We start from the raw sequence: 144,179 nt of genomic DNA on the forward strand, positions 1-144,179 counted from the left end.
TTTATTTCTCTTTTTCTCTTTTTAATTATTCTTATCCATAATTTTCCTTCCTACACTCTCCTCCAACACTGTCTCTCCTTTTTTTTTTCAATTTGAAGATCTCTCTTTCATTTATTGAATGGCAGCGTTCTTATTGACAAACTCTCTTAATTTCTGTTTATCTCTGAATATTTGAACTCTCTCACTTTTGAATTCCAGCTTTGCTGAATACAGAATTCTTGGCTAACAGTTGTTTTTTTTTTTTCTTTTAGCACCTTAACTATGTCATCCCATTTTCTCCATGATTTCAGACGAGAAATCAGCACTTAATCTTTTCAAGATTCCCTTACATATGATGAATCTTTTTTCTCTTGCTGCTTTCAGTATCTTTCTGTGCTGAGCACTGGGCAATTTTATAAGTATATGTCTCATGGTATGTCAGTTATAATTTATACTGTTTGGTGTGTACTGCACTTCCTGGATAGTACATCCATGTCCCTCAAAAGAGCTGGGAAATTTTCAGAAATTATTTCCTCCAACACTCCTTTTGCCCCCTTTCCCTCCTCTTCTCCTTCTGGGATGCCTTTATGTGTATGTTTGTGTGTCTTGTGTTATTCAAATCCCTGAGTCCCTGCTGGATTTTTTTTCTATCTTTTTCTCTATCTGTTCTACTACATGTCTCATTTCAGATGTACTATCTAGACTTCACTGATTCTTTCCTCTGCCTGTTCAAATCTGCTGTTGTGTGCTTTCAGTGTATTTTTGATTTTTTGTGTTGTCCTGTTCATCACCATCTTATCCATTATCTTTTCTTTGTATGTTTATGATTTCTTTAGTATGTTGCCACAGTGTCTTCTTATTATCCTTTATCCATCCTTCACTTCATTCGTTCATTTGATCCATGATATTTGTTTGGATATCCTTGATTAGTTGCTCCTCTTTCTGCATCTCCTCCTGTTTTTTAGTTTGCTTATTAGACAGGCTATGTCACCCTGTTTCTTAATATGGCTTATAATTTTTTGTTGATGTTAGACATCTGTTTACCTTTTTTTTCCTTCCCCTCCCCCTTCCCTGCTCTGCTGTTTTTGCTGTCTGTGTCCATTTTCTGTGTGATATTCTTTGTCTACTTCTCTTTTTGTCTTCTCATCTTTCTCCTCTAGGATTCACTGGGATTCAATCCTGGGGACCTCTGATGTTAGATTCCCTGTCAATTGACCACCTCAGTTCCTGGGCTCTGCTGCACTTCCCCTTGACTCTTCCCTTTCTCTCTCTTCTATTGCATCATCATCTTGCCACATGACTCACTTGCATGGGCACTGGCTCACTGCATGGGCACTTGGCTTGCTGTGTGGGCACTCAGCTCGCCATGCAGGCACTCATGCAAGCACTCAGGTCACCATGGGAGCACTCTGCTTGCCATGCAGGCAATTGTGTGGACATTTAGCTCATCACACGGGCCCTCACATGGGTACTCAGCTCACTGTGAGGGCACTTGGCTTGCCATGTGGGCACTCAACTCACCATGCAGGCACTTGGCTCACCATGCAGACACTTAGCTTGCCATGTGGGAACTCACATAGGCACTTGACTCACCACGCAGGCACTCAGCTCACTGCATGGGCACTCAGCTCACCACGTGGGCACTTGGCTCATTGTGCAGCATGTTTTCTCTTCTTCTTTTTCACCAGAAGGCCCCAGGGATTGAACCTGGGTTCTCCCATATGGTAAGCAGAGGCTTTCGAACTTGAGCCACATCCATTTCCCCATATGTTTATCTTGATGGGTTTATTCAGTTGGTTAGGTTGTCTCTCTAGTCTAGGGTTTTATTGTAGTATTTTTGTGGTAATATTTCTTTGTGACACTTGATTCCTCTTATTCTTTGTGCTTGTAGTTGTTCTTATCCCATTTAAATATATTAGAACCATAGGCTAGGAAAGAAAAAAGGGATAAAGAAATATAGTAAAAATAATAATAAAAGGTAGAAGATGAATCATACAAGAGCCAGGAAAATAAATGATATGGGGGGAAATTTTTAAAAATAAATATAAGTAAGAATAATAAAGGTGGAATAAAAAAAGAAACAAGAAAAAACATGAAATAGAATAAATTGAAAAGCTGGAAATATTAGAAGAGAAGAAAAAAAGAGAAAAGTATAAAAGGAAAAAAAGAAGAAACAAGAAGAGGTGGAATGAAAGAAAAGTAACAGAAAACAGAGGATGGAAACATGAAAGAAAGAAAAGAAATAGAGAAAGTAAGTAGAAAAAACAAGTAAATGAGTAAAATAAAACAAAAAAAGGGAAAAGACAACAACCAAACCAAACCAAACAAAAACAACCCAGGAAAAACAGGCTTCCTCTCAGGCTGCTGGTACACATTAATCTATTACCCTGCAGCCTGCCCTCCACAATTGAGGTACCTGGTTTTAGTGAATACAACAAAGAATTTTTTAAAAAGGTAAAAAAATAATAGACCAAAAGAACCTAAAACAAAATTTCAATCTATATGTTCCCTGTCATAAGGTGCCTGCTGCGTGCCTGAAAATCTAATAGATCACTCTGGATGCCTTCTCTTAGGAGATACAGGGAATTGAACCAGAGACCTCATGTATGCAAGGTAGGATTTCCTACACTGAACTAACCCACTTCATAGGTTAAGCAGGGTTCTGAAAGGTTATCTGGCTCTGCCTGCCCTCCTTCCCTCAGGTAAGTTGGGCTTCTAACAGTTTGTAGGAGCTGGGCTCATTAGACATCTCTCTCCACCCCCTCACTGATTTTGTTCCTCTCTCCCAGGGAGGTTGGGTGTGACAGCCTGCCTGATCACATCCCCCTTCCCTCTCCTAGGACCACTTCAGTGAGAGCTGGAGTCTTCCTTGAGATTCAAAGGTGGCTCACCTGGCCAAACTCACTGAAAAGAAACCACTCTCCACCCTATTCCAGACCCTCTTCCTTCCTGGAAACACTCCCTCATGTTCACTTCAGTTGGCTACAGTGAGCCATGGCTTTTACCAAGGCTATTTGCCTTGAGAGTGGGGTATATGTGCCATTCCCAGCCACGGGGCTGAGAAACAGAGTTTTCCTTTGGCCTCTGTCTCTCTGTCCCTCTCCAATCTGGATGATGTGCAGTTTTTCTGCAGATTCCCAAACAGCTCCCTCAGGTAGCCTTTTGCCCTTCCTCCATTGCTTATTCTGAGAGAGATGAGCTCTGCCTAACTTTTGATGACATCTTCCCAGAAGTCCTTTGATTCTTTATATAGTTTTGAGTGTTTGGATCAAGTGTGTTTTCTTATCATCGATATTTCCTTGAATATATTGACCGGTTTTTAAAATTTAATTAGCTCTTTCATATTTAAAGAAGCTTTAGGTTACATAAATGTTACATAAAAAATAGATAAGTGGATGTTGCACAAATAATTGTGCCCTGCCTACTGCATAGGAGTTCCTGGTTTTAGTTTCCTGGTGCCTCCAAAAAAAGAAAAAGGAAGACAAGCACACAGTGAACAGACACAGCAAGCACAAACAACGAGGGGGTGGAAATAAATAAATTAAATTAATATTTTAAAAAATTATATATATAAAGGATTCCCATGTGCTCCACTCAACCCCCTCCAAATTTTCCCACATCAACAATGTCCCTCATTAGTGTGGTACATACGTTACAATTGATGAACACATTAAAGCATTGCTACTAATCATTTACTATAGACGTTATAGTTTACACTCTGCTCCACATTATATAGATTGTGACAAAATGTATAATGGTCTGTATCTGTCATTGCAATGTCATACAGGAAAATTCCAATGTTCCCAAAGTACCCCTATGTTATAACTATTCTTTCCTCTCTATCCCTTCAGAACCTCTGATGGCCACTACCTTTATATCAATGATACAAGTTCTTCCATTGCTAGAACAATAAATTTGTAATAGAATAATAATAAATGTACTTTAGTCCATTTTTCATTCCACAATCTTGAGGATTTGGGGATGGTGATGCCCACTCTGCTTCTAATTGAGAGGAAGCTTAGATCCTATGGGGCAATGGGTGGAACTATCTTGCTTGCAGTTGCAAACACTCTGTTCCTTGGGATGGGTATTGTCCATTATCATCTCTATGTTAGCTTTTCTGGGTGAGTCCAATGTACTGGAGAGTAGGTGTTGCAACTCTGCTGAAATTCATGGTTCAACTGGCACATGGACAGATAAAAGATTTAAGTCTCTAGGACTTGTATTTTTTAAGTATAGTGCTAATTATAGGTTCAAATAATGGCCGAAAATCCATGTGTAGAGAAACTATAAATGAGTCTAACTCTGTTATACTGTGGAGTATAAATTCCAAAGGAAGGCCCACTGACAGGTGCTGAATGCCTGAGCTGTCTGCCCTGTATATAGTTTTTGGATGTAAGGACTATTGTTAATTTCAGGTGACTATCTGGATCACCAATGAGTTTCCTTCTATTTTCTTAGTTTTGGGTCTACTCTTCCTATATTTGTTATTTTTAATTGAATTCTGGGTATTTTCAATGAAAAGGTATAAAGGATTCAAACTGTCAGGAAGCAGTTATTTTAGAAGCAGATCTCCGTAATCACAGTTTGGGGTGGTATGAGGTTGAATTTAATTATTAGAGTAGGTCCAAACCTGATACATTATTTTCCCTAACTTATGTCCCTTTAGGGTTCCAATTGATAACCTAAGGTATTAAACAGGGATCTACCCCTCATGCAACATAAACTCTATTCTGCCATCCCTCACATGCATCCCATTATAATCTCACTTTGAGACCATAAAGCATTGCTTAGCTTCTCAGCTTCTTGCTGCCTACTTTTGCTTCACTTTTGATCCTACTGACATTGAGAGAGTTTAAATCTTTGTATATGTGTTCACTACTTTCTCCTTCTTTCTGAGTTCTTGGTCTTTCTAATCCTAGGTGCCTTGGTATGTAAAACATCAATTTTATCCCCTCAAGCCTAAGAGACTTATAAGTCTTTGCTTAGTAGTCATTCTGCTGGGTTTTTCAATTGTTCACTCTATACTGCTTGTAAATTAAAACATTGATTAATGTCAGGGTCTTTTCCTTGCATATTCTTTCTAAAGCCTCAGCACTTAGAGGCCTCCTACCTTGGTAGTTCTTTAATGCCTTCAAAAGATTTTTGTTTTATTTTATTTAGACTACTTATTTATTGTTGGAAGAGGTCTGGTCTGTACAAAGATATTCCATCATAGACAAGGAGACTTATATCCAGCAAAACTGTCTTTCAAAAATGGAGAGATTAAGAAAATCCCATAAACAAAAGCAGAGGGAGTTTGTCACCACTAGACCAGCCCTACAAGACATGCTAAAGAGTTTTGCAGGTTGAAAGAAATGTACAATAATAGACAGAAGCCAAATGAAGAAATAAAGATCTCCAAAAAAAATCTGAATGTGATTGTGGAAAGACAAAAAAAAAAATTCCTTTTAAGATTTTTTCATGGAATGCCTATTGACAAGTAGCAGGATTATGGACTTAGACAAAGAAACGAACCTCTCTGCAATCCAGTCTGATATGAGGTAGGGTCGCCCACCATGAAGGTATGAGTATGTAGAAGAGTGACCATGGAATATCAAACCTGTAATTAATGAAAAAATTCATAAATGCCCACAAAATAAATGATTACATCATGGGGAAATTTTTAAAATATATGTTTTTAAAAACTATGGGGCATAGAATTAAAATAATGCATGTGTATGTGTGTGTGTGCATGCCTTTGTGTGTGTGTGAATTCCAGGATACAGCAAATATATAGTAAATTACCTTCAAGGACAACTTTGGTCAACAACACTGACAAGAACAAAATTTCTTTTAATTAAATATATATTTATAAGTTTAAACCTAATCACTGTTTCTAACAGCTCATCAGTAGAATTTTCCTCTTTTTAAAACTTATTTATTCCATTAGATCTATAATTCTCATAGCAATTTAGAAACAAAATAATCAAGATTTAAATTTGATTGATCTTATTTCATACAGAACTGGCAAATACTAATGGGGCCAATAATTATTGATATTTCAATACAGATTTCTGATAAATTTCCACCCATATCTGTGACCTAGCTCAGAGAATATAAATGCACAATTTGTGCTATTGTTGTGGAATTTAAGAGAAGTTCAATTATTTGAGTATAGAGAGGCCAGGACTCAGGAATGATTTTGAGAAGGAAAAATGGTTTATTGACGGCCGGCCGGACTCGGGAGCTTTCTGTTTGAATCCCCAGCCCCGAACAAGATTTTCAAACGTCTTTTATACAGAGAGGAAAGGCCAAATGGTCCCTTTGTTTCAGTTCTCAATAGGCTTCAATTAGCATATATCTCTTCTACATCTTAGGTAAGCTTTTAGCATGGACTCCAGACATTCTAGATAAGCTTTTAGCATATTTACTTTTTGCATTTCCCCTAAATATTAAAGTTTATAGCCCTTGCATTTTTAAACATTTCCTGGGACTGGAGCCGCTGCCACTGTCCCTAAGGGCAGGACTGCAGCCTCTTACTGTTCCACACCCACAAGTCAAACAACTTAGTTATCTCTGAAGAGACAAAGAGCCTTCCACCCATAGCCCACATCACTATGATAATAATTTTGTTCTTGTTTTTGGATAGTTGTGCAAGAACTACATGAAATTTAAAGTCAAGTGGTGTGCTATTATTTGGAGATATATTTAAATAAATAAAAACCCTTATAGGGTTGATTGCATATATAGGTCATAAATGCAAATATATAAAATCATACAAAATAAATATATCTCACAGAAAAGAAAATGTGTTTAATCTATTACTGTTAATGTAATGCCTTGCAAATGAATAAGTGATTTTATTTCTGGCTGAGTAAGACAAGAATGACATGGCAAAATAATTTTGCTAGGCCTAATATTTTTTGAGTCCCAAAGAACAAAATTTATTCTGAAGAGGGTATTAATATCATTAGTGAGTTTTATAAAAGGGATTTATTTAGAAGAAAGAATTGCATTATAAAAGCAGATGCTACTAGTAAAATCCAATATCATTAGGGATAATTAGATTGCTATATTTAAGAGAAATTCATTTCTCAAAAAATAACTGCATTCCAAATCACTGCACTGACTACAAAACTTCATTTGTAAAATATATTGTTCAATTTTAATTCTTTGAATCTTTGAAAGCCTATTGATGGTATTTTAAGAGTGAAATATATTAGTCTACATATACATTCTGACTTAACTACTGGAGATATATTCTAATAGTACAATTTTGATCCACGATTTTGCCTGTGTTGGCAATCTGATATATGAAATAAATCTTGCCAGACTACATAGACCCTGATATAATTCCTTTATATACCTCATTTATTTGCTTTCAAACTCTGGTATGTGATGCTATTTTAAGTAGTTATGTCCTTATCAAATGACACATTTACATACAATAAAATGACCCATTTCCATTTTATTAAACATCCATGAATACCCACAATATTGCAGGGAATTTGTAAGATTTTGGAAAATACCCGCATTCAAGATGATTATTTTTCAGTAGTATACCAGTAGCACTGATATATAAAGAAAAAATTCAGTAAAATGTTAACGGTAAAATGATAAGTTAATTTGAGGAATAATTGGGACACAATCAAAAGCAGTTATATCTGCAGATGTGGGTGAAAATGATAAAATAGATAGCTTCAGGGGCCACAAATCTACCAGAACACCAAAAAAAAAAAAGGGCAAGAAAGTGTCAGAATCAGCTGTGTCAGAAAACTAGAAAAAAGTCAAAGATTTACAGCAATAAAACAATGTTGAATCAGGAAAAAGATAACAACGATAGGAAAGCTTTTCAGTATTTTTACTTGCTCTTGCTGCTTCCCCTCTCTCCAGCTCAGTGACAGTTTAAAAAAATCTGCCTCTGTTCCCTGCATGGGAACATGATCACTGTTTTGGGATGTAGGAAAGCAGATCTTATTTTCAGAGTATTACATTTTTCTGTTTTGAACTGTTTGGTGGTTACCCAAAGGACTAACGCAAAACATTTTCCATTGTTTCACCTAATTCAGAATTATCTCAGAATGAAAAAGCAGTATGCAGAACGCGTCTCTCAAAAACAGGGAATCCTGGTAACTCACAACTTCTGAAATTAAAAAAAAAAAGTAAATGTGTAAGGCAAAAAAACAACTTGCTTATGTATGGGGCAAAATTTTTCAGCTGAAGCATACAACAGTTCTGCCAAAAGTCTAGGTGGAAAAGCTGGGGAAACAATTTCTTTGGGAAATTAGGATATTGAAAAGCATCCATGGGAAGCTCTCTTACTGAGAAAGCTAGAAAACTACATGCATGACTAGAATAGGTCTTTAGAGAGACCCCAAAAGACCCTAAGCTTTCACTTCTGGCTGATGTTTAGGCTCAGTCAGTACAAGCCTGGATTGAAGGCTAAATTAGAGTTGCAAATGACCTCGATCATCTCTGAAAGAATATGTCAACACACAGCCAATGTGCAAAGACTGGGGTAGTTTTTCATTTCTTTTCTCTCTCTCTCTCTGTCTCTCTCTCTCTTCCTTCCCTTCCTCCCTCTCTTCCCTCTCTCCCTCTCTCCCTTTTATTTTTTTGATTCAGGCATTCGAGGAACTCTGTCAAAATACTAGCTAAACACAAGCTAATGGAACAAAGACTTCAGAGTCTACACCTGAAAATGAATACAACTTTTACAAAAACAGTTTAGAAAAACCACTAAACAAACAAACAAACAAAAACAACTACAGCCCACAAGAAGCAATAAAAGCAAATTTTGAGGACATGGAAGAATCTGATTTCCACAGTAGCCAGATTACAATAATCAAAATGTCTAGTTTCAACAAAAACTATGAAGCATGCATAGAAACAAGAAAGTATGGTCCTGTCATAGGAGAAAGTAATAGAAACTTCCTGAGGATGTATAGACATTTGACTTATGAGACAAAGAATTTAAGTCAACTCTTAAATATATTCAAAGAGGTAAAGAAATCCATGTACAAAGAACCAAAGGAAACCAGGGGAATAATATTATTAAAAGGAATTATGGAGCTAAAAAGTAAAATAAGTGAAATAAATAAATTCTCTACTGGGTTTCCATAACAGATCTGAGCAGCAGAAAGAATCTGCAGACTCAAAGATAGCCAAATAAAACTATCTAGTTTAAGGAAAATTCAGAAAAAATAATGAAAATAATGAAGAAATGTGAACAGAGACAAGGAGGCATGTGGAACAACATCAAGTATACCAATAAATGCATAGTGAGATTGCCAGAAGCAAAAGAGAGGCAAATAATAAATATATTCTAAAAATTACTATGAAAGGAAAGGGGTCTGAATAGCCATACCAAATTTGAAAAGTGAGAACTGATTTGGAAGACTCACACTTCCCTATTTCAGAAAATACTACAAATCTACAGTGATTAAACAAACAAACAGTGTGATACTGGCATAAGGATAGAAATATAGACCAATGTAATAAAATTGAAAGTCTAGAAATAAATCCACACATCTACAGCCGATTGATTTTTGACAAGTGTGCCAAGACTATTCATTTTAAATGCTTAATTTTATATTAAAAGAATTTCACCTCAGTTAAAAAAAGGGATCAATCCAGTCTGGGATGTGGTATTGGGGCAGGTAATACTTCATTTAGTAGGTTTTTTTTTGAGCTGAGTCCTGAAAATGTAGTAGAGCAAGAGAGATGAGGAGGGAAGTGGAAGCACAAGTGGGAAAACCATTGTGTTAAGGATTCCAGCTCAAGACCACTTAACAAAATGCATATAATGTTATAAGATGGGGAACAAGTATTGGGGGAAAATGAGCAATGATGACAAAGCCGAGGGGATAGCAGGGTCTTCTTCACCATGCTGGAGAATATAGATTTAAACTGTAAACTTTAGAATAAAAGAATCTTTCTGACTAAGGAAAAAATATGATCAAATTTACCTTTCACTAAAATTATTATGCTAGCATGGTGGATGGAAATTATAAGGGAGCAAGAATGGAGGCCAACAGAACAATATCATTAATTTGTTTGAGAAACTAGATGATGAAGATCTAAACTGTATCAGGAAATATGGAAATTGTGCAAATATTTGTTCAAAGATGCTGTCTGATGAGCACAATACATTAGAAGAATTAAATGGAAAATCCACTTAGGAGGAAGAAGCTAGAAGCAAAGAAAGTCTATTACAGCAGTCTGAGATTGGGGCCTAAATTAGTGTAATAGAAATGAGTAGCAAAGGATAAATTTAAGAGAGAGATCGATGGAAGAAGTAAAAATGTTTTGTGACAGTAAATCTGAGGGATATAAAATGTTGAAGAAGCCTTCAAAAAATTCTTAACAACTACACGAGAAGTTGCTGAAGTACTCAACGTTGACCATTCTGTGGTTGCTCTGCATTTGAAGCAAATTGGAAAGGTTAAAAAGTTAGATAAGTAGGTGCCTTGTGAGCTGACCAAAAATGTTTTAAAATCATGATTTTGAAGTGTCATCTTCTCTTATTCTACACAACAACAATGAGCCATTTCTCATTTGGATTGTGATGTGCAATGAAAAGTGGATTTTATATGACAACCAGTGATGACCAGCTCACTGGTTGGACTGAGAAGAAGCTCCAAAGCTCTTCCCAAAGTCAAAATTGCACCAGAAAAAGGTCACAGTTACTTTTTGGTGGTCTGCTGCGGGTCTAATCTACTACAGCTTTCTGAATCCTGGTGAAACCATTACATCTGAGAAGCATGATCAGCAAATCAATGAGCTGCATCAAAAACTGCAATTCCTGCAGCCAGCAATGGTCAACAGAAGGACCCATTTCTTCTCCGAGACAATGCCCAACTGCATGTCACACACCAACGCTTCAAGAGTTGGATGAGTTAGGCTATGGAGTTTTGCCTCATCCTCCATATTTACCTGACCGCTCCCCAACTAACTACACTTCTTCAAGCATCTCAACAACTTTTTTCAGGGAAAATAGCATCCACAGCTAGCAGGATGCTGAAAATTCTTTCCAAAAATTCGTCGAATTCTGAAGCCCCAATTTTTACCCTACAAGAAGAAGCAAACATTTCTTATTGGCAAAAATGTGTTGATTATAATGGTTCCTGTTTTGATTGATAAAGATGTGTTTGAGCCGAGTTAATGATTTAAAATTCATGGTCTGAAACTGCAATTCCTTTTGCACCACCCTAATAGCTTGTAAAACAGAGAAATTGATTATAAAATTACTATGCATAGAAGTGGCGTTTTTTATTAAGGTAGAAAATATAATTTTTCCCATTAATTCAATTCCAGTTTTAAAGTAAAATACAATACCATGAAAAAAGTAGTGTACTTAAATTATAGCTGGTTGATCTTGGGCAAATTACTTGTTTTCCCTGAGCCTCTGATCCTTATATAGAAAATAGTTATTAAAATATGAATACCAAATAATATGATAATAAATGATAGCTATAATTAGTGTTATTGTTATCATTGATTATTATGCCAAAAAGGGCAGCATTTAGGAGTCAGAAACAAGATAAAGCTGCAAAAATCTCAGAGCACGAAGAATTCATCACACATTTTTCCTTGAAGAATTATTTGATTCTTTTTGCTCTGGGATGCTGTATTAGTCAGGCAAAGGGGTGCTACTGCAAAATACCAGAAATTGTTTGGTTTTTATAAAGGGTATTTATTTGGGGTAGGAGCTAACAAATACTGGGCCATAAGCATAAGTTACTTCCCTCACCAAAGTCTATTTCCATGTGTTGGAGCAAGGTGACTATCAACATTTGCAAAGGTTCAGGCTTCCTGGGTTCCTCCCTTCTCAGGGCTTGCCTTTTTCCAGGTTTAGGGTTCCTCTCTTCCCAGAGCTCCAGCTTAAGGCTTCAGTATCAAACTCCAACATCAAAACTCCAACATTAAGAACCCTTAACTCTGTCCTTTGCTGTTCCTTTTATCTGTGAGTTCCCACCCACCAAAGGGTGGGGACTCAATGCCCTAATGGCACAAGAGGTTTTCCTAATTACTTAATCAAGTAAACCTATTAATCCAATATAATCTAATATGCCCAGAGGAAAAGATCAGTTTACAAACATAATCCAATATTTCTTTTTGGAATTCATCAATAAATCAAACTGCTACACTCCACCCTATAAATTCCAAAAAGACATTACAATATTAAAAACAAAAAAACTTAAATCAGTTACAATGTAAGTACTAAGTCATATCACAATCAACTTTAAGATATACAGTTTGTCTTGGGGCAAAGTCCTGTCTGCTTTAGACCTCTGAAACTTACAAAACAATTCATCTACTTCCAATACACAAATGGACAGACAAAGGATAAACATTTTCATTGCAACAAGGAGAAATTGGGAGGGAAACATGAGTCACTGGGTCCTCTACAGTTGCGTAGATCTGGAGGGAATCCTTTGTTTGATTTCAACATCTGGGAGTCATTCTTAAGAAGATGGTTTCTTCTCCTTAGGGCCATGTGGGGACCCACCCTTTCCACTGGCTTGCCCAACAGCCATTTCCTTGGTTCCACCCTCATCAAACATCTGAGTGTTCACCAAGCTCCAGACTTCTCCCTTCAAGAGTGTTGGGGTGATTGCCATACTTTAGCCAATCCTTGGGTTAGACTCTTAACCCCCCTAGTTCAGTGATATGGAGACAACATCCCCCCTGATCTTTGGCATATAGGCTCAGCCTTCTCAGAGAAATGAATTGACCACCTGGCCTTCCCTAACCTTTGGAGGACAGGTTCAGCCTTCTCAGACCTGTGGGGTGCTTACCTTAACCACCCTAATTCTTGGGGAATGTGCTCCACTCTCTCTGTACCCTGGGGCAGCCAAACTTTCCCAGAACATCCACCCTCTTCAACTGCTGGGGCAAACTCATCTTCTCTGTACACATGGATACGTTCCTCTCTTGGCCCAAGTTGATGTTCTAACTCCAGATCTCATCTTCCATGGTATTCCTCTTAAAGCTGTTTCTCCTTCAATCTCTCCTTTCCATGTCCCTTTTAGTCCATGCTACAGTGGTTTTGTTTATACAGTTCTCTCAAAAATTTTGTTGGTTTAACATGCAAGAAGCAGGGGTCCAAGCCATCAGATAGTAAGATTTTCCACAAGTCGTTCTGAGATAACTCTATCTGAAATCCTGATTTACAAGTTCCACATTTGGTTAAGTCCTCCAATGGGGCACTTTCATCTCAGAGCTTGCTCTCCAGGGGCTTGAAATTTCTAAAATTAGTTTTTGTTTTCTTCATGCCTGAAAGTTCAGTCCTCAGCATATCTTTCTTGTCTAGCATTTTGCTATAAGCTGCAAGGAGAAACCAAGCCAAATTCTCTGGGTTTCTTTTGGAAATTTCTTCAACTAAATGCCCAGGCTCGCCATTTCAAATTCTGCTTTCTATAAAACGGCAGGAGTTAATCTTGCTAAGTTCTCTGCATCGTGTTTGAGCAAGATGGCTGCCATGTTCATGAGGGTTCAGGCTTCCTGGGTTCCTCCCTTCTCAGGGTTTGCTTCTTTCTGGCTTAGGGTTCCTCTCTTCTGAGGGCTCCAGCTTAAGGCTTCAGTATCAAACTCCAACATCAAAACTCCAATATTAAGAACCCTTAACTCTGTCCTTTGTCGTTCCTTTTATCTGTGAGTTCCCACTCTTCAAAGGGTGGAGACTCAACACCCTACTGGCACAAGAGGTTTACTTAATTACTTATCAAGTAAACCTATGAATCCAATATAATCTAATATGCCCAGAGGAAAAGATCAATTTACAAACATAATCCAATATTTCTTTTTGGAATTCATCAATACTATCAAACTGCTACAAATGCTTTCTCAGTTAACATTATCATTTAGCACCTTTAGGACTTTTTGAGTTCTTAAATATTCTGCTCTTAATGAGCCTTATCTAAGAATAGTTACAGAATTTATACCAAGATGATGAAGTTGTCATATGTTCTAATTTTATCTACCTTACCCTAAATCTCTTGAGTCAGAAGAAAAGACGATGGCATTTAAGTGCTATTCAAGCATGATGTTCTATAATACCCTTTTTCATGTTTAAGCTATTGTGGATATGCAAATATAATGTCTTTATTCATATTTAGGACTTCACTGGTAGAAAAATATAATTTTTCCAAGTCCATTGAAGGGATTGTGACTTAACAGGGATGAAGATTCCATATAGCCTGGAAATTTCATTTTGAAATAATTTCATGCCTGTGTTGCATTTTAAAATATGACAATAGAAATCAATGAACCTTATAGCAATTTAATATAAAGGCCAGCATGTATATGTGTTAAATACCTTTACCTTCCAGAGATGCTTAATAGGGATTTAATTACCATAGTAAGATAAATTTCTTTCATTCTAATTTATCTCTTTTTCCAAGAGAAGAAGATAAAACTAGAAGTGATAAGTGGTATACTTTTGTCAATTGCAGGTATATTAGAATCAAATATTTGGATCTGGCATATTAAACTCCCCGGACATTTCTAGGAGGTCTTAATGAAATAGCCTAAAAATAAGAACAGAATATTAATATGAATTCATTACTGGTTTGCTGTTCATATTCAAATCATATCATCTATATGGAAAATGGGTTATAGAATTAAAGTTTCATTTAATATTCTCTTATTTGTATAAAATATAGAACATAATCTTTCAAGCTCAAGGCCATAAACTTAAAGATAACATTTAGATACTTTGATACAAATGAAATTGAAAATATAGTCTTCTATAGCATTTCTTTGGCAGTAGATATGAAGCATTGCAATGAGTCAGTATCCTTCAGAGGAAGTCTGATCCCAATATAGAGAGCAATTTATTTTCTTAAATCAAGTCAGAAAGTTGTAAAATTTATGGTGAATTAAATATTGGGAAATTGTTTTTAATCAAGACTCATAATCAAATCAAACATATTTTGATTTTCTGGTTAAATTTTTTCTTTATAAATCATAATCAAAAGGCAAAAATGATAAGAAGTGTATCACACTATTCTGTTTACAGGCCTCTTTTGTTAGATTCTCCAAAAGTTGATGGCAATGTTATCAATTTTAAATCAGCTTAAGTAGATATAAAATGGCTACCTGATTAATTATATCAATTTTTCTTGATGTATATGAATGACAGAATATTAGGACTCATTGAGATTTTATTCATGCCTAACCGCTTTAAGCAAAAATGCTAATATGTTTTAATTTTTTTGAAACCACTAAATATCAACACTAATTTTGAACATACATTTTAAATTTTCCATAAAAAAGCCTGAGAATGCTGAACATTTAGAAATAGGAAAGATAATTAGAAATGATGCCTTAGAAATGCCTGCTGCATTATTAATACTGACTCATCCTTTATCAATGCTACAACTAACTGTGTTAATCAATTTGTGTGAATATACATAAATTCAGTTGTTGGTAACTATGCTGATAAAGGTGGAGAAACTGGATCAATAGAGAATGACTCCAAAGCATAAACAGTTTTTATCCTAAAGCCTATAAATAACGGGGTGAAAGAAGGTCAGGGATGAAGGACAGTTTTGTTTTGTTTTGTTTTGTTTTTTCAAATTAGAGTTGAATTTAGGAGGTGGTTTTACTGCTTTGGAGAAAAGATAACTAATAAAGAAAAGAAATGAATCAGGGAAAGAGTCTTGGGGGATTAATACAATTATAGAGGTAAATGATGAACTTAACTGAAGTCAGTGAGAGATGAAACACAAGAGATTGTCCAAGTAATAGAACATAAAACAGGACAGAAAAGAATTAAAGATTCAAAGGGGTAAGTATTTCAATAATGATAGTCCATGACAAATGCTTCTGAGAAATACGTGGAATAAGAATTGAGGTTAGGTAATTAAATTAGATGATCATTTAATACACATTGTCTCTATATGTTTATCATGATACTCATCATAATGTATTGTATGAGATATTTAGGGACAGACACTTTGTAAGCTAGCACATTGCATTACACAGTAACATTTAGTTATTATTTGCTAAAATGTTGCTTTACTAATTAGGTCACTGACTTGTCATATTATAATAGAAAGCATATTCCAATTCTAATTAGAAATAATTGGCGATTACCTGCTATGGCAAGCATTATGTTAGTTATCACAAATTTAATTCTGTACTGTCACATTTTATTTCAGTTTTAAAATGATTGTCAGTTATTCAATTCTCTCCAAAACCTGTGTAATGTGGGGTTATTATCATAAAGCAGCAAATCAAAAAACTAAATTTAGAAAGTTAAAGGGTCCTCTAAAAGTCATACAATTAATCTTTATTGCAGTTTTTTTCATTGCATTAATCTGTATCCAGATTAAAGTTACACAAATTTCAAAACATCAATACAAAAAAATCCATTCACTTGAAATTACTAAATATGTCTTTTTATATCAAGTGACAATTCTAACAACATTTTCAACTTAAGAGGCCTGATTTGCTAAATTGCTTGGTAACCAAATTGTCTAGGCAATATTGATAAAAGCTTATTTGACTGAAAAACCGTTTTCAATGAGTGTTAAACTATAAGCAATGTCATAAAACACTTTAAAAATTAATGATACCTATTGGAATATAAATGACAAATCATTTCACTTTAATAGTTTTAGAATTGATGGTAGATTTTTACATACTTTTTATGTATAAATGTAACCTACTTTATCAGCAGAATGTAGTTGAAATATTTAAAGAAAAAAATTAAAAGAAAGAGAAAAATGGGTTCTGATGAAATTTCTTTCTCTTTTTAAAAAGCATTCCAGATACCATTCTGCCAAGAAATGCAATTAGATGGTTACAGGAAGGTCTAGTCAAGGTGAATCATTATATCTGGGCACCCTTGATAAGAGGAAGTGAGTCACAGGCTTGCTGTTAACTCTTTCCTTTCAACAGGTCTTAGCTCATAAATACCTTGAATTTCTAGTTTCTAAAATGCATTCATATCAATTATCCCCTTAGAGCTCATATAGAGCCCAGCTTTCTAATTATTATATAATAATTATAATAATTAGCTTTCTAATTATTATATAATAAGCCATTGTTTTCCTTAACTGTGTTGATCCTTAGTTAATATTAGGGAAATAATTTACACACCCTGGTTCTTCAAGAATCTCTTTATTTATTTATTTATTGAAGATTTATTTTATTTATTTCTCTACCTTTCCTCCCCGTTCTCTGCTCTCTTTGTCCTTTCACTGTAAGCATCTTTTTCAATGTATTGATATGCATTTTGGAAAAGGAAGGGAATTTAGTACTAAGGGTTTGGATGCAACAGAGGGGGAAAAAGTTGCTAAATCTTAATTTTTTTCTATCTGCCCTAAGTGGAACTATGTTTGATTTCTTATGATTAAAACTGAAAAAACTAGAATGGACTTTTGTTTTGTTTTGTATTTAATTTCCCATGAAAGACATGGGATTTTTTACACAAGCTCAACTACTTCAGAAACAATGGAAAGTATTAAAAAGTGGGGAAAATATTAGTCTGTCTCCTGTCCTCAAGGGTTTCTGCAAAGTTTTGAGATTTTGAGGATGGGAATTTTGAAGACAGGTGAAATCAGCCTCTCTGTCACAAATAAATTTGTCATTTCTCACGGTGGAAGGTGCCAGAGATGAGTTCTCAAGGGGCTTCACTACCATCTGTTAAGTAAAATTGGGAGCTCATTCAATGATGATCTCATAAAAGTTCATAAAACATAGAACATACACTGATTTGTGCACACAAGTAGGCCACATCTTATAGATTTTATTCAGAAGAGTAGAAGACACATTGAATCAGACTGATTTCTGTTGATCAGGCCAAAGGAGGACATAAGGATACAAACTGCAATAATTTGGGTACTAAAAGGTATGACCTTAGCTGTAGCTTCAAATAAGAGAGGATCCACAAATTGAGAATACATAATGAATACAAAATGTATGTCATAAATTATTAAAATTAACAATTCAAATTCTAGGAAAATATTCAGTCTTAAAATGTGAATTCAATGCCTTCAACAAGAGTAAGACAAGTCATTTTTAATTACTATAAAATCTTGTAGCTTTCTTGCTGGAATCAATAGCATCAGATGTAAAAAGAAAATATAATGATTTTAGCTTGATAGTTCATTTTCCAAACTTCTGGTATTTGAATGGATTTGACACAAATTGCAACAATTCTCTACTACTTATTTGAGATTTCAAATGGTTTGCTCTCATGAAAAGCATGTTTATTAAAATATCTTGATTATATTGTATTATATTTGTATACCTCTATTAATATTTTTACATTTATTATCAGTACTCCTAAAGACTGTAAGGCAAATATTTTTAAATTAACAAAGTGAGCATGAAATTTAGCAGAAATGAAGATTTGCCTAATCATAGTTTTAACAGTTGTAAGGAAAGATATGAACTTGAAAAGGTCTGTCAGTAAAAAGACTACAAAATTTTTATGTGCAACCTAATGAGGAGCAAGATGGCAGCAGAGTAAGGAGGTACAAGAGCCAGCCCTACAGGTCAATTAGTAATCACACAGAGCTATCTAAAGCACATGTTTGGGTGCTCCAGGAGACCAAAAGAGCCTCCTGCAACATCCTTGGAAGAATGAAAGAAGGAGACCACCCATCTGCAGAGATCTGTGAACAGAACACTCCATGCTGAGAAGGCCAGTGCCCCATACTCCACTGGTGGCACAAGTCACCTTAGGATATATTCCATAGCTGGAGTTGGAAGTTCCATTTCCCCAAAATAGAGGAAGAAAAGACAGTTGGGCACCAATTTTAGCTACTGTTTAGTAAATTCAGTGGACTAAAGCATAATCCTAAGAACAGCTAAAATTTGAGCCCATTCAAGTCTGAAAGAGGCTGGTAGCCACCATTTTAACTCTGTTCCTAGCATGAAGGGAAGTAGGGTTGATTGAAAATCACAGGGCTGATACTTTCCAGCTTCTTTCCATCCAGACCAGATTGCAACTCTAGCCTAGGACCCATCCCCATCTCCAGCAGGGAGGAAGCTGAGGAGTCCTACACCAACCACTCCAGGAAACTGCTGGCCATGCCCCAGAGGCCAGTATTAATCCTACTATGGTGGCACAAGCCACCTCAGGAGCTATTCTGTGACTGGGATTGGAAGCTCCATTTCTCAAAAACAGGGGAGTTGAGATGGTTGGCCACCAATTTCAGCTACTGATTAGTAAATTCAGCTGCTAAAGCATAACCCCGAGTATTTCCAGGAAGATGGCATCAAAGTAGGTATGTAGAGTTCAACTCTTACAAAAAAAAATGGAGAAAAGGCAAAATCCTACCCTACGTAGCCGCTCTAGAGAGCTATAGAACAGGAGGAAGTGAGACCGATAAAGAAGCCAAAGGGAAACCTAGAGTTACTTGGCCCTGTGGCTGGAAGCAGCACATATATCCCACCCTCAAGGCAAATAACCTTGGTAAAACCCCTGGCTCATTGCAGCCAATTGAATGGGATGGAGCATTACCTAGGAGGAAGAGGGGTCTGGTGGACGGTGGAGAGTAGCTCCTTTTCAAGTTAGTTTGGCCAATCTCAAACAAGAAACTAATCGGCGATGAAGCAGCCCCAAGGAGAGAGGAGGGGAGATCTGATCAGGCAGGTTGTTACACCCAGCCATCTTGAGAGAGAGAGGAGATAAGTCAGTGAGTGATGGAGACAGACACCTAACCAGCCCAGCTCCGTCAAACTGTTAGAAGCCTAATTTACCTCAGGAAATGGGGTGGGAAGAGCCAGATAAGCTGACTTAACCTGTGGAGAAGGTCCAGCTCAGTGGAGCAATTCCTGCCTTGCATATACTATGAGGTCCCTGATTTGATTCCTGGTACCTCCTAAGCGAAGGGATCCAGAGGGTGATCCACTGAGTTATCAGGCACCCAGTGGCTACCTTATGACAGGGAACATATACAGAATTTTTAAATTTTCATTTTTTTTAGATCTGTTATTTTTTATTTTTTATCACTTCCCTTTTTTTCTTTCTTTCTTAATTCTAGTCACTAAAGCCAGGTATATCACCTATGGAGGGCAGGCCTGCAGGGTGATTGATTGATGAATATCAGTACCTGAGAAATTCCCTAGGGGCCTAAGAGGAAAGGCTGTTTTTCTTGGGTTACTTTATGTTGTTGTTTTGTTTCTTGCTTGTTCCCCACCCCCCTTTTTATGTTTTCTTTTATCTTTTACTTATTTTTCCTACCTACTTTATTTCTGATTCTTATCATCAGTTTTCTAACTTCCATCCCACCTCTTCTTGTTTCACCTTCGTTTTTTCTTTCTCATTTTTTCCTCTTCTCATCTTTCCAGCCTTTTAATTCATTCTATGTTTTTTCTCTATTTTGTTTTCTTGTTTCATTTTTTTCTATTCTACCTTTTTTATTCTTATTCCTTTGTACTATTTTATAAATTATTACTTATATTATTACTGATTTTCCTAGCTCTTGTATGGTTCTTCTTCTACATTTAAAAAATTATTGTTATTACTATTATTCTTTTTTCTCTTCTTATCTCTTCCCTTTCTCTGCTCCTAATTTTTTTCCCCAAAGGAACACAGATGACTGCAAAGATAGAAACTAAAAGAAACCAAGTGTCAAAAAACAAAAACAAAAACAAAAAAAACCTTATAATACACACACACCAAAATAAAACTCTAAAGTAAAAAGAGAAGCTAATCAACAAAATAAGCCCATTAAGATAAACAAATGCATATACAACAAAAAAATTATAAGCTATACTGGGAAACAGGAAGACATGGCCAAATCGAAGGAACAATCTAAAAAACAAGGGAAATACAGAATGGGGAACAACTATAACCAGGGATGTACAAATAAATATCATGAATCAACTTAATGAGGTGAAGGAAAAGATAAAGGATATTAGGAAGACACTGGGGGAACATACTGAAGAAATTGTAAACACACACTGATAATGGATCTGATTGTGATAAATGACACATTGCAAGAAACCAAAAATACACTGAAAGCATGTAACAGTATTTTGAACAAGCAGAGGAAAGAATTACTAATTCATTTTCCTATTAATTGAACTTGGCAATATAGTAGACTTCATTTTTAAGAAGTTTTGGATCACAGAGGGGTTCAACTATGGCAGGGGAGCAGCACTGATGTTGGGTGTCATTGATGGGGGTTGTATGGGTGGGAGGGAGTTCTCCAGGGCATGCAGATAGGCTATATAGATATGTTCATATGTTTGTTGGGTATTGACATAGAGGGTAGAGTATCATATGACAACTGAGGGAGTACTGAGTTCCCATTGTGGGAAATTCTGTTGTACTCCACAATGGAGCAGCAACAATCCCCAAGTACAAGGGCAAAGACCACAGAAAAGGGATGGTCCAATGATGGGCCCTTGATACTGATGATGATGCTTATGAGCCTGTGTGCTTGAAATTTCAATTCAGCCTAGATCTGCAAGGTGTCCAATAGTTACCTCTTGAGATTCTCTGTGTTGCTTAAATGTGGCCAAACTCAGCATTAAATGCATTACCTTCCCCCCAGTATGGGACATGACTCCCTGGAATGAGCCTCCCTGGCACCAAGGGATTACTGCCAAGCACCAGCTGGTGATGCAACTAGAAAAAGACCTTGAATAAAAGGGGAAAATGGTAAAGACAAATGAGTTTATATACCTAAGAGACTTCAAAATGAGTCAGGAGGTTACCAGAGGGGTCACACTTTTGCACATCTTAGCAGGATTTCAGAGACAGCCAAAGTAGATACAAGTCAAGGTAGTGGTGCTCCTGAGGGCTGCAGAGACACCCAGGACCTACAGTCATGGCAGATGGCTGTGGAGCTCAGTGCCTTGCCAGTGGGCACTACTTTGGAATTTGTGCTTCTGACTGTGATGGAGTTGGACTCAGATGTGACCTCTCTACACCTTTTATCACTTTTACTGAACCTGTGGTTGGTACTGGAGTAAGTGTGTACTCAGAAGACTTGAATCTGTGGATTTTCTATGTGCCAGCTAGGTCCTGAAAGCCTCAGCTGAGTTGCAACACCTACTCTCTGGTTCACTTGGCTTACCCAGGTCAGCTATCAGGAAGGTTAGGGTTGTCAACCACCACACCCGGGAACTGAGAGAGCCTATAGCTGCAAGCAGGAGAATTCCATTCATCAGCCATGTGGGATCTAAGCCCGCTCTTGATTTAGAGGTGGAGTGGACATTGCCATCCCCAGTGTCCTTGGGATGGAGGAATAAAATATGCATTAGAGTGAACTTCCTGGTGTTCTACTACAGAATTATTGTGACTCTAATAATGGAAGAAATTATATCATTGATATGGAGACAGTGGCTGTGGGAGTTGTTGAAGGCAGGAGAGGGAAAAAGAGCTGTGATATTGGGGCATTTTCTGGACTTGGCATTGTCCTGAATGATACTGCATAGATAGAATCAGTACAATATATATGTTACCATAACCCATTGAATGGACCAGGAGAGAGTGTAAACTATAAGACAAACTATAATCCATGCTGTGTAGTAATGCTCCAAAATGTATTAATCAAATGCAATGAATATATCATACTAATGAAAGAGTTTGTTGACATTAGAGGAGTGGGAGGTGTGGAGAGTGGATTATATGAGAACCACATATTTTTTATTGTAATATTTTGTGTGATTTATATATCTTTAAAAAATAATAATAATAACAATTTTTTAAATCCAGCAGGGACACAGGGTTTTGAATCACAGCACAAAAGGCACAAACATACACGTTATAGGCATCAGAGAGTGAGAAGAGAATGGAAAGGGGGCAGAAAGAGTATTGGAGGATGGGAAACAGACTTGGCCCAGTGGATAGGGCATCCATCTACCACATGGGAGGTCCGTGGTTCAAACCCCAGGCCTCCTTGACCCATGTGGAGCAGCTGGCCCATGCACAATGCTGATGCATGCAAGGAGTGCCATGCCATGCAGGGGTGCCCCCATGTAGGGGAGCCCCACGCACAAGGATTGTGCCCTGTAAGGAGAGCCGCCCAGTGCAAAAGAAAGTGTAGCCTGCCCAAGAATGGCACTGCACACACAGAGAGCTGACATACAAGATGACGCAACAAAAGGAAACACAGATTCCCATGCCACTGACAACAACAGAAGCAGACAAAAACAAGAACACGCAGCAAAATGGACACAGAGAACAGACAGCTGGGGGTGGGAAGGGGAGAGAAATAAATAAAATAAATATTTTAAAAAAAGTGTGCTGGAGGAAATAATGCCTGAAAATTCCCCAACTCTTTTAATGGACATGGATGTACATATCCAGGAAGCACAGTACACCCCAAGTATAAACACTAACAAAACTATCCCAAGATATAAACTTATCAAATTGTCCAAGAAGAGAGTGATCTGATATATTTAAGAAACTATAAGAGAAAAACTTCCAGCCAAGAATCTTATATCCAGCAAGACTGTCTTTCAAAAATGAAGGTGATTTCCTGTAAGCCTATCGTTCAGTCTCTTGCTATCTAGGGCAGCTTGTTTATTTCATATCATTGAGGTCATGTAGTATTTGTCCTTCAATGTCTGGGTTGCTTCACTCAACATAAGGTTCTCAAGATTCATCCATGTTATCACATGTGTTTGTAGTGTGTTTGTTCTTACAGCCGAGTAGTATTCCATTGTGTGTATATACCACATTTTATTGATCCACTCATCTGTTGATGGGCATTTGGGTTGATTCCAACTTTTGGCAATAGTGAACAATGCTGCTATGAACATTGGTGTACATATATCGGTTTGTGTCCTTGTTTTCAGTTCTGCTGGGTATATACCCAGCAGTGGTATTGCTGGGTCATATGGCAAATCTATGGCTAGTTTTTTGAGAAACCGCCATACTGTCCTCCAGAATGGTTGGATCCTTCTGCATTCCCACCAGCAGTGGATGAGTGTTCCCCTACCTTCACATCCTCTCCAGCACTTGTATTCTTCTGTTTTTTTTCATAGCTGCCAATCTTATGGGTGTAAGATGGTATCTCATTGTAGTTTTGATTTGCATTTCCCTGATAGCTAGAGATTTGGAACATTTTTTCATGTGCTTTCTTGCTATTTGTATTTCTTCTTCAGAGAAGTGTCTGTTTAAGTCTTTTTCCCATTTTTTAAATGGGTTGTTTATCTTTTTATTTTCAAGATATAGGAGTTCTTTATATATGCAAGTTATAAGTTTCTTATCAGATATATGATTGCCAAATACTTTCTCCCACTGTGTGGGCTCCCTTTTTACTTTCTTGACAAACTCCTTTGAGGTGCAGAAGGCTTTAATTTTGAGGAAGTCCCATTTATCTATTAGTTCTTTTGCTGCTCGTGCTTTTGGTGAGATATTCATAAATCCATTTCCTATTACAAGGTCCTGTAGATGTTTCCCTACACTGCTTTCTAAGGTTTTTATGGTCTTGGCTCTTATATTTAGGTCTTTGATCCATCTTGAGTTGATCTTTGTATAAGGTGTGAGATGGTAATCCTCTTTCATTCTTCTAAGACTTTCATGCTAATGTGCTGGAGGTGCAGTTAATGTTGGGGTTTAAGATATATTTAGGGGATTTGAATCTCTGGACTGACAATGTGATAGCCAGGTCCTGAGCCTCAACAGACTCCAGCACCTACAATCTGATCTATTGGACTTACCACACTCAGCTAAGATGGAGTTGAAGAAGGACAACCACCACACCATGGAGCCTAGAGTGATTACAACTGAAAATGGGAGGATTGCATCCAGCATCCATGTGGAATCTGAGCCTCCTCTTGACATAGAGGTGCAATGGACACAACCAATCCAATGTCCACATAGAAGAGGTGGAATTGGATTGGGAAAAGTGGACATGGTGGACGATGGGTATGGGGAAAGGCAGGAAGAGATGAGAGGTGGAGGCGTCTTTGGGACATGGAGCTGCCCTGGATGGTGCTTCAGAGGTAATCACCGGACATTGTAAATCCTCACAGGGCCCACTGGATGGAATGGAGGAGAGTATGGGCCATGATGTGGACCATTGTCTATGAGGTGCAGAGGTGCCCAAAGATGTACTTACAAAATCCAATGGATGTGTCATGATGATGGGAACGAGTGTTGTTGGGGGGGGGAGAGGGGGGGTGGGGGGGTGGGGTTGAATGGGACCTCACATATATATTTTTAATGTAATATTATTACAAAGTCAATAAAAAAAAATGAAGGTGAAATTAGAATATTCACAGATAAACAGAAACTGAGAGAGTTTCTAAGCAAGAGACCAGATTTTCAGGAAATACTAAAGGGTGTTCTAGAGCCTGAAAAGACAGGAGAGAGGGGCCTGAAAGAAAGTCTAGAAATGAAGATTATATCAATGAAAGTAAGTAAAAGTGTCAAAAGAGTGGTGAAAATAAAATATGACAGATAAAACTCAAATGGTCGGGAATAAACCTAACCAATGATGTATAGCACTTGTATTCAGAAAACTGCAACTCGATATTAAAACAAATTAAAAAAGCCCTAAATAACTGAAAGAACATTCCATGCTCATGGATTGGAAGCCTAACTATCATTAAGGTGTCAATTCTACTCAAATTGATATACAATTTAATGCAATCCCAATAAAAATAACACCAGCATGAAAGAAAAAATTGAAAACAAGATCAGTAAATTTATTTGGAAGGGTAAGGAGTCCTGAATAGCCAGTAACATCATAAAAAGGAAAAGTGAACCCTCAGCTCCAGACTTTAAATTGTACTACCTATCTATAGTGGTAAAAACAGCATGGTACTGGCCTAAAGACAGACACAAAAGACCAATGAAACTAAACTTATAGTTCAGAAATAGACCCTTACAGGTATGGTCAAGTGATTTTTGACTAGCTTGTCAAACTCACACAGCTTGGGCAGATCAATCCATTCAACAAATAGTGCTGAAAAAATTGGATATCCATAGCTGAATGAAGGAAAGAGGACCCTTATCTCATACCTTATCCAAAAATTAACTCAAATTGGATAAAAAAAAACTAAAAATAAAAGCAAGAATCATAAAAATTCATGAAGAAATTTTGGAAAATATCGTCAAGACCTGGTGGTAGGTGGTGGATTCTTAAAGGAGAAAAGAGGAGGACTGCAATGGACTACTGATGTTTAATGTATGTAGAAGTTTTAATTAGCTTTACTGTAAAAATGTGGAAATGTATAGAGTAGATAGCAACACACAGTGAATAACAGCTAGTTTGTAAATGGATATGTGCCTGAAAATGGTAGTCTAGCTGTATACATGCCAATTGACAGAATGCTAGATAATAATCTAGGAACTGGATAGCATGGTAAACCAAGAAGTAGATGAGAATTGTGGCTGATGATATGGATGCAAGAGGGTCCTTTGTTAGCTAGAACAAATGTATATCACTACTGCAAGGTATTGGGAATGAGGAGAAGCATCGGAAAAATACAGCTGGAGTGACCTATGGACTGTGGTTAGTAGTAATAATATAATATTCTTGCATCTGTGTGAAATATGTACTGTGTTGGTATTGAGGCAGTATGGAAAATGTGCGCCCAATGTCCACTATGGACACGATAACAATCAGATGATATTATTTTATCTGTAGCAAATGACACTCCACATTGTGGCGTATTGATGGAGGGGTGTTGTTTGGGAATTCTGCACATGTGCACGATTGTTTTATAAGTTTACAACTTCTGTCATAAAAAATATTTAAAAAATAATAATAGGGTGGGTTGGGGAAAAAGCACACCAAATATAAGATAAGGACAAGGATTAATATTAAGATTTTGACAATATTCTTTCATAATTTGTAACAAACGTCTCATGACAATGCAAGGTGTTGGTGGAGGGTTGATGTATGGGACCCCTGTATGATAGTATGCATGTTTGCTTTGTTTTTTGTTTGTTTTTTTTTTCCCATTTTCTCATTGACTTTATTTTTTTTAATTGACTTTGTAATAATATTACATTAAATATATATATATGTGAGGTCCCATTCAACCCCACCCCCCCACCACCCCTCTCCCCCCGCCAACAACACTCGTTCCCATCATCATGACACATCCATTGGATTTTGTAAGTACATCTTTGGGCACCTCTGCTCCTCATAGACAATGGTTCACATCATGGCCCATACTCTCCTCCATTCCATCCAGTGGGCCCTGTGAGGATTTACAATGTCCGGTGATTACCTCTGAAGCACCATCCAGGGCAGCTCCATGTCCCAAAGACACCTCCACCTCTCATCTCTTCCTGCCTTTCCCCATACCCATCGTCCACCATGTCCACTTTTCCCAATCCAATGCTACCTCTTCTATGTGGACATTGGATTGGTTGTGTCCATTGCACCTCTATGTCAAGAGGAGGCTCAGATTCCACATGGATGCTGGATGCAATCCTCCCATTTTCAGTTGTAATCACTCTAGGCTCCATGGTGTGGTGGTTGTCCTTCTTCAACTCCATCTTAGCTGAGTGTGGTAAGTCCAATAGATCAGATTGTAGGTGCTGGAGTCTGTTGAGGCTCAGGACCTGGCTATCTGCATGTTTGCTTTGTAGTTCACAATTTTTACTATATACTTAATTGTTTATGTATGTTCATATATAATTCATTTAAGATAATAATAATAGGATTGATTGGGGGAAATACTTTGTTTAGTAGAAATATTTTGACAATGCTCTTTAATCATTAGTTAAAAAGGTTTAACAACAATGCAATTTATTGGTGGTAGGGTGAGTTATGAAAATCCTGTATGATGTTATATATGCTTGTTTTGTAATTTCACAACTATTATTATACACTTATTGATTATGTATGTTTATGTATGAGTGATATACTTCAATGAATTTAAAAAAATACACTTGAGTCATATGACAGCAGATTTGAGGAAGCAGAAAAAAGGATTGGTGAGTTTGAAGATATGGCCTTTGAAAACAAACATACAAAAGAACAGGTGAGAAAGAATGAAAAAAATTGAACAAGCTCTTAGGGAACTCAACAACAGCAAGGGATTTGCAAACATACATGTCATGGGTTTCCCAGAAGGAGAAGAGAAAGGAAAAGGGCAGAAGGAATATTTGAAGAAATAATGGTAGAAAATTTCCCAACCATATTGAAGGACATAGATGTCCAAGTCCAAGAAGCACAATATACTCCTATCCAAATAAATTTGAATGAACCAACTCTAAGACACATACTAATCAGAATGTCAAATGCCAAGGATAAGAGAGAATTATGAGAGCAGCAAGAGCAGCAGCATAGTATATAACAGATACCCAATAAGATTAGGTGTTCATTTCTTATCAGAAACCATGAAGGAAAGAAGGCTGTGGTATGATCTATTTAAGATATGGCAAGAGAAAAACTGCTAGCCAAGAATACTATTTCTGACAAGATTGTCTTTCAAAAATGAGGGCAAATTTACCATATTCACAAGTAAACTTATTTATAACAAATTTGTAACAAAGAGACCAGACTTGCAGAAAATATCATAGGGAGTGTTACAGCTTGGAAAGAACAGACAGGAGCAAGACTTGGAAGAGAATCTAGAAATGAAGATTATATCAGTAAAAGTAACTAAAAGAGTCCAAAGAGAGGTAAAAATAAAATGTGACAGATAAAACCCAATAGTCAAAATGGGTGAAATAAGAACTGCCTTTACAGTAATAACATTGAATGTTAACGGATTAAACTCCCCAGTCAAAAGACACAGACTGGCAGAATGGATAAGAAAATATGAGCCATCTATAGGCTGTCTACAAGAGACCCACCTTAGACACAAAGAGACCAATAGATTGGAAGTGATTGCCTTGAAAAACTATATGTACAATGCAGTATAAAAAAAAAAAAAGCCTGAGTAGCTACACTTATATCAGATGGAATACACTTAAAAACAAAAGTGTTATTAGAGACAAGAAAGGATATTTCATATATAATAGAAGGGGCAATTTGCCAAAAAAATTAACAATCTTAAATGTATATGCACCTAAGCAATATGCCCCAAATTACATGAGACAAACACTGGCAAAACTGAAGGGAGAAATAGATGTTTCTACAATATTAGTTGGAGACTTCAATACACCACTCTCAGCATTGGACAGAATATCTGAGCAGAGAATCAATAAAGAAATAGCTTGAATAATAAGACAAATGGAATAAACCTAGTAGACATATACAGAACATTACACCCCAAAATAGCAGTATAAACATTCTTTTTAAGTGCTCATGGATCTTTATCTGTGATAGACCATATGTTGGGTCACAAAGCAGATCTCAATAAATTTAACCAGATTGAAATTAGACAAAGCAATTTATCTGATCATAATGGAATAAAGTTGGAAATCAACAAGAGGTAGAAGAAGGGAAAATTCACAAATATACAGAGATTAAACAATACACTCTTCCTCAGTGGGTCCCAGTTGAAATTTCAAGAGCAATCAATATATTGAGGTGAAGATGAGAATACAGCATATTAGAACCTATGGGGTGCAATGTAAACAATGATGACAGGAAATTTATAGCCCTCAATACTTACTTTAAAAAGAAGCTAAAATCAATGACCTAATTACACAGTTCAAGGAACTGAAAAAAGAACAGCAAATTAATCCCAAAGCAAGTGAAAGGAATGAAATAAATGAAATTGAAAATAAAAAACAATGAGAGAATTATCTAAACCACAAATTAATATTTTGTAAAGGTTAACAAAATTGACAAACCTCTAGCTAGACTGACAAAGAAAAATGAGAAGATGCAAATAAATGAAATAAAAATCAAAATGAGGACATTACTACCAATCCCACAAAAATAAAAGAGATCATAAGAGGACACTCTAAACAACTGCATGTCAAAAAATTAGAAAATGTAGGTGAAATGGAAAAATTCCTAGGAATCTATGAAAAATCTATAATGACCCTAGAAGAAATAGAAGACATTAACAAATGAATCACAAGATAAGATATTGAAATAGTCATAAAACAACTCCCTAAAATGGAAAGCCCAGGACAGATGGTTTTAAAGGTGAGTTCTACCAAGCATTCAAAGAAGATTTAATACTAATCTTACTCAAACTCTTCCAAAAAATTGAACAAGAAGGAACACTACTAAACTTATTCTATGAAGCCAATATCACCCTAATACCAAAGCCAGATAAAGATATTACAAAAAAAGAAAATTACAGATTCATTTCCCTAATGAACATGGATGCAAAAATTCTCAACAAATTACTTGCTAATTGAATCCAACAGCCCTTTAAAATAATCATGCATCATGATCAAGTGAGTTTCATACCAGGCATGTAAATGGTTCAACTCAAGAAAATCAATCAGCACAATACACCACATTAATAAATCAAAGAAGAAAGATCACATGATCCCATTGATTGATGCAGAAAAGGCATTTGACAAAATACAGCATCTTTTCTTGATAAAAATACCACAAAAGATAGGAATTGAAGGAAACTTTCTCAGCACAATAAAGACAATATATCAGAAACCCACAGTCAACACTGTACTCAATGGTGAAAGACTGAAAGCTTTCCCATTGAGATCGGGAACAAGACAAGGATGCCGACTGTCACCACTGTTGTTCAATATGGGGCCAGAGTTTCTAGCTAGAGCAATCAGGCATGAAAAAGAAATAAAAACCACCCAAATTGGAAAGCAAGAACTAAAACTTTTGTATATGCACATACTATGATTGTAACCTAGAAAGTCCTAAATAATCTACAACAAAGCTTCTGGAGCTAATAAATGATTTCAGTAGTGTCAAGATGCAAGATCAATATGCAAAAATCTGTGGTGTTTCTATGCATAAGTAATATGTAATCTGATGAGCAAGTCAGGAAAAAATTCCATTTACAATAATAACTAAAGGAATCAAATATTTAGGAATAAACTTAAGCAAGGATGTAATGCATTTGTATTCAGAAAACTATAATTCATTGTTACAGGAAACAAAAAAGACCTAAATAATTGGAAGAACATTCCATGCTCATGAATTAGAAGACTAAATGTTATTAAGATGTCAATTCTACTCATATTGCTATACACATTCAATGCCATCCTGATAAAAATTCCACCAGCAGTTTTTAAACAAATGGAAAACACAATTTTCAAATTTATTTAGAAGGATAAGGGGCCCTGAATAGCCAGAAATATTTTAAAGGAAATGTGAAGTTGGAAGACTATCAATTCTGGACTTTAAATCATATTACCTAGCTAGAGTGGTAAAAACAGCATGGCACTGGCATAAAGGTAGACATATCTACCCATGGAACCAAACTGATGGTTCAGAAACAGACCTTTACATCTATGGTTAAGTGATTTTTGACAAGCCTGACAAACCCATCCAGCTGCAGCAGAACAGTTTATTCAACAAATGGTGCTGGGAGAACTGAACATTCATAGCCAAAGAAAGAGGATCTCTTATCTCATACCTTATACAAAAATTAACTCAAAATTTATCAAGGACCTAAATATAAAAGCTAGAACCAAAAAGCTTCTAGAAGAAAATGTAGGAAAACATGTTCAATAGCTGGAGGTAGGTGGTGGATTCTTAAACCTTACACCAAAAGCACAAGCCAAGAAAGAAAACATGGAGAAATGGGAACACCTCAAATTTAAAGACATTTTTTATTCAAATGGCTTCATCAAGAAGGTAAAAAGACAATACACTCAATGCCAGGGAGTATTTGGAAACCATACATCCCATCAAGGCTTGATTTCCTTTGCACATAAAGATATCATACAACTCAAAAATAAAAGAGCAAACAAGCCAATTGAAAAATGGGCAAGAGATTTAAATAGGCATTTCTCCAAAGAGGAAATACAAATGGTCAAAACACACGTGAAAAAAAAATGTTTTTTATTGCTAGTTATTAGGGAAATGCAAATCAAAATGACAATGAGATATCATCTCACATCGCATACAATGACCATTATTTAAAAAAACAGAAAGCAATAAGTGCTGGAGAAGATGTGGAGAAATGGGAACACTTCTTCATTGTTGGTGGCATTTCCTCAGTGAGCAAAATATAGACCTTCCATATGACCCAGCAATTCCTCTACAGGAATACGTCCAGAAGAACTGAAAAATGTGACATGACATTTGCACACTTATGTTGATAGTGAAATTATTCACAATTGCCAAAAGATGAAAGCAACCTAAGTGTCAATCAACCAATGAATGCATAAGCAAATGTGGTATATACATATGATGGAATACTATGCTGCAGTAAGAAGAAATGAAATTGGGACATATATGAAAACATGGATGAACCTTGAAGGCATTATGCTAAGCGAGGTAGCCAGACACAAAAAGACAAATATTTCATGGTCTTATTAATATGAATTAAATAAATACATGGAGTTAAGCTTAGAACATAGATTATTAGGACATAAGAGGAGGGCTGAGACAGACTACTGATGCTTAATGTATGTAGAAGTTTTAATTAACTTTATTGTAAATATGTCAAAATGTATAGAGTTGATGGTATCACATTATAGTGAGTACCAACTGGTTTATAAATGGGTTTATGGCTGAAAAGGGAAGTCTAGGGATGAAAAGGTCAATTGAAGGAAAGCTACAGAATAATCTAGGACCTGAATAACACAGTGAACCCAGAGGTAGATAAGAATTCTGATTGATGGTAGAGATGCAGGAGTGTCCTTCTATGAGCTAGAACAGATGTACATCACTATTGCAGGGTGGTGGGAATGTGGAGAAGTATAGGAAAAATACAATTGGTGTGACCTACAGAGTTTGGTTAACCGCAATACTGTAATATTGATGCATCCAAGACAAAGATGTACTGTGTTGATAATGGGGGAGTATGGAAAAACCCTGCCAGATGTACACTATGGCCCATGGTTGGTGGGAATATTCTGATTACATTATCTCATAATCTATAATAATGGTGTGGTTTGTTGATGAAGGGGTGTTTTATGTGAATTCTACACATATGCATGATTGTTTTGCAATTCATAACTTCTATAATAAAAAAATATAAAAAAATAATAATAAGGTGGGTTGAGGGCAAAATGCACCAAATGTAAGATATAGACTACAGTTACTAGTAAGATTTTGATCATATTCTTTCATAATTTGAAACAAATGTCTCACAATAATGCAAGGTGTTGGTGGTTAGTTGATGTATGGGACCTCTTGAATGACACCATGCATGTTTATTTTGTAAGTTCACAACTTTTACTATATGCTTATTGTTTTATGTATGTTCATGTATGAATGATATACTTTAACACAATTTTTAAAATTAAAAATGACTATACAGTTTTGCATAGAATTAAATTTATATGCATCAAATTTTTTTCCACATGGTAGCATTGAACATAGCCAAAATTGAATGAGGAATTTCTTTGACTGAATTTAAGCCATGAAAATGGAGTGTTCCATCATCAAAAGGGAACCAAGGAAGGCAATGGTTTAATTAATTCAAATTAGCTATTTCATAATTTATGGAAGCCAAATTTATGTCATGGACCTTTCTAAGGCAAGGGTCTAGTGTGAGTAAGAGATGAAACAAACAAAGAAAACAACAGAAAACTCTGACAATTTTGAAGGACTTCTAGAGATGAACTACACTTTTTGGAGACTATAAGACTTGTAGAAAGTCCTAGTTCCAATATGGTACAAAAATGGCCAGCAAAATGTATGTAGGTCCAAAGCAGCTCCACAGAGCTTCACGCATCTCAGGTTCACAATCTACATGCATGTTTTCCTTACCACTGATAGGTGGAAGAGTATGCTAGAGAAGCAGCAGGTGGATGGAAGAGGCCTTGTGGTAGCTCTCAGTGGATACGGAATGGATTGCACTTGCAAATATCATGGCAGGACCATAGGCATTCACAGAAGATGTAATATAAACAGAGCCTCACTCCTAAATACAGGAAGGATGGTTTCTGTTTCACAGAGCCTGAAAATGGAAGTCAAGGCATTACAAAATCTGTCTTTCCCATTCACTTGCTAGAATGGAATGCAAGAAGAGATACAGATCAGGAAATTGCACTGTATATACTCATATGTAACAGTTATACATTTTCAATGTTATACATTTTCATACATAAGAGACCCAACTGAAGTTTCAGCAAAATAGGAGTTTTTTACTTACGTAACTTGAACTTTATTTGGCTTATATGCCAACCAAGAGTGGGGGCACAAATCTTAAGATCAGTGGTCAGGAAATTGGATTACATTTATAAGATCATGTGTTCTAATATTTAAGTCACAAGACGATATATATCAGAGTTATGTTGGTCAAAAATCAGGTTATCTTGTGGTTAAGTCCTTGTGAGAGAAGTGGTAAGTGAAAAGAGGCTTGAAAGATGAAATTTAATTTCTAACCCTGATCTGTTAATAGAACTAAGTTTCTTCTTGAAAGACTACAGAATTTGGCAACACCAACTAAAACCAAAATGATAAAATCCAGAGTAATATTATTTGACTTGAGGAAGAGATCTGAATTCATAATTGGCCTAGAAATTTACCCTCAGAGTGGAAAGTTTTTATAACAACTTCCAGTATAATAGGCTTTATATTAGAGCCATACACCCTTCTAGATTTCTAATGTGTTTGTTGGAAAATGGAAATTTTTCATAGTGGAGTATACACTAAACAAGAACCTACCACTATTCTTAAAAAGCTATGGTAGAAAATGGCAACTGACTAACAGGAAGACCTGAATGCCCTCACAAAAACAACAGAGAAAGAGCCAGAAGCTGTCTAGGGACCTGTTTTGGGGGTCAGCAGACTAGGCCACTGCTACACAACCCCCAAGAGGATGAGGGACAGACAGACAAAGAAGTTGAAATGACAAATGTTTGTTACCAAGCCCCTGTGGTGGCCAAGAAGGGTTCTCTTCCCCTACCCCCTAGATATTAAGCTGGAATAAAAGCCCTGGCTCACTGTGGCTGACCGAGAGGGGAGTAGACATCTTCCTCCCTATTGACTGTGTCAAGGGAAAAGTGAGGGGAGGTGTGGGTATTTTTCTCCAGTGAATTCATCCAGCAGAGCCCGCTTTGAGTCACAGGAACACAGGAAATCCAAGACTGAAATATGTCTGTGGAAAGGTTTGCTGACTAGCACCATCTACTGGCCACTTTGGAAATTGGATGAACAAAAACTATTCTATGCACTTTCTGTATCACAACCCTGGAAGAAAAACTGCCCCACACTAGTGAGTTTCTGGCCTGATTTTGAAAACTTAAGCTGGGCAATTTTAAAGAATAAGTTGAATCAAATATCAAAGAAAATTTGTGGGAGAAAAAACAACAATAGGCAAGAGAGAGAAATTCGCTATCCGAATAAATTAGCCAACATATTCAGATGCCTAGACATCAGAAAAAAATTATAAGCCATACCAGGAAACAGGAAGAGATGGCCCACCCAAATGAACAAAGCAAACATCCTGGAGATACAGGATTTAATACAATTAATCAGTGATAATCATAGAATTCTCCTAGATTACTTCAAAGAATTTTTTTAAAATATGACTAAAGAAATAAAGGATATTAAGAAGACACTGGGAGAGTATAAAGAACAATTTGAAAGCCTGAGGAAAAAAATAACAGACCTTATGGGAATGAAAGACATGATGGATGAGATTAAAAATAAAATAAAGGCACATAAAAGCAGATTTGAATTGCTCAAAGACAGAATTAGTAATTTTGAAAACAGAACATTTGAACTGGGAAAGACAGGAGAACAGAAAAAGAAGAAAAAGGAAAAAGTGGAAGAGAACCTCAGGGAATTGAATGACGACTGGAAATGCACAAACATTTGCATTATTGGTGTCCCAGGGGAAGAGAATAGAAAAGGGGCAGAAAGAATATTTGAGGAAATAATGATAAAAAATTTCCCAACCCTAATGAAAGGCATAAATATTAATATCCAAGAAGGACAATGCACCCCAAGTGGAAGAAGTCCAAATAAATCTACCCTGAGACTCCTACTATTCAGAACGACAAGTATCCAGGATAAAGAGAGGATTCTGAAATCAGCAAGAGCAAAACAAAGCATCACATACAAGGGAAACTAGGTAAGATTAAGTGACAACCTCTCATCAGAAACAATGGAGGCAAGAGGAAAGTGGTATGATGTTATTTAAGGCACTAAACAAGAAAAACTGCCAGACGAGAATTCTGTACCCAACAAAGCTGTCCTTCAAAAATGAGGGTGAATTCAAAGTCTTCACAAACAAAAATTGATAGAATATGTTACCCAAAGATCAGAATTATTAGAGAAACCAAAGGGGGTGCTGCACCCTGAAAGAAAAAAAAAAAAAGGGTGAGAGATTTTGAGAAGAGTGTAGAAATGAAGATTATTAGGAAAGGTAAACTAAAAGATAAGAAGACAGACAATAGAACGATATGACAACAGAGAGCCAAACGACGAAACGGATGAAGTAAGTAATTCCTTTATTGTAAATGGTTTGAACTCCTCAAAAGACTTAGACTGATAGACTGGATAAAAAAATATGAGCCATCTGTATGTTGTCTGCAAGACACCCTCCTCAGACGTAAGGACACAACCAGGTTAAAGGTGAAAGACTGGAAAAAGGTGTTCCATGCAAATAGTTACCAAAAAAAAAAAAAAAAAAAGAACTGAAGTAGACAAGATAAATGTAAAATAACATTTTAATAAATAATTACTCAGTGCAACTGGCAAATTGTTCCTGTGTTCAGTATTCTATCATTTTTTTTCATACAAAATAAACACTTGCTTTTAATTGACTAGGTATAGAGAAGAAATATAGTTTCAGATGCTTCATTTTTCTTTAACCCTTTCTTATTCATCCTCTATTTAAAATAATCTATCTGGATCAATAATGATTAGCATGACTACTGTTGAACAAGATTTTGAGTTTTTCTGCCTTATAAAGTTATGAGTTGGCAAATTTTTATCTGCTGTAATTCATTTCAAAAAGATGTGAAGAATTCCCAAATAGGAATTTGATTATCTAGAAAGAACTATGGACTAAATGGAAATTAAATAACAGAACCAATAATTTGTTTCATCTTAGAGATTATTATGTCCAATAGTTAGAACTGTAATATAAAAATTAGAATTATGTCTTATTACTTTCTATTATATTTGTATTATTTACATTTATAGGTGTTTTTTGCTATGCTTTAATTGATTATATTAAATCTAACCTGGCCTTGCACTCTTTTTTAAGATTTGTGATTTTTTTCATTTTATTTTTCTATTTATTCTACAATTTTACAATAAAGGACTTTTTAACAGCTAAAAAAAAAACCCCATTGTAAATATGCTTTGTATAGATCATACGGTATGTGCTTAATAAACAAATAAATAATTGTGTGCAAGAATAGCCAGAAATAGCAGCTATGTATAGCAGGGGAAGCAGAGAGAGAGGGGTGAGGAATTTTCTTGTTTTTTTGTTTGTTTTTTGCTTATTATTATTGTTATTGCCATAATGAAAATGCTTTAATAACGACTGAAGTGATGAATGCCCAATTATGTGATTATACCAAATACTATTAATTGTACACTTTGGATGAATTGTATGCTTTATTATTAATATGTATCAATAAAATTGATTTGTTTTAAAAGAAAAGCTATGGCAACATTAGGATATCAGGATGATGTGGAACATCTCTGGAACTTCAGACTGTGATAGATGGAAAAGAAGGGGGAAAAGAAGAGACTTTTGAAATGAATATGAATTTAACAATATGCTCTGTTTAAAACAGAAATCACAGGATTATCAAAAATCAGAAAGTTTGTTTTTGCCATCAGCAAAAATATGAGTTGTTGACTTTATTTTTATGATGATTTTATTTTATAGCAAATCTAATATACGTTGTCTGTGTTAAATGAAATATTAAAATTCACATTGTTCTTAAAGTCACACTTTTGCTGGTGGGAGCAGACTGTAGATCAGTAATAGTGATGGATTTCTGATACACAGTGTGGTGAAGGGGAGGGTATGCTTACGTACCTAAAAAGGTTTAGATTTCTCATAACAAAAAGTACGGTATTCTTGGGAACAGAAAAGCTTTTATAAAATTTCTAGTTGTGACTGATTGGTTTTAACCTCTGGAATATTTTCAGTTTATGGAAAATGGAAGAAAATACTCAAAATCAAAAGTGGACTGAAACTGTGATTACCTGATATATAGAAAAAAATGTATATTTTTTCTCTTTGAGGCTAGTTTGTTTATGAAACATATGAAACAAAGCTGATAACGAAACATAGGCTGGAAAAATGAATTTTTGAGCCATATGCCCTTGTATTTATAATCCATCTCTCTTGCTTTCGAGCAACTTGATCTTGAACAAATTACTCACACTTTCCACATGTGAAAAATGGGCATATAAATTGCTAGTGACTATAAAGATTAGCATAGAACATGATACACATTTCTATTAGCAGATTTAATAAACATTTCATGCTCACAATAGAGCTCAGTCATTAAAGCAACATGACAGTAGATAAAAACCAGGGATAACTGGTGCTTGCATATGTCTGATCATGAACAGAGAAAATGGAGAGAGATTCACAAGAGTTGTCTCTCAGTTTATTTGCTGCTTGATATCAGAGGATGGAGACTGAAAAAAAGTGGGTATAACTCGTGTCTTTTCAGTTAATCTAGTATCTGTGATGTTTGTAAAATTTTATTTTCAGCCTATGTGATGTGACTAAGTTTTTGAAAGAACTGCCTGATAAAGTCCAAATAAATAGCTCCCTAACTTTCAACTAGATATGCATGTATATACTTACATATACATAAACAAGCTAAAATTACATAAAAAGTCATAAATGTTGAAAGATAATTGCATAAATTTGTTTATTGATTTAATAATTTTAAATTAAGTATAGAATTTCAACCATATAATGATCAGTTTTACATTCTTTGAGCCTAAAATAATTAATCAAATTCTATTTTGATATTACTTATTTCTGAATATTAATTAACCTACAAGATAGTTTTTGAATATTTCAAAACAAAATCTAGAGCCATAAAACTGCCTGCATTTTGAAGAATTATGTGGAATGATGATCAAATAATGATATGAGATAAGAGTCAACAAACTGTAGTAAATTTTTTTCGAATAGAAGGATGGGATGCAAATAGTCATCAAACTATATTTAACTGGGAAGCATAAAGCTTAAGAACTGGTTGTTATACTGTGAGCCCAGAAATAAATTTGTATTTTGTCCTCATACTGTATCTCTGGTTGGCATTCCATCTATTTCAAATATACCTTTCATGTTTAAAAGAGAAGAATTAGCACTTTTGATTGAGATTCAGGCAGCACAGTAAGTTCAATTAATAAACCCATGAACAGAATTTTGCAGAATCTCTTCTTCCTCTAAAACTTCCATAATCCCAAGCAGCAATATATTCTAATTTTCCAAGTCTTTTTTTGGTGATTTTACTCATTTTTATTCATTATATAACACAAAATTTTTAATTGTCTACAGTAAAACAAATGATTAAAAATAAAAAATATAATGATCCTTATTAACTATGATGATCCACCAGAAAAGTCTGTGTGAGTCTAGGTATGGATATTGTAAATTAAAGTGGGAATATATAATGCCCATGTTCTTTAAAAGTTAGAAAATACTAATATTAAAGGTTCTTGGTTAAGCATGATAAGCAAGAATATGATTTTAGTGTAAGTTTCATTTTTTGTTGTCTTAATTTTCACAAAGAAAACTTTTCTAGGTTAGATATACCCTTTAACTAGATCTGTAATATCACGATTAATAGTTTAAAAACTGAATGCAAGATTTGGGATGGATCACTTGAAGTTCTACTACAAATATGTTCATTCAGGCTGAAATTTATTATTCTATGCTTTATAATAGGGCAATTATTGATGTAAATATGCAAAAGATGGGAAATGAAATCACTAGTCTGATGAAATATATAGCCCATGATATGATTTTAGATTTGAAATTCTTTTTTTTGACAAGTGACCTGAAATATGAAGTTGAAAACTTAATTCAATTTACTAAAATCATTATATCAAATAGGTTGATACTGAAAAATACTTCAAATCTGAATTGGTGATTAGATGTGAAGTGGAATTTTAGATGACATAAGAATCATATCTTTTGGAATAGAAAAATCAGAAAACAGAAAAACATCCCCAAATGGCAAAGGTGTTATAAAAGAGAAAAGTTAAAATGAGAGAAATAGTAAATGATATAGCTTAGTAGATAAAAATAGATAAATAATTCATATTCACAGTAACCAAGAAATGGCTATATGCAAGTGTTGAGTAAAATAACTGCTTCTATTATTACCATTTATAGAAATCATATTGCAGGTGCTTTACAAATTGCTTCAATTACCCATACATACGATGACTTCTTATTGCATCCAGTGTTAATTAACAATTCAATACAGAATTGATATTGTCCAGTTTGCTTTGATATAATTTGATTAGATCATAAATAATCATGTATTTTTAACAGAATTTCATTTCAGAAGAGAGTGAAATTATACATAATTCTTTGGGAGGGTCATAATAAGTGAAATATTCTTCCATGTTAGTAGGCTATGGATATAAAGGATCATTCTTAATTTCACTCTATGTAATATTGCCTAAAAATAATTGGTCTGAAAAGAAATTATATATTTTTGATATATTAACTTTTTAAAAAATCTGAAATATTACATTAAGATATAAAATTTTAATGGTGATTTAATCAAATGTAACTATTATCTTCTCTTTCTTGTAAATTGTTAGTAAATATTTAACTTAATGAGCTGGAAGTTCAGTTCTTTCCATTTTTTTTACTCTCTAAACTCACAGGGAGAGAAGCCTATTATTCTTAGCAGCTGATTTATCTTTATAGAGCAGAGTCAAGTTTTACATTTAAAATTCATCCTATACCTTGGTAAGGAAATTATACATATATATATACACACACACACATTATTTTTAAAGAATTTCTCTGACTTTTATCTTGAAAGTAACATATTCTATCTGGCAAAAAGTAATCGGTATCTATAGCTACCCAAAAACTGTTACTCAGTGTAGACAAAATTCTATGTATTGTCTTGAATCTTTGACATAGGACTTATTGGAATTTTTAAAATGTATTCATTCAAAATGTTTTAAGTTATCCTGGATTTTCTCCAAAAGGTGCAGAAGTAAAATTTTAAAAAATAATCTTTTTTTTTTTTTTACAACTGTCAGGCATGCATATATATAGGGAATGTCTATTTGCAACTTCATCTTTTTTATATGTAAGAAGTAGTAGAATTTTGTTATCCAAATATTGGCATTTTTTAAGTCTTTGCTGGTATCTATCCACCAAACATGTAGGCAGAAGCAATCAGTCAGTGAGTAAAGAGTGTCAGTTTATGTAACAAATGGCTAGGAATTAAAATCCTTAACACAGAACTTTACTTAGAACATGCTTCTCTGAAAACCTTCCTAACACTGATGTCCAGCACTTTTATTTTGAGGCAAACTGCTGAGCTTCTTGAGAGATTTGTACTTGTTTAATGGTTACATTTTGTTTGAAAAATAAATTTTGAAAAGCTGGTAGAAAAATACAAACTATAAATCTATAATGAATTCTATATATATCAAATAACTTAGCTATTATTTATAAAATGTTTTTCCTACATAGTGAGGCACTCCATACCATTAGACACAATTAAAATTCAATGATATCACAGCTTCATTAATGCAAAAAACAGTGAAAAATATATCAAAACAACATTCTATATTAGAAAGATTTCTTAATGAAATGTTTAGTCTATTCTCCTTCCACTTATGAGTTTATTTAGTTGATTTATTATAAGATTTCGTTATCCCCTCTTCAAGTATTTTCTTTCATCTAGAACAAATCTACATTTCTGCATGTTTCAAAATACATCTATTCATTTTGTTTCAAGACTTGCAAGAAACAGTAAGCATGCCCAGAATGTGTCTATCTCACATCATTGCATGGAATAGATACTATAGGGAAAAGTTCAATATATGTTTGCAAGCTGAACACATTTCTTTATTGTCTCAAATAACAAAGTATATTTCATGTGTGTAAATGCACTTTCACAGAAGATATTAAAAATAGAAAAGTACTAGTATGTAATCAATATATTGCCTTTAAAGCAGCCAGCTTTTTCACATTTCTATTTACTTTTATAATTCCATGGAAATTCTCCTTGAAAAATCAGATTTCAGATTTTAATTTTTGTTGATTTTCCTTATATTTATGTGGGAAAGGAGTGGAAGCTCACCTGAGAATTCACAATTAAAGACTTGCCTTCAGAGGGGTCACAGTACAAATTTATATTTAGTATTCTGAAAACACTTGGGGTCAAGATTAATTTATAGTAGTCTTTAGATAGTAGTCTTTGTCTATCTGAATCTAATTCAAACCCTCTTAGAAAAAAGACAGTACAAACTAGACCCTGATGTATTTCAACAGATGAAGATCAAATGATTGGGACCAAAACTGAATAAAGCAAAATACAAAGAAAGTTACCAAGAGTGATTCAGATATTGGAATCATAAAAAGCATAATAAAAGTAAACACTAAGGATACAGAACACAAAAGGAAAATAAGCAATGAAACACTCTGAAAAATTATGAAAATATGTTTAAATGGAAACAAAATAGAATGCAAAGAAAATGCAATATTAAATTTAAACTTAAAAATTTAAAATCACACGCCAAGTGAAGCCCTTGTGGATATAATATATAGAGAGCTAGCATTGTGTATTTGGCAGATTTTTTTTTACCAGTTTTATAATTTATATGCCGTTACCTGATTTAAGCCTGGAAATATTTCCCATGTGATTAATTTCCTGAATAATTTAACATGAGATTTTTCTCTGCTTTCGTTGTCATTTTTAATATTTCAGAGCAATCAATTTATTTTTAAATATATTATTTTTACAATAACTAATGTGTTTTAAATGCCCTGTTGTTCCCAGCAATACATCAAGTATTTCTTGACAAACCTCCAAATAGAGAGAGAGAAACCAACAAACAAAAAACAAGATTGGGGGTGGGGAAATTCTAGAGCTATCAATGTACTAATATAACAAATGGAAGCCAAAAACTAATCAAAAATATGAATGATATTATTAAGATAATTTTAACTTGAGGACAATGCAGAAACAAGTAAAAAACAAAACAAACAAACAAACAAAACCCATGAATTCCCATTACTTATTGAGTATTTATACCAGGAAGCAAAACTCAGATTTGCACAGAGTGGGAGTAAATTTGAAGACACAAAATAAATATGGGCATCATCTTGCTGCATTAAAAACTCTTCCATAAAAAGAAAAACAAACGAACAGCAATTATAAAAAGCTGGACAAAGTCTTTAAAAGAATATATAAATTGACCAGGTGAAGGTATTGCATAACTTCAGGATGGCGAAGACTCAAGTGTCAAGATCCACAGTGAAGGGTATTGAAGAGGTGAGCCCAACATTTACATAGCTTCTTCCCTGGAGACATTTACCAATTTCAAAGTATTGCCTATAAGCTGAGAAACTGAGAAATCTCATAAGGACCTAGAGGCCAAAATAATTTTTTAAAATTGAAAAAATAAAAACTGTACTTCAGGTCTGTCAAGGAAGAAGGTCACTGGAAAAATTCCCTAGGTTTATATCCTGACAGTTCAAACTACAAAAGTGAAGATGGACTGGAAATAGACCAGTTTCTACAAAGACTCATTCTGAGCTTCAAATCACTTCAAATCATGACTACTCTTAGAAGAGCTACTATAATAGCAAATGCAACCCATTAAGGAGAGTAAATTCTTTTCTTATAATCAATTTTATTTAAATGTATTCATAAACTATACAATCCATCTAAAGTGTACAGTCAGTGACATTTGGTATAATTGCAGATTTGTGCACTCATTACTGTAAACAATAATAGAGCATTTTCGTTACTAATTTCTTTGCCAAAGAAAAAACAAAATGAAACAAGACCTAAATTATATCTAAAAGGTCCAACATTCTATGAAATTTGCCAATAACATCAGAGTTTAAAAGAGATGAAAAAACAAAACAAGAAAAAAACATACAAAAGAAATAGAACAAGATATACTATAATTATGAAACACAGGCTTTAAAATAACTGATAAATATTGATGAAATAAAACACAAGATGGAGCATATCAGTGGAAAACTGTGAAATGTAGAAAAGGAAAAAAAGGACCAGATGAGAACTTTATGGTTTTCTTTGTAATAATCAAAATATAGAATTTATTATCTAGGATTAATGGCTGAGAAGACATGATTCAAGAAAGAATTTGTGAACTGGAAAATTAGTCCCAAGAAAAAAATTGCCAGACGTAAGAATGGATATAAGAAAAAAAAGTTAGAAAATAAAAATTAGATTGGACAAAATGAAACATTTTAATCTCTGTGTAATGAGTGACCAGGAAGAATGAATGGGGAAAAATAATTATTTGAAAATAACATTGCCTCTAATTTTCCAAAAATGATAAAAGACATTAAGTTAAAATATACAAAGTAATGAGGTGGTCAAAAAGGATAAGTAAATAAATAATATCATATTGCTACATTATACTAAATGTGTTGAAACCCTAAGACAAGTATAGACTATGAGAAATAGGAAAAAAATGCAGTTCCTTCAAAGGAGCATAAAACTGAAAGCCAGCTTTTCAATCTAAACGATGGAAACCAGAAGACAAGAAACTGATTTCTGAAAGGAAATAACATTCTATCTAGAATTCCATTGCTACTGAAAATATCCTTCATAAATTTTGCAAAACACAGACATTTTAAGATAAAGAATAAACAAGCTTATTCTTCAGCAGTAGATTCACATTAAAGAAAATTCTAAAGAAGTTTGGGCAGAAATAAACAATAGACAAAACCAAAGATAAGCAATTTGGAATGATTATCAACAGATTGCTAATATGTGGATAAATATATGAATATTGACTATATGACAATAGAAAAATGATTTATGGTCTTTAAAATATACAGATCATTAAACATATCACATCAATTGAAAATATGGTGTGCTAGATTAATTGGAATTAAAATGCTATAAAAAACTCCTCATCCTGTTGTGAAAGGGTAAAAGTTTTCATTTAATTGAATCAGTTAATAATGAATTTCTGGGGTAACCACAAAAAACATGAGTAAAATTTGTAATAATCCAAGTGAATTGGTAAAATGGAAAAGTAAAAAAATATATAATTATCTATGAGAAGACAAGGAAAAGAGAAAATAAACATAGAACAATTAGGAAAATTGGAAAACAAAGAGTAAAATGATAGATTTTAAATAAGTTATATGATTATATATACTTTTATATGATTATATTTACTTATATATAAGTAAACTACAATTAAATAAGGGATTGCCAGACTGGTTTTTGAAAAATAACCTGCTTAAAGTGACAAGTCATTTATAAGGATACAGAATGTTTGAAAATAAATGATGATATACCAATTTAATACTATATAAAATAAAGCTGTTTTAGCTATACAAACATCAGACAAATTGGACTTTAAGGTTAGAAGCACTATTGAGATAAGGTGGAACATTTCAAAATGATTAAAAGATAGTCAAGATGATATAACCATTTTATATAATAATGATGTAGATTCAATACATACAAAGCAAATATTGACATAAATAAAAGGAGAAATAAACAATTCCAGAATCACAAAAGGTTTTCCACAGAATTCTTCCAGTAAGAGAAAGAGCAAATAATAATCAAGTTTAAAAATTTGAAAAACAAAATTGACAAACTTGACATACTAACCAATGAGAGAATACAGCCTCTAACAATGCAAAGTAAACATCCTGTTCAATTAATAATGGACCATTTACTCTAGTAGATCATAGTCTGGGATATAGAGCAAATCTCACCAAATTTCAAATTTTGTATATATAGATCATCTTAAAATTTTGTAAGCTAAAAATCAACAACTGAAAAACAAGTACAATCCTCACCTGTAAATAAATAAATGACTATAAATTGAGTATTAATGCCAAACAGCCCATATAGCCAAGAAGAAAGCATGTAATCAATAACTAAATTGAAATGTACTCATACAACAAAATGCTTTACTATAGAGCTGTGAAAATGGAGGACAAGTGAGAAAGTTGAGAAAGTTCCTATTTTCTGACTTCAAAGTTCTCTGTTTAATGAGAGGTTTTATTATGTGAGAGAAAATAGTGAATTTGAAGGAAGTGTAAGAATTAAACAGAATTACCAATCCTTTCTGAGAATACAGGTGAGGCATAAATCAATGACAGTCTCCAACAGTAGTGAAAGCCACTTCTCTCCAAGAAACACTTGGCATGAACCATTAGCTCATTGATTCACCCACTCATTCAATGACTCATTCATTTTCTAAAATATTTATTAAAAGCAATAATGCCAGGAAATAGTGAATTCATGCTATGTACAAAAAACTGAGCTGTGTATTGTTGTGGGCCATTTGATTTGGAAGCTGACTTGAAGGTAACTTGGTCTTTTAGACAATTAAGACAAATAAATATTTGTAATTCTACCTGAAATGGTGTTAATTCCTACAAAAGTGGTGAAATAAAATGCCAGGTAATTTCAGAGAGATTAGAAAATGCAAATTAATTTTTTTCTCTTCATTAATTTTTTTTGAATTTTTCTTTTTCTAAACAAAACAATTTTATTGGTACATAATAAAGCATAGAATTCATCCAAAGTATACAATCAAAGGTATGTGGTGTAATCACACAGTGCTCGTAAATATTTCAGTAATTCTGGAGAGGTAACTTAACTTTACTTCACGCATTACAGGGTGTTTGGGATGTTAGGTGAAAGCTCTTAGTGTGATAAAGTGCAACCAGCCAGCCAGCGGAGAGTGCAGGAACCGACAGCTTTGTTAAAAGCCCTGGAAGAGGAAAGGGGAGAATAAGGGCGCAGGGAGGGGCGCAGTGACTTTACTAACCTCTCCAGCAAGACTCCTTGGGGAAGGGGTGCAGAGTACAGCTTCAGCTCTTGCCCTTATTGTGACCCAAAGGAAGGATGGGGCTTTTCTGCGGATACTGGGGACTGGAAATTTCAAACATAACGCCTCCAAAAGCAAAAGCAGTAAGAGCCATTTGGAAGAGCTGAGGCAGAGTCTCATCAAAGCTATGTGAAGTTACTTGGGGCTTGCTTGTAAGTTATGTCGCGAGAAAGGCGAGACGCCATGTGGAGAAGAAACCATTAGCAGAAGCAGCAGCAGGGGCCATTCTGAGTCGCTCAGGGTGTGGAGCCAGCTAGTTGTGCTTAAGCCAAGCCCAAGGCTAACCGGGGTGGTTGCTCAAAGGGAAACTTTCCACTAAACCAGGCAGGATGATGAGATATTAAATATAACTTCTTTTATGCCATTGTATGGGGATTTTAAACTAAGTAGTATCTAAAGTTTTGTTAAAGAAACTACAGAGATGTTAATATATAACATCATAAGAGCATTCTCTTTTACCATATATATACCAAGTTTCCAAAGTAGGTCCTTGATATGAAAGACAGCATTAAATGAAAACATAGTGTTGTAGAATTTGAGAGAGGTTCAACTATTTGCGTATAGAAAGGCCAGGACTCAGGAATGATTTTGAGAAGGAAAAATGGTTTATTGACGGCCAGGCAGACTCGGGAGCTTTCTGTTTCAAACCTGAGCCCCGAATAAGATTTTTGAGTCCCTTTTATACAGAGAGGAAAGGCCAAATGGTCCTTTTGTTTCAGTTCTCAATAGGCTTGAATTAGCATATATCGTCCACATCCTAGGTAAGCTTTGAGCATGGACCTCATACATTCTAGATAAGCTTTTAGCACATTTGGTTTGCATTTCCCCTGAATATTTAAAGTTTATAGACTTTGCATTGTTAAACTGTTTCCTGGGACTGGAGAGTCGTTGCCATGGTCACCAAGGGCAGGACTGCAGCCTCTTACCATTCACACCCACAAGTCAGGATAGAAGTTTAGGTTAAGGTTATCTCTGAAGAGACAAAGAGCCTCCCACCCATAGCCCACATCAATAGAAAGTGGCAACAAAACATAAACAAAACAGAAGGGAAAAAAGGGCAAAGAAGGTAGACTATGGATTGAAGCCCCAGAACCCATTCCTCCTTTATATCAGCTTTGTTACATAATTTTTGCTAATTGGGTGCATTATTTACTTTTAATCATCCTCCTTTCTACTACCTATAAATTAAGAATAATAGTATCCTCTTTGAAGGACCTGTTGTGGAAACTAATCGAATAAGAGCCTTACTCATAAGAAGTTCTTTCAACTCCGCTCTGACAAAATTTATTTTCAATAGAGCCCCATATGGAAGTATAGAATAAAGCATTCTTGATTGATTTTTAAATTGAGTAATAAGCAAAGTTGTATGCGTGACAAACTTGACCAAACTGTTACAAATGACCTAATGCTTCAGAGACCCAGAACACTAGTATTAAAAAATAACCTTGAAGACATCAAGTTCAGTGAAATAGTCCAGCACAAAAGGACAAATATTGTATGATCTCACTGAATGAAAGTGAGTAAGCAAATCCATAGAGTTAGAAACTAGAGCATAAATGACCAGAGACTGGGGTGGGAGTGGGAAATGGAGAGTTAAATCTAAATTGTAGAGTTTCTTTTTGGGTTGGTGGAAAAGCTTTGGTAATGGATGGTGGTGATGGTAGCACAGCATTTTGAACATAATAAACAATGCTGAATTATATATTTCAAAGTGGTTAAAATGGGAAATTTTAGGTTGTATGTATTTTGCTGGAATAATTTTTTAAAAAAATAAAACATAGGACTGTACAGCACAGTGAGTCCTTATGTAAACCAGGGGATTTAGTTAAGAGTAAAACTATAAAAATGTTCTTTCATCAACTATAACAAATGGACGACATCAGTGCTAGGTGTTATTAATACAGTGGAATGTGGGAACTATAGTTCATGCATGATTTTTCCGTAAACATCTAACTTCTCTAATTTATAAAAATATATAATAACCCCTCTTTTCCTCCAAACCCTTTGCTTAGACTTGAATGTGAAACTTGATAACCAAAACAGGCCAGCCTCTTAAAAACTGGAAATATAAGCAATTAACTTTATTAGAAAATCAGAATATAAATGGTGTCTTAGGAGAGGGATAGTGAAACAATGAGAATATGCCTTGAGAATGTGCTGTCTGGAATGAAAAATATAGATGAAACTTAAATAAGGATACAATAACTTTTGATCCTTGGATTGAATGGTGGAAGAAAGACTAAATGTAGTGAAGGTGAAGTTTCATCCACAAGAATGGACTCTAGAGAGATGAATTTGTAAATATCAAGGGCAACCTGAGGCAGTAAGTAACTTTCCCCCTTTTCTACCTTGTGTAAAGCTCATTTAAACTTGGCTTTGTTCCCAACAATTAGTACACTTGTTGTAGGAGAATTATAATAAAATCAATGAATACTGAAGATTTCTTTCTGAAATATGGAAAACAATGGCAAGTCAGGGAAGTTACATTGCTAAGGAAACTACTTCTCAATGGAATCCCAGAAAGTGAGCAATGACGGTTCTATACAACCATTCACCATGGCTGTTTGGTCATCAATTGCTGTATGACTTCCTTGGTAGCTTGATATTGACCTTGGGACTCTATAAATAGGTGTATGTTGTATGAGTGGGGAGAACAAATAAAATGTATGTTGCATTTAAGTATCCAATAAAAAGTAAAATATAGTGTATAGTTTCTACTTTCAAATTCATTCCTCTATATCCAAATATCTACGCCCAAGAATAAACCTGTTACTTACAATTTATTGGGTACATATTACTTGAGACACAATAGTTAACCTGCTCCATTATTTAGGAATTCAAATCGCTGAATAGGACATGGGATTAGTTTTTTATAGACTTAGAATACTGCTTGGATGGTGATGCCTAGCGAGTTAAAAGCCTCAAAATCCAAGCGTGTGAAATGATGTTATCTATAAATGTGGAAAAATATTCTTGAAATTCTTCTGTATAAAACTATCCACATAAATTTTTTCTTCTGGAGAGTTTTATCTTTGAGTTCAAAGACAAGTAATTTTATAGCAGAAGATTTTAATCTAATACATAAAAGGAGAAAGAAGAATTCAAGTATGAGAGTCTAACAGAAGTTCAGTAAATGTTTCAATAAAATCCAATTAGACCATCATTGGCCATGACTTTGTGAAGATTATTTCCTCTAAAATTTTAACATAATTTTCCTAGTCTCTGTTATTCTGTTGCTGATGGAGAAAGTGGTTGAGAAAGAGTGATGAAAAATGGTAAATTCATATATGGCATATTCTTCACACTCCTTCAACTTGATTAAAAAAAATAGTTAAGCATCTTCTTCAAAAGCTTTCAAAGTCTTTGCTTAATTAATTTATATAGGAAAGGCTCTATAATTAATCATTTGATAGGAAAAGACATACTCATTAGGATCCTTCATTTGACATGCTTGCTTCCTACCTTTATCCTTCTTCTTATAAATGGTCTTTTGATTATTAGCCAGCAAGCTGTAGCTTTTTGTCTTAGCTCTATTACCAACATTTTTTTGAGCTTGAATAAAATCATTTGATAACTTACCCTCCTGTCTTTAAGTTTTCTCATAAGTAAAATGAGGATCCTGCACAATTGAGTGACTTCCCTGTGTTGTTTGATTGAGTAACAGGTTTCCACAGGGATAAAACAAAGACCACTTGGAGTTAACGTTGGAGCATTCCTGGGCACATGACCCTCTTCTGAAATGTGCTTACATTCACTTCTTTGGTGATTTCATCCACTCTCATGGCTTGAATACCATCTATTTCCCCATTTTTCTCACATCTTTGTGTGGTTCATATATCTAAATTCACATTCAGATTTGTATATCCAACTGCTTATTCAGTGTCTCCATTTGGATGCCTAATAAGTAAGACTTTTCAAACACAAAACTGAACTCTTGATCTTCTCACCTCAAGCCTGCTTCATTCACAAGCTTTCCCACCTTTTTTTAGTTGAATATTTCAGTTGCTGAAGCTAAGACATTGGAGGTTATCATTGATCACTCCCATTTTCCTACACCACACATAAAATCAACCAGGAAATTCTTTTGTGTCTACATTTTTAAAAATCCATAATGTAAATATTCTCCCAATTTCTATTGGTATGAATTTCCCATTGTTGATTGCTTTGATAGCCTCCTACCTATTTTCTGTGGTATGGTCTAATCTCAATACAGCAGCCAGATAGATCTTTTAAAGTTTAAATCAGATTATGTTTTCTGTTTGAAACCTTCTAATGGCTCTCCCTTTCACTCACTGGAAGTCCATACCATGGACAAACAGATTCCACAGATTCTCCTCTTACATCTCTGTCTTCTATTCCCATTACTCTCCTTTTGTTTCAGACTGCTGAAGTTACATTGGCCTCCTTTCAGTTTCTCGAATTTAACAGGCCCCTCCTGCCTTAGGATATGTTCACTGGGTGTTTCTTCTTCCTAGACCCCATAAATCCACTTGGGTAACTCTACTTCCTTCACACTTTTATTCAAAACCCCCTTCTCAATAAAGCTTATTAATAACACATTATTTACAAATACAAACTACCCCCAAGCACCAAGATCCTCCATACTTTTATTGCTATGTCCCAAATTTATAAGATATGTATCACCTTAGTGTCCTACATAATTTTCTTACTTATTTGTCTACTGTTTATTATTTCTCTCATTTTCTTAAAATGTAAGCACAATAAGAATAGGCATAGCAATTTCTTATTTTAATAGTTGGATTCCAAATGCATAGATGAATGTATGTCTCACAAACATGATGAATGAAAAAAATGAAGAAATGAATAAAGTCATGCTCCATCGGAAGGCTAAATCATTTTCTTTCTTTGATAACCAAGTGTCACTAATAAAAATGCTGTTTGTATTGAAATATTGGCAAGATTCCTGGGTGGGCCTTTGTGCCCTCATCAGAGGTATGACTCTTTGATTTCGCAGTTAAAAATAAGGTATAAAAGGCAAATAATTGAAAGTTATGCTTCCTGTATTGCCAAATAGCTATCAAATGAAACCTCCCCGAGAAAACAACTCCACTGAGCAACAACAACAAGAAAATAGCTAGGCAAAAGTTATTGAGAGTAAACCAAAGCAAGTGGATACTGGAAAGGAGTGAACACTTGGATGAAAGGAATGGCATTAGATGAGTTTTCTTTTTCTATGTCTTCCTTCCTGAGGCAGGCCCTAATGCCCCATTTTAGAAGGCAAAACACTAAACCTTTTTGTTTGAGGAACTATATACAACACATGCTACAGCGTGAGGTGATAATTCCTGGAAGGAACTCTGACAATATCTCTGGCTAACTCCTGATCTAAACTTGAATCAGGCATACTCTAGCAGATTGGCTAAAGTAAAATCACTGATCAGAAATTTGGCCTTCCATCCACTGGAGAGTTTTATTGGCTTGATGTTAATGTGTAAAGATCATTTTTAGAGGAACATTATATAATCAACATTCCAAAGTTATTTAACATTCAGAGAACAAGAAAACATAGTCAACAGAGATCAAGTTAAGATGACAAAGGCATCAGAATTAGAAGACAAGAATTTGTGAACTAGCTATCTAACTATGTTTAAGCGCTTAAAAAATAACTATTCTCATATTTTAAAAAGTGAAAATCTCAACAGAGAAATATAAATATAACTATAAATAAAAAAGAGAAATATAAATATAAATAAAAAAGAACCAAATGAAAACTCTAAAATTTAAAAGCACATATTTGAAATCAAAATTTACTAAATGGGCAGAATAGAGATGGCAGAGAAAAAAGTTAGTTAAATTGAAGATAAATGGCTAGAAAATATAATCTGAAGAACAGAGGGAAAAAAAGGTTGAATAAATGAACAGACTCTGGGACATGAGGGATAATATTAAGTGGTCTAATACATATTTAATCAGACTCCCAGTATAGAGAGGAGAGATAAGGAAATACTTGTTAACTTACTAGCCAAAATGTCCCACATTTGGTGGGAGATAACTTATAAATTCAAGAACTCAGTGAATATCAGGCAGGGTTAATCAAAAGGAAATCAGTAAAACCATTCAAACCAAAACCAATCAAAATATTTTAAATAACCCAAAAATGTAATACATTGCATACAAAGAACAATGATGCAAAAACACCAAATGAGCACTTATATCACGTTAGACATGGCAAACACCAGAAGACAGCAGAACAGTATTGTTAAACTGCTGAAAGAAAACCTGTCAACCCAGAATTCATCACTCTTTACCAATCGCTACTCAACCTCTTAATTTTGAACTTAATTCTCTATTTACACTCACTCCGAATGATGTCATCTACTCTCATGGTTTTTAATGCCATCTCTTTACCAGAATTCACTAATGTATTTTTCTAACCAGACATGAACCACAGAATTTTATATCCTACTCCACATGTCTACTAGGATAACTAAAAGTTATCATAAACTCATTATGGCCCAAAGTAAACTCCTGCTCCTGCCCACCAAATTGCTATACCTATAACCTTCTCCATTTCAATGGATGGCAGGTTCGACGTACAGTTTGTCAAGAAATTATGTTGGCTTTACCGTCAAAGTCTTTCTGACTCTCACCATTTAAAACTTCCCACTACAACAACATGGGTCCAACAATCTGCATCTCTTACCTTTATTACTACTTTTACCTTGGCCCTGGCTACTTGCATAGCAGTCAAATGACTGTCATTACATTCCTCTTATTAAAACCTTAAAATTACCTTTAATCAGATTAAAATGTAAAAGCTGACAGGCAAACAGCAGATAATTACGCACACGAATGCTGGTTTAAAAAAACTGGGTAGATTTTGTAGGCTAGCTAACAGTAATGTACTCATGTTAGTGTTCTGGTTTTGAGATTGAACTACAGCTATGAGATTTCATCTTTGGGGGAAGCTGGGTAAGAGTACACTGAACTTTTTGAACTATTTTTATAACTTCAAGTATCTATTTCAAGTTAAAAATTTTTTTAAGGTTAATGGGCATAAAGCTTTGCACTGATAACAAAATTTTTTAAATCTATTTGTTCTAGTCTAATATTAAAAATGACTTGTTTATTTTTACTATAAATTTTAAATAATGTTAACAATGCATACTCATACTATTGTAACTCTCATTTCTAATTAACCTTAAAGGGGGAAAAAAACCCAGGAGGCTTCAAGGTCTTAAAACCACCACAACTCTTTTATTCTTTCCTTTGTTCCCTCAGTTTCAGAATCTCCTTTCTTTAAAAAGAATACTGCTAATAATAGGTCTTTGTATTGGTTTCCTTGTGTTTGGAAAGTTCTTCATTCAGATAGTAACATGCTAACTTTCTTACCTCTGTTGAGTAGAATTTGTTCAAACAGTACCTTCCAAATGACAGTTATGCTGACTTATCCTATTTCAGATTTGCACCTCAATGGCATTTAATAATTATTCTACTCTTTCCTTTTTTCCCCATAAAATGCATTCCTTTTATATGCCATATGAATTATTTATTATGTATAATTTGTTTTCTGTGTCTCCCTACCTCAACGTAAGTATTTCAATAGTGGAGGTGATACGTGATCATTTTGTTTATTGTTGTGGTTCCATTCCTGAAATAGTTCCTGGAAAAATAGTTTCTTCTCAAAATGAGAAGAAAGCATGAACAGATAGAATTTGTCTTCTCCCATATTGTTAATACATTTATCCTCGTGGTTTTGCTTTCAGAGGAATTTCTATTTACAAAACAGTTTTAATTTTCCTTAGTGTCAGATTTCTTTTGTGGATTTATATTTTGCTATTTTATCTTTATTTTTATTTTCCTTGCCTTGCCATTGCCTCTATTTATTTCATTCCATTTTTTATTTTAATTCATATTCCTATCCTTTCATTTTTACCTGTTCTCATATGATATTTTTTGGCTGCTGTTTTAAGAAGGAATGTCTCCTTATAACCTATTGAGAATGGAATTCTTTTCTTCCCCTTGATCCTTCAATAGATTATCAGGGATCTAAACATTATATATAAATTTTCCTATATTTTAGTTGGTAGTATGTTTATAAGTTCCCATAAAAGTGATTACTAATCTTCTGAATAGAGGACACCTTCCCATACTCAGGATTGCCAATAGGCATCAACTTACATACTCTTTGTGTCTGCTTCCTCTCCTCCTGGGTCCTGGTAGAACCTCTCTTTCTCAGATTCAACCAGATAACCAGCTCCTAACCCATGTCTCAGTGACTGGTAAGCATTTGAATAATGTTTGTCACCCGATTGATATGGTATAACAACACCTACCAAAAAAATCCCTAAAAAAAGCTTGATGTACTGAAAGTTTGCCACATGCCTGACATTGGACCATGTTTGTGTAACTTTCCAAATAACAACAATGTGAGAAAGGATTTTATGTTTGTAATTTTTTTAGTTATTTTATTTTTAAAGGAGCTTTAGATTACATAAATGTCACATCAAAAATATAGGGGATTCCTATGTACCCCACCCCCTCCCTCTTCCACACTTTCCCCCATTAACAACATCTTTTATTAGTGTGGTACATTTGTTACAATTGATGAAACACATATTGAAGCTACTAACCATAGACTATAGTTTGCACTATAGTTCACACCAAAAAACACACAATTTTATAGGTTTTGACAAAATGCATAATGGCCTGTATCCATCATTACAATGTCATACAGGACAATTCCAGTGTCCCCAAAGTACCCAATCTTACACCCATTCTTCCCTCTCCCTCTCCTCAGAACCTCTGGTGACCACTGCCTTTATATCAGTAATACATTTTCTTCCATTGCTAGAATAATCATAAGCATACCTAAGTCAGTAGTTTCATTCTTCCCTTATGTTTGTTCATTCCTTGAGCTGGAGGATTTGGGGATGGTGATGCCCACTGTATTTCTAATTGAGAGGGTCTTAGATCCTATGGGACAGATGGACGAATTTGTCTTGCTTGCAGTTGTGGATACTCTCTGTTTTTGGGGATGGCATTTTCCTTCATCATAATTTTGTTAATTGTCCTGGGGGAGTCCAATGAACTGGAGAGTAGGTGTTGCAATGCTTGTGAGATTCAGGGCTCAAATGCATATCAACAGATGAAAGATTTAAGACTCTGGTACATATATTTAGCAGGTATAGTGCTAATTACAGGTTCAAATAAAAGGGACAGAAAACCTATGTAGGGAAATTATAAAAGACTATAACTCTGCTACATTGTGGAGCATATATCCAAAGTAGGGTCCACTGACAGGGGGCTACATTCCTGAGATTGTCTGCTCTGCCTATAGTGTCTCAATGTTTCTAGAGCCCTCAGGAGTCCCACTACTTGAGGCACTGTTTACTGTGGCAGTCAATGAGATTCTGCTCCAATGTGCACAAGCATGACCGCTGACATGAGCTTCCAACTTACTTTCAAATCTCTTAGCCATAAAAACTCATTTGTATTTGATATTTCCACTTTTTGGTTAAGGTCTTTTTCCAAATGCATTGCTAGTTGGGCTTGCTTATAATCCCTCATGCCAGGAGGCTCATCCCTGGGAGTCATGTCCCATGGTAGTTAATTTAAGTACTGAGTTCAACTAAGAAAGTGGTCATATTTTAGCAACAAGGAGGTTTTCAGAAGGTAACTCTTAGGCAATATATTAAACTAGACTAAGTTTCAATTTCTAAAGAAAAGGGTCATTAAGTACAATCATCAATATCAAGGTCCTGTCATAGTGGTCTGTCCTCCTTTGCTAGGCACTGCCCATGTAGTGGGGGATTCTTGCTGCTCTATTAGAGAATGTACCAGGACTTCCCAGGATGGGAATCCAGTATTCTTTGGTTATTGTGTGGGTCTCCACCCACCAAGACAACATCCCATGACCACGTTTATATATTCATATGCCATAGAGGCATGCCCCATGTGTACCCCTCTCCACATGTCCCCCCATCACTGACACCCCACACCAATGATTTTCCCCTGCCACAGTTGTGATCCTTCTGCAGTCCAAAACCTCCCAAAAACAAGGCCATAAAAATAAATAAAAATGATAAAACAAAATAACAGATAAAGTGCAAAAAATAAGGAGAATAAAAAAATAAGAGTAAAAATTTAAAAACTAAAACAAGTTGAACATATAAAGATTACTAAATTTGACCAAATGCTCAGCAATTTCAAAATCAAAGATTAGAACCTAGGCTCTTCTGATTCATAAAGCAATGCTCTCAAATACTATGTTATTAATTTGCAGTGCACTAAATATATGCAGTGCTGTTATCAGAATGCTCAACTATCAGGACTCTATCTTTCCATTTCCTCTGGTAATACTTCTTAGGGAGGGTTTTACTGCCAGGATTCAATGGGGTCACTACCAGCCCCAATAGCTAAGTATCCAGTTATTTTCTACGAATTTTGATCTTTCAGAAAATGGAGTATAAGATTTTATAATGGAGGGACAAATCTTTGCTCAAAAAAACAGCAGTGAGTCATCATGCAGTGCTACAAAGTAGTGAGAAGTATGACATATATTCTAATTGGCAAAAACCTCAGGTTTCAGGAGGATAAAGGCTCTTATGTTTATTTAATGCAATCAGTTGGCATTGATATGAGTATGAGGAAAACTTTTCTGACACTAATAAAATATTTCCTTTAATTCTTAGGTGATGATGATACTTTGAGGTTCCATATTGTGTTTGTGTTGGTAGTATAGTTTAGGAAGAAGTTGAAATGGAAAATGACAAGAGGTACTGCCAGACATCAAGTTAATTACCAATTAGTAACTTTAATATGCGATTCTTTTAAGGAGCTAAGAGAAATCTTAAATAAACTGTTTAATTATTAGTAGATGGAAATAATTATAAAGAAAAAGATGGGCCCCTTCCAAGTATATTTTCTTGACTGAAAAGATAGTGATCAGAAAATATGTTTGCAGAAACAGAATATTAAAATTACTGGTTTTTTTTCTTAATGATGATGACAGTTATGTGTACATGGATGTTGAATTTCATTAGTTTACTTTTTAAGTATTTTTTAGAAACATGTCTTAAATATAATCTTTCCTTGCCACTTCCTTTGTGTAGAAAAGGAGAAATATAAGAAATATTATTTGAGTTGTTTCCAAAGACAATGAGTAATTATTTTGGATTTACTGGAGAAACATTCAAAAATGGATTTAAGAAATACATAGAGTATCCTGTTTGCATTTGACAGTATGTTTCAGGGAAAGCATATTTTATGATGTACAACTAATTTTGAAAAAATTGTAGTTTGAATTGTATTTTAGATTTTTAAAAAATCAAAGCTGACTCTTTATTCCTCCATATTTGTTTGTTTCCAAACAGAAAGAGAGGGGTAGAGAGGGAATGAAAATTTACTTTAATTGATTGAAACAGAAATCATCCTATTTGAAAAGAGTCCAATGTTTCTCTTTTAAAGATGAATCAATAAATATAGTAAATCTTTCATATTCAGTAACTAATAGTAATTTCTATTGCTATTGACAGTTGTGGAGTTCACTGTTAAATCTCACTTCAGAAAAGTCACAGATTTCATGTTGGTAGTGTTTTAAAACAATAAGCCCTATGTCATTCATGTCCACACTATTGGGAGGGAAAGAAAGCATAAAAGAGCAACTCAGTATTTATGGCACAGCGGGTGAAAACTGCTTGCATTGTAAATACACTTTGCTGATATATCTTTTCAGAGACATACTTTTTGCTGCCCCAAAAGAATCAGTTCCACTTGGTGTGCATTCTACCTTATATGTAAAAGCAGGCCAACATTCATGTATATGACAGTCTTCTGGGTATTTTGTCTTAAATACCAAAATGGGACTTATAGCCCAAGACATTTCCTTCCTTGTCAATGATATTTGTAGTTTATTCACAGAGGTGTGACAAAGCCTTTCATGATTTTTTCTTAGAAATGTAGCAGAAATAGAAATATCACAATAACATGTAGCACATAATTTTAAAGGAACTCTCAGGTGTAAATGGGAGCGTCTGTCTTGACAAATGGGAATAAGTACAAATAGTAAGAAAACAAAGGAAAGATCAAGAAAGGCATGAAAGACAAAAAAAAAAATGCTAGAGACATACAAATTCCATGTAATTGAATGTTATATTGTGGATTAAAGAATATAAAATTGCTTGCAAGTGATTAATTACTGCGTTTTCTTAGTTACATATGGGTTATGTGATTTTATATTATTTATGTGAAAGCAAATGAAATGACAGTGACCATTACCACTGCAATTAAAGAAGCAGAAAAGATTAGGAAAAAATAAGCCAGCAGCTAAAGAAATAAAATAAACAAAAAAGAAAAACATACATTTTCTCTTAACAGTATTTCTTCTCAGTATACATCATTTAAAACTAATATTAAGAGATTTTAAATATTTGGAAAATCAATCTATATTAGTCAGCCAAAGGGATGCAGATGCAAAATATTGGAAATTGTTGTTTTTTTTTTTTTTTATAAAGGGTATTTATTTGGGGTAGGAGCTTACAGATACCAGGCCATAAGCATAAGTTACTTCCCTCACCAAAGTCTATTTTCACTTGTTGGAGCAAGATGGCTGCCGACAGCTGGGAGGATTCAAGTTTCCTGGGTTCCTCCCTTCCAGGGTCTTGCTTCTCTCTGGGTTCAAGGTTGATTTCATCCTGGGGCTGGCTTCTCTTTCCTCTGTGGGCTTACTTCCCAGGGCTCCAGCTTAAGGCTTCAGCATCAAACTCCAACATCAAAATCCCCACATCAAAAACCCTCAAATCTTTCCTTTGCCATGCCTTTTATCTTTGAGTCCCTACCCACCAAAGGGTGGGGACTCAACACCCTACTGACACAAAATGTTTATGTAATTACTTAATCAAGTAAACTTATGAATCCAATATAATCTAATATGCCCAGAGGAAAAGATCAATTTATAAACATAATCCAATATTTCTTTTTGGAATTCATCAATAATATCAAACTGCTACACAGTCTTTACTATATTAACTTACCTTATAATATTTTGATTGATTTAATTTTGCATAAAAGTGCCACTTTAGGTAGTAAAATTTATCTTTTATTCTCATTTTCCTTTTTTGGGTATGGAACACAATAATATCAACAAATTTGGTAGAGCTTCCAAATCAAGAAAAGCTTATAGAGTTACCTTTGTATTTCACATTGAGCATCTAATAAAATTAAGTATACTTACCAGGCTACATCAGAATATATTTGCTGACTAATTTCTGAAGCATTGTTAACATTAATAAGTTATGTTAGGAGTTTATTACTGATTGTAAATACCTTAAGGATATTAGTAATATTAGCAGTGCATGGTTTAAATTTTGACAATACTATTTAACAGGAAAAAATAACCCATCATTATTCAGCTAATTACGATATAATAGTATTTTAGAGTAAATTTAATTATTCTAATCTCTTTTGTCTATGACCAATTATTTTTCTCACTACAATTTGTTTCAATTGTACAAAAATAGACATACCATATGTGACAGTTTGAAGTTCTTTTATGAATCCTCAAAAGAAAAGGTCATGTTTTCTAACTAATCCATTCCTGTGGGTGTGGCCTTTTTTAATTGGGCTAACTCAGTGAGGCGTGGCGCAAGCTGGGTTTCCACATTCTTGCTGGGCCTTACACAGAAGAAGAGACACAGGAAAAGGGAGTGCTGCCTTTTTGATCTGCCATGTGAGAGAAGGAGAGGACTCCAGGTTTGCCTGCAATTGAGAGGTCCAGGAGTCTGAAATAGCAGAGCAGGGAGGCACAGAAAAAGGCTCCCGAGGTGCTGGGCCCATGGAGCAGCTCAAGGCTGAAGAGACCAGCCATATGACTGATAACGCACAGCTGAACTTGGGCAGGGCAGAACGGCTGAGACTAAGAGAGAAGATCCTTAGGGAGACAAGTCCTATGTCTGGTCACTTACAGCTTTGCTCTGGGAGACATTGAGCCTGGAGGGGAAGAGGGACCTTGGCAGAAATCTGCCATCATGTTGCTTCACCATGTGACAGGAACCAGGATCACCATGAGCCGACTTTGGTGAGAAAGCATCTCTGCTGCTGCCTTTATTTGGGCATCTCACAGCCTCAGAACTGTAAGCTTATACCCTAAATAAAATTCCCATTATAAAAGGCAACCCATTTCTGGAACTTTGCATCAGCAGCCCTGTGGCACACTAAGACACCATATACTGTAATAGTCAGATTTCAGGGTGTTTTTGTCTAATGTTTAGTTTTAGCTGAAATAAAATATGGTTTCCCAAGGGAAATTTAACAGGTTAAATTTCATTTTACTGTATCTATCTTTATCGTACGAGCTCAGATGATTGTGATATCAATCTCTGAAACACTTGTAAAATTTCTGCAATATTACCCCAACACCCAAATACCTATTGTTTTTTTTTTTTTAATTTTGAGGTTCCAGAACCTTGTATGTGGAAAGCTGGCGTTCAACCACTGAGCCACATGGGCTCCCTGAGTTGGCTTTTTCATTTGTTTTCTTGTTGTTCGTTTATGTTCTTTTTAGGAGTCATTGGGAACTGAACCCAGGTCCTCCCATGTGGGAGGTGAGTACCCAACTGCTTGAACCACATCCACTCCCCCAAATACAATTTGATCATAACAGGTATTTAAAGGAAAATAATTTGCCTAATTATGAAAATCACATCAATTAGAGATTCTGTAATGTTCATTAAGTATCTATTAAATATCTGCTATTATTTTACCTTTACAGAGCTAAAAGCATCTATGGCTCATTTGTTATAATCTGAGAACTGTATTTTTTTGTTTTAAAGTTTATGTTTAACGAAATAGACATGGGAAGATGAATGATTTTAAAAATAATATTAGCTGGAAACAAAACTTAAATTCCAGTTTTAATGTAAAAATGCCAAAAATCGATGACTGTCATATGCAGAACTACAAAGTTAGTAAAAAAAAAATGTGGAATTGATTTATCTTTTCTGTATATGTCCCCATGCATAAAAATCTTGCTGAAGTTTAATTGAAGTTGAGAAAAACTAGCATCTGACAGAAGACTTTGTTCTTATTATAATGGTGATGAATTAAAAATTTCACTTATAGAATAAAAAAGCAGTATGTCTAGATAAAGAAAGGATTATTAAACTTATCTTTCTTTAGTTCCTGGCCTTGTAACCATTCAGTCATTCAATCAGTCTAATACTATAAGTTATTAAAACAGTTCCATTGTAAAGCAGTGATCAGCTTTTTAAAAATCCTTTTTATTTTCTGAAATGCAGTTTTAAGAGGAAAAGGATAGATAGTAACTAAGTTTTTATAGACAATGCTAATCTTTTCTACTCCCAAAATAGTTTGGTGAATTGGAACAGAATGATTTTATAAAGTAATTTAACTATTTGAGATATTTAGTTCAAAGTGCACACAAAGAATCTGAGTTACTTTTCAAACCAATTCAGAATTTTATAAATAATTTTTACTTTCAGACAGTAGCCACATAATTTAAAGCTAATTGTTAGAGATAATAAAGTAATTATAAATATTTTGAATATTGGTCTGCTTCATGTTCAATATTCTTTGAGGAAATTAAACTACTTTCTATCACAATGGGTCAAATCTTAAACTGGTCCTTAAATTATCTTATCATAAAAGATGCTAAAATGACATGGAAGGTTTGTTCTTTAACCTTGAGCAGAGTAGCTCTGAAATCCTTTCATAATAACATTTTAATAAAGGAAGTGAAATGACCTTATTAGGAGTTTTATCTTCACTTTTAAAGTACTTGAAATTTTACCTTCAGGCAAAAATAAATACTTAAGGAAAATGTAGATTCAAATATGATTTCATTGTGATGCAGCTTAATTAAAAATTGCCAAAAAATGGAAACAACCTCAATGTCCCTCAACTGGTAACTAGATAAACAAAGTAGGACATACTCATACAATGGACTACATTTCAATAGCCAAAACAGGCAAAGTATTGGTGCATGCAACCACATGGATGGATCTTAAATGCATAATTTTATATGGAAGAAGCCAAACCTAAAGGTACATATTTTGTGATTTGATTTATATGACAACTCTGGTAAAGGCAAAATTACAGGGAAAACAAAAAACAAAAAACATATCAGTGGCTGCCAAGACGGAAGAGTTGTTCATAAAACAGTAGTTAATAGGATATTTGGGGATGATCAAATTGTTCTGCACAAAACTATGATAATGGCTACATAACTCTTTGCATTTGTCAAAACCTCAAGAACTGTATACCACAATGAACTTTATGTTAATTAATAAAGATCAACCAGAGTGCAGGCAGCAATGATGGAATGCAGAACATGACAAATGAACCAAATTGTTTTACAATGAATTATTAATACAAAGCCAGCCTGAAAAGATGGGAAAGAAAAGGAGTTGACGTATGTAAATTTGGAAAACAATGTTTTGACTGGATGCTGTAAGGCTAAAGGCAAAAAAAAAGTGAAGGACAAACACTGTGTTCCTGTTGGTAAATTTGTTTCACCTAGGGATATGGGTTAGGGACTTTGAAACTACTTTATTTGTGTAATAAGAGAATAAGTGAATACATTATAGACAGGGAGAGTCAGGTTTCTCATGGTAGATAAGTAAGTTACAAATGAGTAAAAAAAGAGAAGACTAGAATGAACCCTGGAATGCTGAATTTGGAGTGGAGGTATCAATATAGACTCCTGTATTTATATTTTAAATATATATACAGATAAATCGAATAATAAAAATGTGTATACGTAGGTGTGTGTTTGTGTGCATGATGATGAGTATATATATATATTTATTTGCTGGCTCTATCTACAAAGAAGGGTAAGAAGTAGTGATGTCACAGTAGCAGTGGGCACATTCAGGCCCTAGATATTGATTTCTAAATACCATACTCCAACATAAAGGCCTAAAGCTGCAACAGGGAAAATATAAGATAAACCTGAAGCAATTTGTGATGTTGAAAGTGAGAAAGTGCTAAAAGGAAAGGGGGAGGGTGGTGGCAGTTGTGAAGGTCTGTTGTAAAAGTGCAGGTGCTGACCTTTAAGAGCGTTCAGTGACCTAAGTTGGAACAACTTGAGCAACAAAACAAGTATCAGTAGTATTGGATAATAATAAAAAGTAAATACCCATACATCCATATTGATACAAATAAATAGCTGAATGAATGAATATAATATTTCCTTACAGATGGATTCTCAAAAATAAACATAAAAAAGAACAGGGAATGGAACATCAATTACGAATGGTAAATTAGTGAGTGAATTTTTAAGCAGACACAGAATATTTGCATAGTTTCAAAGTATCTCCCTTAAAATCTTTTGGGCAAGCTGAGATTAATGGAAATTTTAGGTAATTTTCTAACCCCTTTGTCAATCTTAGACTTCAAGATTGACATATTAAACTCAATTTGTCACAATTGTATTTTACCCAAGAAATAGCTACATATATCTTCTGCATAAATTTAAATAATTATATAAATCTACATTGAATAAATATGACACTATAATTATGACCATGTTTCTGAGACTTTCTGTATATAAAACAATACAGCCGCTGGTGCATGTCTGGCAGTCCAATTTCTTAAAATATATTTTTCATATATTGGACTAACAGGAAAAAGCTGTTGGTATTCGAGAAATGTATCATTATAAAAGCTGGCACCCAATTTTTGGAGCAATTTCAATGATCATTACAGCATTAATTCCTATACGCTAGAAATAAGAAATGGTCCTTCTGGTCATAATAAGATACAATCTGTGGACACTACCTTTCTTGTTTTCTGTTTATTCCCTGAACTATTATTTCTTAACTCTGCATATTAAATGATTAACATCACACTAAGCTTGACATTCAAATAAATGCAGAGTAATTAAATCTTCAGTAAGTTTCCCAGATCATCAGTAAGTTCCAATACAAATCATGAACAGGCCACAGAAATGAGTTGATGAAAGTACCTGTAAATGTAATATCACTTGATGATTAGATAAAGAAGAGCAAGGAACTAGCTATTCCTTCCTGGATATTTTACAGAACCTAGTTAGAATTTGTGGAAACACTTGGTCAACTGCTGCTTGGATTATTTTGAGAGTTAGACAATGTGCTAGCAGAGACTAAACTATAGCTGAATGATGAGGGAAATAATTAGTATGTTGGACTGTGTTTAGTTAGGTTTTGAGGCTTTTGGGAAAGAAAATAGTGAAGTTAGACCAGAGTTGGATGTTTGAAAGCAAAAAGAAATGAAAATATGGCTTTGTTAATTCAGGCATTCTCTGCCTGTGGCTTCCAACCCAGGGTGACTGAGAGTCCACCCTCATAATTTGGAGCTTGGCAAGTCTGGAAAAGTCAACTTCTGCTTGCCAAGTTGAAGCTAGTATATGTGCCAGCATGGAGCCATCAGCCTTATTGGAGGATAGAGTTGATGACCCAGACATTCCTCTGCGGCTTTCATCAAGGGGGTGAACTTTCTAGCAAAGACCCTGTTGCAGGGTATGCTTACCCATCCTAGCTTAAAGGCTATGTCTAAACAATTTGTTGTGGCCATGGATTCAGGAGCATGAAATTGAGTAAAAGCAGATGGAGTGGAACATACTAAAATTAAGGAAAATATGCTAGCAATGAAACACTGATAGGCACCATCTGTGGAAATCTGTGAGCCTCCAAGTTTGCATCAAGGGAAGAGGGTTAAAGCAGTGGACCCACCAGAAGGAGCATCTTCCCCAGATATATTAGGGAAGGAAATCAGAAAGGAAAGTTCATCTCTTGAAGATAGAACTAAAAACTTTGGAACAGAAGTGGGGACTGCATGATTAGCTAATCAGAAAAGTTATTTCACTGCCAGGGTGGGGATTTCCTGCAATTACTATCTAGTAGGGTGACAACTGTGTCTTCAATAATTATTGAATGTTTCCCACTGTCCATTTTAAAATGAAAAATTACGTTATGGCAGTTCTTCTCCACAATTGTATGTTGTGTGTGTTAAATGCAAATGCCTTTTGTTTTAGCTCTGAATCTCTAGATGCTGAGTAGTAATTTAACCTGTCATAGAGTAATAGATGGCATCCAGCTATCATAGACACAGAGCAATATGCAATAAATGTGTGAGACTTTGGGGTGGACTCCCTTGTGGAAGACACATTTTCCATGTGGATTGAGTATAGATGTTATGTATTCAATGGCAGTATTATTGTACATACCATTGGTTGGTTTCCCATAATCCATTCCCAACTTCTTTCACCCTTGTGAATTCCCTCCCACTAAATGCTTACTTCATAAATCTCACTTGAAGTCAGGAAAAGACATATGCCAGCTTGTACAAAAAATAATTCATAATTTGCTGGTAGGAAATAGTAATAGGAAGAGAGCTGGTTGGCATCAGCCCTTCCCCCTCCTTCCTGCCTTGCAAATGTTAATCCTAGAACTATGGAAACAATCTGGAAACAAGTATCGGGCAAAACTCTCAACAAAGAATTAGATATATAATGGTTTTGATTGTGGTATTCTTCATTTCCTGGATGGTCATTCACGAAACAATCTACCTCTAGTCATTTTTAAATAAATAATAAATTATCTTGTGCTGTATAACTACTGGTACTTGTAGCTTAAAGCATTTTTAACTTTAAGTGCTAATAGATCATTAGCTCAGCTTTATCTCAATGTGTGGCATATGATTTGGAAAAACAGAGATTTACAGATTGTAATGTTAAAAAAGATTTCCTAGTAGAGTCAGTAGGTCATAGCATTCTGAGTATTCTTTGCTTATCTTTAAATAAGAATAGTTAAGGTAAACCTGGATGACATTTCTGGGGTGTAGTTCATAGGAACCTAGAGGCTGATTTCATAAATGTGTCATATCTAAAAAATACATTTGTCTTTGGAATTCATTGTAACAAAGGGCACAGTATGAATAGGATTGTCATAGTTGGGAGCTGATTGAAACAACATAATGGAATTTTTATAAACTAAAACCTGCAGCTTTAATGTATAGATAATTACTATTCAAGTATAACAGTATTATAAGATATATATAATTGGAGTTTTGAAAATTCCACAAATAAGATTTTCATTGCCAGCAATTAGGAGAGAAAAACTGCAAGTACTCTCCCCTCCCCCAAAGGAAACAAGTAAGAGTGATTTCTAAAATGTAGGAAGTTCCTTTTGAAGTGCCCTTCTATGGATGAAACAAATAAAAATGCTTAAAAGAGTAAAAGTGGAGCACCTAGAAAAAGTATGCTCAAAAGTAAGTTTTTAACCCTAAGTTTATGTATCAGACCCTGGAGATTTTAAGTTTCCATTTTTTTTTATGTTTGTTCAGAGTAAGGAAGAAATAAGATAAAGCCTTGAGTAAAGCCTTGAGTCTGCTTAAAGAAAGAGCTATGATAAGAAATTGCTCTATAAAGCTGATTTCCCAAAGGATTTAACCTGCAGCGAACCCACAACAGAAGGGATATCAAACTTCCACATGATACTCATGCTGTGTGAAGGAAAAAATAATCCTTTGGGAATTTGTAACCATAGTCTACTCTTCATATATATTTACTCCTCAATTTTACACTAATTTGGCACACAAAAAAGTAACTTTACAATGGAGAATCCTGGAAGATACGATTAAAGCCAAGTGATCATGGTTCATATTATCTGTAATGAACGTTGCCATCACTGTGCCCCTGAGAAACATTGAGAAGAGCACTTCAATCACACCTTGGGTACCCTTCTCGCTATGGCAGAAACTAATTCTAATGATAAGAAAACATCAGCCAAAAAAAAAAAAAAGTTCAAGGGACATTCTGCAAATATCTCACTAGTTCTCTTCAGAAGGTATGAAAGACAGAGACTGTTAATAGGTTAGAGTTAGTCAGGGGACATTACAACTAGATGAAACATGGGATCCTGGATCCTGGAACAGAAAATAAAAGTACCTTAGTAGAAAAACTGGTGAAATCCAAATAACTTCTGTACTTTAATAATATTATACCAAAATTAATTTCTTATGATAAATGGTCTGTGATTATACAAAATGTTAACATAAGGGGAAGCTGGATGACGGATATATGAGAAATCTCTCTTTTTGCAACTCTTACGTAAGTCTACAATTATCTCAAAATTAAAACTAAAAATACTGTTCATGCACATGAATATAGGTGATTTTGTCTGACATGCTAACTGCAATTTAATTTGAATAAACTCTTTTGGATTCTAATTTTCACTTGTGTTTTGCCATTTCTGAACATTTAAGAAGGATCCAAGATAAATTGGAATAGGAATTTTACCCTTTTCCACTCTAGTTGTAATTTTTGTCAGGATAATATATTACTGTGCTTTCCATTTTCTTCCCTCATTGCTAATATTGTCATGCACAGAGGACATCTGAAGTCCAATGTGTCAAGTTCCCCAAATGCTTCAAATCTGGAATATTAAAGAATAAGAATTGTGCTTCTTTGACCTTTTCATTATTCAAGATGCTGTTTGGATGACATTTGCACTTCCGTTGATTACATCCTACAAAACTTCACACTTTTAAAGGAGTAGACAAAAAAAGTTACTTGAATATTAATTTTGGCTTTTGCCAAATTATGTTACAAAGCCTTTTGGGGTTTCCTACAATTTTTATGGTCCTGAAACTATACAAATGTAGATATGAATATTAAAATTTTAAACAAATATTTGTAGCAAGAATTCAGTCTTAATATTTGAGTTTCAGAAATGTGTGTGAATTTTTTCTACAGGTATTGCTAGTAATTCACTAATATAACAGGTCATTAAAGTATTGCCTTGTCTTAGACACTACTATCTGCAATCTATGCCCAAATGATAGGTTTCTAATTGTTAAGTCATGTGATTGGTATTTAACCAGCTCCTCAAATATATGTTAGAAAAGGTCACTTGTAAGAACTGACAAAGAATATTTATAACAAGTTCAGTTGAGATGAGTCATAAATTTAGAAAATTGAAGTGCAGAGAACATGTCTTGTATTGCAAATACTCTAACTTGGATCCCTGTATCAATCCAAGTGAGATGCAAGCTGTATATCTTTTTTACTAGTTTATTTAAATAAATGCATTGACTATATAAAATATTATATATTATAAATATATAATATAATATATATTGAATAACATATGTAATAGTAAGCACTATTATAGGTACTGTGGTTTGATGCTCATAGTAAAGATGTTACTTGCCATCTTAGAGTTTATAATTTTGGAGGGATAAAAATTATACAAAAAGTTACAAATATGATGAAAGCTGGTATAGGGGGAAGTATATCAGTCTCTAGGAAAGCAAATGATAGGTAATGAACTTAGCTTAGCAACTCAAAGAAAGCTTTCTAGTACCAATGGCATCACAATATTTTTGTATATGTAATGATGTTACAGAACATAATGAGCCTGCTTTATAAGGCTACCCATTGTAATAGATTATGTTGTCTATTTGCAACAAATATGAAGTTTAGTCATATATTAACTATTACTCATTACTAGGTCAATTTCATTGTCCCCATTGTACTCCAATTTTTTATTGTTTATATTGCATTTTATTTTATGTATGCCTGGAATCAGACTTTTCTTTCTGGAATAAATTATTTTATCAATAACTTCTTTCACTGATTTATTCATTTGTAGAGGTTTCATTGATGGAGGAAAAAATATCCTTCATTGAATAAGGTTCACCAATCGGTTTTTAATCTATTATCCCACAGCTCAAATCAGTCCTTCTGATGGAACTACAAACTTGTAACACTTATTTTTTAGAAAATATTCTGTAATCTTAGAGGGTATAAATTTTTTTTACCACCCAACCCCTCGTAGTTTTTTGTATGCTGTCTGCTCTCTGTGTCCATTTGCTGTGCGTTCTTCTGTGTCTATATTTATTTTTTATTTATTTCCCCACTTCCCCTTGTGGCTTGCTTGCTGTCTGCTCTCTGTGTCTGTTTGCTGCTTTCTTCTGCGTGTTTTGCTTGTCTCCCTTTTCATTGCATCACCTTGCTAAGTTGGCTCTCCATGTTGCCTGCGGGACGGCAGCACTCCATCGCACTTGTGAGCCGGGCGGCACTCCGCGGTGCCCCAGCCTGCGGGTCTCTGCAGCTTATGGGCGAGCCTGCCTTCAGAAGGAGGGACGTGAACCCAGGGCCTCCCATATGGTAGACAGGAGCCCAACTGATTGAGTCACAGCTACTTCCCGGAGCATATACATTTTAAAGCGGGTTAAGCTAATGATGAAGAGATCCAAAAAAATATCTCTAATAAAGAGAAAAGCTAATTCCAGTCTGGCAGCATGCAGTACTTTGGATCATTTGTTAACTAATCTAATTTCAAATTATCTCAGCTCAACTAAAGTTCATCGAAACAAAACTTATAAAGTCACTTATTCATTCATTCATTCATTCATTCATTTAACAAATATTTATTAAGTCCTCCTTATGCACCAGATATATTTTAGGTAAACAAACAAAAAACCTTGGCCATTGCAAAACTCATAGACTAATGACAGTATTTTTCAAAAGTAACAAAGCTTCTAGTCTGTCAAGAAATGATTGAGAGCTATGGATAAAATAAGGCAGGAAAGGGAACTATAATGTGTGTGTGCTTTTTGTGGAGTTTGCAATATTCCATTGGGTGATGAGATAGAAAAAGTGTCAATGAAAAAGACACTTATAAAAAGGCTTGAAAGAGGGGAATTTTTTTTACAACTTTCTTTTAAATCTCAATTACAGAATAATTCAGAAATATAAAAAACACATACAAGTGTACATTATCTACTGTATTATTTACTTATACATTATTTTCAAAACACTAAAGTTTGACAAACTGAGAAATTACATTCCTTTCCAGTATACTCTTTTTAGAAGAAAAGAGGGGAAATCCATTTATCATCCTCATGAATTTTTTATGCTTTTTACATGTGTGTGTGTGTGTGTGTGTGTGTGTATATATATATATATATATATATATATATATACACATATTTTTCCTAGGTAATATACAGTAGCTCTTTGCATATCTTTTATATCATAGTGTTAAAATTATGAGGTTTAATTTTGATAGTAAGATTTCTAAAAATCTGTATCTTTCACTTAGTTGACCAAAACCAAGTTGAACAATAAACATGAAATTTTAATCTTCTATGTAGCAATCAGATACTAACCATAAGTTAAAATTAGAATCTTTGGTTTTGAAAATACAATTTTAAACATAAGATTGTAAAACTGTATGTATCTTTAATAAATTTGACTGTAAAAGAATATTCAGTATACCTTTTTACTTCATCTCTAAATGAAAGGATGCATTGTAGAATTTATTCTTATAACACTTTTAGTGCAAAAAGTTAGGAAAGATGCAGGAAGAGAAAAAAATAAAAGTGTGTGAAAAATATATCTTTTACCAAACAAAGCATAATTTGCATTTTAGGAAGACAAGATAAAATTACACAGGCCTTCCTTGAATTTTATTTAATGGAACAAATTTAGACTAAACCCTATTTATTTTGTGCAAATCTAAGGATAACACTTTCACCTCTATTTTGGGTAATCATCTTTTATTGTAGTTCACTTGCCATCCAAGGCTATAGACATTCTACTCTCTGGAAGCATTTGTAGGTATATAGGGGTCAAAATTTGTCAGGTTAGCTTCTGAATGTAATGTTAGCTTTAACCATTAATGTGTCTTCTGGCCTTTGTGATAACATGCTCTATTGGCAGGCTAAGTGGCATCTAGAGAAAAAACATGTCAGTTTACAGTTTCGGAAAATGTATTCCAAGTGCTATCTTACCTCCCTGTCGGCACCATTGTTAAGGTTCTGTCTGCAAACCAATTACATATCAGCCAGCTTTTAATTTTCCATCATCGGAAGGCATATTTAATTCCAATATCAAGTGTACAAAATCCTTTGTTTTAGTTAGACCAGTTAATGTTGCCACTGAAATTTGAACCTGGGTTTTGTTTCCACTTCCAAAATATTAATTTGCTTCAAGAATGTTATAAATTTAGTCCATAAGTGTGAATGATTTTAATTAATGTAATCATATTCTACAACTGCAGCTGGTTTAATATGTCCTTTATTTTTTCCATTTGAAAATACAGTTTGTTTATACATTTGGAGATGTTTACATACTCTCTTTCAAGCTCAACTGCAAGTTTATTATAGTGCTCAAGCCAATCCTCCTTGGTGCAGTTGAGGAGCTTGACCTTACCCTAATGGCTTCAATTGTAAATACTTCTCTTCTTCTTCCCATTCTTCTTCTCTTGCTCCTTCTTTTATAAATGACTGCAACTGCAGAAATATATATATTTTAATTGCAGTCTAGTTCTCTCAGATGGCTTGATTGAATACGTCATGGTTAATTTTCCCTATTTTCTTCTAAAAAGAGTATACTGAAGAGGAATATAATTTCCCAATTTGTCAAACTTTAGTGTTTTGAAAATAATGTATAAGTAAATAATGCAGTATACAAGTAGAAATAATATTAATATAAATAAAAATAGGTCATGAAGAGAGTTCAAATTTGTGGTACTTCATAAAGAACTTTTACTTACCATCTCTTATTTTTATCTTCTTGATAATAAAATAATGTTTGTATGGGGTCTGTCTTATTATGTGATCTGATATAATGTTTGTATGGGGACTGTCTTATTATGCGATCTGATATATTGTCAAAGTAAAGCACAGAATAGTTAATTGATCTTCAATAGGGGTCATGCTGTTTTTTCTCTTTTCCAACTTATTACATGTAGCAGGCAACTTGTTTTGTCTGACAATTTGCTAATCCTCAATTTTTCTTCTAGGTGTACTTTTCACACCTTTTTTATGGTAACTGCTTTTTTCGTTCCACTTAGATCTTTCATATTTTCACATGGCACTACCTTATTAATCACTATCAATGTATCCATAGGTGAGCATCAACCCAAACCAGGCAAATCAGAATTCTTTCTTATGAGTTATCACCAAGTAATTGGGAAAGGGTCACTCACTCATCATAAAGGGTTGCTTTGGGATTGAGAAATGGATATTTTCTCCAGCCACGATTCCCACAGTGAAGCTAGCCTACCGTGAGTCTGAGTGAAGCGAACACTCATGGGGAAAAGGGACAAGAAACAGAGATTCCTAGTTCTGATCAAGTCCCTGGTTCTAATCGTTCCTTAATCCCAGTTTCTTCCCTGCCCTTTCCACTGTTTGATAATTTCACCCCCAGTCTCGTTTCAATAAATTCATATTTTTGCCTTAACTTGCTCCAGTTTGGTTACAGACTTCTGCAACAAAAAGTGTCTTGACTTATATGCCATATAATGAGTAAGTTTTTAGTGTTTAGGGCATACATTTATTTTTCTCTATTGGATTCTTAGCCATGCCTTTTTAATAATTGTTTTTAGTGAATAATCTTGGGCTAACAATATACTTCCTTTACTTATCAGACATATGTTTATCCAATATTGTACCTCTTCACACTTTCAATATGATACTGCACACTTAACCACCATTCACTTCAGACATGTAGTAATTTTACTATAGATCAAGTCCCTTCACTTGCCTGCAACATTTTTATGGGACTATTGTCATAACTTTTATTTTGACAATCATAATGAACTCCATAGCTTCTAGCTGCACTGTGGGTAGCAAATTCCTTACCTTACATTTCTTCCAATAGCTGACTTCCATATCCCAATTATCATTTGCTAGTTATGTGAGAATTAAATAGAATGGATGATCTATCAGTGATTGATTTAGGTTTGGTGGGCATTTTGATTTGAGCTAAAGCAAAAGCTGTTGGAATTACAAGGTTGGGTAACAATATCTGACGATGAAATGATCAGCGGAACCACAGTCTCTTAATTCTCTACTTTGTCCAATGTGACCCCTCAACATTGGCAAAAAAAGAATAGAGCAGTTCTATAGCCATTATTACAGAAGCTGAGTCAGCTCTGTCAACATTTAATTATGAAGGGTGGTCTCAACTACAACAAAATATTTGTAGCATTCCAATATATGACTTATTTTAGTGAAAATAATTTATGGCCACAGAAGGGGAAAAATACTGACCCACACAATCCAGTTGGAAGTTTCCTTGGCAGACAGGTGAGAATTAAGAAAGGAAACTCATGTTTTTCATAAGACTTTTTAAATGTTCTCTGTCAAGGACAATGTTTCCACCAATAACCTTTACCAACACCTATAATAAAACATCTTGATTCTCCATAAATTTATAAATCATAATTTTTATCAGTTTGCATATTTTTAATTTAGTTTCTTATCTTTTTCAAATTGCCATAAAACTTATAGGGTCAACAGCCATACTTGATCATTATAGGCTCAGCATTTACCATGGTGGGCACCTCAGTAAAGATTTGATTGATGTTGAGCCAAGGACAGCCCAGTAAGAAATAACAGAATCAACCTAGATTTGGTCACAAGACTCCAGATTCAGAGTCTTTCCCAACAACATACATATCTCCCTTTTGGATCTGTAGGATGAAGACATGAGAAGAAATAGTTACTCTATGTTTCCTTAAAAATTTTCATTTTGTGTGTGTATGTGTATGTTTGGTTTTTAATGTTCATCATAATTAATTTGATACTGAATGTACACATGAGTTCTTCTGGATCAGAGACAGATTTATTATTAAAAACCTCACAGTAAGAGTCAGCCCTCCTTTACCCTAATCTTTAGGCCTAGAGTGATACAATGAGAGCAAGGTAACTGTGCTTCCTGAGTAGTTAGATAATCTGTATGGGAGAGATGAGGAAAAAGGTTTTATTTTTCTCTACTTTTAAAGGGGAAGAAGGCTGCCACCTCACTATCTTCATTAAGGGGCTACTCCTTACTCCCACTGTTTTCTGTGGAAGTACATTTTCACTAGGAATTGGATAGCATCCTGTATTGGGGCTTAAATGACCTGGTGCCTCATTTCTCATTGAAATATTATAACCTAGATGGATAGCCCCCTCCAGTTTTTCTGGTACCTGGGGGATTTAACCTAAGAACCTAGTGCCAGGCTGTAACCATTAGGGCCTTGTATTAGGGTTCTTCAGAGAAACAGAACCATAGGATATCTATGTGTCTGTCTATCTATCCATCCATCTATCTATCTATCTATAAATATTAAGAGATGTATTATAGGAATTGACTCATGTGACCGAGGGACTGGCAAGTCCGAATTCCATTTTGCAGGCCTTAAGTCAGAAACTCCAATGAAGGTTTCAGTGAATTTCCCCAGGAGAAACTGATTGGCTGCATAGAGGTAAAAATTCTTCTTCATGGCTCCTGAAATCAGTTCTCCTTTTAAGGCTTCAAGTAGTTGGATGAGGAGACTCTTCTCATTGCTGAAGTCAGTCTCCGTTGATGATTGTAGGTGTAATCAACTGACTAGTGATTTAAATTTATGAAAGAAGGAAGAAATGAAAGAAGAAAGGAAAAGAAAATTATGGAAGAGGCAAGAGAGAGGGAAGGAGAAAGAGAGGGACAGAGGAAAACATTATCTTTTACTCTATTTGCTAGTTACTGTTTTAATTAGTCGTAAAAGTGAAATTATGAATACTTAGCTCTGATGGCATAGAGTTTATAAGGAGGGCTAAGTGCATATTATGCCCATAATGCAGTGATTTGAGAATCCTGTACTTATTAAAAGAGAGGCTTCTCAATGGATGAACACAAGATACAGTCAGAGGGAAACTAAATCAAAGAGCAATTATATTGTCTCCTTTCTTTTTCCAAGTCTAAAGATTATATTAAATTTTTCTGGTAGGTTTGATGGTAAATTAGTTGTAGTTTGTTATATAATGTAAATATTTTGCCATTGTGAAAATATCTCTATGCATGCATCAAATAAAATTACCCTTTAAACTTATAATCATTTGGGGGCAAATCTATACCTTCTTTATAAGATCTGTCAATATAACGTCAATATAAGGTAATGATATGAGTTATCTGGAGTTGGAAAAATGAAAACAAAGGAAAATTTGTTCATAAATTGTTCAGATTGATTATTGATTGAGATTTACTTGAGGAGAATTCTCTACTTCATATTTTATTTTATGTAGAGACACTGGCATATTTAGAGAGGCAGAGAGATTTTTTGTTGAGGCCCTGTTTTTAAAAATTTACTCTAAAAACAAACCCATTCATGTAACTCAAGACTTAAAAAAGGGAGCGAATGTTTCCCACATATGAGCAGATGAGGTCCTCAGTTCAATCCCTAGCACCTCGGAAAAAAAAAAAGAAAGAAAAGATTTTAAAAAGTAGAATGGGTGAGTTGATATTGACATTTTCATGGTGCTTAAATATATTTTCTGAATTGTGAATGGATTTTAGATTTTTATTTTCACTGTTCTCTTTGCTTCATGATGAAAGATTCCCAGATTGTTTTGTAGCTAGACCTGCTTGGTAAAGGACAGTAGAGATGGTAGCACAACATTGTGAATATAATTAACACCACTATTTCATGAACTTGAATGTAGTTAAAAAGGGAAATTTTAGGCTGTATATATGTTACTAGAATAAAAATTTATAAAATAAAAAAAACTTAGAATGGTACAAGACAAATAATGGAAACAATGTAAATAAATGGACATAGCTAAAACTGCAAATGTAATAATATTTTTTAATCAATTGTAACAAAGTATAATAGTGCAAAGTGTTAATAATAGGGGGTATATGGGAATTCTGTATTTTCTTTGTAAGTTTTCCATAAACCTACAACTTCTATAATTTAAAAAATTATAAAAAGAAAAACAATGTCAATAATAAGAAAACAAAAAATCTAATTATGAGCAAAAGAGCTGAACAAATACCAAAGAAAATATACAGATGACAAGCATATGGAAAGATGCTCATCATGATGTATCATGAATCAGAAGGTAATTTCAAATTAAAAAGACAATGTGATGTAACTACATACCTATTATAAGGGTTAAAATCCAAAATCCTGAGAAAAAGACTTGTCAAGACAGAATTCTGTTTATTTCATTGTGCCTATTCTAATAACTAGAATCATTAATTCATTAACATTTTTAACATAAGCATACCTGCAGACAGTAAATAAATTTAAAAATATACATACCCAGATGTAATAATTTTCAATTTTTGTTTTTATCATTATGGATTTAATGTTATATATGTATATTTTTGTGTATATCTATGTCTCTGTAGATATATATATTTATATAATACTTATGTATGATTTTTAAACCTGGTTTATTTTACTAAACAGTGTATTTTAGCCATATTTTCTCAATAAAAATATATTTACATAATTTTTAAGTAGTTATATAGTGATCCACTTAATAATATATCAAAACTCTTTTTCAACATCAGATTTTTGACTATTAATATTTACGTAGTGATGAGCATTTTGTTAAACACCTTTAGTATTCCCTTGCTCCCCAAATCTGTAAAAGTATCTACCAAATGCAATAGCTCTAACCAAAACCATCCAGTCCATGATCCATCTGGAGGTTTTAAAACTCTTTGGATCAAAACATGCTTTTTTGTAAAGTGATAATTTTTGTAAAGTGTAATGTGTGAGGCTTTACGTTTGTTTGGTAGCTAGAATATCTCTTCCTACTTAAAATAAGAATTCCATCTACAGAGAGCCAGGGTAGTCTCTATAGAATAGAATACTATTCTATAAGAATACAAATGCCTTATTTCAAACAGTTAATAAGTACATTTTACTAGTTGCTCTGTCACTATCTGGATTTCATTTATCTTAGGGATATATATTTCTGCTAAATTTCCCTTCTAATACTCCCATTAAAGATAAAGCCAAAAGGCCAGAGATTTTTGACAATGAAATACGGCAAGGTCTTGTCAGACACAGCTCCTTTAGCAATACAATGCTGTGTGTGATATATATTCACCCAGATGACTTTAAATCCATGGGAAATGAGAATTTTTCTGTACTTAAATTTTGATACTTGACACTGTTTCATTTAACCCTTTGCAAAATCTTTGTATTTCTTTACAAACAAAATTTTATTATCTAGTTACAGCACATCACCTCCAATTCAAAATACTACATTAGCCTCTTCTTCTTTTACACCCACTGAATTAGATGGTCCCCTGTGTTGCCTGGGTTTAACTACAGTAATGGCATTTTTTCTAATTAACTTTGACACTTAAAGATTTGGAACTGCCTTGAGATCCAACATAAGGACATCAGGATTCATCTCCCACCTTCATTCTTATCTAGGGTTTGTGAAAAAAGACGTTGAGCAATACCTGGCACATAATAGGTATACAATCAATATTTGTTAAATTAAAGAATGATTCTTTAACACTATTAAAATTTAGCAGGTAAATTTTACTTTTCAATAGTTTGATAACCACTATATGTAAACTATATTTAATTTCATTTCTATGAAACATATTCTATTGTTACCTAATTTAAAAGGTGCTTACAATCCTGTTATAGGACTGTTCTTCCCTAACTACTTCTACTCTCTGAAATTATCACCAAGGAAACATACAAACACACCCTTTATCCTTATCTCTTTAACAATCCCCATTTTCCAAATTGATACATTCCATAAGAAGATAGTTGTTCTTCTCCAGCCATTCAGAGAGGCTCTCTATGATTTGCCTTTTCCATTCTATATTGAAATCTCTCCAACTCCTCTTGACTCTCCAGTTTGTATCTTGGTTTAATATACCTGTATTCTTCTTACACCCAGACCTATAAGGCTGATGCCTTTGTTGGAATGTTGACCTGGTTTCAACTCTTGAGTTCAATTTCACCCAGATGCTATCACTCATTTTTAGCCTCAGTCCCTCACTCTGTAAGTGAAAGGCCATTTTTCCATAAAGAGTTTTAGCCTTTATCTTACCTTCCATGCTCTTAACCATCTTATACAGGGCAACTCTTTCAATTAACATTAGGTTTACTTGGTTTTCATGTCATTGATTATTTACATAATTATTTATAAAGTATTTGCATCCAAAAGTAATTTATGTAAACTCTCTATGTAAGTCCTTTAAAAACTAAAGGCAAATGAAGAATCAGAGGATCAGGGTTATATTTCTCTTAAAATTATTTAATGTTAAAAGCAAATATAATTCCTGTCTTCCACATGCAAAATCCATAATGTATGGTGGATGTTTAGAGGAAGATTGACTTTAAGTAAAAACGTCATATTATGATGCTAATGATAACACACTTTAAATGTGAGTTTCTGTGTGCCTGTGCTTAACTTTTTAATAACAATTATAGGATAAAACTAGGAACAATTTAGATTTATTGATATTTCTGTTTTAAAATAGTAGGGATCCTTCTGCCATAAAACTTACATTGTTCTTGGCATTGGGGATGAACATATTGCCTAGCCACCTGAAATTATGCCATTATGAAAGCATAATGTTGATTTGACATGTCAATCTCAAGTGTAGAGGTTACTATGATTTTTGTCATTTCCAGAATAAAGGTACAATTTGCTTGACTTGCATCGACATTTTCCTCCAACAAAGGAGTTCAAATATTGAAACAGAAATAACCTGACTTACTATGTAAATTTTGGAGAGCTGATAAGAGTAGTAAAGGAGATTAAACAAGTGTAAATTCATTTGGCCAATACTGTATCCGAGTTTCATTTAAATGAAAGTTGGTCTTTTCTATAAATTGTTTTGCCTACCAAAAGGATATGTGTGATCTGTGATTACAATCATAGGGCCCTGCAACCCATATGAACTACCTTGATAAGTAATTTACTTTTTATTTTAAGCCCAAGTTCTTTATTTCTAAATATACAGAAAATAAATATATACTTTATGGAATGTTGTAAAGATTAAATGAAATAAATTACATGAAATGGTTTTCTAAAACAGTTGTAATAGTAATTTCTCAAAATTTTATTGAGATTAGGGCAGGTATTTTTAAGAAATTGTATTAAAACTAATTTTAAAATATTAAAATATTTATACACAAAGAGAAAACTATGAGTAAAATCTTAAAGAGGCAAAATACCATGGCAATTCAGAGGAACACATATTAATTGGTGAGGCTAGAGAGAAGAGGCTTTGAGAAGATAGTTTGAAACACTGCTGAAAATGTGTTTCACCCATACCCATGGATCAGTAAATGTTCACCACTCAGGCAGTGAATTTACTCTACCTGGAATCTTGTGCTTATTATCTCCCTTCTCCAGACTGCCATTTGGCCATCTCCTGGTCTCTGAGTCTAAGGATTGGCACATCCAAAATCCATTCTTAGTTTGCCTTTTCTAAGAATATCTACAGAGTTAGCCTCTACTCTCTCTGAGTAAATGTTGCATTTAATTATAGCTTTGTCATGTCATTTAGCACATCTTATGTGTATTATTTTTAAAGGTCCTTATTTGTGGATCCCTCTTAAATGAAGATGTTTCTACTGTAAGAACTTAACTCATAATCTATTTAGTATTATCATAATGTGGAGTAGATCAATATGCATGTAGTAGGTACATATAAGATATTTGTTAAGTTGACTTGAAAATTTATGAAATGAATTACTACTTTTTTTACTGTATTTATTTAATAAATTTTACCTTTGGCATATCACCCAGAGTCATACACAATTTTTAACCTATCACTTTAAATCAGTAGAGACAAAGGGGCATTTTGTAAGATATATTCGTAATATTCCACATACACAGGAATTTTGTGGACTAAGTTAGATATACATGAATTTAAAATGTTCACATTAGTTATAGGGCATAAGGCATGATTTGTGGAAAGGGTCTATAATTTGGTGAGAGGAGTACTGGTAAGCTCATTTGCCTACAGAACAAACAGCATTCCAAACTTTTATCAGAAATAAAGCAGATGTTTTGGTTTTGATTCTTTTGACTTCTTTATCTACCTTTCAATGGGTTTTGAACTCTCACAGGAACTAATGGATGCTATATATTGATTTCCTTGAACCACACAGGAGTAATTTAGGTCAATATGATGGTGAGAAAAAAAATGTCTAATTATGACTTGTACTCTGTTTTAGTTACCTAACCTACTTAAAGCAGATATCATGAAATGAGTTGACTTTAAACAATGAGAATTTATTAGCTTACAAGCTTACGTTCTGAAACCATGAAAATGTCCAAATTAAGGCATCATTAAGAAGGTATTTTCTTCTTGAAGACCATCTGCCTGACTGCCACCCATCATGGACACTTCTGTCACATGACAAGGCACATGGCAGTGTCTGCTGGTCTCTCCCTTCTCTTTGGGGTTTTGTTAATTTCAGCTTCTTGCTTCTGTGGTTTCTTCTTCCTCTCTTTGTATTCACCCCATTGATAAAGGTCTCCAGTTAGAGGATTAAAATCCATCCTGAATGAGGCGGTTCACACCTTAACAAAGTAGCTTAATCAAAAGGTCCACACCCACAGGAATAAATTAACTTTAAGAACCTGATTTTCTGGGGCACATACAGTTTCCAACTACCACACACTCTCAATATATGACAGGAAATGGAGAAAACAATACTCATTATTAGATATCTTAAAAATAGAGGCATCCTAATATTTCTCATCTGATACAGTATCTTTTAGTGGAATTTAGGGCTTCTTACAGGAGTCTATTCCTCCCCCTAGAGAGATTTTTAGGCAAAATTGTATCTTAATTGATACAATTTATTAGCTTCTTATTATATTTTGTTATTGCTAGATTAGAAGACACAGGTATTTTAGTTTTTTAGCTTATTTTCTGTGTGCATATTTTATTCATTCTAACTTCTACTCATTAATAGTAGAAAAATTAGGTAATCAATTATACTTATGTTTAGATGGAGAAAATTGAGTCTAAACAGATCTAGAGTAAAAATTCAAGTTTAGCCATTCACTAATAATAGGGAAATTAAGACAATTTCTCAATTCTCTTTTATGTAAATTAGGGAAAATAAAAGACTATCATTATGTCTATCTCATAATAAATGAAATAAATAATCCGTGGAATGCATATAAACATTCTGCCTGGCACATAACAAATGCTCCATAAAGTTAAGTTATTATTACTACTAATTACTATGCTTTGATTTGTGGAAATTACAAAAAATAATGAATACTAAAGTTATAAGTTTAAGCATAAAAAAGAAACTAGTGCCAGAATATTGTATGGGCACACTACCTTTTTCTGTAACATCTAAAACAAATAATGCTAAATAAGGTATTATTTAGACAATAATCTGATTTAACCACAACAAATTAAAGTGAATGAATAAACAACACAATCAGTTCAGGATTGTGGTTTTGAATGGTGAGATAGGAAACAGAAGAGGAAAGGAGCAGATAGATTACATAAATGATTGCCAATATTTTAATACTTAGAGGAGAGGACTAGAATATTAGCAATAACTAGAATTCATTCTGTTCTATTTACCTAAGTTCCATGAAAACTACAATATTAAATTGGTGTTATGAGGGAAAGGATGTAAAACATGATTGGAAGGGGGATTGATAAAATATTTTAAAAATCTAATATTTCATAATGGAATGTATTCAATGTTATATCCATTTTATGGTCCTGAGAAAAACTTTTCATAACAAGATAATTATAGGTGGTTGTGCATAGATGAGAAAATTGTAGATTAGTTACCTGGATGTTCAGGATATGACATGCTCCCCCTTAATGATATTTTTGGAACTCAGATGCCTAGATCTAAAATGCTCCAAAGGAGCAAAATGTTCTACTAAAGAAACTTTGTCACAAAATGAATATATTTGAACAATTGTAATGCAATGCTTTAAAACAGTTCTTACCTAGCAAATCATATAAATGACTATGAACCATAAAAGGATTCCTTCTAACGACATGATTTTACTGAACACATCTGTTACAATCTGCACTATTCTGCCCAATCTTTTGGTTTAGGACACTGTAGAATTGTAAATCAATCATTTATTAGCCCAGTCAATTCAGCATTAATCTTTAAATGATATTTGTTTGAAAAAAATGGATGATCACAAGCATTATTTTTGAAGGTTTCCAATTTCTAGGTCCCTGTTGCACACTATTGACACTATTAACGTTTTGGACTAGAAGAATCCCTGACCACAACCCACTGGATGTGACAACCAAAACTGTCTCTTAAATAGTGCCAAATGTCTCCTCCGAGGCAAAATTCCCTTCTTTCCCCATTCACAACTGATGCTACCATGACTGGACTCTCACATAAAACTTTTCAAATGAGATAAGAAGAGTGAAATGTAGATGGAGTTTCTTCAGCAAATTATAAGACTGGAAATAAATATCCCTATGAAAGTAAATTGGACAATGTGAGCAAAGAATAAATATGACAAAGTTTTGCCAGGAACCAAGGTAGAGACACAGCCAAGAACAAATAAGAAAAAAGAGTCTACTTGTGAAACATACATTTTCAGTAGAGGGTAAGTGAAGTAAATGAAGGAGAAAACGTCCACCAATTTGAGAGATCAATAAGGGCAGAATACCAGTGCGGAAGTGTGTCTGGGATATCCAGCAAGCAGCAAGGAAGAGAGTGTTGTTGAAGTGGACAGCACATGTTTAAAGGATAGATGTTGAGGTCATAGAAATAACAGAGGACCAGATCAGGTTGGGCCATGATGGCCATTTTTTTTTTTAATTTTTTTTTAATTTTTCCATGATGGCCATTGTAAAGATAGTAAGCTTTAGTCTGAGCAAGGTGGGGAAGATAAAAGGTTTTGAGCAGGTATGAGCCATGATCTGATTTATATTTTACAAGTTCTTTCTGACTGCTCCATTGATAATAGATAAAAAGAGGGAGCAAAGCAAGAAAGAGGATGACTATTTATGAACTATTGCCATAATTAAGTTAAAAATTAAGGGGGTTTAAACCAGAACGGTAGCAATAAAAGCTATGAGAAGTTTTAGACACTGGATACATTTTAAAAATGAAAAACCATTTGATTTGCTGTTAGGTTGGATGTCAGATATGATAGAAAGCATTGGAACAGGATGACTCCACAGTTTTGGCCTTAGTAACTGGTTTGTGGAGTTCCTGTTGTGATAGTGGAAAGATATCAACTGGAGAAGATTATAGGAGAAAGATGAGGAGTACAGCTCTGCATATATAATAGATAAATAATGTTAGGTGTTCAAATGTAGTTTTCATAAGGTCGTTCAGTATACAAGTCTGCAGTTATAATTTTGGGAGGTTTCAGCATATAAATTGCATTTAAATCCATAGGTCTGGATGATATAACTGAGGGAATGAGTGTAGATGGAGAAGATGTCCACCTGGGGCACACTGCCACTAAGCAGAGCCAGAAATAACTTTTGTCCTACAATTCAAGTGAAGACAGTTTTACACAAAAGGTCAAAGGAGTGATACATGCTTTATAAAGCTGCTTTATAGTTTCTATAAGATAAGAACTGAGAATTGACCTTGAGAATTAGTATTTGGAGGTCTTTGATGAGCACAATCTATATTTCAATGAAAGTAAAAGCCACTTCTCATGTGGGAAAAAGGGAAAAGATAATTTTAATAGAGTGAGCAGAGATAATTAATTTGAGAATTTTGCTGTCAGGAGAGTAAAAAAATGAACTTTGATGGTAGGGAGATGGAAGAAGAGATATGATATGGGGGCATTTTCAGGATTTGGAGTTGTCCTCTGTGGTGCTGCAGGGACAGAAGCTGGACATTGTGTGTCCTGCCATGGCCTACTGGTGGAATGGGGGAGAGTGTAGACTACAGTGTAGACTACAATGTAGACCACTGTCCATGTGGTACAGCAGTGCTCCAAAATGTATTCACCAGGTGTAGTGACTGTGCCACGATGATGGAAGAGATTGTTGATGTGGGAGGAATGGGGTAGGGGAACTGGGGGTATATGGGGACCTCATACTTTTTTAATGTAACATTTAAAAGAAAATGAAGAATAAGAAGAAAAAAATGAAGTCGTAGCTGTAAGAGGAAGTGGAATGATTAGAGGTCTTTTCCAAGACAGAAGAAAATAGAGCATGGTTGAATGCTGATGGAAATGATCTAGTTGACAGAGAGAAAAGATGATTGTGCAAGAGTCAGAGGAGAGAGTTCTGGAATAATGTCCTTGAGTAAGTAGAGGTAATGGGATTTGGTTCATAAATAGATGTGTTTGATTTAGCTAAGAACAAAATCCCTATCTTCTCAGCTAGGAAACAGAGTAAAAGGACACAAAGGCAGATAAGTATGTGGGTAGATAAGATGTTGAAGATTGAAGAAGCTCTCTTCTGATTGTTTCTATTTTCTTGGTGAGAAAGGAATCAAGATTATAAGTGAGCAATGCAAATGGGAGAAGTATTAAAGATCCCAGTTGAGAGGAGGTCAGAATCAATTATCTAGAATAGGAAGAAAGTGACTGCCTAGAGAAATGTATTAAGATTACAAGGCATCATTAATAGCCACATGGATGTATTTTTTTCCAGCCATACTCAATTTCTTCGGAAAAGGTTGTGAATAAATGACAATTTACACTAAATCAAAACAAAATAAACATTGTTTGGCATTTACTTGACAAAGCTAGGAGGGGTAAGGATGTTAATAGTATATGAACAGAATGATGGTAATGATTGACTAGAACTTTAAACTGAAGAAAGAAGAAAGTGAGAATAAGAAGTGAGTGAAGAGCAGTGAAAAGGAAGTAAAATCAATATACCATAAGTATAAATGAGGTCAATGGACTTTTGTAACTAGGACACTAGATTGAGCTGTAAAAATAGAAGTTACTGATCAGAGAATGAAATGCATCAAATTTAGTTTATGGGGCTATAGCTGTTTGGGTAAGTATAAGGTCTATGACTTGATTATGGGACTTTGAATTAGCAAGTAAAACAAAGAACAGAGGGAAGCAGATTTGGCTCAATTGATAGAGTGACTGCCTACCACATGGGAGGTCCAGGGTTCAAATCCAGAGCCTCCTGACCCATGTGGTGAACTGGCCCACACGCAGTGCTGATGTGTGCAAGGAGTGCCGTGCTGTGCAGTGGTGTCCCCCATGTAGGGGAGCCCCACGCCCATGGAGTGTGCCCTGTAAGGAGAGCCGCCCCACATGAAAAAAAGTGTAGCCTGCCCAGGAATGATGCCACACACACAGAGAGCTGACGCAGCAAGATGATGCAGCAAAAAGAGACACATATTCCTGTTGCTGCTGACAAAAATGCAAGCAGACACAGAAGAATACACAGTGAATGGACCCAGAGAGCAGACAATGGGGGGGGGGGGTGAAGGGGAGAGAAAATAAATAAATAATAAATCTTAAGAAAAACAAAAAACAAAGAGCAGAGTCCAGGGTATTGGAAAGTTGATTTGCATGGACATTGAATCACAAAGAATGGAAATAAGAAGAGTGCTGGAGGCAATAACATTGAATAATGAGTCAAAGTCTTCAGAAAATGAAGTGATCTGGATATTAATAGAAGACTGCACAAGAAAGGGCAGTATGGTGCTATAGTTTGCTGCCATTAAATTTATGCCTGAATGGTTTGGGGAAAAGGAAGGAAGAATTTTCTGTAAGCCTCAAATGAAGAGAAAGAAAATACTCCATGCACTTGTAGTTACAGTGATACAGAAGTGTGGGCAGAAAAGAAGCACCATCTTAGAGCACTTCAGAGTAAATGGTTAATTTTCCAAAGATCCTGAATTGGATTCTCTCATTTCCATCTAAAGATTGTGACTCTTACCCAGATGAAAATCTTGAAGAAGAGAACAGAAATAATCATACACAATGAATCAGACATATTCATAGAGGAAAATATTATGATAAATAGGGATATCTGTATGTTTGGTTGTTTTTTTTAAGGAGATACCAGGTATTGAAATGGTGTCTGTAGATGGAAAGCTGGCGCTCAACCACTGAGCTACACCTGATCCCAAGGGATACCTGGTTTTATACCATGATTCAGAAAAAAAGCGTTACAGAAAATCTTCACAAATATAAATCCTGTATATATATATATGTGTGTGTGTGTGTGTGTATTTTCATGTTTACAGAAACATTTTTAAAGAAATTAAGACAGAAAAATAAAATAGGACAATCAGAACCATCCTATTTTAAGGGAGATTATAATATTTATCTAATACATAATACATATATTAGATCAAATTATGTACCCCAACTCAGACATATCCATTTCAATTTTAATCCACATTCCTGAGTGTGTGAACCCATTATATTTAGGACCATTTCAATATGTTAATTTTAGTTAGTTAAGGTATGGCCCTAGTCAAAGAGTGTGGGCACTAATCCAGATTACTAGCATCCTTTATAAGCAGAAGAAATTCAAGTGTAGTAGGAGAAAGCAATGGGGAGTACCTTAGAAACAGGAAGTCAGCAAGAACTGGGAAAAAAAAGGAGAAGGCTTCTCCACGTGATGGGAAAGCTGAGGATTACTGACCAGCCACAAAGCTGCCAATCCCTTGATTTTGGACCTCTTGCCTCTGAAACCTTAAGTCAATAAATTTTCATTGCTTAAGCCAATCAAGTGTGTTATATTTGTCAAAGCAGCCTGACAAATTGAGACAATATACCTCAATATAAGTATATATTTATGAGTTTATTAAGACATATGCTGCTCTGATTTTTCATATTTATACATACCAGGGTTGGAGAAAAATAACATGTAGAAGCACTTCTTAAAAAATTGTTTTGGGACAAAACAAGTTTAATAAATTATGAATAGATTCATTGTGATAGAAATGAGTGACAGTACATTTAACATTTTTGCAACCAATAATATAGCTGGTTACAGAATTTAAAATTGTATCAATAATTTTCATAAATACAAATAAAAAGAAAGTAATGAAGATATATTTTAAAATTCTATTATGTATAAACATGTATGATCCATGTGAAAAAACTTTGTTTTTGTGTGATATGAAAGAAGAATTATATGCAGTAAATTGAAAATGTGTATATATATGATAACAAGCAGTCAAGAAGAGTATAAAATATATGGCAACATTTTTTGATCAAATATTAACAGTTTTTGCTATAACTATTTTTGACAATAGGAAGGACATAGTGATTAATACTAGAATACAGGGGTTTCTAATCATTGTGGGACTGAAAGATTAGGGTGGGAGAACAATTCAATGTACAATTTTTGGCACAGTGTCTGTACAGTAGCACTATAACTATTGTTAGTAATTTAAAGTGAAAAATAAGAGTAGAAAATATCTCACTTAATTCTTTATAACTGAAAAACCATTTTTATGCAATTTATTTTACATCCTTTTATCAGATTTTGTTAAGTAATGAACTAGTTTTAGAGCAAGTAGGGTTTACAGAAAAAATGCACAGAAAATAAAGGGTTCACATATATCCTCACTCCCCACATACACATGTACATAGTTTCCTACATCATTAACATCACGCATTGGAGTGTACCTTTGTTAGAACTGATGAGCTGATATTAACATGATTTTACTACTAAACTCCATGGTTAACATTAGGATTCATTACTCATGAGTACATGAATAATGTCATGTATTCATCAATACAGTATCATACAGAATAGTTTCACTGCTCTAAAAATGGCCTGTGTTCCATCTATTCATCCTTCTTTCCCAGCCTCCCATATCTGTGGCAACCAGTGATCTTTCTAAAGTCTTCGTATGTTTTTATTTTCCTACAAGGTCATATAGGTGGAATCATATAATATGTAGTCATTAAGACTGGCCTCTTTCAATTAACAATATTCATTTTAGTTTCTTCAAGTTTTTACATGGCTTGATAGCTCATTTCTTTTCATCACTGAATAATGTTCCTTGGTATGGATGTGCTACAGTTCGTTATCCATTCTCCTATGAAGGGACATATTATTGCTTCCAGTTTTTTAAAATTATGCATGGAGTTCTAAGAAACACTCATGTATAGTTTTCTGTGTGGACCTCAGTTTTCAACTCCTTTGACTAAATACCTTGGAGCGCAATTGCTGGATCACATGGCAAGTCTATGTTTAGCTTTGTAAGAAACTGCCATACTATCTTCCAAAGTGGCTGTACCATTTTACAGTCCCACCACCAGGTCTTAGAAGCACAATATTTTGCATCTATTAGGTATAAATGAATGTTGCTTTAAAAATAATCCAGTCACCAGTCATAGAACTATCTTAAAAAGAGCTTACATATAAGGGTATGTGGTAATATGACAGGGTGAGATTTAGATTTAGTGCCTTTCTCTTTCAAGGAACAATAAATTAAAAATAAATAAATAAATCTTAAAAAAAAAAGACTGCATATATGTAGCCATCTGCTGTTCAAAGAAAAAAAAGGAAAATTTAAATTCCTGGTCATTGTCTTTGGGTGGATGGGCATGATGGACATAGAACATATGTCCTGGAATGGCAGTTGAGAAAACAAAATAAGTCTTGCATTCACAGGACAAAAACTTACATAATAGAAAAAGAGTTTACAGTTAATTTGAGCCCAAGGATATCTCACTGCATGGGTTTGATCACAGGGAACAAAGAAAATATAAGCATTTCAATGCACCAGAAAGATTTTTTTTTCTTCTCAAACAGGACTAAAGGATGAAAAGCTCATTGATTTTTCTACTTCAGTCCATTGACTCTAGCTATTGGAGCACTAATTTTTCCTGTCCTTTTAGGACTTTTTTTTTTAAAGCTTAAAAATTTCAGTTTATTTTCCCCATAAAAAATAAGTCCTTAGGTAGGCAGTCTCAGAGATACCACCATATTCATCAGCTCAGCAATGACAAGGTTATAGGTTAACTTCTTTGTGATTCTCTTGGCTTTTGTCTCATGGTCACAAAATGGTTGCTGCAATTCCAAACATCTCAATGACCTCCAATGGAGCATTTACTTCTAAAATGTCTTTTATAAATTTTTTTTATAAAAAAGTTTTTATAGATAGCTTTTCCAGAAGTCACCACCTGCCTCCACTCCCACCCCATATGCTCTTTCCCAACCTGATCAAGTATCTTGTCCTTAAGTCTTATTCACAATCATGATGAATTTATCATTGTCTTAGTCTAATCAACATTTTTTAAAAAATCAATTTTATTGATACAGCATAAATCCATCGAAAGTATACAATCAATGGTATTTGCTATAAGCACATAGGTGTGTATTTATCACTGTATTCATTATTAATGCAATTTTATTATTCTAATAATAATTAAAAAAGCAGACAAAAAGGTCACCACTTCTCAATCTGTATGCTTCCCCTGCCATACATAGCTGCTATTCTGTTTCTATCTCTCTAGGTTATTTGTAATTATATTTTATAAAATATATGCAATATACTCATATACATATTTCACATGAGGTTTCACCATGTTGTATAGTTCTATGTTACATTATTTAGCTCTCCTTCTAGTAATATACACGTCCTTAGACTTTCCCTTTCAACCACTGTCATACTGATCGATAGTTCGGCCAGTTACAAATGTTGTAATGCACTTGTGCCATATCTATTATTTTCCAAAGATTTACAAACAACATTTATAATAATTCTGCACAGATTAATCCTCGGTTTTCTATTCTCTCCTCCCATTCTACTTTCTGGTGACCTATATTTAATTATTCATTCTATTAATTCACACAGTGTGTTTAGTTCATAGCAACTCAATCATACAATATTTGTCCTTTTGTGTCTGGCTTGCTTCAATCAACATAATGTCCTCCAGGTTCACCCATGTTGTCAAATGCTTCAAGACTTCATTTCTTCTTACAGTTATTTAATATTCCATCATGTGTTTACACCACAATTTGTTTATCCATTCATCGGTGGAGACACCTGGGTTGTTTGGATCTTTTGGCAAGTGTGAATACTGACAATATGAACATTGGTATGCAGATATCTGTTCATGTCACTGCTCTATATTCTTTTGGGTATATACCTAGTAATGGTATTGCTGGGTCTTATGGCAAATCTATATTCAACTTCCTTGAAAACTGCCAAACAGTTCTCCACAGCGGTTGTACCATTCTCCATTCCCACCAACAGTGAATAAGTGTTTATATATCTCCATATCCTCTCCAACACTTGTAGTTTTCCTGCATTTTAATACTGGCTATTCTAATAGGTATGAAATTATATCTCATTTTAGTTTTGATCTGTATTTCCCTAATCACTAGTGAAGTTTAACATTTTTTTAATTTTTTTTTTTTTTTGCCATTTGTATTTCTTCTTTGGACAAATGTCTATTCAAGTATTTTGCCTATTTTTTAGTTGAGTAGTTTGCTTTATTGATGTTGAGTTGTAGTATCTCTTTATGAATATTAAACCTTTATTGGAGGAAAGCAGACTTGGCCCAGTGGATAGGGTGTCCGTCTACCACATGGGAGGTCCGTGGTTCAAACTCCGGGCCTCCTTGACCCGTGTGGAGCTGGCCCATGCTCAGTGCTGATATGTGCAAGGAGTGCTGTGGCACACAGGGGTGCCCCCTGCATGGGCGAGCCCCATGCGCAAGAAGTGTGCCCTATAAGGAGAGCTGCCCAGTGCAAAAGAAAGTGCATCCTGCCTAGGAATGGTACCCCACACACGGAGAGTTGACGCAGCAAGATGATGCAACAAAGAGAAACACAGATTCCCATGCTGCTGACAACAACAGAAGCGGACAAAAAAAGAACATGTAGCAGAATATGGACACAGAGAACAGACAACTGGGGCAGGGGGTGGGGGAAAGAGAGAGAAATAAATAAAAATAAATCTTAAAAAAAAAACAACAAAAACCTTTTTTGGATACTTGTTTGCCAAATAATTTCTCCCATTGAATTGACTGCCTTTTTACCCTTTTGACCTAGTCCTTTGATTCACAGAAGTGTTTAATTTTGAGGAGGTATCATTTATCTTTAATTTCTTTCTTTACTCATGCTTTGGTGTAAGGTTTAAGAAGTCATGACCTACTAAAAGATCTTGAAGATGTTTCCCTACATTTTCTTCTAGGAGTTTAATGGTCGTTGCTTCTGTATTTAAGTCCTTGATCTATTTTTAGTTAATTTTTGTCTAAGGTGTGAGATAGGCATCCTCTTTCTTTCTTTTGGATATGGATATCCAGTTCTCCCAACACCACTTGTTGAATAGACTGTTCTGGTCTGACTGGTTGGGCTGAACAGCCTTGTCAAGCCTCACTTGACCATAGATGTAAGGATCTATTTCTGAGTTCTGGTTTCGGTTCCATTGGTCAATTTGCCAATCTTTATGCCAGTGCCATGCTGCTTTTCACCACTGCAGCTAAGTAATATGCTTGAAAGTCAGAAAGTGAGAGTCCTCCCACTTCGTTCTTTTTCAAGACATTTTTGGCTATTCAGGACACGTATCCTTCCAAATAAATTTGATACTTAGCTTTTTCACTTCTGTAAAAAATGCTTTTGGGAGTTTTATTGGGTTTGCATTGACTGTAAATCCGTTTGGGTAGAACTGACATCTTAATGATATTTAGTCTTCCAGTCCATGAACATGGAATGTCTTTCCATTTATTTAAGTCTTCTTTGGTTTCTTTTAGCCATGTTTTGTAGTTTCTGAATATAGGTCCTTTATGTCTTGGTTAACTTTATTCCTAAAATACCAGCAGAAATAATTTATTTGCCTATTTATTTTGTTTATTGATTGTCTCCCCAGACAAGAATGAGCACCCCATGAGAACAGGAAGGCTGTGTATTTTATTCTCTGTGTTTTTCAAGCTTCTAGAAGAGTAGCTTGAAATAAACCTAGCATATAATAGGTGCTCATATAGATGCATATAATATTATGCTCATAGTGGGGCAATTTCTTAGAAAACTAAAAATGCGCTTACCACACAAACTGGCAATTATATACCTAGACATTAATGTCAATAAAATTGTGCTTAATTTCGCTTTTGTAGAAATAGAATTGATTTTTTATATATGGATATTGTATTCTACAATTTTGCTGAACTCATTTATGAGTTTTAATTTTTTTTCATGGATTTTCTTAGGATTTTAGATATATAAGATCATGCCATTTGCAAATAGAGATTGCTTTCCTTCTTCTTTTCTAATCCAGACTCCTTATTTTTTCCTTACTTAATTGCCTTGTCTAATAAATGCTATTAATAGAAGCAGCAGAAGTAGCAGGACTGGAAAACTTTATTTTCTTCCTGATCTCAGGGGTAAAGTATTCACTCTTTTACAATTAGTTAGCTGTGGGTTTTTCATAGATGTCCTTTATCAGATTGAGGAAGTTCCTTTCTAATCCTAGTGTGTTGATTGCTTTTGTAGTTAAAAGGTATCTATTGTGTCAAATATTTTTCTGAGTCTACTGAGATGATCATGTGGTTTTGTCTTAATCTCTTCATATGGTGCATTGCATTCACTGATTTTCTTATGTTAAACCAACTTTGCATTCCTGGGATAAATCATACTTGGTCACATTGTATAGTCCTTTACATATGTTCCTATATTCAATGTGTTAGTATTGTGTTAGTATTTGAGGATTTTTGCATCTAAGGGGCATTGATCTGTAGTTTTATTTTCTTATTATATCTTTGTCTGGTTTTGGTATTGTATATATACTGCCTTAATGGAATGTACTGGGTATCTCATTCGTCTATTTTTGGGGGGAAGTTTATGAAGGTTTGATATTAATTTTTCTTTAGACATTTGGTAGTGTTCACCAATGAAGCTATCTGGATGTGAAAATTTCAGTGCTGGAAGATTTTAAATTACTAATTCAATGCCTTTTTTTTTTTTTCCATATAGGTCTATTTAGATTATCTATTCCTTTTTGATTCAATTTTGTAGTTTGTGCTTTCTAGGAATTTTCTATTTCATCTAGGTTACATAATTTGTTAGCGTGCAATTATTCATAACATTCCCTCATAAGTCCCTTTGTTTTTGTAATGTCATTAATGAGGTACCATCTTTCATTCCTGATTTTAGTAGCTAAGGTATTCTTTCTCTATTTTTTTTCTAGTCAGTTTAGATAAAGGTGTGGGAAACAAAAGCATGCTGTTTCCATGGTAGCAAGTTACCTTCTGACCACTGGGTCATGCTGTCCCTAGAGATATACATGCAGGTGGCTAATCTCTCTGGGAGACAGAGCATTCTGCAGAACCCAGACTTGATATCTCAAGTAACATGGGCAACAAGATTTATGAGTATATTTGTTTCAATAACATAATAGAACATTGTGAGTTTTTGTTACTATCTTATCCACTGTGTTATTTAGAATGAGGTAATGGGGATAGTTAGCTAGAATAGTTGCTGGTTCTCACAATTGCTTGGGGTATATAAAGAAGCCCCTGAGATTAATAAACTTGTAAGATGAGCTTGAGAAATCAATGCTCTCAGAACCCCTGATCCCAATCTCTCTTTGTCTTTCATTCCCGATACCCTTCAGGTCCATCACTCCGACATCTGGCACCCAACATGGGGCCCAAAGTAGTGACTGAAGCAGAGATTCTTCCAAGGTATCAGGAAAGCGGAACTGAAAACCTTCCTGAAAGGTTGAGGCGTCCATCAAAGGGTGACTCGAGTTTGACCATACAGTGGTAAGAATTTTAATTAATCCTGTTTTCCGCTAGCATCAGGGTATGGGTAATCAACCAGGACAGCTGGAAGAATATTCACAGGTACTAAAACCTCTCTTAAATACTGTTGGAGTCTCAGTAAAAACTGCTGATTTACTTGAACTTTTTGCTCTAGTATGAAAACACTGTTATAGGTTTCAGCCACAAGGGAAAAATCTTTTAAATCTTAAACAGTGGAAACAAGTAATGAAGGTGCCACTTAGAGCATACCAAAAAAGAAAAACAATACCACTGTTGGTGTGGGCTTTAGGACAACAAATTGCAGCAGCCTTAGATCCTTTACAGTCTAAAGAAGGAGAGAAATATGAAATTACTATATTTTCTAAGCCCATAAGTAAATTTGAAATGAAAGAAAGTAAATTGGAACAAGAACAGGAACTTGAGGTGAATGGGGAACCATCAGGTTTTTTCCCTCATCCTGATATTAACCCTTTCATCAATAAAAGCTCAGTGAAGTGTCCTAATGAAATATCTTCTGCATATCCAGTACAACCCTCTGCACCTACTGAATTGCCTTCTGTTACTAAGCCTAAATTAAAAATGTTTTCAGATGTTGCCGATGCTTTGCCTTATGTTAAACAATTATTATCTGCTTTCCCCATAACATTACCTGTGATACCACCAGATACAAAATAATTTGCAAGGAGGTGTCGAGTTTCATCCTGAAGCAATACCTCTTAAACTATTGGAAGATTTAAAACAGGTAAAAACACTAAATAAAGTCCTTGTTAGTGAAATCAAGCTTGTAAGAAAACTCTCTGTTAAAGTGTTCACTAAGATAAGGAAACTATTCTGGCAGCAACTCTGCAAACCCCCTGCTGTCTACATGACAAGGTAGCTGTGGGCTAGTGGGGTTAATAGAGTTAAGCCATGCTTCCATGCTAATTCTGATTGGGCCTAGTTAACCAAGATAATAAAATTAGTACAAAATTTTTATCAAGGTTTAAAAAGGAATTTTCAGTTTTAAATAAATAGTTTACTCCTGAACTTCAAGTCTCAGTATAGTCTTATAGAGTAGTAATTCAAAAATGTGTGTAAACAGTCTGTCTAAACTGCTAAATAAGAGCTTAGCTACATTTCTGCTGCTCCAGTTATCTTAACTGATTGCTGATAACTAATAAAAATGTTTCCAAGTACAAGCTTGCATGTTACAGGCAACATGGATTCCAGAAGAAATCTTAAAAAGTAAACTCTAAAATGTGATATAACAGAGAACTTAAAAACAGCTATACCAAGAAAGTAAGAATTATGAGTTAATTGCAAACTGTATGTTTCTGTTAATGTGTTGTGATTGTTCTGTGTTTGTCTGTTCATTCAATGTCAGTGTATATTTTGATACTGCCGGATGGTAATATAAGTTAATAAAAATTTTAAAAAGAGCTCTACTCAAATGGCCAAAAATTAAATAAGTGCTTATATTAATACTTAAGTTTAAATGCTAATAAGATCTCTACAATGATAAAAATTGTAAGTCTTGATTAACAAAATTACTGTAAGTATTTTTATAAAAAGTTGTTCTTGCCTAGATTGAAATGAATAGCTTATTTTTCTTCACAGGATAAAATGAAGGATGTAAAACTTAAATGAACATTAAAGAAGGTTAAAAGTTTGTGGAAATGCTGACTGAAATTTAATAAGTTTTTTCTAAAAAGTGTGTGTTGTTCTAAAGTAGGATGGCTAATTTTCATAAACTCTTGGAACTTAAATGCATGTGGCAAGTTATAGAAAGTATTGTGGTAACTTTAAGTAAAGAAATGTTTTCTGTGAAGGTAAAATTTGTCTTAAAATAATATAATTATAGTCTATATGGTTATAAATAATTATAAGAAATTTAACGAAGCATTGTTTAAATTAAAGTGTTTAAGTGGCTAATTCCAAAAATTCATTATTAAACAAAACTGAATTAATAATAATAATAAAAGGTAATTTTATAACAGAAAACTTAGCAGCAGCTAGCCTCCCCTGACAACTTGCTTCTAGGAGACTGTTGCTGATATTGCATGCTACTAAGTATTTAAAGTAAAGAAAAGTTCATTATTTTAACAAGCTTGTTTAGTGTTGATGGTATTATATGTTATAAGAAGTTTGCTTGATAACTTCGTATGTGGGCTGTATAGAATGTGTTTTTATTATTAAGGAAATAGGAGATGATTTTGTCCTAAGATAAAATGATTAATTATTGGGAAAGAGTATAGTGTGAAACAAAACCTAGATGAATACTGAAAGTGTAGAAGGTTTGTAGAAAAGAAATTTTTATGAGTAAAATTAAATAAAATTTAATCGGTCTATCTATAAAATTTAAAAATGTTTAGTATCAAGTAGTATACTAATGCAAAGTTAAAATTTTGTTCTTTCTCAAAGTCTCTCAAGTCATTAATCTGTTTTGATTAAAGTTTCCTTAATAATCAGTATACAAAGAAAGTCTGTTTTATCAAAATAGCTTCTTGTGCTTTAACCTTATCATTTCCTCAGTGTTCAAAAAAGAAAAGGTTTTATCTCTTTTAAAAGAACATAATGTTCAAAACTCCTTTCTCAAAACCAAATCCTGAAAAGTAGCCTTTTATTCCAAACTAATTATAAGAGATTTATTCTTTTACCTTGAAAGAAAAATTACAGTAATAGTTAAGTCGTGCTATAAAATTAACAGGTTTTTTTTTTCTTTAACCCTCTGTTAATTAAAGTTGTATGAGTAAAAGTTTCCTAAGAATGCTTAAGAGTGTATAAAGTTACCAATATTTCAGCATAATATTAAAGAAAAGTACAATGTGGTTAATTATGGTTTTAATTATTATAAGAGTATGTGTCACAGAAACAATCTCTTATCATAGATTAAAATAACAACACTGTAGTATGCAGCAATCCCAAACACTGCTAGTTTGTTGCAAAAAGTTAATGTCCAGCTGTATTACTATCACTTTATTTTAAATTTGTTAAAACTTTCTTTAGTGTCTTCTTAAACAAGTCAAGCCAGCTGCGTTCCTCTATCTGTAAAAAACCCAACAATAGACTTTTGCAGTGCTTTTCAGGACTATGTGCATAGCCCAACCATCTTGTACAGTTTTTACTGATGGTAGTAGTAATGGAAAAGCAGCATATGTTACTTCTCAAAAAGAAGAGGTTTGGCAGACTCCTTATTCATCTGCTCAATGCACAGAGCTTTCAGCTACCATTAAGGCTTTACAAATGTTTCAAGAGCCCTTGAATATTGTCTCTGACTCTGAATATGTTTCTTTAACTGTAAGCCATATTGAAAGAACTCATTTTTATTACTGATGAATTGTCTCAACTTTTTGCTGACCTTCAAGCCCTCATTCAGCAAAGAAGTCAGCCCATATATATTACTCATATCCGGTCTCATTCTTCCCTTCCTGGTCCTCTAGCTACCCAAAATGCAAGAGCTGATTTATTAGTAGGATGTTCGCAAGATGCCAATAAATACAATAATAAATATTATGAATTAACTCATATTAATACTAAGGGACTTAGACATAAATTTCCTCAATTAACAAAACATCAACCTCAAGAAATTATTCACACCTGTCCCACCCTTGCACCCTTAACTACAGTGCCTTTTCAGGCTGGGACTAATCCCAGAAGCCTGGCTCCTAATCAACTGTGGCAGGTGGATGTTACTCATATACCATCACTTGGTAAATTACGATATGTCCATGTCTGCATTGATACTTACTCTCATTTTTTGTGGGCTACTGCACAAAGTGGTGAACGTTTTCATCATGTTCGTTCACATTTATGATCTGCTTTTGCTGTAACAGAATGCCCCTTGAAAATTAAAACTAATAATGGTCCTTCTTATACTAATAAAGTCTTTTGCTTCTTTTTGTTCTATGTATGCTATAAAACATGTTACTGGTATTCCTTATAATTCTACAGGTCAAGCCATAGTTGAACGCAGCCATCATACCCTAAAAACTATGCTTGTAAAACAAAAAGGGGGAGATGATGTTATTATAACACCAAAAGATCAATTGGTAAAAGCTTTATTTACTTTAAATTTTCTTAATGTTTATAATTCATTGACACCGGCAGAATGTCACTTTGGAAAATGTCAAACATCTACAGTGGACATTAGAAATAAAGATCAACCAAAATTCTGGAAAGATATTTTAAGCAATGAATGGAAAAAAGGCAGGATCAGAGTATGGGGGTGAAGCTCTGCTCATATCATTTCAGAAAATGGAGAACAAATTCGGCTACCTGTGAAGAGAATTAAACCTCGGAATGAAGAGATGGGGTCCCCTACAACTTTTGATGATGGTGATCATAAATAATGAGGAAGCTGCAGGTAATTACACTTATTGGGCTTATATACCTAACCCCGCCCCCCCCCCCCCCCCGTTACTAAGAGCGTTAACCTGGAAAGCTGGAAAGATCCATCCTTTCCTATTTATCTGAATAAAACCCATATATTCCCTGGACAAATGATGATCTGTTACCAATTAAACCCCATGAAGAAGGACAAAGAATCTATAATCTTGTATTACCATTTGATCATCGATCCTTATACATTGGTAACCAACCTTTCTGCATGTATGTTAAAAATCAGGCCATAATTATCTTCAAAAATAATAATACTCAGTTTATTGTGACTTTATTTCCCTCTTACAATTTAATCATGACCAAAATCCTACTTATGATCGTCCACAAAAAGACAGTAGGGATAAAGAAGGATGGCAAGAGTGCCATATAGAAAGAGGATCTGTCATTTTTAATGATTCCTATGGAATAGTGTGGGAAAGTGCTCCTATGGGGAGTCCCATCGAATATAATGACATTTATCTGGTATGGTCTAAATAATAAAGGACAACAAAAAATAATTTTTACAAAAAATAATAGTGTTTCAAAACAGAAAGGGAAATGGATCCCTTCTCCATGGTGTAATATTACATCTATACACAAGCAGAAAAATCTTTGGAAAGTTTTTCTAGGAATAGCTCCTACTATAGAATGGATTGCGAATAATAGTAAGAAGGGTCAATATCTGCATAGAAATCAAATTCATCATCTTCAGGCATGTGTAAGAGATCCGTATGTGTTTGTGGTTGGAAAATTAACTATAACCAAGGATGCTCTATTTTATAAAAGTGGGGTTTTGCATACCAATTTGTCTAAGAACATTTTACAGAATGGAGATTTCATTACAATGGCTCAAAGGCAGCAGGGAGTGTGGATTCCAGTGTGACTAAACCGAATTTGGCAATTGTCACCTGAGAGTCAATTGCTTTTCCATATGGCTCGAGAAATCCTGAAGCACTCAAAGCGATTTGTGGGACTGCTAATAGCTGGCATATTAAGATTGATTGGTGCCATTGTAGCTGCCACTACAGCTACAGTGGCCTTGCATAAGACGGTGCAGGCTCAACAATACGTGCATGAATTGCATAAGAATGCTAGTGACTTATGGCATAGTCAAGAATATATTGATAGAGAATTAAACAGTAGAGTTAATGATTTAAAATCAGCAGTTTTACATCTTGGAGATCAAGTATATAACTTAAATCTACTTAGGGGATTGAAATGTGATTGGAATGAAAGTAACTTTTGTATTACTCCACTTGTTTATAATAATTCTATGTTTGATTGGGAAAAGATTAAAAATCATTTGATAAGTCATAAAGGTAATATGTCATTAGAAATAGAAGAATTACAAAAAAGAATATTAAAAATGTCTCATAATCAAATTGATGTAGCTGATGATAAAGATATCTTTAATGATATAATTTCTCATTTCAATAAATTTAATCCAGTAAATTGGTGGAAGTCTCAGCATTTTTTGTCATCATTAGGAATAGGATTTTGTGTATTAATCTTGTTGCTCATTGTTGTTGCTTGCCTGGGATGAGAAGTCTGTCGAAGACTGCACCATGTTGATGCGATGGGACAAGCTAATAATTTGGTACTTGCTAAAACCCTGATATAATTCCCCATGGTCAGAGTGATTGGCTGGTAGCCAATGACGGGTAAGACTCTCAGAGGAGGGCAATCTAAGACAGGCACAGCCACCCTGACTAAAACAAAAAGGGGGAAATGTGGGAAACAAAGGCATGCTGTTTCCATGGTAGCAAGTTACTTTCTGACCACTGGGTCATGCTGTCCCTAGAGATATACATGCAGGTGGCTAATCTCTCTGGGAAACATAACATTCCAGCAGAATCCAGACTTGATATTTCAAGTAACCTGAGCAACAAGATTTATGACTATATTTGTTTCAGTAACATAATAGAACATTGTGAGTTTTTGTTACTATCTAATTCACTGTGTTATTTAGAATGAGGTAATGGGAATAGTTAGCTAGAATAGTTGCTGGTTCTCACAATTGCTTGGAGTATATAAAGAAGCCCCTGAGATTAATAAACTTGTAAGATGAGCTTGAGAAATCAATGCTCTCAGAACCCCTGATCCCCATCTCTCTTTGTCTTTCATTCCTGATACCCTTCAGGTCCATGACTCCGACAAAAGGTTTTTCATTTTTATGATCTTTTCATTCAAAGAACCAATTTCTGGTTTTTTGGTTTTCTCTGTTGTTTTTCTATTCTCTATTTCATCAGTTTCTACTTTAATCATCTTCATTATTATTTTCTTATATCTGCCTGCTTTATATTTAGTTTACTTTTATCTAGGGTCTTAGTATTGCAGTTTAAATTATTTTTTGAGATCTTTCTTCTAATGTAATGTTGATATAGGCATTTACATGTTATGTTCACAGAATTTCTAGAGGAGGAAAGATGGCATCAAGAATAATGTAAGTTCTGGACAGAGTAAGACTTGGCTTCTCATTTCAGTTTTAAGACTTAGTAACTTTACTAAATTGGAAAATTGCTAAATCTCTGTGAGACCTGGCTTCCTCAGTTGTAAAACAACGTTTGTAATTCATATCTTGCTGTTTTAGGATAAAAATAGAGAATTATGTGAATTACTCAACAAAGTCCCAGGGAAAATAGCTTTTCATGAATTTTACATAATAATTTTGTCAAAAAAATTTTATCTGACATAGAGTAAAAAATAAAGGCATACATATATGAGAACATACATATCAGAGTGATATATGTAGTTAAGAATTATACATACAAAAAAGATGCCCATTCATAATATTCTGATAATGTAGCAAGATAAAGTCATGTTTCTAGAGGAGAACTAAAAAAATGCTTTACATATGGCAATTCAAATATTCAAATACTCTAGAATGCTCATGTACAGTTATATCCATGACATTTAGAATGAATGATAAAGTCATACAATATTACTTTTTTAGAAGAGGAATCATATGAGTTCATAAAAAAATATAAAAATAAAAATCACATAGTTTCTACCTTCAATTGTATTTGGAAAAACAATCCTTTGGATATCTGATCCATTTGTTCTCTTTGATAAAACATTATTTATATTCAATAAGCAAACTATAAAAATATTATATATATATATGCTTTTTCTTCTTCTTTTTTGTTATATGGGTCAGAATACCAAAAGTAGTAATGGACTGCTGGGAGCATTACCAAACTTTGAGCCCATTAGCCAAATAGTATATAAACTGCCTATTATTTTAAAATAAATAGAAGCAAGTTTGAAGAACGTAGGAAATAAAGGGTTTTACTGCCCCCAGGAGAGAAATAAGGATGGTTTTCTCATTATCCAAAACTTCAAAAGGTGATTTGATTTAGCAAGGTTCTCCTTTTTTATTTTTTAAATAGAGGAAGGTAATGAAAGAGAAGAGAGTTTCTCTAAAAATCACATATTTCAATTTAGTGCAGTACATTTGCTGTCAAAACTGTCCCCAAGAAAGTGATAATGACTTTAAAATTATGGGCCACTTTTAAATTGTGGTCTGGCTGAGGATTTGCTTGCAATATCAGAAGAAATACATCATAAAGTATCAATTTATGTTGCCAAAATTATTAAGGGCAACAAAATTTACTAGGTTTCTTGATTTCAATATTGTGTTTTATTCTTAAAATATCCATATAAAAGGCTTAACAATTACAGATTACAGAAGCACAAAATTAAGTGAGGTTAAGTAATTAAATCCAATGCATGTAAGGCTTCCAAATGCATTATTTCATTAGTTGAGCTCTGTTTCTGAGTTATATTCTGAAATATTCACTTTGATTTTAGTGTCTAAATGAACACTCATGTAATTAAATCAAGTTTCATTCAATTAATTTCATTTTCTAATCAAAGACTCATCAACTTCTTAAATGAAAATATTTTATTAAGATGGGAATTGAAGAGTATTCATGTAATTAAAATAGGAAATGCTGCTTAGACCCTCAGTAAGTATCACGCCATGCCCTTAAGAAGTACTGTAGTTACCAGGTTATTAAAATGGAAATAACAAAGTGCACTTCTATTTCAAAGGAATTTAAGTTGGTTGTCTGTTTTAAAGGGGTTACCTATACAATTTCATCATACTGGGTACATATTTTTACTAGAGAAAATACACTATAACTAATGCTTTCTTATTCTGTTTGTTAGTTTTTTCGAACTCTCATTCCTTACCCCACCCCAGCTCTTGGTAACTTTTTTCTAGTTTCTGACTGTAAATTTGCATATTCTAATTATTTCATATCAGTGAGTTCATACAATATTTGTTCTTTTGCATCTGGCTGGTTTCACTCGACATGATATCTTCACGGCTCATCTGTCCTGTTGCATGTATCAAAACTTCATTTCTTTTTATGACTGAAAAATATTTCATTGCATGTATATACCATATTGTGTTTATCCAGTCATCTGTTGATGGAACTTTTTGGCAATTGTGAATAATGTCACTGTGAACACTGATATGCAACTATCTGTTCGAGTCCTTTCTTCCCATCCTTTTGAGTAACTAGAGGAGGAATTGCTTGGATATGTGGTAAAATTATTCTGAACTTTCTGAAGAAAGCAAAATAGCCACAGCCACCATTTTACTTTCTCAACAACAATCAACAAGTATTCCTATATTTCCACATCCTCTCCAACACTGTTATTTTCCATTTTTTAATAGTATCCATTCTAGCGGGTATGAAATGATATCTCAATGAAATTTTGATTTACATTATCCTAATTGCTAATAATGTTGAGCATCTTTTCATGTGCTTATTAGCCATTTGTATATCTTCTTTGGAGAAATGTCTTCAAGTCTTTTGCCCATTTTTTAATTGGGTTGTCTGTCTTTTTGTTGTTGAGCTGTAGGATTTCTTTTGTACTCTCTGGATATTATATATCTTTTCTTTTATAGCATTTACTACCAATATAAAATTCAAACTATGAGTATGAATATATAGCAATATTCTTTTATGTTTCTTTCAAAACTTGCATATATGATTCGCAACAATGTTCTAATGTCATAAAAAGAGTAGGCACTTGTTTTTGTCTTCCCAACTTTCTTGGCCTTTCTGGTAATATTATGTTGGTTTTTTGGGGGGGCAGGCAAGCATCTCTGCCCCGCTTTCACTCCCAATGGATTGACTGGGACATGAAATACTCTTTATGTCCAGATATGGGGATAGAATCCAGATTTGTCTAATTGGGTTGTCTGTCTTTTTGTTGTTGAGCTGTAGGATTTCTTTTGTACTCTCTGGATATTATATATCTTTTCTTTTATAGCATTTACTACCAATATAAAATTCAAACTATGAGTATGAATATATAGCAATATTCTTTTATGTTTCTTTCAAAACTTGCATATATGATTTGCAACAATGTATTTCACTATTTCAGCCATAGTGATTAGTTCAGATACAGCTATGCATTCCAAACTAAACCAAATCAGATTGAATCCCAGGTGTTTTTCATTTGACACATGAGATAAAAATTTTCTCAAAGGTATTGAAGATATAAACAGTCCAACCACGTGACTATACACTGCATATATTTAATATTTACCAATATAATTCTAACTAGAGCATGTTAAGAATATTATGATTTTGATAAATTAGGTAAGCAATAAATCACTAAATGGGCCCTCTCAATAGCAATCTTATTTGCCAATGAATATAAAAATGCATTTGCAAAACTGGCCATAATAATCAACTGTTTCAGTGGCCCTTTCCCATAAATGATAGGCTTGAGTCAATGCAAATGTCACACAAGTAGAGAATAAAAAAGTGCTTATACTTTTAGGCATACCCTCTCTGTTACTCCTGGGAACTACAGTAACACCTACCAAGTGAATGCACCAGATTGCCTCTGGATCATGAAAAATACTGTTCAGACCTGTCATTGAGGCATCCCAGACCATCGTATCCCAGCCAAACTTCTTTCTGACCAGTGATCAGACAAACTGGACTGAACAAGAAGATTTTTCTATCAACTCACAGAATTGGGGTGAAAATTATTATATTAAAGCACTTGCTATTTGATTACATAGTCTTAAGTTCAGATTTTTACACAAATATAAAAATAAAAGTTAAAAAAAGTAAAATAAAGGAAGGAGGAGAAATGAACAATTACCAAAGTGTTTGAAATCCATTCCATTTACCCTTGACATGTATGATATTTTTATTTGCTATATATCTGAGGTTGGCTTATAACCATTTATTATTAATGCTCCAGTATTTTAGGTGCTACAATTCATCCTAAATGAAGTGAATTGTTTTAATGCCTAAATGGAGCTGAAAACTGTTATGTCACTTTTATGTCTTAGTTTGCTAAAGGTTGTCAATGCAAAATACCAGAAATAGATTTACTTTTATATTGCTAATTTATTAGGGTAAAATTTGGCAGTTTTGAGGTTATGAAAATGTCCAAATCAAGGCATCATCAAAGATGATGTCTCACCAAAAATTGGCTACTGGTAATCATGGACTCCTGCCACATGGCAAGGCAAAATGGCAGCTAGTCTCTGCCTTTTACTTAGACTCACTTTCTCCCTGAGCTCACCTGTGGTTGAAAAGGCATATGGCTCATTTCTCCCCTCTCCTCCAGGTCTTTTCTCTTTGACCCTCTTGTGATCTTCTTTCTGTGCCTCTGTGCTCTGTTGATTATAGCCTCCAGCCTCCTATCAGCCACTCAGGGTTTCTCTATATTTCTGCTGCTGCAGGTGATCCTGGAGCACTCCCTAACATGGCAGAGTAAAATGGCACTCTCTTTCTCTGTCTTCTCCATTTGTAAAGTCAGAGTTTAAAATCATAAAATGGAAGTTACAACTTTGAGGGTATATTAAATTTCCTCAGTGTTGCAGTTTGAGATTCTTTTATGAATCCCAAAAGAGAAATATTATGTTTGTAAACTAATCTATTCCTCTGAGTGTGACACCCTTTGATTGTATTAAATTCACTTGAAGGGCCTTTGATGAGATTACCGGTCAAGATTGCTTTTAGGCCCTTTTTGATTCAACCTAGTCAGTAGGGTATGATGCAGGTTGAGTCCTGGCCCCCTTGCTGGGTCTGATATAAAGGACACTCACCCAGACACACAGAAAGAGAGAGCTCTGCCATTTTTGATCCTGCCATGTGACAAAAAGAAGAAGACTCAAACAGCTATAGCCCTGGGAGGAGATCTGAACCATTTTGCCTGATACCTTACAGTTGACCTGGGAAGAGAGCCAAGACTAATACAGGAAGCCATGAGAGACAAGCCCTGAGCCAGCCTACAGCTGATATCAGGAAGAAGCGGAGGAGATGAGCCTGAGGGCCGAAGCTCAGAGTGGAAGGCTAAAACCTCACAGAGATCCCACCATCTTCCTTTAACACATGGCAGCTGACTTTGGTGAGAAAGCAACTTTGGGTTGGACTTTTTATGGCCTTGTACCTGTAAGCTTTTACTGCAAATAAAGACCCTTTATAAAAGCCAACATATTTCTGGTACTTTACATTAACACCTCTTTAGCTGACTAATACACACTGTTTTCAATCATATTTATGATAAACAGTCACTGGCTCCTTACAAGTTTATTAAGTGATACACTATGAAGTTCTCTGAACTTTTGGCCCTTTGTGCAATACTTGAAACTAACTGTGAATATTACTTTACCAATCAGTAGTGTCAACCAGCATCCTAATTCCTACTTTATTCTTTCTTAAGGTCATAGAGACAGTGGATGATAACAGAGCTATATTAATAATTACTACCTAATGTCTACTCAGCTTAAAGATAAAAAAAGACTCTCAGAAAAAATATTTTTTCTTCTGTTTCTCTTTCTCTGTCTTCTCCTTCTCCTCCTTTCAGTTCTCCTCTACCTTTTTCCTTCTCTTTATCCTTCTAATCTCCCAACTCTTTTTCCCTAACAATATATGTATATTAGTTGTATGGCTACTAGGCTATGTAAATGCAAAACTACCATGTGCCTCTCTAAACCAAATAATCTGTAGGAAGTAATGTGCTTCACAAATTTCTACCTAATGTTTCATCATTCTGAAAGATGTTCAACTTTTCTGATCTTAAAAAAGATTGGAATTTTTAGAGTCCTTGGCAATGTGAATGAAATAGCACTTTTTCTTATAAAAGGAAATGAGAAAAGGAAAGGAAACAGATGGTTCTAAAACACAGAGCAAGTTATCAGGATATGTCTCTAGTCCTAGAAAGGTTCTGGAGCACAAAACCAATCATAATTTTAGTTGAAATTTTGGGCAGATAAGAAAAGCTTTAACTAAAGACATAGTGGAGAGCTCCATTGACTATTACAGATGAATCTTGTTGCTAACAAAATTATCTAACAAGTTTAATCAGTACTGAGACTTCAAATCTGGATGAGAAACTGGCTATGGGCCAAAGATTTCGGGTAGAGTAACACAAGAGCTTCCTGTATCAGCAAGAGCTACTTCTGAACTAATGAAAAGAATTTGAAAGCAAGCTATAAAGAGAAATAAAAAAGTTATGAACTATGCTGCCTGTGAGAATGTTAGATATTGATACTGTGATCCAGATTGTAACTTTGTAATATGTAAAATAGCATTTCAAATAGTATTTTAACAATGTTATAATAGAAATTGTTAAAGATGACTATGATAATAGTGAGTGAACATTTCATTTACGTGAATGGCAAAATTTTTAAGAGTTTAGAATGTTTAGAATGTAAATTGAAATAAAATGAAAAGGTATTGACTTATGTAGGAGCTTACTAACAGAGTAAAAGATGTCAAATACTTCATTTTTTATTAAAAAAGAATAAATATCAACAACAAACTGATAGATAATTCAATAAAAGCTGTGCATGACATTTCACAAGTATTTGCAAAAATTCACAGCAAAGAAGGTACAAAACAGCTAAAATATTTTAATGTTAAAATTATGAGCTATTACAAAGACTAGCTAAACTTTATATTGAAAGGTTGTAAAGCACATAAGTATATAGATTAGTTAAAAACTGTGTATTTTCTTGATTTTTTTCTACCTCATTCTCAAATACATAAAGCATTGTGGTATTTCTGCACACTGTAAATCCAGAGCTTGATATTTAGAGTGCACTATGATAAATACAGATTGGATTTGTAGAAGAAAAAATGATTGTACATGGAAAAATTGAACATTACATTAAAAAAATCATAATTCCATGTCTGGAGAAATGTTTGGATCTGTCTCCACATGGTTTAGGAAAAAGACAAAAAATATCCAGAGTACACATTTTATTTTAGCCTATCTTGGGTTCTAATTTTGACTAGGCAGTATTCCTTTTTTCAAATGAAATTAACCCATAGCTCAGTTCCATTATCCTGATTTCTCCCTAAATTGGTTTGATGAATAATTTCCACTTGAAATATTTCAAAACTCTCTTAAATTATTGTTTAAAAATTAAGAAAACAATTTACTTATGTACATAGAGATGAACAATGATCTAGAATGGGTCTCAATATTGATCACTTTGGTGACAGTACTCCCATTATTGAGATCCTTCTATAATTTGAAGTTTTGTAACCATGATTAGTGAAGTTATTTCTCCATGGTTGGAAGATTTTTTGCTATTTTTGATGTGTCTTCATGTGAGAACATTTATAATACTAGTGGGTCAAAAACGTGATTCTCTCTCAAGACAATTACTGAAAGACCTGCTTCTACTTTGTGGGGGGAAAAAAGTGTGATTGATATGTAGCTCTGGACCTATGGAAACCTGGAAGAAAAGATATTTAGGTAACCTGATGCACACATTTTCATTGAATCTAGAAGCTTATGTGGATTGGTATCAAAATATAAATGTGTAACAACAAAAATAGTAAGAAATTTTATAAAATCACACTGATGATTTAGAAAATGTACTTTTTTCCTCAATCTTTGCAAATCCTAAACCCTAGATTTCTATTTTTCTTGACAGTTTTGATTTTCCAATATGGAAGACATACATTTACAGAGGGTTTTGCTGAACTGTTAGTAAATTTCCTAAGGTTAATTTACATTAGTCATGAATATTTTAACATACTTTTTCAGATAATTTATATATTAGAAAATATTTATTTTGCATAGAATTTTGGTTTAATATAATATCATTGCATCCTTGGAAAAATACGGTTTTTCACTTTAGCTATAATAGAGCAAGGAACACAAGCATACATACTATTTGAAGTTTTCTCGGACCTTCCTTTCCCAAGTAAGCTAATATTGACATAGATTCTTGGTTTTGGATACTTAGAAGCAGAGAGACAGAGATGGGTATTGGAAAGAGCATAATCTTACAATTCATTTTCTAGAATATCTATGTGTGCATTTTTACACTGCCATTAAAAAAGTTAATTTATGGAAGTTTAGACTCTGACTCAGGAAATATGGGTTCTTTAGTTTTGTAACTAAATTAGTTATAACTGCTCTAAGACTCTTTATTTTAAAAGCCATTTTGATATCAACAGAAAAAATGTAAAAGTATATAGAAAATGTGAATTCAAACAAAATGCCATGGAAAAATAGGCATTTATTCCTCTTTTTTTGAAACAAGAAACCTTTTTTTAAAAAACTAATTTTATGGGATGTGGATAGGCTCAACCACTTGGACACCCACCTACCACACAGGAGGTCCCAGATTCTGGTCCTGGTTCCTCCTAAAAGAAGACGACCAGCCAACACTGCTTCCTGCTGCCATGAGCTAGATGGCACCTCCTGTGGCAACAAGAAGATGCCATAAGCCAGCAGACTCTGCAGCCTGCAAAGAGCCAATGTGGCTCAGGCTGCTGGACACTCCCCTTCATCTGGAAGTCCCAGGTTTGGTTCCCAGAGCCTCCTGGAGAAGGTAAGCAGACAATTGAGAGGACCATCTGGGGGAGGAAAGAAAAATAAAGAAAAAAAAAGTGAGTAAAATAAATCATTATACTAAAAGTCATTGATGATATACCTTGGATAGAATAGCCAGAAAGAGCAACTATGTGGGGGAAGCAGATAGAGGTTGAGAGGTGAGGAATTTTCTTGTGTGCGTGTGTGTTTTTTGTTTATTAATATTAATATTGAAATAATGAAAATGCTCTAATAATGATTGAAGTGATGAATGCACAACTACATGATTGTGGCAAGTACCATGGATTGTACACCTTGGAGGAATTCTATGCTTTATTAATATGTATCAATAAAATTGATTTTTTTAAAAAATAGAAGTTTTTCTAGAGAAATTTTTTAAAATCTTGAAAAAAATTTTAAAAAGCTAGGTTTAGACTTAGAGTTTGTAAAATTTGAAAATATAGTGCAGAGCACTCCTATATCCCCTTTATGTAACTTTCACTAATGTTAGCATCATAAAAACTATGGTAAAATAATCAAAACTAAGAAATGAATATTAATACAATATTATTAACTAAACTGTAGATTTCATTCACATTTCACCAGATTTTCACTAACGCCCTTTTACTATTTCAGTATTTGATTCAGTATCCCACATTGCATTTAGTCATCATGTCTCCTTAATCTCTTCAAATCTGCCATGTTTTCTTGGTCTTTTCTTGCTTTTCATGCTCTTGAGAGTTTTATAAAGTATTAGCTATTTTGAAGTGTATTCCTTAATTTGAGTTTATCTGATGTTTTCCCATGATTCTATTAAGCTTATTGGTTTTGGAAAGAAAACCATAGCGATGATGCATGGTGTATATAATGTTGGTATGTCTTAATACTAGTAGGGTTCACATTCATCACTTGCTTACGATGGTGCTTGCCAGATTTTTCTACTGTAAAATTATTTGTTTTCCCTTCATATTTAGTTAATATTTTGGGGCAAATATTTTGAGGCTAGGAAAATATTCTTTATGACTTTAACTTTTAGCCCCCTGATTTTAGCATCAATTGGTGGATCTTGCTTGCAGAAATTATTGTGGTGTTTATCTAATGATGCTTTTCTAGTTCCCTCATTCCTTCTACATTTATTAAGTGGAAATTTTATGTAAGGGGAGGTGTACCTTTTCTTCAATTTATTTATTTATTCATTTATTTATTTAATCATTGTGGTTCAAGGGTATTACTTTATTCTTTGGGCTGTATTTCTATACAATAGTTATTTATTTCATTGCTCATCTTTTCCCCCTTTTGCCATGGGAGGCCTTTCATTTTGGCTTTGTATCCTTTTTTAATGTCCCATCTTTATTCTATTTTGTTTTTTTTTGAGCATTTCTTGTTTTTTGGCACTACCAGATACTTCAGACCCATCTTCTATTTTCTCTACCTAGTCCTTGAAGCAACCACTTATTCAAGGAGCCCTGATTCCTTTTGTTGGAGAGTGGTACTTGGAAATCAGAAGCTGGGTGCTAGGTGTGCCCATTGCTAATGTGTTTTACTTAACCTTCATTTCTACAGTTGAATAGAGAAAACTAAGGAAAAATAATTCTTTAAAAAATTGCTGTCAATTTAAACAATGCATTTAAATAATGTAAATTATATTGTCTGTTTCATTAAAAGAAAATGGGTGGGCTAAAGGAAAACAGAGCCATTACCAGGAAAAAAACATAAATGTCCAAGAAAGATTGACTTTATTCAGAGAATCAAACAGCAATCTATAGTTTTGAATAAGAACTTCACTAATAACATAACTTCAGGATGAAAATGTATAAGGAAGACATTACTTTCTGATATTTACAGTATTTTATATTGATGGAGTGTTTTATAAGATGGTTCAAATTCAGGGGAAGAAAAAATTAAGTGCATAATAGGAATATGTCTACATTCATTCAACCATGAGAATCAAGTAAAAGAATAAAGTTTATCTTTCAATCCACAGTATAAGTTTTTTTCAGACAATATGAATGACCACATATTTCAATTCATTGACTATGTATATGTCTTCCAAAATTTGAATATATAATTCCAACTGAACAAGATCGACAACTGCTCCTTTTCTTTACTCCTTTTCCTGCTTTTGAGTCTAGAATATTAGTAATATCTCTTAAGGCCTAAAATAGGATTGAAATCTGCCATGATTCAATTTCTATAGATGAGAAATAATGTTGGCCTTTTCTCTGATAGCCACTGCTTGCCCCTAGCAATTAAGACAGAAATCATAATATTAATTATTATTATAACTAATATCTCTTAATATTTTATCCTTCCTGTGTCCTTTAGTGCCCTTTTAGTTAGATTTTGATATTAATAAATCAATTGAAACTCTCTATGTACAAATTTTCCTTACAGTCAGATAGAATTTCAGGAGGCTGGCTAAGCATGAGGTGGGGGCAGACTATCAGACTGTGGAATCCAAGGTGAATTCAGAGATGGAATTTTATAGGAAAACACTCATATCCATCCAAAGGGCCTAGACAGAGAGGCAAAAGCCAGGCAAGGTCCAATAGCACAACAACCAGGTAAAGTGGCTCAAAAAGAATCAGAGTTTTAGATGGAGGGTCCTTGGTAATCTTGGAGTTCATTCATCATAGGTCTTATTTATTTACTTTTCTTTTTTTTTTTTTATTTTTTTTTATGGTACACCTATTCTGTCAGCCATGGACAAAGAGAGCTTCTAAGGACAACCAGCCTGCCTGCTTAGAGAATTTCCACAGGTGTTTTAGTTTCTTCCATATCTCTTTCACCAATCAAACTGTTTGGGAGATTTATCTATTCCATCAAAGTTGTGTTCTCCATATTTTTCCACAAAAATCTAAAGCAGTGTTTCCCAAATATCTTGCCCTTGATAGATGTGGAATGAGGGAAGTGGTGAGGATACACGGCCCGCCCCCCCCCCACACACACACACTGTTTTACTTTGCCAAAAGGAGGGTCAATAAAAAGTACCAGGTATGTGTTGGCTTTTATAAAGGGTATTTATGTGGGATAAAACCTCACAGTTCCAAGGCTGTGAAAAGTCCAATTCAAGGCTCCATAAGGGATGCTTCCTTCCCCAAGTCAGCTGAGACATGTTGAAGCTTGGTCTCTGCCTTCCCCTCTAGTTTTCCTTTCTCAGGCTCTGCAGATCTTTTTTCCCTATTTCCTCTGCAAGCTATCAAGCATAAGGCTCTTGTCTGCCTGGGGTCGCAGCTCCTGAGACACTCGTTTCCGTCACATGGCAGGGTAAAAAATGGCAGAGCTCTCTCTTCTGGTGTGTCTCTGTTTTTTATAGGACCCAGCAAGAAGGCAGAGACTCAACATGAGTCACACCTTACTGACATCATCCTATTGAAAAGGTCACTCATAACCACAGGAATGGACCAGCTCACAAACATAATCTTTCTCTCTTTGGGATTCATAAAAGAATTTCAAAAGGTACCCCCCCCCCCCATATATATATGCATTACCTTCGGTATATCTTATTTATGCCTGGACCTATAAATCAAGTAAATATACCTATTAAAGTATATCCTGAAGCCCAATATCATCAACAATGAATCAAACTCCAGGGCATGTTCCATGAGCAGGGAAAACTCAAGAACTCTCACCTGGAAGAGAGATTAGTTATTCAATCCCTTGGGGTTTTTTTATTTTTTTATTTTGTTTTAATATATATGACTTTTATTATTGTAATCATTAAGCATGACAATGTATCCCTTGATTTATCTATATATATAGTGCCAAATGTACCTTTGGTCTTAAAGTAGATCTTGGTGAGAGTGAAGTTGATTCATCCTTTTTTTAAGAACCATTTTACTGTGCACTCCTGCGATTCAACCTTTATTGAATGCCTACTCTCTGAAGTGCTGTTCTGTACGAGACACTTCATTCTTAGACTATTTGCACTTAAAAAGCACTTGGGCAGAGTTCAAATTCATTTTGACAAGTTTCTTAGTCATGGTTGCTCTCTAACAGTAGCCTTTTAGGAGAATGTCTTCTGTATTGCCTTAATTGAATAGCTTTAAACAAGTTTCAATTTAATTCCTTAGTAATAAAACATCTCTGGTTTCTGGAAAAGATGATGTACTGCCTGATCTGTTTTAAAGATACTATCATTGAGCCGATTTAGGAACAAGATTAGACCATGTGATCCTATACCCAAACACTTCAAGATTTTTCAGAAGGAAGTATATTACACATAAGAATATATTATAATCTAGCCTAGGCATCAGCATCTACAGTCTTAAATTATTCCTTTCTCTATATAATTGTTACACAATAATGTGGTGCCATAAAAAGAAATTCTCATATTGCTTTCTAAATTCAAAGAGAAGCTCCTCAGAGGCTCAAAGAGCTGAGGCCCAGGGAGAGATGAGCCATTATGTCCAATAGCTTGCAGGTGAATTGGGGAAGAATGTGCAGCAGCCAAGACTGACAGAGGAGGCCTGGAAAGAGACAAGCCCTACCTATATCTGGTTGCCCTTATCTGGGCTCAAAGCTTGGCAGAGATTGCCTGTCATCTTGCTTCAACACGTGGTGACTGACTTTGGTGGGAGAGCACCTCGTTGGTGAGAGAGTGCCTCAATTTGGACTTTTCATGAGCTTAAAACTGTAAGCTTTTACACAAAATACATCCCCTTTATAAAAGCCAACCCATTTCTGACACTGCATTGGCAACCCTTTGGCAAACTAAAACAATTACTAATCAATATTTTACCATGATCTAGGTGAGGTATGGGCAGGAAGTTTAAGGTGAGGTATTAGCTTTCCATGCTATCATCACCGCCCCCACACTAGCTTGATTTCTCAATACTCTAGCTTGAATTACCTTGTGATTCCCATTAACATTTACCCCTGACTTTTGCTTCGTTAACTTCTTATACACTAGAATGTAAACTATAAGGATCAGTAATTTTACTATTTAGTCCATCATTGCTGTATTGTCAAGATAAGTGCCTGGCACAAAATAATTTCTCAACAAATGCTTTCTTGAAAAACAAGTGAGTAAGTGAATTAAATTTCTAAAAGCTCAGTTCAGTTGTCATCTCTAACAAGATGAATTCCCTGCTTCTTCCTTGCTACAATCAAGTTGTTAGGTGCCTTTCTACAGTGTTCCCGTGTTAACACCGGCATTTTTCAATTATTGTACATACCACATTATTTTAGATTCATCTACTGATGAGTCAGTTTACCTCTAAAGTTTAAATTGCCTGTCATTAGTGCAATTTTTTTTCAGTTTTCTTTGTTCATGTGCAATATAATAGATGATACATATAAAACATTCAATAAATATTTGTTGAATGGATGCATAAATGAATTTATTCTTCATCCCAAATGGATACTGATGTGCATGAATGTGTCTATGTCTGTGTGTATTGTGTCCATCAAAGTTCAACTCTATTTAGGCTTCTTTTAAAGATTGCCAAGATTATGTAAACATCTGCTTTCTGGATTATACACTGGCTCTTCTGATAAAAAAGAAACAAAAATAATAGATTACCAAAAGAGAGAGATTACTCAAGTTTCTTTCTTTATATGCCACTTATTCCTTTTCAAACTGAGTGCCAAAAAATAATCATACATTACCCGTCTTTGCTCTGACCTCCTGCTAAAATGTGCAATAGTCAGAATTTCAAAGATCTTAAGTTTCTGAGATGGCGCTGTTTGATCAGTTACTAGTAGTGGATGATAGAGAGGTTTTGTCAGCAACTACAGCAAACCCTCTCAAGGGTACTGTGTTGTGTCTGCTCTAAGCACAGAGTAAAAAGTGAAGACCTAGTCCAAACCCTGTCATTAACACCCTGTGCTTTATATTTGAGGAAATGGATGAGATTAGCCTTATCTAGCTATAGCAGTAGTTATATTCTCCCTCAATGCAGCCAGTCATTCACATAAGAACAGTAACTTTTTTTAGTTAAGAAAAGTGATTATGGACTATTAGTCACATATTCTATCTTGTAGGAAACATCATCAGAGAGTGCTATCCCTAATTTGGCAATTATCTCAATAGTATTGATGACAAATTTGCTAAGTTTTCTGTATCTTAAAATATAACAGGAATCAGGAAACCAAAAGTCAAACAAAAGTGAAGGTGCGAGTCAAGACAGAAATGAATCTGAAGCAGGCTAGTAAGATAGGGAATCAATAGATAGATCTGGAACCTGGCAGCATGTCCACGTGGACATCAGTAACCCCAAGGTGGCTGCTGGAAGACCCTCCCCCAAGATTCTGCCTCTCAGAAGAAGACTTCCTCCAGAAGCCAGGAGAAGCCTGGATATTCACTAAGGACTTTATCATTGGGCCCTCCTGGGAGATCGATGGGGAAAATAAGCAGTCAAAGCTGTGAACAGCTGGACCTCCTCCCCTGCCATTAGCAAAGGGGTGGACTAATCAGCAGTTTAAAAAGAGGTGCCAGGCCTGAGTTTGCTCTCTCATGAGCTCTCTTGCCTCCAGGCCCCAGGCTCCAGTTACACTCTCCCTCACATTGATCACCACGCAAGTAAAACCTGGGCATTTATAAACTATATTGGGAAATTGTAGCCTGTAAATCAGCCTACTTTATCACTTTTCAGCCCCTTCCTCTCTACCTGGGACCCCTGCTCTGTTATTTTCTTCCATTTCTCTTCCTTCCCTACCTTAATAAATCACTGACCTAACTCACCCAGCATGCTCTTGAGATTCATTTCTGCAGCATAGCCAAGAACCTAAACAAAATCAGGTAATAAATTCACTGACAGAAATTTAAATGACATATCCAGAAGGTAAATTCAGTTAAAATCCAAAACCTTTTTGTTTGTTTTATTTAATAGCAAAAAAATGGCATGCAGGAGTTGATGATCAACCTGTGAGGCTAAATTGCAACCATTCAGAAGATCCTTAAAAACCATGGGGAACAGCAAACGTTTTCAATACTAACAGTAGCAGAAAAGGCGATGACATTAAGGTTATTCTGATCACAGTTGCTTTAACTCCTCTCTCATCCAAATGAGTCATTAACAGACAAATGACCTGGTGGCAAGTGTTGAATTATGGTATGAATCATTCAAATGTCTAATATTAAAATAAACTAGCAATAAACACAATAGTTGCAGAACACTTTGAAATTTTATTTTTCCTCTGTTCACATCTTAAAACAGAATGTCTCTGACATTTCTGCATTTCTTTTATCTCTTTCTCCCCAGTTAAGTGAATTCCAACACTTCAGTTAACAACAGTCTTTCAGTCTAGGATATTTTACAATCATCTGCAGATAAATCTATATGGAAATAATGCTTTTTTAAAAAATCAAGTACAAAGGATATTTTAAAATTTTGTATGAGTACTGATACCAAGCAAAAATGGGTTCTTTTCTCCCAGGGTCTTTAAAGCCAATTCTTGAGACGAGGGGTTTCAGAGAGAGAAAGAATTTTATTGGTTGCTCAACCAATGGGGCACAGTAGCCTCTCGACCCAAAACTACCTCCTTGATCTGCAGAAATTCTAATATTTTATATCAGGGTACTAATGAATAATTGGGTATAAGAGAACACAGGTTTCTTCATTAGTAAACAATAAGGGGTTCAGCAGGATTGGGGTAGGCCCCAAACAAAGAGGAATCACAAAATTACAATAATTGTCAGAGATAAAGTTTCTGTGATAGGAAAGTAAAGAGTCAGTCACAAGGTTTCCCACATGGATATTAAAAAGGAGGGTAGAGTGCTTACCATCACAGTGGTGAGAATATACAAGGGTGAGCCTAGTTCTGAAATAACTTAAACAAGGTAAATTCAGCCTAGAATTACCATCACAAGAGTAGGCACTCACAAGAAGGAGCCTAATCTATAATCAAGGGTAAGGTCAACCTAGAATAACCATCACAATACTAAGCACACGCAAAGGTGAGTCTAATCTAGAGTAACCATAAACAGGGGTGAGACTACTCTAGCTTGCTTTAGTAATTTTAGGTTTAATTTTACTTTTTGTAATGGAAGAAGCATCAGTAAAACAATTCTTTTGTAATAGAAGAAATAGCGGTATCATGATTCATTAATCATAATCATTTGTAAATCCCTAACTCTTAGTTACGGTACCAAAATTTTGTCTAAATTAGGATCCTGTATTATGATAATTATTCCAAAAGGATCTTACCATTGTATATCGTCATTTCTAAGTAAGACATAATATGATGATTATTCCAGATTGATCTTACCCTTGAATATGAACATTTTTATTGAAAGTATAACCACTCCACCCTCCTCTGTTTAATACCCAAATGAAAAGCCTAACCTTGCTCAGTCTCTTAATGTTTATTAATGAGGAACCTGTACCAGCTCTACCCAATTACTCATCAGCAAATCTGCTAAGTCTGACTTTATAATGTATCAGGATTACTCAGTTCCAGGAGGCAGTTTTGGTCCATTAGGCTACTATGCTCCTTTATTTGTTTGGTCCATTAGGCCACTATGCTCCTTTATTTATTTAAAGAAATTCTACCTTTGATAACCTGGTGTCTCAGGAATTGTTCTTTAAAATGCATTAGAAGGAAAAGAACCTGCTTTTGCCTGGTATCATAAGGGTATTTTGCTTGTTTGAATTTGGGGATCTAAGTTTTACAAAGAAAATTTTGTTCGTCTATCTGATTTTAGTTAGTAATGATTTTATCAAGGGCAATTTTATTGTTGATTTGTCTAATTTTAGTGAAGCTAATATATATATTTTAGTTAATATATATATATATATAAATTTTCCATCAGAATTGTATGTGTAAACCATTACTGTGTGCAACTTTGTCAATTTTAACATTATTGTTTTTATTTTTCTGCTGATATATGTGAGTAATATTCAACTTAAAAGATAAATGAATATTTCTATTTATTTCTTATCAATCACAGTTATTAGAAAATAACTGTGAGCACCATAGAGGTAATGATATTACAGTATCACTCTCATTTTCTATACCCTTCCAGGCTCAAAATAGTCTCCTTTTAAATATATATACTTCAATTTGTGGAGCTTTATCAATAGAAAAAGCAAGTTTTTTTCTTTGTCCTTTTGGATTGAGATCTTAGAGATTTTATTGATTAATTGACATGTTGCAAATTTATCTATTAGTAATTCTGTAATGGCAATGAAATGATGATATGTAACATTAGTAAGACAGCAATAGAGGATCTAGAATACTGAGAAGAGTCAGATAGTCTCAGAAGCAGAATGTTAAGCAGAAAATAATGGAATTAAAATGTCTTGCTTAGATGTTTACTGAAGCAGATTTAAAAAATTCATATGCCCAAGGCCAAAATTTCAAAACATTTTTTGAAAGCTATATCTTCGGACTCCCTTTCATCCTATAGAGATAGAGAATTGTTATGCTGTTTGTTTGTTTGTTTGTTTTTCCCTTTATAAATGGTGATTTCTTTTTTTGTGTGTGTCTTTATTTTTTTAATATTACTTTCAAAAAATATGAGGTCCCCATATATCCCCCACCTCCCTTACCCCACTCCTCCCCCATAACAGCAATCTCTTCCATCATCATGCGACATTCGTTGCACTTGGTGAATACGTCTCTGAGCACCTCTGCACCTCATGGTCAGTGGTCCACATCATAGCCCACACTCTCCCACAGTCCACCCAGTGGGCCATGGGAGGACATACAATGTCCGATAACTGTCCCTGCAGCACAGGACAACTCCAAGTCCCAAAAACGTTATGCTGTGTTGACTGAGGAGAAGAAAGCAGGAAAAGACACTTGTGAGATTATTGAAATATTGAACTCATACAACCTTTTTGGGAGCTCCCCTTTAGCCATTAAGCTTTTGAATAAATGGTTTGATTCCCTCAATGTGGAGGATATACACAACAAAAAGAAAAATCTCTGAATATTCTATTGGCTAATAATCTCTCCTTCCTGTTTCCTTAACTTTACATGAAGGGCAAAACAAAGCCTGGGAGGTATCCTGAGTTGCAATTTGTAATTGTTGAGTGAGTTAAAATATTTTGGGGAAGGAAGGTCAGGTAGGAGCCAAGAATTTTGGCAGAAGGTGTTATCCTTTGAAAAGGTTTATGTGCTATTTGAATATTTGAGACCCTGTTTACTTTTATGTCTCAGCTAAAGAGAGGATAACAACGAAAACACAAGGTTTAACTAATGAACAAGCAAAATGGTCCATTTCAGTTCAATTCATTGTATACTGTCATGTACAACACTTTTTTTTTCTCAGTAGTGGAAAATGCAGTGTTTGTAATCTTTGAAAAAATAAATGCTTAATTTGCTCAATCTTACTTTTTGTGTTTTTGCTGAGTTTGAAGAATCGGGTAAAGAAAGGAAGATGGCAGTATTGGTAGGAAAATCTGGAGCATTTGATAAATGTTTGTTGAAATAATGAATAACATAGAATGAAAAAAAACAGAAACAAATGTAAAACAATATACCATTGCTTAAAATATCTTCCCTTCACATCCACCAGCTAGAGACTTTAATGGTCTACAATGCTTTTTCTTCAAAAGGCAAAACTGCTTGGAAAGAGATTTAAACCTTATCAAAAACTGGATTTTGGTAATAAGAAATCCAGATAACTGACATACTACTATTTTTTTCATTCTCCAATGAGATAGTCACATTGAAGAAATAGGGACTTTGATTAAAAACTTAAAACATTTCTTTAATATATCAAGTAGTATAATAGAAGAATTTGAGAGCAAAGAAAGTGAAATGGCAGTGTGTCATAACCATATCTCATATAGGATTTCAACTTTCAAATGTCTCTTCTTTCTCACTTCCTGCCATCTGTGTACACAAATCATGTTCACACTGGGGCTCCAGGATATCAAGGCCTGGCACAGATTTTCCGCTAGATGGAACTCTATGAAGCATTTTCTGCCTAGACAGAAACTGAAGAAGATTGTGCAAGTCTCTTTTACAGCAATTCAAAATTACTCTGTTTTGATGAAGAATATCAAGGCTATACAACCCAGAATGCTCTTTCTTTTTCTCTTCTTAATTACAAAAGCAACTAATATTTGTACTACTATTTATAACCAATTCCTTGATGCCAACTTAATTCTATTTCTTCACTATTTTCTCATACCTCTGTTTCTTTGGTATGCTAAAGGTTCTTAAAATTCATAACCTATTTCACTTTTCATTAAACAAACTCTGGCAACTCAAGGAAGCCATTGAGTGACAAAACAGTCAATTCGAAAATTTTGAACTTTCCATATTCTTCTACAGATAATTAAAATGTGATTGCACAATAAAAAAGGACTTTTTAATACAGTATTCCATTCAGAAGTAATGGCAGCGATTTCATGATTGAAATTTCAAATATTGTGCCCCTGACCCTTGCCAGTTATGCTTAGATATAATTAGAAATAATTCCCCACCCAATATTATTTTCTACTCAGTTGCCAAAATTTCTGATTCTTTTTCTGCTTCCTAGTTTTCCCGAAGATATTTTTGATTTTTTTTCCCATTACTTTTCAGAACAATTTAGAAGCCATATTTTGACATTTGAACATCTGTTCCAGGTATATCACTTTGCTCCAAAGGATAAACAAGGCATTTCTTCTAAAGAGACATAGTGCTCTCTTCAAAAGAACTTGTTTGGATTGATTGTTGAATATCTATGGCCCACTTAGAGTAGCTGCCCTTTTTTGCAGAAACTGTCAAAATGTCTTAACCAAGAAATTAGTTTGGATCATTGAATCAATGGAGTCAGATCCCTGTTTTTTTAATCAGCAATTTACTAGTCTCTAATTTTACATTTTTGAATATTTGGGAGCAGTTTCCTGACCAGAGATGATTGGACTGCAGAAGAAAGGTTATGCTCTGAAGAATCCTGACAGTATAAAATGTACACTGTGTGCTTTACCACTGCTAGATGTGTACTTCTGCTTTTGGCTAAAAGTATAATAAATCTCTTTTCTAAGTAACAGATGCAAGGTTAGGATTTTACCATAACTCTTAATTAAATGTTGAGTTACCTAGAAGTTCAGTTTGAATAATTTAGACTTTCTTTAAAAGGAACAGAACTTAATATAAAGTGATGTTCATAAGTTGAGCAGTAAAGTAAGAAAAAGAAATTTTAAAATAATAAATATTTTAAAAATAAAGAGTAGATATCCAATATTGAAAGAAAAAATATACAATGGAAGTTTCTAGGCCAAATGACAGAGTATATGACACTTCCTCAGCAAGACAGCCTGAGTTTGAATTCCAGCTTTGATGTTTACTTGCTCTGTGACCTCAGTTAAAGTTTTCAATCTCCCTGAGCTTTAGGTTACTCATCTTTAAAATGAGTAAAGTCATGGTATCTATGTCATGGTATTGCTACTTGATTAAATGAATGCTTCTAATAATGCCTGGAACATAGTAAATATTAATAATAATTCTTGTTATTTTTATAATGAAATCAGGAGAGGAATTTATGAAAACGTAATACTATCTGAGAGTGTGATAAAATGGGGCATGCCAGAAGCCTGAAGTTCACAGAATGACATAAATGTGAGATAGTGTGTGTGTGTGATATCCTGCACTGTGTGATGTTGAGTGCCCGCTGGTATTTTAAGTTACCTTTAGAAAGACTACCAAAATAACTCAAATGCTTGATGTAAAATAGATGTATTTTGAAAATCAAAGATAAGATTTTCTTTTGTTGTTGATGTTGTTTTTGGCTGAGACAGAGTAAAAACTGCAAGATCTTTATCTATTACCTGCATTAAAAGGTTGTTTCTTCTTCAATCTCTTAGCAAGTCAGGAAGACACAGTTGATTTTTTTTGCACATTGGGGAAAAAAAATCATCACCTGGGGGCAAGCAAGACAATTTTAAATGACAATTGAAATAAGAAAACAAAATATCCCTAATATTTCTTTCTTTTCTGAGGCATGTATACATGACTTTTTTAGACAGAGCCATTTCCATTAATCACAGTTACCAGGACCAGGGTAGGAATAGGGTATTATTCCAATGGCATATGCCAATGACTGAATGGAGAAGTCTGTGCTGTGTTTGAAACACACTTTGCAGACTTCTGATTATGTAATAATCAGTCTGTCGACCCAGGTCAGGGATCACTTTTCTCTGCAAACACTTGACTAATGAATTTTTTTTCCCTAGCTCTTTGCTATTTGCTCCATAACAAATTTGTTTTGTTTGCTATTGCTGTTTGTTTGCTATTGGTGCTTAACAAATTGCCACAAGCTTAATATCTTAAAACACCACCCATCTATTTCACAGTTTCTGTGGGTCAGGAGTTCAAGCGTGGCTTACATGGTTTCTCCATTCCTGGTCTCACAGACTGGAATCAAAGTGTTAGCCAGGGCTCTGATCTCACCTGAGGCTTGGGATCCTCTTCCAGGATCACATGGTTGTTAGCAGTAATCAATTCCTGCAGCTGCAGTAAGGAAGTCTCAGTTCCTAGCAATTCCATGACTGCAATTCCATGCCCCATGGCCTTCTTCATTGACAGTCCATGTATAGCAGTTTTCTTCTTCAAGGCCAGTTGGTTAAGTCTCACTCCACCATTCTTCTTAAAATTTTATATAATTTATTTTAATCATCAGAATTACACACCATCAACTCTGCCTCATTCAGTTGGTTAGCAGCAAGTCACAGGTACTGACTACACTCAAGGGGAAGGAATTAGTCAAAGGCATGGACTACAGGAGACAGAAATTATTCTTTGTCACCTGAGAGTTCGTCTGCCACACTCTGCATACTTAAGTAATGTGACCACATCTGATTTTGTTCCTCAGTTGTGTCTTAAAGACATTTTTTTTTTCATAATGCAATTAAATTATTATGTTTATGCTTGTCTCCTCCAGGCTGGTGCCATTCCAATATCTATCTTTGAAATATGGTCACTTATAGGTATTCAGTACTTTTTCCCCTATATAAATGATCTGATGAGTAAATATTATATTTATGTTCATTATAAAATATCAATATGTAATAATTTAAGTGATACAGGGGAACAATCCTCTGTGTCATAAAGGAGATTGGACTTGAGCAAAGTTTTGACATTTGGTAAGGCTTTGACAGATTCTGCAGGGTTGGTGCTATGGTGGGATCCATGAGTTGTAGTATATAATATAATACAATATAGCAAGATATATTAAGTTACTAACAGCATATACAGGAATAAACAGGAGACACAGGAATAAACACTGAATTTCATGAGCAAGAGTAGAGTGTTCCTATACATGCATAGGAAGACATGTATTCACATGAGGTCCCTAAATACCATCTTTAGGAGCTTCCTTTAATTATTTTTCACTTGCAGGTTAGATTTTAAAATCTTTGTCAGTGCAAAATACTTTGTTCAAATGAAATATTATTTCAATAAATATATGTGTTCATACACATATACATACATGCACACATTTATTAATATGAGAAGAGGGAAGAGTGAAAATTTAGTTTTTTTATGATGAAAGATAGGACAAAAGGCTGCAGTTATTTGGGGTTTTACATGTTCTTTGAAGACCTCTTTCTGGGAAAGATCATAATATTTCTACATCTCTCTTGATATTATTTGCTATAGCACATATATTTAATGGATTTCACAGTCCACAAATGACTCTTAACCTTTACCTCATTTAATTCTATATTTCTTTACATATACATCAATAAAACAAAGTTTCTACATTTTATTATTTCTTGACCAGTGCATAAGCCTGGCACGTTATCTTTAAGCTTACTTTACATTTTTTAATGTATTAAATAGCCTATCCCTTTATCTGATAGCCAATGTCAAGTATTTCCAAGATTTGTTTTACTAATTTAAATTCCTTTTCACTTTTTTTTCTTATTAGCTAGCCTATTGCTTAGAATCCCTACTTACTATTTCTTTCAATTTATTTCTGAAAAAGTTTTTTTCCAATACAGAGCCAGTATTTCAAACTGAGCAAATAATTTGCATATATTTAGTTCAACTGAGGAAGCAGAAAGACAGTCATCCCTTCATAATTTACTTCCTATATCACATAACACCCAAAATACAGCATTTCTTAATCTCTACAACACCTTTTTCTCTGGAATGCATCTCCTTCCTGTTTTTCCCCTTGATTTTATGTTATTCCCGTCAAACTTGAGTCAGTGAAAAATCAGCTTAGTAGAAAAGTTCAAACTCATCAGTGAACTATCTAGGCATATCTAACATGCCATAAAAATCAATCTCAGGCTTGTAAATCTATTGCATTCACACTCCAGGAGGAACTGGTTTTTGGACCCCCACCACCACTCCACACATCAAAATTGTGGCAATTTTGTAGCCATGTGAAGCTATGTAAGTAAGGACAACACATCTCTAAAAATAAATAAATTTATTTTTTACTGATTATCCAATCAATAGCCTTTGGTAAACTTCAAAGACGATCTAAATAAGTCTCTTTCCTAAAACATTTCAAGATCTTTCATCTTAATTGCTATTTCATTGCAGCTGCCAGCATTTAATTCTAGGTGAGTCATTACAAGGCACTGTTAAACCCATCAGCTTCTACTTTGTCAGATTCTTGATGGATAGAATTTTCTGCTCACTTACTTTTCAATAACACCAAGTAGATGTTGCTAAGAAAATCCGAATTACAAAAAGTGTCTTCAATTATAAACTCCATGCCTATGTTTTCTATGGAACCAGTTTTCTCAGTATACTCACAATTTTGCCTTTAAAAGCCAATGGATTTAGAAAATTTAAACAAATTATACTTTCTGGGACTTGAATTAAACTTTTAAAATAAAAGGCAGTGCTAGGCCTAAGAATCAAGTTAGGTAGTACTCAATTAAAATTGTACAAATTTTTTTCAAAAATTAGACGAATATTGTATTTTAAAAAGGACTTGTTTAATCAGATAAGTATCATATGTGTGTTTCTGAAAATGAAATACAAGTATCTGGCATTTGGCATTTTATGTTTACTTGTTTTATTTTGTTTGTTTGTTTTTACTCTAAAAATTGGACTCATACCCATCTACAGATAGATCTGATTCAGTAAGCAGAAGTTAGTTCTGAGATTTTTGTATAGTTCACTGAACAGGTAGAATGGAGAAGCAAGATAGAGAACTTTGTAAAGAGAAATTGTCAGTTCAAATCTCTGGCAGCAAGAAATTAGGCAGAGACTGCTCCTCTAATTGACAAGAACAATTTGAGGATAGGAATTATGGCAACAAGCTCTTATTTGGTATTCAACTAACTGAATGGACTTCTCCCTAATGTGACAAGCATTTAAATGCTTTTGTTTGTGTCCTAGTGCCTTTCTTCTCAAAACTGTTCGCAGAACACGTTGTCAGTGTTACTCTCCTTCCTGGTCAATACAGATTTGGATTTGTATCTCTGTGATGTATGGTGAAATTGTTTCTTCCATCACTTGTTTCACTTTATTCTCCCATTAAGTATCTAAAATTAAATGGCCTTTGATCTAAACTGTCGTATTTTGTAGCTATTCTTGTCCATCAGGTTTGCATTGTCCAGAACTTTCTCTCCCATATTTTTAACCTCTTCCTGAAAACAATTCTCCCCACCGATTATTGACATGCTTAAATTTCTCCATTTTGCACCCTAATAAACTTTACTGGCTGTTGCCCTGGATCTTCTTTTCCCTTTCAGAGCTGAGCTGACATGATTTCAATGCCTATATCTCCCAGGAGATTGTTACTCTTACAAATATTTTACGAACAAAATGATAAGATCAAATAATTTGGGGGAAACTTGATTTAAATAGTTAAATAATATAGTTTATTATGGCAAGATTTTTCATGTCCTTAATATGTTGGCTACTTACTTAGTTCAGCCTTTCATCTGTCACACGATTATTACAATAATCTTACGGCTTTCTTTCCCCAATTTTAGCATCTAAGAAGACTCTGCATTTCTAGTTAAAACAATCTGACCGTGCATCTTCCCTGCTAAAATTCTTCAATAATCTCCATCATCTAGAGGATAGTCTGAAGTTCTTCTCAGTAGAATTGTTACAGGTTCAACAGTACTATTTCTAGTACTAATGCTCACATATTCAGAAAGTTTTCACTTCCCAGTCTAGAATTGAACACTATTCCCTTCCCCCTACCTCCTATTGAAATTTGGTGGGCCTATGATCAGTTTGATAAAGAGAATTTAACATAAATGATGCTTTTCGATTTCTGAGATTGTTAGAAAAGACAATGCAGATTCCCCCAGGCTTTCCCTTGACAGGCTCATCCTCAGAAGCCAGCAAATCTGGTATAAGGAAGCCCAGGCCCCACGGCATTTGCCAAACCTTCTTTATACCCAGCAAATCTGGTATAAGGAAGAGGCCTTGTATGGGTGTTTGGGCCCACCAACTGAGCTAATGTCCCAACTGATGGCAAGAATCAATAAGTATATCATGAGTGAGCACGTTTGAGTGAATGGGCCCTCAGATGATTCCAGCCCCTAGAGTGTGACAACAAGCCTTTTGGAGCAGAACAATCTGTCTTCTCTCTTCTGGGTAAATTCCTAATGCCTAAACTCCAAGAGCATAATGTATGGTTTTGAGGTAACTTGTTATGGAACAATAGAAAACCAGAACAAGTCTCTTCATAATCGACTTCCTGTATATCCCTGTCTCATGATTTATCTCCTTAGGAATTTTTATGCCATGACCCATTAGTTTCTTTTATGTGCCAGGCTTCATGTTTATCTGAAACACCTTTAAAAATTGTAGGAAAGCAAGGAAAGTTCAATAAAAACAAATCTATAAATAGGTGAAAAGACCCCATTTCTCTCTAGGAGTGCTTTTTGCTTGAAGTTGTTTTATATTTCAGTTAATATCAAAATAGTCTACAAGATATTGTTGGTTAGTTCTTGCATCATCATCCTATAATTTTCAAACTTTGTGCATAATTTTACTTAACATATATATAGCACATAGCATATATTTAGTCATTTAATCATCCAGTCTACAAAATTGCCTTTAATTAGAGCATTTACTCAATTTTCACTGAATATTTTATCTCAAGCTATTATTTTTCCTTTGCTAAATGGAAATTATATCCTCTATGTGGCAATTTTAAATTATTTTATGAAAAGAAGAGAAAGATTATGGTTGTGGGCTGGTCCACTTCTATGGGTGTGACAACCTTTCCAGTTGGACTGAGTCAGTAAGACATAACTCAGTTTCAGTCTATTGCCCTCTTGCTGGATCTTATAAAAAACAGAGACACACCAGAAGAGAGTGATGCCATTTTTTACCCTGCCACCTCTTATGTTGCCTTGAGTTGGACTTTTCACTGACTTAGAACTATAATTTTTTACTCCAAATAAATACCTTTTATAAAAGCCAACACATTTCTGGTACTTTGTATTGGCAATCCTTTGGCAAACTAAAACATTATTTCACCTCTGTGCAGTAACCCTAGGAATTTTAACATAGGTAGATAATGTATCAAATTCTAGAAATAGGAGCTTTACCAATCACTTCAAAAATGTGATGATGCCTCTCTAAACCAATAGCTATTCTTGTCCATTCAGTCATGCTAAAGTTATTACCCTCAAAATATGTTTATTTATAAAATTTTTATAATTTAAAAACTAAAACTTTATCTAAGCTAGATGAAATACTTTATATGAGATGTCTCATCTTTGCTTTAACCACATTACTGTAAAATAAAATACACATACAGGAATGTGCACAAAATTTAAACTATACAGCTCAGTCAATTATCACAAAGTAATGTATAATTATCACCAGCTATAAAAGGATGTAGAAGATATACAGTAACTCATAAGTTCCCATTCTTTGCCTTCCAAATCATTATCCCCAATTTTCATAATCATTGATTTTATAATCATCTCTTTCTTTATTTGGGGTGGGTTGCAAACGAAATGTTTTCCTAAACTTATATTTATATTTACTATTTTTAACCTCATGTAATTTGAAGTAGTGTCCCTTGTGATTGTGTCCTTTTCCAAATTCATCTTTAACACTGCATTTTTTCATTTTATATGCTTTGTGGTATTCTATTGAATAAAGGCACCATACTTTATCCATTCCTCTATTCTTGCATATTTGGATTCTTTCTAGTTTTAAGCAATTATAAATAATTCAGCTATAAACTTTTATTTTTTGATGTACATATATTAACATTTGTTCTTAGTTATTGTAACGCAAGAGGTCAAGCCTGGGTAGGCTGACCAAATAATTTGATATTCCAGAGAAACGGCATTGGAGCCCAGTAGAAGTAGACATGCTGGTATTACTGATTAACCGGGTGGTGACAGGTCACCGGTAGGGGGGGCAGGGGTAGGGACAGTTCCATGCCCCCTGGGGTGAGCGGTAGAGGCTTATAAAGGCAGGGGGCAGGGGAAAGATGGGACAGTGCGCACAACAGCTACAGAAATGCTACAGGAGTATGCTTGTGCGTGCGATTCTCAAAGTAGTCTCACCATGCTCTTACCTTCAAGGACTGGGCTGCTTGGCCAGTTCAACCCGTCCACACTCCAGGGCTTGGAGTTCATGGAAAGGGCATTTTACCTTCATTTACCCCATAGTTGTTACATAATATTGAATTAATGGGCCATATTTTTATTCTACTTGATAATAGTTGCATTATATATTTATACAAGTTATGTATTTTATTTCTAAAAATATTTTTTAATATTATTTGGAATGATATTTCTAATTTATTTATATTTATATTTATGCGTTTATATTTATACTTCCATAGTATGTATGTTATACATATACATATCTATATAACTATATATATTTACATATCATATGCTTCTGTGGATGCGTGGATGTGTATATACATTTTAAAATTTGAATGCCCTCTTTTGTAGTGCATTTATTCACAGCTTTTGCCTTTTTCATGATTGTGTTAGAAGAACGTTCTGGATTCTGGGTTTCTAGCTTCTTGGCTTCATTGCAAGAAATAATTCAGAAATGTGCCAGTTTAATGAGGCCAGTAAAAGGGTTTATTGAGAATTGAGAAAAAGGAAAAGTACGCAGCCAAGGCTTGGGTGCGGGTGTGCTACAGGGTGAGGTGCTGTAGGAGAAATAAAAGCGCCCACGAGCGCCCTGTGCACAGCCAACAAGGCATAGCTTATCAGTTGCCCACTCGCTGTCTCTAAGGCAACCACACAGCTAAACAAAATGGCCACTGACCACGAAGTCAGACAGAATGGCAACCAGGCCCTGTCCAGCTACACCACGTCTTCTTCCTCTTCTCCGAGCCCCTCTCCCTTTGTTTGAGCCCCACCAATCAGGCAGTATGGCACGAAAAAGCTCAGCCTACGTGATCAACCTAACTATCCCCCATAGCTTACCCCTCTCCTTGTTTGGACATATATTCACCCCCACCAATGTAATACCGCCTAGTCCCCCTTCCCTATTGCCCTGAACTATAAATTGCTGTTCCTACGTAATAAAGTTAGACTTGGTCCAGAACCCTGTCTCCGGAGTGTGCATAGTCTCTGTATTAGTCCTCACTCCCCCAGGGCCAACTATTTCGAGCCCACAGGCCTCAGTCCGGTGGAAAACGGTAGCAGTGTCAAATTGCGGCAAGATGCGCAATGTTGGGCTCCAGGGTAGGTCCTTTTAAGGCCTTTCCTCCTTCCCCCTCCCCATACTAAGGAAGGATCTCTGCCATCTGCAGTCCCAATGGGTTACCCAAAGGAGAGGCTTTTCTGTTTGGAGTTATGCAGGGCCTGGGAGTTTCAAATGGGACCCCATGACCAGGGTCTTGGGGGACGTTCTAGCTGTAACAGCTATAGCTATGTTCTCAAGCGATTGTCTCCCCTCAAGGATTTCCAGGTGGGGCCTTGTGGCTATGTTCTGACCAGGGGTTCCCAGCTGTTACGGCTCATTCTGACCAGCCACCCTCCCTCTTTTCTAATACTAACCTGCCTCAATTGGATTCCCTACCACTGCAGCCTGATTTTCGAGTTAAAGCTTTCTGATTATAATTTCTGTGCTGGTTCCTTGCACAACAAAATTTATACAGAAGTTTCTTAATTTGATATAGTTAATAAGCCAGTCTTGACATTATAAGCATGTGTTTTCTGTATTTTGTTTAAGAAATTGTGCCTGAGCCCCAAATGATGAATTCTCTAGAAGCTTTACTATTTTGTCTCTTACTTTTAGGTTTTTCAGTACACCTGGAATGGGTTCCTATCAGTGTCTTGAGGAATGGCTGCTTTTTCTTTTTCTTTGCCTAAATGAAGATTTAATTGATCCAGAAATATTAATTTACAGATTTTCCTTTCCTCCACGGCATTTGCCAAACCTTCTTTATGTAATCAAGTTTCCATGTATGTGTTGGTGTGATTCTGAATTCCTATTGTAATCATTAGGTCCCTATTTATCCCTGGGCCATTTCTACACTGACTTAATTACTGTAATTTTGTAAAATATGTTGATATCAAATGGAAGAAATATATATATCTTAACTATTTTATGTCCTCTATACTTCACTTCCATATAACTTTCCATGTAGCTTGTAAAATTAAACACACACACACACTTTAGGTTTTTTAAATTTGGATTTCTCTTGTCAAGCATCCAGGTGTGAGGTTGCGAATTAGGACAAATGAACCAAAATGAAAGGAGCAAGGAAGACTTTATTTACCGAGTGCAGCAGTGCTTCCAAGAGGCAAAAGAGGCAATGGCTTCCTAATGTGCACTTACTCTCCATGGAGTGGCACCAGGCAAGGGTCAGGTGGATGCATTGTAGATGGAAAGAATTGTCTCACTGCCAGGCGGCCGGGACAAAAGGTTCTTTCCTTCGATGGTCCTACGGGACAGAGGAATGGGAGAGAAAAGGGCTAGGAGTGGAAAGGAACTGAGCCAAAGTAGCAAACAGTGCCTCAGCCGGGACCCCTGATAGTAAAGAGGCCTTCAAAATGATCTCCTGGGCTAGGAACGGAATGTGTAGGATAGTACAATAGCCTTGGGGGACTTGATTCCTTGATTGTAGCTCCCTTTAGAGCAAGGGTTCTTAACGTCTTAACATGGGCTCCATGAGCTTGAAATGAAATGAAAAAAACAACATTCTTCTTGTGGGGACATGTTGGTTCAGGAGTGATTTATTTATTAAATAATACACAGTGTAGTATGGGCTTAGTAAGGGGGCTGTGGTTTTCACCTGACTGGCAAAGGGGTTCGTGGAACAGAAAAGTTTAAGAACCCCTGCTCTAGAGACTGCAAGGCACTGGCTGTTTATCAAGTCTCCTATAGGGAGGGCAACTCCCCCCCCCCCCCCCGCCTCCCCGAAATGAGGCCTGCCAGGCAAAGCCTTGCAATTGCCCATAAAGGATTTTGACCTGGAGCCAGACAGACCCCAAAAGTAATTTCATCTCTACCCTCCCTTGTCCAAGATACTACCAGACTGTTTACATTATGGTTTAGTTTTGTGGTTTTTAGTTTCTTTTGCTCAACATTTTGTTTATGACATTTGTTCATATTGCTCCCTATACTTTTCATTTGTTTTTCTTGTGGCATTGTTCCTACTATTTGAACATATAACAATTTGTTTATGCATTCCATTTAAGGACTTCTTTTTGCTCTAAATACTTTCAGTGTGCCTGGGTTTGCATGTTCGTGTATGTCTGTTGAATGTATATCTAGAATAGAATTGCTTTCTCAGAGGGTACACATTTCTTCTATTTTCATGGATACTGATAAACTGTTTTCCAAAGGAATTTACCCACAAAAACAGTGTACAGGAATGCTCCATATCCTCACCAACTCTTGGTTTTGCCTGTCCAAGTATACAAGGATTTTATAATTATTTCTTTATTCTTGATTCCTAGCTTTATTGAGTTGTGTCTAAATAAATATTGTTCTATGACTTTAAGCATTTGACATTTCTTGAAGATTGTTAAGTGAAGAGTAGGTATTGCTACTTCCCTGAGGCTCAGGGCCCTGCTGGCACATGGACAGCCCAGAGATTCAAGTATCTTGGAAGTACATTTACCAACTCCAGCACCAGCTGAAGGTTCACATAGAAGGGAAAGAAGAGGTGTGTGTAAAGAAGTAACATCTGAGTCCAACTCTGTCACACTCAGGTACACAAATTCCAAAGTAGGGCCTGCTGGCAAGGAACCAAACTCTGGAGCTATTTGCCATGACTGTAGGACCTGGATGTCTCCAGAGCCCTCAGGAGCCCCACTATTTGGGGTAGTATCTACTTTGGTAGTCTTCTGTGTGCTTTTAAGACCTTCCTATTGCCTATTGTACATTGAAGCTACATGGTGGTTTATGTAATGTGGGCTTATTTTACCTTCCTTGGGATTCACTGGGATTCCTGGTTTAGAGGATTAAAATCTTTCATAAATACTGAAAAATTCTCCTTTTTATCTCTTCAAATATTGTCTTTACTGCTTTTATTTCCTCTTTTTCTGTGACTCAGTTTGGACCCATGTAACATCTTACTTTATCCACAATTTTTCTAAATGTCTATTTTATATTTTCCATGTCTTTGTTTTCCTATACTGTGCTCTACATATATCATCCAGCTTACTAATTCATTGTTTAAAATTTTTCTGATTTACCTATACTCACAAATGCTGAAGCTTTCGCTTTTTAACTTTTTGGTAATATTAATTATCTTTCATTTTTATTTCCAAAAGTTTGTTTTGGTCTTTTCCAAATCTGTTTGGTTGCTTTAATAATCTCCTATTCTTTATTCATATTTAAAATTACTTAGTTAAGTATTCTTAAGCAAAATAAATGTTTGTGAATTCAATCTAACAATGAATGCAGGGTCTGGATTATGGTTACAAATTCTTTGGGATAATATGCACCCTCCGTTCCGTGCCAAGGCTGTACACAGAGAATTTTCCTTGTTTTTCCTTAGGTGGACACGTTTGTTTCTAGTTTATTGTTTCTCTATTTGTATAGCTTCAGGAGTTCCTGATTTTGTACTGAGGGCAAGACAATTTCCTATTAGTTCTCGCCTTAAATAATTTTTCAGCGTTTTAATCGATTCCAGTAAGAGGGTCCCATACTTCTATTCCTCTTTTCAGATGTGGTTCAGACATAACAAATTCTACAAAGCATCTTTTGGTATTCTAATGATTAAGGTAGAAGTGATCATTTACTCTTTTGTGTCTCCATTGAACTTAGTACATATTAAAAAACTGAATCTATGATATCTTTAAAACTTTTTTTATCTATCTGATTTCCCTAAAGTTCTGCAAAGTTCTTGAATCAAGACTGTGTCTAATTTGCTTGGTTATATCCATAATGCTTAGTATTAATTTTGTCTATAAGAAGTACTCAATAAGTGCTTGGTTGGGTATGGTTTTATAAAATTGAATTCAGAAATAACTAACATTTCTTATTTATAAAAACCATTCTGTTAGATTCCTTGTGAACTTTTTTCTTTTTAATGCACCCATATATTATCCTCTCAGTAATTTCAAAATAGTTTCTGTAGTTTGACTGGAAGCTTGATCTAGATTCTATAGCACTAAAATGACTCACTAAGCCAACAGATAATTTCTCAAGTCTCAATTATATGTCATCCCATATGCTGGGTGCTAGCATTACAGAGGTAACTTTTATAAATCAGGTCTCAAGGATGTGAATAGAAACCAAGATTATTTATTTTTCTTTCCTTTTCTCTATCTAGTTTTCCCCTGATCTTTAGATAAAATCTTGGGTAAGTCCTATGATTTATATAGTCATGCTCAAATGATAAAAATTCTTCCTGTCACATCTAATGACAAATATAATCTCACTTCAAGAATTGTCAAATCTATGAATTTTATTTGAATACAATGCTTTCTTCCTAACCTACTTTTGCCAATAGTGGGAAAGGAGGTCATGATTGACTTTTTTATTTTCTTCACGAAGCCTCTTGCCTGGGGCTTCCTGTGACATCTGTCAAGATAAGAGAGGAGTGGTAAACTAGGAAAGTTCTTATTAGATTGATATTGTTTTGAGCTAACATTGGGATCCCCTATTTATGACGGATATTGAATGATACCTTTCTCTCTCAAGACTGTTTCCTGAGCTCTTTAGATACAACCCCAAATTTCTAGTTACTACTGACTTAGTGCAGTCTGTAATAGACAAAGAATTCCACTGTACAGTTGTCCACTTGCGAGTCACTCTGTGGCACAGTTGGGGACTATAGCCCTGGAAGACTTCTAGATCAAAATATCTTAAGACAGCTGCACCTAGTTCTCTCTTTCTCACTTGGCCACATCAGGTCTTTGAGAAACAAACTTTTGTGTCGTCATCGGCAGAAGTGTTATTACTTGGCTGAACACACTTCTCTGTTGTGTTGCCAGTTTTAGCCAAACTCTCACCCTGTATATTTCCCATGCATGTATCAGTTTATAGTAGTCCTCAATTTCCAGGAGACATATATCAAACTTTTCAAATGGTCTCTTTGAAAACTCTCTCATCAGGTTTAAACTGAAGAAAAGTACCCCTTCCTCTTTCCCCATTTGGGATATGGGTTGTTATTAAAGTCAGCATTTTCTGCAAAGACACATCCCCAATTTCCAACCTCCTTGATGAAGTACCCATTTCACTACACAGCCAGAAGATGGATGACAGTCACAAAACCAATTTTTATCCATGCCTATACAAATTTAATATTGGTTGCTTGTAGCTATCTTTAGAATATAAACTATTTGCACCTGTTATCTTAAGATCTTAGCTAAAACTAAAAAGAAAAATCCAATTTTTCACATCCATTTTATGAAATGATGAATAAGAGAGTGCCATCTTGGAACTCACATTCTAAGAAGAAAAATGGATTTTTTATATAAATCATTGCTAATGACATGATACTTTAATGGACACATATGCTATGTACATAGACAGTCCAGAAAAATTGGAGAGTAATTCTGGTTATGTAAGAAACATTTTTAAAAATGGGTAATATTTGAGAAGTCCTTGGAAGATCAGTAGATGTTTTTCAGGACTAGAAGAGCAAAAGATTATCCAAGCAAAGAGAATTGTATGTTAAAAGCAAATATTAGGGAAGCAGCTGTGGCTCAATCAGATGAGCTCCCCTCTATCATAAGGGAGGCCCTCAGTTTGTGTCCTGAGCCTCCTTGTGAAGGCTGGCTCACCTGCATCCTGTGGAGCGCTGCCCAGCCCGCAAAGGCCACACAGAGCCAACTCAGCAAGGTGCCAACTCAGCAAGGTGACGCAACAAAAAGAAGGAAGACAAGTGAGAATGCAGATGAGCCCACAGCGAATGGACAGAGAGCAGACAGCAAGCAAGCCGCAATGGGGGGAGGGGGGAATACAGACACAAAAGAATGTACAGCGAATGAACACAGAGAGCAGGCAGCACGCACACAACACAAAAAGCCACAAGGGGGAGGGATTTAAAAAAAAAAAAGGCAAATAGTAGCCAGAGAGCAGTCTTTTTTTGGGGGGGCAGGGGGAAGGGGCAGGAAATAAGACTTTTATTGTATCTAGTGACTAAACCTTAGGAAGAAGTGGTGGGAAGGAGTGGAGGATAGAAATGATGCTGGTTAAGGATTCTAGGGAATAAATAAAATGTCTTATTTCATGTTTTCATTAAGAGTTTTAAATCAGGAGAGTAATACGATGAAATTTGGATGAAAGTATAGGAAAGTACCTCAAGCTGTATTGTATGGAAAAATGGTACAGTGGGGGGAAAAGGAAAGTGGAGATCCCTGAGTAAATGCCTTAAAAACTAGGATCTGTAGTAAATATGGTTGAGTTACTTGCTATTCAATTTATCATGCACATTAGCATATCAAATATTCAGAGAATTTCTGAGATAAAAGACTGTTTTTAAATTGAACTAATCTAGTATCAATCAAATCTATTAGCCCAATAATAATAACTATTAATTTCTTACACATATTAAATTAAGGAAAAGAATTCTTTCAGAAAGACTGGTGTTGACATTTATGAGAATATAGCCTCTATTTAGAAAGTGATTATTTTTGTTCAGATAAAAGACTTGGAGGTCCCTATATAAGACAGTGACAGCTGCTATGAAGCAGAAAGCCTATGTTGAATAAGTGTTCACCAAATGGACATGGATGGACGATGAAAAGAAGGAATGAAATTTCTACTGGAGGGCTTTACTTTTCAATTGTCAATAGATGGCAATACCATAGCCTGAATGTTGAAAAATATAAAGCCATTCACAAATAATAAAACAAACATATTAAACATATTTAAATTTGAAATTTGATTAAAAATATTAATTTGGTCATCTTCTTCGAAGCTTTCATGATGTAATATATTACATATGCCAAATATTGTTATATTGCTGGCATTAGGATCTCAATTGCTAAGTCAGTTGCTTAATGTTTGGAAATTCAACACCCATAAGATCTATCCACCCCTCTCCCAAACCTGCTGCACAGTCCTGACTCAATCCTGAAGAAATATCTTTGAATAACAATTAAAAATTCTAAACAAGGAAGGAAATATCCAGTTTTATGGAATAACATCCTCTATGAGTGTTCTTAAAGTTTATCTTTTCTTTCTGATTGTGTCTGAAATTTACAAGAGGCACTTGTAACTTCGAAATTTTGCATTTATTATCTATGTTTACAGCTTGAACACAAAACGTATTTTTTGTTGAAAAGCTATTTTTTTTAACTTCTATTTCCAGCAAATGTGCTGACTATATATCTTGAAAAAATAAACAACATCCCCACATAAAATACAAAATGTTGTCTCTAAATTCATAGCTAACCTTGCAAAATGTTGAGGGAAATATCCAGAAGCAGAAAATGAGAAAGAAGCTGAAAACTACGGTATTGTGATAGCTGAAATCATAGATGCTCTGAGGACATTTACATTGTTCAGTAGCTTGAATCTTGGATCTTAGCGTGTAAGTAAGGGACAGGAGGCAAATAATTACCTTGTGCATGTGTAAGGTAGTTATTTGGAAATAAGACTCCAATAAGCTACAATATTAAGAAAGTGTGGAATAAAAACATCCTTCCACAAGCAATATGAGAAAGCATTAATAAGTAGCTATATCAGCCAGGATTCAATGCAGAATTTTTTTTTAAAGTGTTATCTATTCATAATGGTATTCCTAGCTTCAAGTAGACTTTGGTTTGTTTACATCAATTGAGTAGTTGCTGGTAAATGTTTTATAGTATCCTATGGTATCTGGCAAAAAGAAATTCTCTCTAGGGAGATATCCATCTCTGGCATCATAGATTATCAGAAGATTTGAAACAAACATTGACACTGTTGCAAGGAAAAGTGGACCATTATATAATCATAGTAAGACACTGCAACATATCACTCACAGTAATTATTAGAACAAATATGTAAAAGGTAATCCCATATAGGAAATATTCATAAATCAAAAAAAAATATCAAAATATATGGGAGTGTACAAAATCATACACCTTCATCTAGAAACTAAACACTCTTATATGGCACATAGTTCAAAGCAAACATGATAATGAAAATTAGAAAATACTAAAAAACAAATGCTAAAAATACTACTTTGAACCATGTAGAATGCAGGTAAAAAAGCAACTAGAGGTAAGTGTGTTGCCTTAAATTCTAATCACAACAGGAAAAGACAAACGTTAGAGATGTTCACAACCACCAAAGTTAGGTTCTTTGAAAGGATAAAAAAATACACAAAAATTGGGATTCTTGGTAAGATAACATGAGACTCAAGGGAGTCATTAACAAACTTTATTAGAAATAAAATATTGGACATTACCAAAGATAGGAAGATTAAATGATTATAAGAGTATACTAAACAACTTTAGGCTAGGTTTTAAAACTTACAGAAACTAATAATTATCTAGTTTAAGTATAATAGCAAACAAACAATAACTTAACAGCAAAGTTGAATAGAGTCACAGTCATTAAATAAACTTAATCAGTATGTGTGGCAGTTCGAGATTATTTTATGAATCCTGAAAAGTAAAAGATTGTGTTTGTAAACTAAGCTATTCCTCCGGGTGAGATATTTTGATTGCATTAAATTCAGCTGAGGGACCTTTGATTAGCTTACTTGATAAGAGCACTATAAGGCACAATTCAGGTAGAGTCCCTACCCCTTGCTGGGTCTGATATAAATGGACTTAGACAGACATACAGAAGGATGAATGCTGTCATTTTTGATCCTGCCATGTGACAGAAAGGAGAAGACTCAAACAGCTGAAGCCTGGGGGAGAGATGAACAATTTGCCTGCTGGTTACAGCTGATCTTGGGAAGAGAGCAGGACAGATACCAAACTAAAACACTATTTGCAATAGCACTATACAAACATTGTAGATATGTCAGGACAAGTAGGAATAATCTGCAGTAGAACTATAGAAAGAAAAAGTAAAACTGATTTTAGTTGAAAATAATGCCAGTGGTGGATTGCAGCTATGTATACCCCAGAAAAACATGTTCTTAAATTTGAGCCATTCTGGTGACTGTGAACATGTTTATTGTATATTAGGACCTTTTGATGAGGTTACTTCAGTTAGCATTTTTCCCACCTCGATCAAGATAGGTCTTAATCCTATTACTGGAGTCCTTTATAAGAGAATAAAATTCAGACAGAGAGAGAGAAAGCCACAGGAAATAAAAAGCTGAAACCAACAGAAACCCCCTGCTCTGTGCCATACCATGTGACAAAGGAGTAAAAGATAGCTGGCAACCAGCCCCAGAGTGCCACAGTGTTTGGGGAGAAAGCATTTCCTTGATAACACCTTGATATGGACTTTCTTCTAGCCTCAAAACCTAAAGCTAATAAATTTCCCTTGTCTAAGCCAAACCATTGCATTTGTATTTGCTTAGGTAGCCCAAGAAACTAAAACTCAAGCTAAAGAAAATTGTTGGAATTCAAGGAAATTTTCAGAAAGTCTGCTATATAAGGAGTTAATATGTAACAACCAATTACATACTTATGCATTAGCAATAAACAACTAGAAATGTAATAGAAAAAAATATATATACTTTTAATACCAATAAAATTATCACATGATTTTTATGGGGCAAATTCCTTCTAGCAGGGAGTTTGATGGGGAGTATCAGGAGGAAAGAGACAGGCTTATTAAGCTCTTCACAAATCTCAGGTTGACTGGAGGCTGTGCACATGGAACAAAGACATCAGACTGGGCCCGAGTCACCCACATATCCTTGGCTAATGTAGTCAGCTGCATATATGCAAGAGATGTGAGAGGGCTTGAAAGAAGCTAGAAGCAAGAGCAGACTTCAGACTGGTCTAGAGTTTGCAAGTACTCTCCAGGACATACACAGATCCATTTGCAGAGAAAGGAAGTCCTATTGGTTGGAGGTGTTTGACCATAACCTCTGATCAACCTTTGACACTAGCATACATAGAGACAGTGACAATCCCTAGAAAGCCAAGCATAAAAATACACACAAGAAAATAAATTGAGCAGGAGATCCACATAGAACCAAATTATTGAAAGGCAATGCATTGGTGAGGAAAAAAATGTTGAAAGCAGTAAGAGAAAAAGAAGTCATCATGGATAACGAAACCACAATAAAATTAACATTCTTTCCGTTACTTAAATCCATAAGTTCTGACTTCCTCTCAGAAAAAAATAGAGGCCAGAAGATAATGTAAAGACATCTTTAAAGTGTGAAGAAGGAAAAAAAATGTAAACCAGGAATTATTTATACAGAAAATCTATCCTTAAAATATAAATATAAAATAATGATATACACAGATTTTTTCTTTAGGTACCAGGGATTGAACCCAGGACCTTGTGCATGGGAAACCGGCGCTCAACCACTGGGCCACATCAGCTTCCCTGAGTTGGTTTTATTGTTTGTTTTACTTGTTTTTTGTTTTGTTTTTTTCAGGAGGCATCAGGAACTGAACCCAGTGCCTTCCAAGTGGAGACAAGCATTCAACTCTTTGAGCCACATCTGCTCCCCCAGATTTTTAAAAATTAACAGAAAATTTGTTCCTAGCAAACCTGCCTTCTCAAGAAGCACTGTTCTTCATTATGAAAGGAATTGATAACAGAGAGTAGCTCAAATTCACAGGAATAAATGAAGAATACTGAATACGGTAAATATGAGGGTAAATATAGAAGACTCTATAAACATTTTCCCATTTCTTCTATTATCTTCTTATAAGATTGTATAAAATTAATAATAATAGTCTATAACATAAATTGTTGAAAGGGAATATATTAAAAGGAGAGAAATAAAGATTCATTTAAACTTGAACTCAGTGATGCTTCTCCTACTTCCCTTGTTTCCACTACAGAGGCCCTGAGAGGTACTTGGTCATTGCCTTCTTGTTTTCTTAGTCAGCAGGTGCCCATACAACACATTCACTTTTTGCCTTAATGAGAATAGTTTTCTATGGATTGCAACTGAAACAAACTAATATATACTCTGTATTTAAAAGACATAAATGCTACAAATTAGAAAGGGGGCATAAAGTATGCCATTTATTCTACATATTTATGAGTATTCCCACATTTAATAACTCATCTTTAACAACTGCAAGCAAGAAGTAAACTGAACACTTGTGGATTTGAAAGTTAAAATGCTAGAGCCGTAACAATGATATGATTCAGTTGTCAACTGCAAGACTCTTGCTTGAACAGAGTGATAGGATATCTATAATCTCTAAAGTAGAGTGAATAAAAGAAAAATGTTTCTCAGAGAAAAATTGCTGTAAGTTTCTGGCAATGGCTCACCAATAGAGACCGTAAAGATCTTGAATAGTAGGAAAGAAGAAAGAAACTATTTCTGTGGGACAATTTCTTTTTTTTTTCATCAAAAGATAAAGGATAGATTACATTCCCTGTCAAGGATAACAGTCTTGATACTTTATGGCTGTGTTTTTATTTCTGCATAAATTTAATACTTTCTTACTTTTCTTATAATGACTGATTTAACACACTAAAATAATTCCAAAGCTTCAATTAATTCAGTCTATGGATTTGATTTACTTATTTTTTAGTACGTTCTAGACAAGAGCTCTGTACTTGATAAACACTGTTAATAGACTGAATATAGCTCCCTCCTATCAAAGATTTCATAGAGTTGTAGAATAGTATAAATAGAATACAAGAATGAAATTAATTCATTCTCATTTTCTAATCTTCACAATCCAAAATGAACACTTTCATTTAATAGTATTTTAAGTACTTCTTGGAGAGATTAGGAGTTGAACTCTGTAGGAGATTTGGTTAGGCCTAATTGTTTTTAAACTACCGAATAAATTATAGGTACCTTTTATACAGTATCTCAAGTAATCATAAATTTAGGATTGGTTATAAGTTCCCTATATTATATTTGCATTTGCTGGGACAGAATAAGTTATGTAACCAAAGAAAATACTTTCTGATCAAGTTCTCTAGGCAAAACATCGTTTTCAGAGCTTTATGTGATTTAATCCTCACAAAAACCCTATGAATTAGATACTATTGTCATCATAACCCTTTGAAAAATGAAAAAAAACAATGAAGCACAAAACAGTAAAGCAACTTGCCTAAGGTAAAATTGCCAGTAAGCTGCAAAGCAGGATTTGAAAAGGGAGTCTGGTTTTAGACCTCAGTCTCCTTATCCCTAAACTATATATCCTCCTCAGTAGCCCAATGTGTAATATTGATTAACAGACAGATCCACAATTGGAACATATTCATTTGCTTCTAAAACCTGTAATCTTTTCTTTACAAGCTACTACTTTACCATCTATTGAATCATGTTTGCTGTGTATGTGTGTGTGTGTGTGTGTGTGTGGTGGGCACAGGGGGTGTAAGCAGATGAACGCATTTTCTTCTTGTGAACTTCAGGTATAACTGAGGAAAGGGAATGAGACAGAGCAAATGTCACTGTGACCATATAATCTTACAAATTCAATAAAATCTCTCTGGGCTTCCAAGAGGAAAAAAGGATTCCCTGCCACACCATTTTTTAGGTTTATATGAAACCACCCTCCCATTTCCAGGTCCACAATGGTAACATCAAAAGGTAAAAGCCAGTGCTTAGATGCTTTGGCTCTGCACCAGCCTGATGACTGCCAAACTTTCTCTGCATTTAAAGTCTTTTCTCTATGTATAGAGCCTTCACTCTCAGTGTTAGGAGTGGTTCTGGATTTCCCTGTCCTGTTTCAATTTTCTCTGGAACATTATTTTAGAACAAGACAGAATATATTTTCAAGTAATTATTTAACATAGTGACCTCGCATAAAGTAACTACGAGTCTTTCTCCATTTCAGGAGAACAATTTTCTCTGAATACTAACCTTTACTGATTTTTATCCAGCCAGAATCCCATAAGTAGAATATGAAATATAATCGATGCCATTATTTTGCGGGTTTTTTTTTAAGCTATTAGAAATTGTGATATCAAAAACAAAAAAAGGTGATTTTGCATTTTAGAATTTACTCATTGTTTCTAGTTTAGATAGTGTAATCAGTTCTAAGAAAGATTGAAGAAAAGTCTTAGAGAATGAAAAATAAATTGTAAAATATTTTGTAATTTATTATTTAGAAAATGTTAATGGCATTGAAGACAAAGAATTGGGCTAAAGCAAAAACCTTTCCAGGACTTTTTTTTTTTAATTGGAACCCACTTTTTTCTATTAAATTATTATTATAACAGAGATAAGAGATACAAGTAGAATGAAAATGGATGAAGTTTTGGTGAGGACCTAGAGTCCTATCTCCTTGGCCTCCAACTTTCCTCACAAGGTGCTCCCTGAAGTACCTCAGTGTCACTCTAGGACTCCACAGAAAACACAATTTGAAAACCAGAGAAACAATTTATTATAAATGCCTGAAGAATGATCTCTAGATCACAGAGTAGAGGCCAATGGTAACAAAGCAACATTAGGAACATTTGATCATAGAAATGATTTTTAAATGATTGAGGAAACAGGGATAAGATGTGCCCTGATGAAATGCAATAGTTAGCGACTATAGCTGTTTGATATTATTGATGAATTCCGAAAAGAAGTATTGGATTGTAAGCTGGCCTTTTCCTTTGGATGTGATTAAATTATGATTAGGGCTTTGATTGTACCATGTCAGTAGGACCACACAATCCTATAAATTCAAGGGGGTGGGGACTTGCAGAGAAAACAACATGACAGAAGAGTTAGTTGGAGTTCTAGACTGGAGCCTGGGAAGTAAGCACACAGGAGAGCTGAGCTGCTGAGCCTGGAGAGAACAAAGTCATAGGAAGAGAGGAACCCAGGAAGACTGAACTCTTGGCAGACATTGTCAGCCATCTTGCTCCAACATGGCAACAGAGTTCGGTGAGGGAAATAATTTGTACTTTATGACCTGGGAAGCTTCTACCCCCAATAAATACCCTTTATAAAACCAACAGATTTCTGGTATTTTGCGTTAGCACCCTTTTGACTGACTAATACCATGATCAAGTCAGATAAAATAATAGAACTATTTTTTAAAAATCTATTCTCCTCCTATCCTCCTTTCCCTTACCTTATCCCTCTATAAAATATTTCTCACTACCCTCTAAACCTTTCTCACTACCCTCTAAGTCTTTTTTGCCACCCTCTTTACTTCAGTTTCAGACATATGGGTACAGACTGCACCACTGTAATAGCCATAAGAAAAATCTTCCCAGGAGTATATTGTGAGAGTTTATCTGGTTTTGAACACTGTGGCATTATATATAGTTTCAGGCAGCCTTGGCAAGTGTTTTCTGTAAAAGCTTGGATCATAAATATTTTAGGACCTACAGACTCTCTCTCTCTATATATATGTGTGTGTGTTGAATATTTTTTCTCTTTTT

This window comes from Dasypus novemcinctus, chromosome 5 (assembly GCF_030445035.2).
Source record: "Dasypus novemcinctus isolate mDasNov1 chromosome 5, mDasNov1.1.hap2, whole genome shotgun sequence".
In the NCBI taxonomy this organism is placed as follows: Eukaryota; Metazoa; Chordata; class Mammalia; order Cingulata; family Dasypodidae; genus Dasypus; species Dasypus novemcinctus.